This window comes from Coturnix japonica, chromosome 36, assembly GCF_054131305.1.
Source record: "Coturnix japonica strain WE chromosome 36, WE-NBRP24, whole genome shotgun sequence".
NCBI classification, from domain to species: Eukaryota; Metazoa; Chordata; class Aves; order Galliformes; family Phasianidae; genus Coturnix; species Coturnix japonica.
The window spans coordinates 301,171-439,812 of NC_140698.1; the positions used below are offsets into that span (position 1 = coordinate 301,171).

A 138,642-nucleotide genomic window follows, 5' to 3' on the forward strand; every position below is an offset into this window, starting at 1 on the left:
AGATGCAAATGAACCTTCTTCCCAGCAACAATTGCCTTTTTTTTTTTTACACTGAGTATGCATGAGGCTCTTCATCATCTTCTGCTGGCTTGTCACCCTTGTTGGTCCATGGAGAAACAACAAAGCCCTAGAGCAGTGTATGCACTTTGGCATTGGAGAGCTTACTTAATTGCTTCTTCTCAAAGAATGAACTGCAGAGAGGCATGGAGACAGCTCCAAACAGAATTGAATAATGGGACTAAATTTATGGAGAAAAGAACTTCCTGCCAAGGCTTGTCAGCTAGTCTTAATTTTGCTTTTCTTCTCTCTCTATGTCATGTTAGCATAATATTTTGTACTGGCAGGTCTGCCCCCAGAATTAATTGAATTAGCTGATGGACTTTTCCATGTGCTTTGCACTGTAATGTGACTATCAAATGAGTAATCAATGCTGTTATTTTAAAACCTGTGCTGGCAAACTGTAAGACAAACAACTGCTGTTGGTAGCTTGGTTACTGCAGAATCAGCTTTCGTGTATCTCATAGATAGGGAAGAGACCCTGAAGGGTCAGCTAGTTGGACTCCCCCCGCAATGAACAGGGGCACCGCAGCTCCATCAGGTGCTCTGAGCCCTGTCCAGCCTGACTTTGAACATCCTCAGGCTCACCAATCTTATACCCATGCCACACACTCGCAGTATTTCACCATTCAGCATGGCCACTTGTATCTTCTCTTGCTGTAAACCAGAGCTAGCTGGTAAATCATCTGCTGTGCGGGTCAGCTGTGTCTCTCCCATAGGCATCACGTGGCTGCTGGGAGGCTCTGAAGAGCTGCAGGCAGAGGTGTGTCACCCGCTGGGCCTCGTGCCCAAAGGAGCCCACAGGAAAGTGTTGTTGCAGTTTGTCATGCACTGCACTGCCATGAGACTTGACGTGCCAGACATCCTCTGACACGTGACCTCCTGCATCCAGGCAGGACATCTGAGACGTCTCCTTCAGCCTGACGTGGCTGCAGTTTCACACTGGTTTTACTAAGGAAGGAGAAGGCACGTGGATGAAACTCTTTTCCTGCTCTTCCTGGCATTAGCTCATAGTACAAGTAAAGCACTGTCAGGTCAAGCCTGGAGGAGTAATGCTTGTCACTGACATGTTCCTGTTCAGGGTGGAGCTGGAGGGTAAAATAACACAAGAAATTGTCATTGAAATTCAAGATCTGTGAAATTCAGCTGGCTGCATTCACAGAACCTGGCGTTAAGATCTGTTTTCTGGTTTCTATCTTGAGCCTCTTTTCCATAACCCAGTCCTCATTTATGAACTGAAGCTCTACTGAAAGCCTTTCGCTGTGTATGCTCATGCTGCAGCGCAGCGCTTGTGACCTTTAACAGCACATTCACGTTCCTCTGATCACAGGATCCTTAAGGTTGATTAAGACCCTCTAGTCCGACTGCTCACCCATCACCACCATGATGCTCACCATCAGCTAGCTAAAAACTCAGCAGAGATGATAGATCAAGCACAACACTGGATTTGGGATGGCTAGAGAATTCTAAGATATTGAAGGATTGCTTGCAGGTGGTATTGGCTCAGGTATTCACCCTGCATCCCACCTCCTGTTCTGTTTGGTTGAGAATCATGCATTCTGCAATTTCACTTTGTAATTCAAAGACCCTGGCTTTATCTGTTGAAAAACTGATCTAAAACAAGCCAAGAAGACTCCGTTGGAACTGGTTGATGCAGAACAAAGGCATCCCCAAAGGACAAGTTGCACTGTTTGATGAACATTATTGGATGAGAGCTAAGCTAAGATTTTAAAAGTTCTGGGGCTGTCTCTGAGCATCAAATACAGAGGAAGCCTGCATGATTCCCTGAGAATGGATACCTCCTACTTTGGTGTAGGGTTAAGGGAACACTAGCAGTAACTCCTAACACAAAATGTCACATGGCTCAGACTAAAAAGCCATGAGGAGGGCTTAATTAATAGCACCAAATGGTCACAAGATGGTTTATGGCAGGGAAGTAATCTATCTATGTGATATTGGTTGGTGCTATTAGTTCTTCACAGCTTGACTCTAGAGGGACTGTTCTTCTTTGGTCATCTAGTTTTAAAGGAATACATGGCTCCTGTCTATTACAATTTTTAAGGCATTATTTGTTCACTGATGCCATAAATGTGCCTGGCATAGCAATTGGCCTTTTTATATTCAGTGACTGAAAGCAACAGTTGTTGCTCTAAGAAATGCAATACTAAGCTAGGTCTGCCTGTAGCTGACAGCCATCAGCTTGCTCCTCAGGCAGGTTCTGTGTGGATGGAATGAAGGGCATGAAATACTGATGTGCTCATCAAACGCTGCTTGTTAGCTTAGAGACAAGGTGTTGAATAGGTTTGTTCATGTATTGCAAACACTTTACTTAGCTGCCTTCATTTTAGCTTCAGAAGAACATGTGCAGAATACAGAATTGATTAAAAGAAATAAGAACTGTCTGCATAGAACTTACTCTTTCCTTACACAGGAGAATCAAGCACACGTTTTGTCATGGTTTAATAATTTTGTAATTTTTGCTATCAGTATTCCACATCATAACATCATATAAAGCATGAATAATTTTACTGAATCTGCAACTTACAGAAGAAGACTACATCTCCCAGGGAACAACACGATAGGTCACGGGACCTGGACTCTATATTAACTCTGTCGCAGAACAGACTGACATTTTTCGAGTTCTGGCGTTCAGGGCAGTGTGTGGGAGCCTTCAGCCGTTCGCCTAGATTTACAGTAGGCCTCTCGGTTACGGGACTCATTCTCTCTCCTATTTTGCTTGATTCGTTAGCTCAATTTTCAATTATATTGTATTATATTGTGTTATCCTGTATTTCGATATAGTATTTAGTAAATAAGTGTGCCTCCTTAGATCATTGCCACTGTTTTCTTTTCTTAATTAATTTTTTTCCTTTCGGCCTAGGGCCCCTCCGGGGCCCACGGCCCCCTGTCACAGGCGCAGGTGGATTTCTAATTCAAACCGTGACAGATTTTTGGTGGAGAATGCGGGCAAATTGAGTTGCTGTTTTTCTGTGTTTTCTTCTGTTGCTCTTTTAGCTTTTAACAGAGCTACGAGTTTTTTTCCCTGTTAAGGAGCTATCTCGTGTTTGCGATTCTGCACCTGCGAGCTTGACCTTGAAAGTCCAGGCGGACTGCCAATACTCCGGTATATTTTATAAACACTGCTGAGCTTTGTTTTCTTTTACTTTTTTCTCTCTATTGGAGGAAAAAAAATGTTTTCTCTACTAAATTTGTTTTACCAGGGACTGTGTGCCATTGGTTCCTTTTTTGAGACGCTCCGAACATATTGGGCCATGTTTAAGCTAGCCACTTTTTCTTATGGAGCTATACAATTGTATAATGGATTGAAAGCATGGTTAGCAATGCTCACTTCGTATCTGTATACAGCTCCAGAGGGAGCAACTAATGCAACTAATTATACAGAAATGGTGATTTTTAAGCGTGCTCCTCTTTCTTTCTATGAATCCTTTATGCAGTTTTTGAATGATCAGTGGGCCACACTCTTAATCTCCCTGATCTTACTGTTGATTATTGTAATAATCTCACTCAGTATCTGGATTTATAACATCCGGAGGAAGTCTTCCCTAGAACCAGAGAATACTGAGTGGCAGGGAATTGAAGAGATTCTCAAAGGACAGACATCTTCAGTGTTATGGAGCTTCACTCCTGAACACTTGAAGAATCCTGAGAGTTTGATTGCATATTTGAGGCAGGAATGTTGTGGCTCAGGCAGATCTCAGGAGGCACAAATGATTTTGGGCCTAGCTAATGCTTATTGGGCCTTAGTCAATACCATTCCTGAGAGGGAAGTTTTTGAAGCTGAGAGAGAGAGTCTCAGGGCCGAGAAGGAGAGTCTTAGAGCTGAGGCAGAAAAACTTTGGGCTGAGAAGGTAGAGAGAGAAAAAGCTTTTGAAGCTGAGAGAAAAGATCTCCTGTACCAACGAGACTCAATCTGGTACGAGAAAGAGAGTCTTAGAGCTGACGCAGAAAAACTTTGGGATGAGAAGGTAGAGAGAGAAAAAGTTTTTGAAGCTGAGAGAAAAGATCTCCTGTACCAACGAGACTCAATCTGGTACGAGAAAGAGAATCTTAGAGCTGACGCAGAAAAACTTTGGGATGAGAAAAGCTCCCTGCAATCCCAACTCAACACTCTCCAGTCCGAGCACAGCGCCCTCCGGTCCGAGCACGACACTCTCCAGTCCGAGCACGGCGCCCTCCAGTCCGAGCACGACACTCTCCAGTCCGAGCACGGCACCCTCCAGTCCGAGCATGACACTCTCCAGACTGAGCGCGATGCCCTCCGGTCCGAGCACGACACTCTCCAGTCCGAGCACAGCGCCCTCCGGTCCGAGCACGACACTCTCCAGACTGAGCGCGATGCCCTCCGGACCGAGCACAATGCCCTCCAGACCGAGCACAACACTCTCCAGTCCAAGTATGACGCCGTCCAGTCTGAGTGCGGCACCCTTCAGGCCAAGCATGATGCCTTCCAATCCAACTGTGACACCCTCCAGTCCGAGCACAACACTCTTCAGTCTGTGCATAATGCCCTCCGGTCCGAGCATAACGCTCTTCAGACTGAGCACAATGCCCTTCGGACCGAGCACAACACTCTTCAGTCCGAGCATAACACTCTTCAGACCGAGCACAATGCCCTCCAGACCAAGCTCAACACTCTCCAGACTGAGCACACTGCCCTCCAGGCCGAGCATAACGTCCTCCGGTTCGGATACAACACTCTCCAGTCCAACTACAACAGCCTCCAGACTGAGCTTGGTGCTGTCCAGTTTGAGCGGAACGCTCTCCGAGACCAGCTATGTGCCCTCCAGGGTGAGTTGAATGTATTTAACCAACTACCAGGGGCACATGTAGTCCAATTTGGCCAGCCATTGGGGGCACATGTAGTCCAGTCTGACCAGCCATCGGGGGCACAGGTAGTCCAATTGGACCAACCATCTGGGACACCAGATACAATGTTGGTTGCCCCTGTAAGAGGGCGAAAGACAAAAAAAGTTTCAACTCAGTTAGAGAAAATGCAGAAGGAGTTAGAAGAGCGGAGGGAGTTAGGAGAGCAGGACTCAGGAGACTCAGGGGAGCAGGGGGAGTCAGAAGACCAGAAGAAGTTGGAGGAGCAGAGGATGTTAGAGGGGTATAAGAAGATGATAGAGGAGCAGAGGTTAGAGGAGCAGAAGATGATAGAGGAGCAGAAGAAGTTAGAGGAGCAGAGAAAGTTAGGAGAGAGGAAAAAGAAGGAGGGTTACCTGGAGGAAATAACACAAGCATCAGGGTCAGGGTCAGAGTCAGAAGAGGAGCCAAAAGCTACTTTTTCTTTACGAGAATTTCTCAAGTCCAAACTTGTAGATGGGGCAGCCTCATCAACACAGTTGCCACCATCAACACCTGGGACTCTTGATAGAGCAAAAGGTGAGCAAAGTATTACGACCATTATTGATCGATCTTTTAAACTGAGTGAAATTCGAGATCTAAGAAAGGATTACACACGTCAGCCAAAAGAAAATATGGTCACTTGGTTACTTCGCTGCTGGGACAATGGTGCCAACAGTGCATGGCTCGATGGCAGTGAAGCTCGCCAACTGGGTAGCATTTCCAGGGACCCACGTGTGGACAGAGGTATTGGCACATGCCAAAATCGGTCCTACACCCTCTGGAAGCGGATGTTGATAGCGGTAAGAGATAGATTCCCCTTTAAACGGGACTTGGAGCCTGAGAGAAAGAAATGGACTGATATTGAGAAAGGTATCCAGTTTTTGAGAGAAAATGCTCTGGTGGAAATGCTATACAGCCGCGAGTTCAATCGTAATGATCCAGACCAATTACATGATCCCGAAGCAGTCCGTGTTCCACGACAAATGTGGCGTGACTTTACAAAAGCAGCTCCAGAAAAGCATGCCAGTGCACTTGCATTAGTATATGGCAAAGGGGACAGGAAACCCCTTGTGAATGAACTAATTGGCAGACTTCAGGAACTTGAATTATTTATAAGCGCCACAGAAGTTAATCTGTATACTTCAGCCATTGTCAAAATTGTGGAAAGGTTAAACGAAGTGGAGGGAACACAAAATTATATTATTGACAAATTGGCTAATGCGCGTGATGTAGATGAATCCACGGTGGTACAAGATGATGGAAACCAGGATTTCCACAATCGCCTATTGAGGAAGCTAAACAACATGAGTTCCTCTCGACCTGTATCATCGAAAATCTCAACCATTAAAAAGAGACGTCCTCGTATTCAAGCAAATGACGATGATAAGTCACCTCGAATCAACAATGAGACTACACGTCTTGCCTTGTTGCTTTTCCTCTGTAGTCATGGGGAGGACATGAAGAAGTGGTGTAATTCATCCACTTCTGCACTTCAGGCACGAGTGAAAGAATTACAAGGTGAAACAACTACCAAGGTGAACTCTTCCAAGAAGGGGAGAGTTCCAGTTGCTGCAAGTCAACGAGGTAAACAATAGAGGGGCCCTGCCCCCAGCCAGGGGGGGGAAAGGGACAACAGAGTATACTGGACTGTGTGGATTAAGTGGCCTGGCACATCTCAACCACAGAAATATAAAGCCTTGGTGGACACTGGTGCACAATGCACCCTAATGCCCTCAAGTCACCAAGGGACACAACCAATATATATCCATGGAGTGACTGGGGGTTCCCAAGAATTGACTATGTTGGAGGCCGAAATAAGCCTCACTGGTAAAAACTGGCGAAGGCACCCTATTGTGACTGGTCCAGAGGCTCCATGTATACTGGGAATCCTTAGGATTATATAATACTGGGATTACCTTAGGATGGGATATTTCAAGGATCCCAAGGGGTATCGATGGGCCTTTGGGATAGCTGCTGTAAACACAAATGGTGTTAAGCAGCTGTCAACTTTACCTGGTCTGTCAGATGATCCTTCTGCTGTGGGGTTGCTCCAGGTAAAAGACCAAGAGGTACCAATTGCCACCAGAGTGGTTCACAGACGGCAGTACCGCACCAATAGGGACTCATTGCTCCCCATTCACAAGCTAATTCGCCAATTAGAAAATCAGGGAGTGATTAGCAAAACGCACTCGCCTTTTAACAGCCCTATATGGCCAGTGCGTAAAACCAGTGGGGAATGGAGGCTGACGGTAGATTACCGTGGCCTGAATGAAGTTACACCTCCATTAAGTGCTGCTGTACCAGACATGCTAGAACTCCAGTATGAATTGGAGTCAAAAGAAGCTAGGTGGTATGCCACCATTGATATTGCTAATGCCTTCTTTTCCATCCCATTGGCTGCAAAATGTAGGCCACAGTTTGCTTTTACCTGGAGAGGTATTCAGTATACCTGGAACCGTTTACCCCAGGGGTGGAAGCACAGCCCAACAATTTGCCATGGATTGATCCAAGCTGTTTTGGAACAGGGTAATGCTCCTGAGCACTTGCAGTATATTGATGACATTGTGGTGTGGGGCCATACAGCAGCAGAGGTTTTCAAGAAAGGGAAACAGATAATCCAAATTCTTTTGAAAGCTGGTTTTGCCATTAAGCGCAGCAAGGTGAAGGGGCCTGCCCAGGAAATCCAGTTCTTAGGCATAAAATGGCAAGATGGACGTCGTCACATCCCAGCAGATGTGATTGACAAAATCACTGCTATGTCTCCGCCCACAAATAAAACAGAGACCCAATCTTTTCTGGGAGTAGTGGGCTTTTCGAGAATGCATGTCCCAAACTACAGCCACATAGTGAGCCCTCTCTATCAGGTAACACGGAAGAAGAATAATTTCTCATGGGGTCCTGAGCAGCAGCAGGCTTTTGAGCAGATAAAACAAGAGATAGCCCGTGCCGTGGCCTTGGGGCCAGTACGGACGGGACAGGATGTGAAGAACATCCTCTACACTGCTGCTGGAGAGAAAGGTCCCACCTGGAGTTTGTGGCAAAGAGCCTCAGGAGAGACCCGAGGCCGACCCCTAGGATTTTGGAGTCGAGCATATAAAGGGTCTGAGGAGCGCTACACTCCGACTGAGAAGGAGATCTTAGCCGTGTATGAGGGGGTTCGGGCTGCTTCTGAAGTAGTTGGGACAGAGGTTCAGCTTCTTCTAGCACCTCGCTTGCCAGTAATAAACTGGATGTTTAAAGGACAGGTTCCCTCCACCCATCATGCTACTGATGCCACTTGGAGTAAGTGGATTTCATTAATTACTCAACGAGCTCGAATGGGAAAACTCAGCCGTCCTGGAATTCTAGAAGTGATCATGGACTGGCCTGAGAGTAAAAAAATTGAAATACCACCTACAGAAGAGGTATCACGTGCTAAAGAGGCACCACCATACAATGAGCTACCAGAAAACGAAAAGAAATTTGCCCTATTCACAGACGGATCATGTCGAATTGTAGGGAAGCATCGCAGATGGAAAGCTGCTGTATGGAGCCCCACACGACAAGTTGCAGAGGCCACTGAAGGTAAAGGAGAATCAAGTCAATTCGCAGAGGTAAAGGCTGTTCAGCTGGCTTTAGATGTGGCTGAACGGGAGAGGTGGCCAATGCTTCATCTTTATACTGATTCATGGATGGTGGCAAATGCCTTATGGGGGTGGTTGCAACAGTGGGAGGATGATAATTGGCAACGAAAGGGTAAACCTGTTTGGGCTGCTGAACTGTGGAAAGACATTGCTGCCCGAATAAGGAACATTGTTGTAAAGGTGCGGCATGTAGATGCTCATGTGCCTAAAAGTAAGGCTACTGAAGAACATAAAAATAACCATCAGGTTGATCGAGCTGCCAAAATTGAGGTGGCTCAAATAGACTTGGACTGGCAGAACAAGGGTGAATTATTCCTAGCTCGGTGAGCCCATGAGACTTCAGGTCATCAAGGAAGGGATGCAACATATAAGTGGGCCAGAGACCGAGGGGTGGACTTAACTATGGACGCTATTGCTCAAGTTATTCATGATTGTGAAACATGCACCATAATTAAACAAGCCAAGAGGATGAAACCTCTTTGGGGGGAAGGGCGATGGCAAAAGTATAAATATGGAGAGGCATGGCAGGTTGATTATATCACCTTGCCACGATCTCGCAATGGTAAGCGTTATGTACTCACCATGGTGGAGGCAACCACTGGGTGGCTCGAAACATACGCAGTACCCCATGCTACCGCCCGAAACACCATATTAGGGTTGGAAAAGCAAATCCTGTGGCGGCATGGCACTCCAGAAAGAATTGAATCAGATAATGGGACCCATTTTAAAAATTCCCTTGTAACCACTTGGGCCAAAAATCATGGCATTGAGTGGATTTACCATATTCCCTATCATGCACCAGCTTCTGGTAAGATTGAACGATTCAATGGGTTGTTGAAAACTATGTTGAAAGCAATGGGTGGTGGAACGTATAAAAATTGGGAGAACCATTTAGCAGAAGCCACCTGGTTGGTCAACACTCGAGGATCTAGTAATCGTAATGGTCCTAACCAATCCAGCTCCCTACGTACTGTGGAGGGAGATAAGGTTCCTGTAGTACACATAAAGAGTGTGTTGGGAAAAACAGTTTGGGTCCTTCCAGCATCTGGAAAGGGCAAACCTCTCCGGGGTACTGTCTTTGCCCAGGGACCTGGGTGCACATGGTGGGTGATGGACAAAAATGGGAATGTTCAATGTGTACCACAAGGGAATCTGATGTTGGGGGAGTGCAGCCAATGATTTTCCTGTAAATATATAGGTAGAGTCTCAGAAAATATTTCAATTAGGTACAGAATAGTTCAATTAGGTATAGGACTTAAGATAGAGTGGATTAATGTTAAGGAAACACTTTTTCTCTATATACCTTAATTAGGCATTCTGTAAGCAAGTTTTCCATATGGACTCTATATCCTGCACTGGCCATGCATGTGTAGAGCACACATGGAAAGAAGTATAAATCAAAGGGAAATCTGCTGTGGTGGCTGGGAAAGGATGAGTGCACCTTGATGTGGGGGACGCCCTACTAGCACTGCCTTTCTCCTCCACCGCTGACGTGTTTTCCTTTTTCTGGCAGTTTTGCCATTTTCTCAAAATTAATAAATAGTAGGTTAGGTTATAGAGTTTTGTTCTCAACTTAGGGATTGTATGGAATAAATATAAATTGTTGAGGAAAAATAAGGTTGCTGATTATTCACAATTATACATATGAGTGTGTATGTATGCATAAACATAATGTAATGATGTAGAATAAGGGGTGGAATGTCATGGTTTAATAATTTTGTAATTTTTGCTATCAGTATTCCACATCATAACATCATATAAAGCATGAATAATTTTACTGAATCTGCAACTTACAGAAGAAGACTACATCTCCCAGGGAACAACACGATGGGTCACGGGACCTGGACTCTATATTAACTCTGTCGCAGAACAGACTGACATTTTTCGAGTTCTGGCGTTCAGGGCAGTGTGTGGGAGCCTTCAGCCGTTCGCCTAGATTTACAGTAGGCCTCTCGGTTACGGGACTCATTCTCTCTCCTATTTTGCTTGATTCGTTAGCTCAATTTTCAATTATATTGTATTATATTGTGTTATCCTGTATTTCGATATAGTATTTAGTAAATAAGTGTGCCTCCTTAGATCATTGCCACTGTTTTCTTTTCTTAATTAATTTTTTTCCTTTCGGCCCTAGGCCCCTCCGGGGCCCACGGCCCCCTGTCACAGGCGCAGGTGGATTTCTAATTCAAACCGTGACACGTTTGTATGTGAGTACCTCCAGAGGTGAAACTCAATCACCCAAATGTAATGAGCAGAGACATTACAATCAGTTCTAACTGTATCTTCATGCTGTGCCGAATAAGCCTGAGTCAGGATGTAAACCACTTTCTCTTTTTTTCTTCAGATGAAGCCATTAATCTTGTCAGCAAGTCCAAAACGACTCCAGAAATATCAGTCAGTCCTTCTGAAGACCTGGAGCTGTTGTGTGAGGTGTCAGCTGCAAGCGGAGCTGTCATATGGAAGAAAGATCAAACAGAGGTGAAGCAGGACCAGAGGACAACCATCATTTCCCAGGGGACGCACCTCAAGCTCATGGTCAAATATGTGACCCTGAAAGACCAAGGGAGCTACAGCTGTGAAACAAAAGGTGACAAAGCAACATTCCAAGTGAAAGTCAGAGGTGAGAAAATGCTTGGAATCCCAGAGATAAAGGAACGCTTCATTTGGTGTGTCTTGCATTTGGAGGATCAACTGACAGCCTCTCTGGTGCAAAACATTTTGGCTATAGGACTTTCTTTGTCATCTAGTGTCATAGCAACAATTTTTTACATGTGCTTTTCCATCCAGGAATGAATTACTGCAACAAACCATAGGCAAGGAGGGTAAATTGTGCACCTCTTGTAGTCAGCTGGTGTCTGCAGGGTTACAGTGCAAGAGCACACCAGGCATGCAAGGAGTGAGAAGAGGGGAGGTGTTTGAAGAGATCTGGTTACAAAATTTTAATGACACAATTAGGTGGAAAATGCCACTAATCAGACTCATAAATGGGCTGGGTTGCAAAGCCCCACAGTGCTCATCCAGTTCCAACCCCCTTCTTCCTATGTGCAGGGTTGCCAAGCAGCAGCCCAGGCTGCCCAGAACCACATCCAGCCTGGCCTTGAATGCCTGCAGGGATGGAGCATCCACAGTCTCCTTGGGCAACCTGTTCTAGAGGGCCGTTCCCTTCTGATTTTCTGGAAATGTAGAGAGACATCAGAAGAAAAAAAGAGAAGGGAGGAGGTTCAGCAGTGCATGCAGGTGTTCTAAATCTCATGTCCAAATCTGCTATCAGACTGAGAAATGTTTAGCTTTGTGATATGATGTGATATGATGTGATATGAAATGATATGCTTATCATTTCCCAAGGCAAAATAGAGGGGAAAGTATTTTCCTGTCTTAATGAGGCATCACGATGCTCTCTGTGAAGGGCAAGTATAGTGAAAACGGGGAATTGGAGTAAGCTCTGCAGCAGACTACAGCAAAACGGTGTGACTGTTGTGATGTACCTGCAGAGAAAGAAGATGTGTTTACAAACAAGGACAAGGTACAAAAAGAGGTGAAGGCTGTACTGACTCAAAATGCCACGCTGAGCTGCGAGGTGGCCCAGGAGAAGACGGAGGTGAAGTGGTACAAGGAGGGGAAACTGATCACCTCGAGCAAGAAGTTCAAGGCTGAGTCAGAGGGCAAACAGCGTCGGCTGGTGGTGAGCCAGGTGGAGAAGAAAGATGCAGGGGAGTACAGCTGCGAGGCTGCTGGCCAGAAACACACCTTCAAGATTCATGTAACTGGTAGGAAACACATTTTGGTTGATATTCTTTGATTATTCCATAGTCTGGCTGTGGAAACGTCTGTGTGAATGTGTCCTCTTGATTCTGCCATGAAACTGTTTTGGGGAGGATGAAAAGAAATGCTTACAAACGTGCAGCTAAAATGATTATTTGTTTTTAACAGTGTTTCATCCAGCTCTTCCCCTACAACTACTTTATCATCAGCTGTCCATAGATGTCCAACTGTGATTTGTACAATGTGCAACACTGCTCTACCAGTTGATATTTCAACAGTAGTAGTTACAGATCTCTACTGTGGCTGCACTGAGAAGGTTTGGTTGTTGGTGTCCTAAGAACTTTTAGTCAGAGGCATTGCACTTGCCTTTGGCTTGTTGAATTCCACGTTGACAACCATTCGTTCCATGTTCTGTAAATGTAATGACCAGTCATGAATCCATTGATACCTTTCTAATTGTACATTTCTCATTAGTCTGAGAGTTTAGCATGGAGGCAGATCTCTCACTCCAGCTGCAGTAGAGATTGCTCTGGTGTTAGTATATTTTGCACAAGATCTGGTAAATTTTAACTTAGACTCCAGATAGCCATGGGCACATCAGCTGCATTCTGAGTGACCATTAGTGAGCTGGCTGATGACGAGGGTTTGTCTTCTGTTTTATTTGTAGCTGCACTCTGCTGGTTTTTGCTCGTAAGTCAGCTTGTTCTCTGTTAACTTTACAGTTCTTGTCTTGTATTCTGAGCTGATCAGGACAGGGAATCTGTTTTCTCCTCTTCTTTCCTATGGCAGTGAACACATTGGAGCTTAATCCTGGTCAAGGTTTGGCATTTGGTCAGCTATGTGGAGGAGCAACTGTACTGGGAGTCTACTGCCTTTCTGCTCACACAGACCTGGTGTCCTTGCAGGGCATAGCTTGCGTTCTGTTCCCTTGTAAAGGTTGCAGTCTTTGCTCTCTCCATCTTGGGGCAATCTGCTCCTTCAGTCCCTGGTGTGCAATATATCTCTGCTCCTGTAGTAGACAGTTTTGCTGCTGCCTGTGGTGTAGACTCTAAACCATCAGCTCTTACTATTCCCACACCACGTGGATGTGATTCTGGGGCCTTTGGATCTGTTCCGTGAGTTGTGTTGCTCATGCTTTTGGCTCAGGAAATTGGCAGTTTCAGCAAAGAGTGGATTACAGAAAGGGTAGATTTGGGAGGTATCTGTCAGAGAAAATGAAATATGAACAATGACAGAAAGACTATGGCAACAGCTGGAATCTACCATGTTAATCCTCAGCAGCCAAAGCCAGCCCACATCTTATTGCAGAGGCGTAGGGAGAAAACCCAGCAATGTAGTGCTTTTACACTTGAATTTTGCTAGCTGAGGGCTATTATTAGCTGTTTGCCTCAGAAACCAAAGGTTTTCTGTTCTCTTTCAGACCGGATGAGCTCATGGCTGCACAGGGTAATGTAATACCTCCTCCTCTGCCATACGTGGAGAGTGCTTGCCTAGCTACTGTTGCTGTATTTCTCATGTGTACCACTGTAACATGACGTGCAAGTCCAGCCCTCATTGCAAAATGATGTGGTGTGAAAGTCAGGAGGGATTATGAGTACTCTTGGAGTGGTTGGCTCTTTCACTACAGAAATCCTCATCTTACTAGCTTCTCCCAAAGTGCAATGGCTTTCTGAGTCTTAATTTCTCCTCTTACCACTGCACTCAGAAAGATTTTCAGGGTTCCTCTACCCCAGGGTTCCACTGGTAGCACAGAACAATCCCATTTTAAGGACATGTTGAATGTTAGGTGCTGAGTGTTGAGCATTATGGGATGCAGATTAGACCTTCTTGCTTAAAAGAAACAAGTGCTGCACACCTTGGAAATCTATAGAAAACGAGAGTAAAAAGGGCTGATTCTGCCATCTCATTATCTCAGTATTTGTGGTGCACGCTGAAATCCTTATTTGAAGTGGGCCAAAGCTCCATTGCATTTGTGAGAAGTTTTGCATCACCTGGTTGGTCTAGGCCATGTTTGTTGTCTTGCTAATAAGCAAGCCTTCTGATCTTCATCAAATCATTGTGGTTGGAAAAGACCACAAAGATCCCCACATCCAGCCTCACCCCATCCCACCATGCACACTGCCCACGTCCCTCAGTGCCACATCTCCATGGTTATTGAACACTCCCAGGGATGGTGACCCCACCAGCTCCCTGCAAAGCTGTGCCACCACATCACCACTCCTCTTCAGAAGAAGTTTTTCTTAACATCCAACTTGAACCTCCCCTGAAAATCATCAGTCAGAACAGGGGCTGTTGAAGATGGGCGGAGAGAATGATGCTTCTACAGTCAATACAAGCAGGGAGATCAAATGTAGAGTGTATCAACTGCATTCTTGCATTGGCTTGCTGCCCTGCTCCCTCGCCTTCAGTGGACTGCAGTGCTGGTGGTAGAGCTGTGGTGTGAATCCTGGGATTGCACGTACTGCAACGGTCAGCAGCACAGGAACTTGAGCTGAACTTACCCTCCTGGGCAGCTGCTGCCACTCAGAATTCAGACAGCATGCAGAGGAGAAAGTCATGAAGGACGGGAAAGGGATGGCAGCAGAAGGCTTCACAAAGTGACAGCGGGGAGGAAGGAGATAGGGGACAGGTCCTGGAAGGGTTTGCCATGACTGCTGGGGAGCAGGAGCCTTCCCGGTCACCTGAGCTGGGTATGCCTGAATATGCTTGCATGAATGATCTGAATGAGTGGTCTTCCATGTCTCCACTGCAAATAAAAGGCAATGTCAATCCCCCTCACACCTGCTAGTCCTGCATTCATCCTTGGAGCCTCTGTCTTGGTATCAGCATCAGGACCCTGGGATCTTTCCTGGGACCCAAACAAGCATAGGAAGCTTATTCAAAATTGCTCTGCTGTTACAAGCTGGCTAGCACTAGAGAAGTCCGTGATGTAAGTGCGTCAGAAATATTCTGCACTTCTACAGCCTTTTGTAGGGCAAACCGTGGAATAGAAATGGAAGCCCATTTATTTAGGGTTTATCTGTTCTCCCACGCCTCAAATAGGAACTAGCATGAATGCTCTCAGCAACCAGTTGTTGGTAAAAGGAGAATCAGATAAAACAGTCATTAAAGTAATCAATAAAAGATTCAACATATCAATCGATCCCACTTAGCAAAGTGATTAACTGAATCACCTTAACTGAAGTGTGTATGCCTAACTAATTACACTTGATATCTTTCTGATGCTAACTCCATTTGTTGACACAAAGGGTAAGGTGGGCTTTAAACACTTTCTTCTATATGTGTTAGGTATTAAGAGGAGATGACCTCAGCCAGTTCTCTGAAGAATCAGGGGTTGCTGTGAGTACAAAACCATGATTTATGCATAAAACTGAGCTACAAAATCTAATGTAGGCCAAATATTCACCATATTAAGGGCTATATCATTACCAAAGGGTAGAGTCAAAAGATGGTTTTCTGCTCTTTAATTTCTATGGTTTCCTGATTTTGAGGTCTTCATAATTGAGCTGTACTTGGCTGATATCCAGTGCAGAGTGGAGCAATATTAAAAAGACAGACAGATGAAGATCTGTCATTGTCTTCATTAGAAGAAATCTGAAAATTAGGAGTCCAAGCTGATAGTAAAGACTACCCAGAGGGATGGGATGACCATAGGGACTGTGCTGAGGATGCATTATAATGTGTGATAAACACTGTGAAGCAGAGTTGCTCCAGGAAATGGTCCAATACAACATAGAAGCAACTTTTAATGTCTTCCAGTCACAAGTTGCTCATATCTAATGTATATTTTACCCAATGTTTTCCAGTTCAATTCCAGAAGCAGAGGATGCCTTTATCAACAAGCAGAAGGTGCAGAAGGAGGTGAAGGCTGCACCAACAGAAAATGCCACGCTGAGCTGCGAGGTGGCCCAGGAGAAGACTGAGGTGAAGTGGTACAAGGAGGGGAAACTGATCACCTGGAGCAAGAAGTTCAAGGCTGAGTCAGAGGGCAAACAGCGTCGGCTGGTGGTGAGCCAGGTGGAGAAGAAAGATGCAGGGGAGTACAGCTGCGAGGCTGCTGGCCAGAAACTCACCTTCAAGATTCATGTCACAGGTAAGACAGGTGTTGTCTGAAATACAGCAGAGAACAGTAAAGTAAAATCTAGTTTCTATTATACAGTGATCTAGGTGCAGTAGTCTGTGCTGAGGTTTTTCCCCTATACTTGATTGCCTGGGTTTGTAGCAAGTATTTGGATTTAGTATGGCACAAAGACCTGTTTCAGTCTGTCTGTAGAATAATAATTACTGATATATGTACAGTGGAAGCAATATTCAAGATATTATTCAAATCTCTCCTGTGCCTGAGATCCCAAACTGTAATTCTTGTTCACCTAAACATTTGACTAAGATAAGTATGTGCAGTGAGGCTGGAGTGCATGTTGTACGTGCAGCCTTTCATGGCAGGAGAAGCAGGAACTTCTCCTAGTAGTACACTGCCTTTTTACTATGCCTTTATGTTGGAGGCTGCATCTGGATAGGTGAGTCTGCTACTCACAGTAAGAGACCTGGTAGAGCTGACTATTCCCAGAGCTCAAAGTAAGATAGATATCTGCAAATCACACACAAAGAACAAAGGACTGCGTTGGTGAGCATATTTCCTTTGTGCCTTTGACAGTCACAGTTGTGGCAATGGTAGAGGCCATGAGGAGTCTGTTCAGGAAGCCAGGAGTACTGTTCTGGGTCATGAAAAGGCAGCCAGTGGTTTGACTATCGCATGTTTATGTGTTTTGATGTTTCACAGTGGGTCTTAAGCAAAAGGAACTCAGGTTTTGGTTGCCTGCAGGTCAGATGTTCTTTTGGGTTCAATATGTTTGCATAGTGACTTGCAACCATGGGACTGGTGTTCAAGGACCCTCTTGGTTCCTTCAGTTCCTAGGTTCTTTCTTGCCTAGATTTGACACTTTGTTTCAACAGAAGAGCTGATATTCTCTAGTGAAGGCTATTAGTTTGGGCACAAGTGGTAACCTAAACCTGTTCCAACCTGTACATACAAACCTGCAAGATGGTCTCATTTCAGTCCTTCTGTTTTTCTTTTCTTCCCTCAGAGCCAAAACTTGTGTTTATAAACCAGGAGCAGGTGCAGAAAGAGGTGAGTGCTGCCCTGGCAGCAAGTGCCTCCCTCAGCTGTGAAGTAGCACAGGATCCAACTGGAGTAAAATGGTTCAAGGATGGAAGACTGCTTGCCTCCTCCAGAAAGTTCAGAATGGAATCTGTGGGCAAAACACGGCGTCTGGTTGTGGAGCAGCTGGAGAAGAAAGATGCTGGAGAATACATCTGCGAGGCTGCTGGCCAGAAGATGACCTTCAAGTTGGAAACAACTGGTGAGCATTCAGAAATTATCAGCCAGGATTTTGTAGCCTTGTTGTGAACTGGGTTCTAGGGTGAAATCTCAGTTTTCTTTGCACCTGACAGTGTGAGAATTTGCTCTGGCCCTTTGTGTACCTCCCCGGTGCTCAGCTGTTCCTTCCCTTACTTGGGGATAACATCATTTATTCAAGGTGATGTCCAAACGGGCTTGTTAACAGTCCTCTGCAGTGCTTTAAGCTGTCATATGTCAGCCAGAATTTATGCATGTTCTATAGCCATTCCTACATTTTAAAAACACTGCACTGTGCTTAAGCTTCAGCATATGTTCCAGTAAGCACAGTTCCATTAATTCTAGGGAATTGGGTGAATTAAGCATAGATCTGAAGGCTGCCTTTGCCCAGTGCAGAGATGGAAGGACTAATGTAGATTTGACTTGATATTTTCCCTTCTAGGATGGGAAGGAGCTCTGTCAAAGTAAAAAAGTGGGCATTACTTCCCAGGGAAATAAGAGAAGTCTCATTATTCACAGGCGGTGAACTCTCATTTTCTCTCTCAGTCTGCAACCAGGTTGGTTTGCTGTTTCAGTACTGGCTGTTTTATGCAGGAACTCTGCTCCTGAGGTTAATCCAAGTTGTATCCAGGCCCTTCAGAAGGAAAGGGAAATAGCAGCACAGAAATATGGTCTGATTCTGACATAAATAAGTGCAGACCTAGAGAGTTAAAAGGGATTGTGTGATGTTCAAGGGACTTTGAAGCAAAGATGTCCCCTAGGTAAGATTTGTGGCTGACATTCCCCATACATTGTGGGCACACAAGCTAAGGAGAGACTAGTGATGAGCATGCAGAGAAGCCAATGGTTCAGACAGGTTTGTAGTGACACGACATTGTAGAGTTCTGTCTAGTTCTCCTTGGCATAGTTTGGAAAATAAAGATGAGGTGATGGTGGTAACCAATATGGCTTCATCAAGGTCAAGCCATGCCTGACAAATTTGGTGGCCTTTCATGATGGAGTAACAGCATCAGTGGATAATGGGAGAGCAACTGACATCATCTACATGGACCTGTGCAGAGCATTTGATCCTGTCCTGCATGACATCCTGGTCACCAAAGTGGAGAAAAATGGTTTTGATGGATGGACCAGTTGCAGGATAGGGAACTGTCTGGATGGTCACACTCAGAGAGCTGCAGTCAATAGCTCAGTGTCCAGATGGAGGGTGGTGTTGGGACCAGTGTTATTTAACATTTTTTTAGGCAACATGGAGAGTGGAATCAAATGAACCCTCAGGAAGTTTGCAGATGACACCAAGCTGAGCGGTGCTGTTGATGTGCTAGAGGGAAGGGATGCTACCCAGAGGGACCTGGACAGGCTGGAGAGGTGGGCCCTTGGCAGCCTCATGAACTTGAGTGTGGCCAAGTACAAGGCCCTGCACCTGGGTCAGGGCAATCCCAAGCACAGGCACAGGCTTAGAGGAGAATGATTTGAGAGAAGCCTTGACCCTGAGGAGAAGAGTTGGTCTGGAGGGAGGTGTCCCTGCCTATAGCAGAGGGACTGGAACTAAATGACCTTAAAGATTCATTCAGTTCTATTGTTTTTCTACCCTTAATTTTGCTGGAAAGGTTTTAGAATAAATGAGATTCTGGTTTCCATGAAAACTGTTTGCAGGGAGCTCCATTGTAGCTAGTAAGTCTATCTTTAAGTTCAAGGGCAATAATGCATTGACTGTGTTGAAAAGGGAAATGACTCAGGAATGGATGATGGTTTAGAATAAAACATAATCCTACTTATTTTCTATGCAAATATGTGTAAGGAAAAGATGCTGCACTCAGTTCTGGAAATACCCTGACAAATATATCTCTAGTATTTCACAGCTGGAGATATCAAGATTGTTAAAGCACTGGAAGATGTGGAAGTGAATGAATATGGGAGTGCATCTTTTGTCTGTGAGATTTCACACGATGAGGTTTAGAGCCAGTGGTACAAAGATGACGACAAGCTGAAGGCTGATGACAACATCAGAATGCGGCAAGATGGTAGGGTGTAAGAGGGGGATCTTTCTCCTGAGTGGGGGGTGGGTTGGAGATCAAGCATATAAGACATCTGAAATGAAGTGAAGAGGGTTCAGAAGCGAGTTCCCCTTTTGTTTTGGGACTGAGGTTTAGGTGGAACAAGTGACATGGTGGGATGCTTAGTGTGGGAAGTGTGATGCTATCCCACCATCCCACACTGCTGGGAGCAGGTAGGAAATGACTGCAGTTATTTCCAACGTGGGGGTGACCAGGGCAGTCAGTTAACCTCTCCAAAGAGGTTTTGTCTGACAGTGAGTGTGATCCTTCTGTATCAGGTACTTTGAAGGTGACGGCGGCCACATTTGGTCAGTCCTTGTAGAAGCCATGTTTAGATTACGCTTTGGTGGGGATGTGGACATGGGGGAATGGGTGGTTTCATTGACATGAGAACAGGCAGTGATGCTGTGAAACCAGATGGATGATGCTCAGCCTGGCCATGTGCCTCAGAGCTCTTTGCTCAAGGAAGCCAAGTGTAGTTGTGGGTTTGCTCTCAAGAGCACAGTTTGGTAGGGATGAGCTGGCGGTTGGACTAGATGACCTTAGTGGTCTTTTCCAGCCTTAGTGACTCTGTGGTTCTCTGCTTCAGGAAAGAGCTACTCGCTGACTTACACACGTGTCCAAGTCAAGGATGCAGCAGAAATAAAATCTGTAGCAGAAAAGGCAAAATCTCGTGCCCATCTTACAGTTAAAGGTAATTATGCTTCTGATGACGATTTTGATTAAATTATCTTATGTTATAAACGAGCTAACATCCTTTGCTTTAATGTCAAGGAAGTTAAACACCACCAGGGCCTTTCACAGAAATAAAAACTCCTACCTACCTTTCTGCCCACAAAATATCCAGCTTCTCTTTTGGAATTTACTTTTGCTAAGTAAAACAGATTATTTTCTTAGGAGGTTGATTTTCTACGTTTAGACTTCAGATTTGTGTTTGAACGTTGAGGGATAAAAAACATAGCTTGACTTTTTCTTCATTTTCTCTTGCTGTTTGAAAAGAACACAGGGTTTTGGTTTTTTTTTTAATATATACAATGTTAGGGTATATATATGATGTTAAGTGTGATAAAGAAAAGGGAGACATTTGAGTTAGCACACTACTCAAGAGTTCAGTCCCCAGCTTTGCCACTGTTAAAATTATAAGGGCAAGAACTTCCTGGAAAATGAATTTCTCCTAAGTAGAGTCATTACATTTGAGCTACAGAGACCTTTACTAGGTGAAAACTTGTTGTTCAGAGCTAAGTTGCTGTATTTAACCAAAGTAATTATCAATGTCCGTGTTTCAATGAACCTCTTTTCCATTTCGTAATGCGAGGAGTTTGATATCGGGATGGGAAGGTCATGGTTTGATTTAGATGTTGGACTGGGAATCAGAAGATCTGGGCTCTTTTCAGGTTGTCAATCTTATTGACTGACTTCTTAACAACATTCTTTTCTTTCTATTATTTTTTAATGATGTTTCAAGGCATTCTGAGCTGATAGGTGTAGTGTTCATGTGCAGTAATGCTGACGTGAGTAAGTAGGGTGATAATGTAAGGGTTTTTTACATTCCTTCTAAATCCCTGCTTTCTCTTGTTCCATCCTTCTTAAAGAGCAATCCATTAATCTAGTAAAGGAGCTGTGTGATGACTATGTGACTGAGCCTGAAGAAGCCAAATTTGAATGCGAGATATCCATTCCGTCTGTGAAACCTCCCAAGTGGTATTCCTACATGGGGAAGTCTTACAGGCTGGCAGAAACTTGATTATGCAGCAAGAAGGCACCATCCACCAGCTGACCATACCGAAAACCACCACTGATATGACAAGCACCATTCAGTTCTCAATTGGCAAATCCAAATCCACAGCCAATCTGCTTGTCAGAGGTAACATATCCAGGCTTTGAAAACACTGCACTGTGCAAAGATCTGTTTGAATAGCTGTGATGTGCTTACTATTCAGATCTACAGAGCTGAGGTTTTGTCCTTGGCTATACCAAAGAAGTCAAATCAGGTGAAATTAATTGTATTTCTGAACTAGACAAGGTTAAGTTTGGTAGCACCTAAATTTGATGCAGTTTGTCATTGATTTCATCTGAAAGAAACTTGCAGGCTTTTTATCTGCTGTTGTCCCCAGCATAAGAGTCTCCATTCACATCCTAAAGTACTTGTTATATTTTCAACTCACTCTTATTTGAATAAAAGCCTCAACAATTGGGAGCAATTTAATAAGCACAGAACAAGAGCTGGACCTTGCATTTGGTAGATAATATACAGTATTACTTTATAGAAATGTGGTCAATGGCATTCCCTATAGACAATCATTTGTTTTATCTTTGGAGTGGTTCAAAGAACCATTGTGAACATGACATTAATTGGAATGGAATACACGCAAGAGACTTTCCTCTTCTTCCAATTGTCCTCATCCTTTCTTCTCTTCCACCCCTGCTTTGCAGATTACCATATAGAAATCACCAGGAAGTTGGAGGACAAGACAGCTTTGGAACGTCATTCTGTCATCCTGTCCTGTGACTTCAGGCATTCTCCAAAGGTTGTGAAATGGTTCAAGGGACACACAGCCATCGAACCCTCTGAGAAGTACAAGATCAAGAGGGATAAGCATTCAGCAGGTTCAAGATTCTGAAGCTGAAGCCCGATGATGCTGGTGTGTACAAGTGCAAGGCAGGAATTGCAGAGACTGAGGCCACGCTGACAGCTGAAGGTATGAGCAGGGAGGGTGGCCTCTTCCATGTCCTATTTCACCTCAGATTTCTCTTCTTGAGGTTGATTTCTGCCGTTCTCTCCTGCTAACTTTATAAATGTATAATCTTCACTGAGAAGATTACACAAAGATCATCTAGTCCAACCATTCTACCACATCCCAGTATGATTTATAGTAACAGTGGTAACAGTTCACCTTGTTTCCCCACAGCCCGCAATGTAGAAGTAACGAAGCACCTGCAGGATGTAGAAATTGAAGAAGAGAGCTCTGCTGTCTTCTCCTGCAAGCTGTCCCATGATGACGAGGACGTGGAATGGTTCCTGAATGGCAACCTCCTTTACACCAACAATTACAATGACATCAAGAACGTTGGCAATTGCTGCACACTGACAATGAAGCAGGTTAAGCCTGAGGATGCTGGCACAGTGACAGTGAAGTCAGACAAGGTGTCAGAAGCGCGTGCCTGAAGGTGATAGGTGGGTCTGATCACACCCCTCCTGGATGTAAGAGATGCTAAGGAGCTCCAGTTCATTCTATTGTGAAGCAATCCTGCTTCTAAAGCTGACCTCTCTGGGGTGACAAGTCATCAGAGGCTTTCTTCCAGTGGAAGGTTCCATTGCAGCAGATATCAACGAAGGAGGATGGTTTTGGTGTCCTGCCAAAGCATTCCATTGCTTTTTATCATCATTTTATTTAGCTCAAGGAGAGTTACAAGAGCAGTTTCTTTTACTGCTTCAGTAACATGCAGTGTCAATGCTGTTGTCTCCAAGGATTTATGACTGCAGGGAGAGATCATTCAGTGTGTGTTTTGCCTCTGGGATGACTAATGACCAGGCTGTGAGCAACCTGATCTAGCTGTGAATGTCCCTTTTTATTGCAGGGGAGCTGGGCTAGATGGCCTTGAAGGGTCTCTTCCAATTCTAAGGGTACTGTGATTCTAATCTGCTCTCCCCAGCAATTAAGCTCTTTTACTCTATGCGCTCAGAGTTTGAAGGATTTCCTCTTTCTCCTTTCTTTTGCATTTGGTGGAAGTTTTTTCCCCAGTATAAACATCTGATGTGTGAAATAGAAGATAGATAAAAGGAGTCAATAAAACAGGAAAATCAAAAGTGTTCAGCAGCTTATCCTCTTAATCCTGTGGCCTGCTGTATGAGCTCTGCTCCATGTGAGGGCAATGCCAGCTCTCCAGCTTTAGAAGAGCTGCATCCCAATTACTTCATATGATATCAGTCCCACCCACGGCAATGCAGGCTGTCCCTCCTGTTCCCTGTATTCTCCTACTGATTAGTTCAGAATTCCATTAAGTGCATTCAGTCAACACACATGAAACCGCTTTATGTTCTATATTGGTGTTGTCAGTGCTGGTAAAGATTTATTTATCCCTCTTTAAAAATCTGAAAGCAACTGGAAATGTCTCAACTTCTGTATCACATTGTTCTGTTTTGCCCTTTTAATTGCAGAGAAGCCTGCTGTCTTCATGAAGTCCTTGGATGATGTTTTTGGTGAGGAGCGGGGTGTGATTAAATTGGAATGCGAAGTCTCTAAAGAGAAGGTCAAACCAGTGTGGAAGAAGGACGGTGTTCTGCTCACTTCTGGCAACAAGTATGAGCTGGTACAGTCTGGGAAGACCCTATATCCCCTTATCCATGACTTCGAGAAGTCAGATGCAGGTTTCTATACCTGTGATATTGGCACTGATGTTGCCAAATCAAAGGTCAGGCTCAGTTTAACATGGAGAACTATTTTTGTGATCATAGATTGGAAATAATTTTAAATGTAACAAGTTCTAGGAAAGAAGGGCAAAACTCTGCTGTAACTGAAATAGACTCCTTCTGTTGCAAGTGTTCTTACAGCAGGAAAATTGAATGCTTACGTATTCTTTTCCAGATGCTTTATAGCTTTTTAATCTCATGGCTACCTTAACACTTGCACTTAAAATTCTTCTGTGCTATCAGGAGCATTTGGAAACTGTCCTCGACTCTTCTGGAGTGTCCGCAGAAAATGGCAAAACTAGTCGGTTCCCAAAACCGGAGCTGGAAATCCCACTGACACCTCTGCAACCTGATAAGACGGAGATAAAGCAGCACGGCAGCATGATACCTTTAGGAGTGAAAATGCCTAAGGCAAAAAAGAAAAGAAGTGATGACATGGATGAGGTATGACCTAGACCCAACAGAAAACAAAATATCTGGTGCCTTTTTACCATTCTCATTTAAGCATTAAAAAAATGCTATTTCTACCTTAGTAAAGTAGTTGAAGAATTTAATCAATGAACTGCTTTAATGAACAAAACTAATAGCCAAGCTCAGTTATAATGGTTTAAGAGAAGGGAATTTCTCTTAACTCCATTGTGTATTTTCTTTGAAACCTGTAGACATAAATCAGCTTTTTAGACATCATGACATGTCTAATACTGATATCTTAATGTCCTGTTTTTATAACTGAATGCTTATTTATTATTTGATTTACAGTGGAATAGTTACCACTAGCAAATACTTCCCTACTATTAGCAAAAGTGTTTAAAGTGTTCACTTTTGTGACATCAATTTTTCTTTCCAAAAGAATCATGGCTGAAACTTGTCTTATTTTCCCAGGATTTTGTGAAAAGTGAGAACACGAAAAATACAAAATCTGTCATGGCTTTTAATTCACCCTCTGCAAGTGACGAGAAAATGGTTGGTTTTTGTTCTAGTTTTGAAGCTAGCTTGGGACTTCCTGTAATTGTGTGGTCACACGAAAGAAGCAGTGTCTTATCCTTATGTGTATACCTGAATGGGAATCTTACATGCTTATGAGCTCTTCCTATTAAATTCCATAAGCTAACCAAAGGGCAAGTCAGTCTGTCCCCAGAGCGTGTAATGGCTGTACTGTGTAATGATTTGGAGGGAAGGATATTGCACACTGAATAGTTGGGAAGAGAAGCTTTAGTGTATTATCGTGTGCTTTTGTAAGTGAAGCCCTTGTATTAAACTAAGGTTCATATCATTAATATGCATGGCAGTTATTAAAAACAGATGCTCACATGTGATAGCAGTATCCTTGGCATGGTCAGAGTATGAGTAGTAGATTTTTCCCATCTGTTGTCTTCTGTTTTGTATGTTTGTTTATTTTATGTAATTAGAACAGCTTTTGTAAGAAACAACTCCACAGCTTGGGAGCTACTTTTAAAGAAACTACTGCCTTATTAAGAAGCTTTAAGAAACGTATGCCTTGAAATAGCTGAGATTTTGACAACTCCCTAAAGGGTATAAAATTGTCTACATTACTTGCCGTTGTGGTATCATCAGCATAATGAACAGAAGTGTCAGTTGTAAAGCTCAAAATGTCAACTTAAAATAACGTTGAACTAAAATGAAGTTTAAACAATGCTCTTGTTTCACATGTTCACATCTCTGTTTAACAGAAATCTGGAAAAGATTACTTCCTGAGAAAGCGAGTACATGCTTCAAGACTGACTGAAAAGAAGGATGAAACACTGCAAAAAGTTGGAGATTTTATTCAAAGCTCTCCTTCTATTATACACTCTAAAGGTTGGTGTAGAATAAGTTTTATTCCATGTTTTCTAGACATTGTAGAATGGCTTGTTTCTGCTGTAGGCTATTAATGTATGTGTTCTTAGAGAACTTGTCTGCCATGTTAAGTTGTCCTTTGATTTATGAAGTAAATGCATTTATTCGTCTCTTCAGAGATTCATTATTACATTTGTGAAAACCTACAAGTATACAGAGAAAGTTGGTTCTGTCTTGTGCTTCTGTCAGCACGAAAGTTAGGCCTGTTTTTTAACTCCTGCTGAAGTTTCTGACTTCCAGCGACTTCTGAGCCATGATTGTCTTTCATACTCCATTTTAATGCGTGCTTTAAGCTGCCGTACCTGAACCTATAAACTGTTTCAGCTATAGAAGCAATAAAGAACCTCGATGAACAAATACAATTTCTGAGTATTTTCACTTAAATTTTACGTGTCATTTATAAACCAAGTTTGTTACGAAGCTTTTTTTGCATTCATTGATTTAAAGACTCACAAAACCAGTAAGTTGATTGGTTTATGTATCAAAACAAATTTCTTCTAGCCAAGAAGCTGATGTCAGCAGTAAGTTCTCCTAAATCAAAAGAACCTGAAAGTCTTGAAGAAGGAGAGACCAAGCCAAAACGATCCAAAAGGAAGCTGTATTCCACTGTCGTTTCTGGCCCTCTAGATATACCTGCTTCTTCGGTAAGCGATTATACTGTAGTCTTGGCTTAAAATAAACTACTAAGGAGTCCAAACAGACTGGAGGTTTCATCTATTTGCAGGGGGAGGCTGAAAGTACCGAGGTATTTCTTTATTCTACCAAGTCATTCTTGTTGGTCTTCCTGCTGTTCTGTTTTAGTTTGTCCTCAAAGATCTCTGTGTTTGGCTGGCTTACAGTTTACTAAGTAGGTGATGTAGCAATCACGGAGATGTCTTCTAATTTGGAATCATAGATAATTTCAGTGTGTTGGAGTGGGATTATTCTACTACATGCTTTTCTAGAGCACAACTTAGACAGCTTTTTAGGTATGCTTAAACTATGATCTGTCTAAGCCAACTTGCAAAGGATCTGATGTGCCAGTTTCATGACTCTGTCAGCAGCTATTGTGCTAAGAACATTCTTGCTCTGTTGGAACTGCATCTTTTAATTATATTTGAGTCCTTTTTCTGTTCAGCATAGTGATCATTTGCCCATACTGTAATATCCCTCTGAATTTTTTGATGATTTGACGAATGATAGGGGCAGAAACCAAAATGTTATTTTTTTTCTGTTAGAGGATGAAGAAGATGAGATAATTTCTTCTCTCACTGTAGTTCTGAGAACATGGAACTGAACCGAGAACTGAAATTCTGGGCAAGTCATAGCTACAGGGATTGAGGCTAAAAATGTTTTCTGAACGCTTCATGTTTCACAAAACAAGTATTATAATACTCTTTTGAAAACAAGTATTTCAAAATGAAAGCTGCCTTCAGGCTTTCCTCAGATGTGTGTGCTTTTTTAAGATAAACAGGATTTTGTACATTCTCCATATTTGTTCCTTGTGATTAAGCTGCATTAAAATGATCTCGGTATCCCATAGTTTTCTGAATAAAATATAATAAGCAAATTCCATTCTGAAATCCATTTAGGGGAAGAAATATGTTTGCGTGGGTCAAGAAGAGCTTGTCAGTCTTGTGTGAAAGGATGAGTAACTTTTGAAATGTTTTCTTCAGGAATCTGAGGAACAAAAGAAGGAAAGTGATCATCTGATCATCAAGCGACGGCTGAGATCCAGAACAGCTAAAAAACCTTGAAGAAGCATGTTTGTTCCCCTTTCTCAGGACATACTTTTATCGTATTATTAAAACTGGTTGTTAATAAACAGTAACAGTTACTCCGTTGTGTTCTTAAATTTGTATATAGGTGTACCGTGTCTCTCTGACAGTTTCAAACTGGCTCCATTGAGGCTGAAATAAACACAAGCTTTCTTAAACTGTGTTTGGATTTTATTGTGGTTAAGGGTTTATTTATTTTTGTCTTGCCTCCCCTGTATAGGAACAGTATCTCTAGGACTGATTGCTATTTACCCATTGTGCAGTAACAACTGTACTTGTTCAGGATGACTGCAAGAGCCACTGCCCTCCTGCTTGGGTGCCCTCAGCCCTGTGAGGTGTGATGGTTCCACAGGGGGTGGCACAGAACAGCCATTGTGACTTGCAGGGTGTAGAGCAGAGCTGAGGCTGCGGGGCTCAGGCCCAGCTCAGTGCGACTTGTGAGGTGAGCAGGGAGGAAGGGGCTGCCTGAGGCTGCTGACAGAGGCCGGTTCCCCATCACTCGGGGGCCTGAGCTGCCAACTCAGCCTCATCCCGATTCTCCCATAGGTTGGCACGCAGAGGACGAAGCCTTGTACTGCTGGGATAGACACTCTGCGAGTGCTCGCTGTTGAAGCGCATGATGTCCGAGGGGACACAGGAGGCCACCGGCTCCAGAGAGCCAGGTGAGAGCAAAGTATCCCTGCACACAGCTCCCCGACACTGGGCAGAGAGGTGCTGGGGTTCTGCCTGTGTTGGAGAGGGGAGCTGGGGGAACATAGAGGCTCACATCTGCTCCGGGCAGGGCCCCCCTGTTCCTTGGCCAGGGGGGCTGCAGTTGGGCGGTGGTTGCCTGCTGGCACTGCTGGGCCTACAGTGCCCCTTCCCCTCCATGGCCCCTGGGGCACCTGGCCCTGCAAGGTGCTCACTGCTGTTACTCTCTCCTCTCCAGCATGTGTGCTCTGTGGTCAAGTGGAGGACGACTTGAGCATATATGGGCACAAGCATGAGAAAATTGGATTCTGCTTCCATACTTTTTGTGTGGTGAGTTCCCTCCTGGCTGCTGCCAACTTCATCCAAGGAATGGTTGCCTCTTTTCTGCCCTAACAAGGTCATGCTTTTACTTCTCATACAGATATTTTCCACTGGTCTTTGTCAACCTGGAAATGCAGGTTGCTTTGATGAAGACCTGATATGTGCAATCAGGCAGGCAGAGCAGACGGTGAGCACTGGACCAGAACAGGGAGCTTGGTGCCAGGAGAGCTCAGCCTGGTCCCCACAAAGCAATCCCAGCCCCTCCTCCCAGCTCCAGGAGAAATCCCTGCTCTTGCAGACCAGCCCTGTTCACCAGGCAGCTCTGCAGAGTGCCACCCAGCCCTGCCCGCATCCTGTGCCCTGCCCAGAGGTGCAGGGCCCGCTGCGTAGGCCCTGAGCCTGCAGCTGATGGGGCTGCTCTGCTCTTTCCAGCTCTGCTTCGTCTGTGGCAGTTCGGGGGCCAGCATCACCTGCTCAGAGCTGGGATGTGAGAGAAGCTTCCACCTGTCCTGTGCCTCTGGGGGTGAATGCATCTCCCAGTACTTTGGGGAGTTCAGGTAAGGGCTGCCAGGTGTGTCGTGTGGGCCTCCAACCCTGCTGTCAGCACCAGCCAAAGCAGCGAGGAATGCGCTGTGACACCTCCCAGCAGCCTGACAGAGCCAGAGCCAAGGCCTGGGGCTCCTTCCCGTTCCTCTGCCCTCCTCGCAGCCCTTCTCACCTTGCCCATCCCTTCCATCTCCCCCCAGGTCCTACTGCTGGGTCCATCGTCCGCATCAAGTACTGGAACCAGCATCAGCGCAGGACACGACCTGCATCATTTGCATGGAGCCCATGGATGACAGCAGGTCGTATACCACCATGTCATGTCCAGCCTGCCAACACGCCTGGTTCCACCGGGCCTGCATCCAGGTAGGAGCCCTCCCCTCGCCCTGCGGGCACCGCAGGCGCTCAGCAGCACCAGGCCCGGCTCACACCCACACTGCTTGTGTTTCTGCTGCAGGAACAGGCCCTGCATGCAGGGATTTACTGCTTCCAGTGCCCCAACTGCAGAGACAGGGACTGGTTTGTTCCAGACATGCTCAATATGGGGATCCGAATCCCATTCAGGTTGGTGTCCTTCAGAGAGCTCTTGAGATGCCTGGCCCTTGGCAGCCATTAACATGGGCCTCAGCGTCATTGAGAAGCTGGAAACAGGGGTGGATGGGGATGGGGATGGATGGATTTCATGGGTTAGTTTTAGCTGTGGGCCAGTGAGCTCTCATCACATTCCCTCTCTTCTCTGGCAGAAATCCAACATGGGAGGACAACAACTCCTATGCAGCACTGGGAGATCGGCACCAACGCTGCGATGCCAGCAGCTGCCTTTACCCCCAAGGCAGGGAGCAGTCAGGAGAGGGGTGAGTGACCTCAGCTGCCCTCTGGGGCTCTGCGTGGCATCGCAGCCTCACCACGGGCTGGGGGAGCACAGACTGAGCACCAGAGCTGTGCTGGGCACTCCCCGGCTCAGGGCACTTTGTCCTCACGGCCACAACCCGTTGCTTTCCACAGGCCCTGGCAGCTGCTCCTCTGCAGCTCCTGTGCTGCACAAGGAACACACCGTCTCTGCTCCAACGTGAGTCAGGGCACAACCAGCTGGGAGTGCGACAGCTGTGCTGGAGAGGGCACCAGTAAGAGGCAAACAGCCACGTGCTGCTGGGCTGGGGTCAGGCGAGGCATTGCTCAAGTCCCTTTGGCCCAGGACGGATGGGAACGTGTCCCACCCCGTGGCTGGAGATCTGTCCCATTCACCTTCTGTCTCTTCTTACAGCCTCCAGCACCAACTTGGACAGCGCTGGCCCCAACACCACCAGCCAGCACGGGCTGCAGGCATCTCAAAGCTCTATGACACCAGAGAGCAGCAGCTCCGGCAGCACCAGCCAGGCACCATCGGGGCCAGATCCCAGTTCCCAGGTGCCTGAGCCACTCTCCAGACATCCAGGGTGGGCCCGGACTCGAAGCCGCTCGCCTCTCCATCGTCGGGCTGCCGAGACCAACAGCCAGCCCCAAAGACGCTGCAGGAGCCAGTCCAGGCGGCGAGGGCCAGCCCAGAGGCGGAGCCGCTCCCGGGTACCACGTCGGGCCCGGCACATCACCAGCCGGCCCTGCTGATGCCGTAGGACAGCCGTGTACAATCTCCCCTTCCTATCCAATGTCATCTGAATCCATCCCAATAAAACTTAATTCCTTATGCCACTGTCAGTTTTGTTCTTCTCTGCCTTTCCCGAGGTGGGAATCTTTAGTGCCTGGATCCACGGGCTTCCCTTCCCCAGCACCCAACCCATTCCTTCCTTCCCGCAGCCCGGTTCATGCTGAGCTGGGTTCTAGCCCCGACTCCAGCGGGACACAACGTTTCCAAGCGGAACAAGGAGGAGGCCAGGCTGGGCATTGTGGCTAATAAACGACACAATTAACAATTTCCCCGGTTCTTCCTTCACGTGGTTTATCTCCCATTGTATCACAGTCGGCATCACTCGGGGTGACACCCGCTCTGCCGCCCGCCCGCCAGGGGGCGCTGTTCCCCGCGGGGCGCTCCAGCTTCCCCTAATAACTATAGGGCAACCCCGCCCCTTGCCGTATCCCCGCCCCATGGCGCGCTCCCGTGCGGGGTTGGGGCGGGTCAGAGCAACGTGGGGCGGTTTGGGGCGGGTCCGGGGCGCGGAGCGGTGAGGCGGGGTCTTTGCCCGGCCCAGGTGGGTGCCGCGCTGCCCAAGGGGGCTGTCCGTGTTCTACCAGGGCTCCCCGCCCCGGCCCGGCCGCCTGTTGTCGCCGCAGCGCTCTCCGGTGCGGGCCGTGGGACGCCGGGCCCGGTTTGGTCGGGCCGGGCCGGGCCGAGCTGACGGCGCGGGGGTGGCTCCATTCCGGCCCCTCCGGGACGGCGGGCAGTGGCTCGGGGCTGCCCGGGGTTTGGCGGAGGCCCGGCGGGGCGGATGGCCTCGCAGCCCGGGTCCCGTTACGGCCCGGAGCCGCCCCGGGCTCAGCGGGGTCAGAGACGTGGCGAATCCCACGCGTGCGCGGAGCGGGGCGGCCCCGGGCCTCGGAAATCACGCGTGGATCCGGCACTGCGATGCGGTGCCGCCGGGGAACCGCACCCGCTGCTCCCCCGTGTCCGTGCCTGGTGCGAGGCCTCGCTGTCACGCGTGGGTCCCCGTGCGGGGCCGCAGGGAGAGGGGCTCGGGGGGTGTTAATCCCGCTCACGCGTGGGGCAGCGCTGAGCATCGGGCTCGGTCGGACGCGGTTCTGCGTCCCGATGGGTTTTGCTTTTGCTCCGCTGTGCTGGGGAGGAAGCAGTGACATGTATTTTTTTTTCCTGTTGCAGAGGTGTGGGGCCTGTGGCTGTGCAGGGGAGAGATCATGTGCAGCTCGTAGCTAAACGTGGCTGGCTCGCAGGTGAGTGGGGCTGGTGAGCCCCGTGCTGAGCCCCCCCACCAGGATGTGGTTCCTCTTCAGCTGCACAAACAGTGTTGGAGGTGGAAAGCTCCTCTTGGACAAAGCGTTTGTCACAGCAAGCTTGAGGCAGAGTGTTTATTTGCAGTATGGGATTCAAGCATTGCTTCAGCCAGGAATCCCATAGTGCTGTGGCAAGCAACCCTCGTCGTCAGTGCTGTGGTTTGAGGGAGGGCACGGCGCACACAGCTCTGTTGTGCTGGGTTTGGATGTGCTCCCCAGGGCTGTTGTGCTGGGGAGAAGGTGAGCTGTGTCCCGGCTGCTGCACTGCACGGGGAGGTGGGATGTGGGGCAGAACAGGAAGGCTTGGGTTGTAAACTTGGAGATGAATAAAAGCCACCTGGACTGAAGGGCAGCAATGCATTGCAGTGCAGTGTGATAGGGATGCTGTTCCAGCTGGGCCTCCTGCTCTGATCCCAATGCATGGGGATCAGCCCCAAACCAGCTCCATCCTTGCTCAGCTCTGCAAATCCTGTGCTGCAGCCCACGGCCTTTATAACCTTTATTTGGTTATGGAGCCATAATCTCCAGCCCAGCACTGTGTAGATGATCTCTTTACAATGATGCAGCCTCACTGTTTGTTGATCCCCCATGGGAGCGGGCTGTAGGCAAGGCTGTTTTGTATGCTCCTGGTACCAGGAGAGATGGTTCCTGGTGCTGGGGATGGTTCCTGGTGCTGAGGACAGTGCCTTTCTATCCCCACCCCCACAACCACTTAATTGCTGGGCGGCACCACAACAACATAATTGGTGTCTGGTGACCAGGCTGGAACAGGGGAGCTTGGCGCAGGGTTTATATACTGAGCACTTTGTGCAAGCACTGCCTTAATACTCTCCTTCTCTTTTCTCTCTGCTCTCTCTGTCAGCACGCAGGACAGATGTGGCACCACCCATCCATCATGTCCGACTGGATGCTCCTTGGGCTGATCGCCGTGCTGGTCGTGCTGCTGCTGCTCACCATCTTTGCCTTTGCTGTCTACTCAGGACTCTTCACAGAGGTGGTGGTCAGTGCCGGCTCGCCGCCCGTCGGCAGCACCACACTGGCTTACAAGTTCCGGGTGGGCCCTTATGGAGAGTCGGGGCAGCTCTTCACTGATGGCTGCAGCATCTCCTCGAAGCTCTGCTCCATTGGTGTTTACTATGACAACCCGCACACGGTAAGGCTGGGGCAGGGCAGCCCCTGATGGTCCCAAGCGGCACCTGTGGCTTGTCCTGCTTTGGTGAGCACTGGGGCTTGTGAGGTCTCCAGACCTGCAGAGGGTGATCTGTGTGCCGAGGCACCTGAAAGCTGAGGGTTTCTTGGATAATGCTTGTGGAGATGTGTCAAGTGAGCAAAGCTTGCTGTCACTGGCATCTTCTATCAGCCAGACCTTATGTCTGCCCTGGTTACAGGGCAGAACCTGGTGCTTGTCATCCCAGCTCCGTGCCTCATAGAATTAGAGAGTCATAGAATCGTTATGGTTGGAAATGACCTTTAAAATCACCAAGTCCAACCATGAACCCGTTACCACCATGCCCAATAAACCATGTTGCTACAGGTGACACACTGCTGTATTGTTTCAGCACCTCCAGGGACAATCTCAAAGTGAGTGGTCTCTTTGGTTTGCTGGATCCATATCCATACTCCTTCTCTTGTTTCTCTTGCTCTCTCTGAGCTTCCTTGTAGTTGTTTAGTCCCCTGAGTCTTCTCACTGAACTCTCAGCGGGCTCGTGGTGAGGTCTCTTGGCTGATGAAATAGCACTGTAACTGCAAAGCAAAGCAAGTTGGAACTTGCTGTAGGATGAAAGGCCTCCAGGTGGGCTTCTGCTGGAAGGGTGCAGGGCTGTGCTGGGTGCTGCCCTGCAGGCTGTGTCTGCCTGTGCATCACAAGTGTCAACAGTGACTGCAGAGGGATGGGTGGCAGAGAAGAAGCAGGCTGGGATGGCGGGAGGTGCCATCTCAATGTTGTATGGACCTGAGCTTTGATGGTTCTGCATGCATCTGCCAGGGCAGCTCAGGGGGTGTTGTGCAATCTCAGGGAGAGCCTCCTGTATTCCAGGCTGTGTCCATTACCTCCTCCTGCCCCTGGGCACCACTGACAGAACCTGGCACTGTCCTTTCTTCCCCTTCCATGTGGGACTTTTGGACACAGACAAGAGGCCCTGGGCCTCCCCTTCTCCATGCTGAGCAGTCCCAGCTCCCTCAGCTTCACCTCCCAGGAGAGATGCTCCAGAGCCTTCATCCCCTTGGTGGCTCTTCCCTGGGCTCCTGGCACTGGGGAGACCAGAACTGGGCCCAGTGCTCACAGTGTGACAGTCTGCTGGTCCTGGTGCTGTGGCAGGAAAGGGAAGGTGACTGCTGGGCCCCTGCTGGGTGTCTGCAGCTCTGGCCACCCTGCTTGTGGGCTGCCTTGTGGCCCTGGAGGAGGGAAGGCAGGGCTGCAAGAGCAGGGGAGCAGCAGGGAAAACACTGCTGGTATCTTTGAGTGCTGCAGAACCCCTGCCAACAGTGCTTTAAGCGTCTCAATGGACAAGATTAATATTAATACTCCCTTTTTCTTTTTTTCTTTTTTTTTTTTTTCCTTTTTAATTCAATATTTAGCAACCCAAAGGGCTTCTCCCACCTCTGGCAGGGACAAAAATAGCTGCTCAGCAGGGGTTGGATATGGCTGGCAGGCTGCTGCTCAGCTCCAGCCCAGTGCTTCTGCCCAAGTTCAGTTTGGGGCATGCACTGGCATCCCTTGCAAGCTGGTGCTCTGCACCCAGCCCTGCCCCAGCACTTGGTGGATGAGGCCAAAATGCTTCCTGGTTAATTCCCACCCTTAAGAGTGCCCGTGAGGCTGGGGGGAGATAGTCACTGCTTTGTGCATACGGAAGCTGTTCCTTACACATCTTCCTGGGTGTGTCTCTAACAAGGTGCCCTGTTGTCTCGACTCTGCATTGTGATGGGGATGTGGCCCAGGAGGAGGTTCACTTCCTGGTTTTGTGTGCACTGAAGATGCTGTACATGGCACTGGGCTGGCTGTAGAACTTCCAGTGAACAGAGACAGTCACCTTCCTGGTTCCTTGGGTCTCTGCCCAGTGTCTGCTCTGCCTTTCGTTGCTCTGACCCCATAGCTGGGGCAGCTGGGTGTCTGCTGAACCTTTCTTCTTGCCACTGATCTGTTCTTGTGCGAGGATTTGGGGAGGCTGGGTCTTTCCTGCATCCACAACAGGGATCCTGTGATGCACTGGAGACCAAGAACAGCTTGGCTTGCTATATTACAGATGCCACTCGTCCGTTGTCCGATGCAGCAAACCAGGAGCTATTGCTCCGTGGTGGAGTATCTCCTTGTTCCAGCCTTTCCTTGCGAGCTACACAGAGCTCATCTGCAGCTCCTCCTTGCAGCACATGAGGGCAAGAGTGAGCCATCTTGCCTGCAGATGGATGCTGCTGCTTCTGACTCTCTGCTCTTGTTTTATCTCTTATCCTCTGTGCTCATTTCCTCTCTGGGATGTCCCATTGCTCATGCAGTGCTAGAGGATGCTTGAGGGGCAGGGGAGGTGCGAGAGCCCTGTGATGTTGGTTGCTGCAGGGTTTCCATCTGTCCATCTCACTGCTGCTATCAGACATCCTGGCAGGGCCCGAGGAGCTGTGCTGCCTTGTTCAGGGTGAGTTTGGAGGCTGTGGTCCTCTGGCTCTGGAGGCAGCAGAAAGACACACTCATCAGGAGGCAGCTCTCCTGATTGCTGATCACCACATCTTTTATCTGTCCAGCAGCCTGGGAAGCTTTATGGATAGCTGGCAGCTCCCCCTGTGCCCAGTGTGTCCCTGCAGTGTGTCACACATGAGCTGTGAGCCTGAGTGCTGGGACTTTTATGAAACATAAAAGGACACCTCGATCTGGTTGTGCTTTGCCAGGGAGGTGACAGCAGCTCTTTGCCTCAGTTTCCCCACCCCGTTGTGATGGAGGCCGTGAGATGTGCTTTCTGCATGGCTGCCAAGTGTCGAGCACCCAGCGTGTGCCTGCACTGCACTCTTGTCCTGGAGAGCACGGCTGGTTTGAGGCTGGGTCAGGCACTGTGAGGAGCAGGTGCCAGCTTCACGTGTATTGATCTGCTGAGTCTTGAATGAAGTTCAGCTGCCCTGTCCCTCTGTCCCCAAACCAGGTGTCTCCTGAGAAGTGCCGCTTTGCCATCGGCCGAATCCTGAGCGAGGGGGATGCAAAGCCATCAGAAGAGCAGATCAGGAGGTTCCAGAAGTACGGCTTTAAGATCTTCACCTTCCCCACGCCCAGCCATGTGGTCATGGCAAGCTTCCCGTTCACCACACCGCTGTCCATCCATCTCGCAGTCAACCGTGTGCACCCAGCCCTGGACACCTACATCAAGGTAAGCAGTGGTGGTGCAAGGAGTGTCATGCAGTGAGCAGCAGTTGCTCTCCCTGCTCCCTGTCCTTGTCCTCCTCCAGAGCAGCCATGGCAGGTGTGTTCCTGAGCAGCTTATGGGACGTGGTACCTGTAGGCTGGGGCTTTGTAGAAGGTCCTGTGCAGCGACTCGGCACGGACTCAGATGTGAATGATCCAAATCGTTTATTACAAGTTCTCACATCCCTTATATACCTTCACAAGTTGTTATTTTCTAACTTTCCCATCCGCCCTTACAACTTTCCCAAACATCTTACATGTCAACAAAGCATTCTACAAAACACTTTTCAACTGTCCATGCAGGCACATAACCAATCAGAGCTGTGAGACTCTTCTTCTCCTTGCAGAGGTGTCCTTGGTTCCCATGCTGTTTATCTTGCTCCACAGCTGCTGCTCTGAACAGCTTTTCTTGTATTCCCACAATTCCCCCTTTTTTGTTTATTGACAAGCTACTACCATACTATAAAATAATAACACTAATTATATTAATAACATAATCATTATAACTCAATCAAGGCCTCGATTGACAATACTCTAAAAGTGAAAAAAGAGACAAGTCAAATACAACATAACAACATTACTGTTAAACCCACTAAAAAGAACAAACATGTTTGTACTGCAACCTAAGTTTCTGCAACCTGAAAATAAATCCATGAGGGTCCCATTGTGTTAATCTGTAACTGATCAGGAAAAGTCTTCAATTTTTATATACTCTGATATATTGATTTTTAATGACCACTAAAATTTGTGCAGTAAATGCTTTTAAGATGTTCATAACCATGCTCTACCAACTGAGTTATCCGGGCTAATAATTGATTAATGATCGCACAATTTAATGGAATATCATGTCAAAAAGAACCAATTTTAGAGGACAAATGTACTAGAGTATCACTAGGGGCATTAATACTTATTGACCCTTGAGAAACAGCAAGCCATGTTGGTGGTGGATGTGACAGGTAGTGCCAGCAGGGCGTCCCCTGCTTCAAGGTGCACATTTCCTCTCTCACCCATCACAGATTCTCTCCTGCATTCAGGGTCTGAAGGATTTCTTCCAGTTGTACACCACATCCGCATGGCCAGTGTGTGATATAGAGCCCAAGTGGAACACCTGCTTGGAAAACAGAATAAACCATCAAATTTAGTTCTATTAGCATGCACTTTTGTCTAAAATGATGCATGGTTATATTTTCAGATCCCAATTAATTGGATGTAAAAGAGGTATCCGTTCTATGATACAGGGTCATCTCTTTGCCTGGGATTCCTTTCCAGGTTTTGTCTTTGCAAATTAAGAAAAGCTAATTAATAGGCTAATAACATCATAACCAAACAGTACTAAAACATTAAAAGAGCTATTCCTGTAGACTCTAGCATTGATTAGATTAGATCAAATCCTGTTTAATACACATCTGATCTATTACTAAAATAGAAGAAGCACACAACATCCTAGCTAATGCCTTAAACTCTAAATCTTGAGACTGCATTCACCTGTATGTGCTGTGGAAAATACGTAAGAAGAATGAGTATCTATTGTTACAGGTGCATATTTTAGACGGCCAAATTCAGGAACGTGAGTGACATCTGTCTGACACAGTTGAAGAGGTGCTGTGCCACATGGATTTGTCTGAATCGGAGGCAAAGAGCTATCAGTCAAATTATGTAGCTGATATTCAGTCATAAACACGGTGTATTGCATAGGAGAGAGGATCATTCTTAACACAGTTTTCCAGTCGTGAGGGGTCATAGCGTAACTGTCACTGTTTGCAACCAAAAGATTGTATGTAAAGGCTGACTGAACTCCGAATGTTCTCACTGACTCCCTTAGCTCCTTCACTGCCTCATAAGGCAGAGATTCCAAACGGGGGACCTGATTAGGAAAGGTCTGCAACGTGTCAGCATCACCCCTTAATATTGTTTCTTTTTTGCATTGCTCTAAGACATCACAGTACGCTGTAGGGAAATTTGTCATTCCTGCTTCCTTCAAAGTATCATCAGGAGGAAATGCGTCCGATTCTCTTTCTGGATCTTCTGGACCGGGGTCACAACGATCCCCTGGTTTCGATCCGTCCGTGTCTTTATCCACGTTACACGCCGGCTGCACAGACGCAACAGCGCATGACGTGGGGGGGGAGGAGGGCAGAAGCGGCGCGACGAGCGTCGTAGGCGGAGCGAAGGGCGAGGGCGCCGTAGAGGGCGGCAACGCGGCAAACGTCGGGGGAGGAGCGAACGGCGGGAGCGCGAAGGGGGGCGGCCGCGGCCCCTCGTCTCCCCGAATCGGGGAGGGGTCGGAGCCGCCAGTCGGATCCGGGCACGGGCCGCTTCCCGCAGCGAGAGGCAGCGGCGGGGTTGGGACGGAGGGCGGCAGGGAATGGTCGGAATAAATTCTTTCCCGTCGTGATTGCTTAATCCCTTCCATTATCCGGCTCCAAACGGGCAACAGCTTAGCAGCCTTTCTGTCTTTAGCGAGAGAAGCCTCGTAGAGTTTTGAGCCGATTTTGTCCCAAAGTTCTCCATCGAGAGAGAACTCAGTTTTTGGAAATTCAGGGACATTTTTGCTTATCCATTTAAGAAGAGTAGCTAATGCTTTAGTAGACACAGTCTTATCCTGATACGGTAACACTGACCGCAATACTTCGAGATTTACTTTCTGCTCCTTCGTTAGTGAGCTCCCCATAGTTCCCGACTGCTCACCTTCTGTCCTGCAGAACGGTGCGGGTGCGCGCGAAACAGTCTCTCCGAAGTTCAGTCGGGCGACGCTGCCGGACCGGGCTCGCTCAGCCGCAGGTTGATTTGCTCCACATGGTGGGCGCCATTTGCAGCGACTCGGCACGGACTCAGATGTGAACGATCCAAATCGTTTATTACAAGTTCTCACATCCCTTATATACCTTCACAAGTTGTTATTTTCTAACTTTCCCATCCGCCCTTACAACTTTCCCAAACATCTTACATGTCAACAAAGCATTCTACAAAACACTTTTCAACTGTCCATGCAGGCACATAACCAATCAGAGCTGTGAGACTCTTCTTCTCCTTGCAGAGGTGTCCTTGGTTCCCATGCTGTTTATCTTGCTCCACAGCTGCTGCTCTGAACAGCTTTTCTTGTATTCCCACAGTCCTGGTTGCTGCGTGTAGAAAGGAAGAGGAACATCTTCCCTCCATGGGGAGGATGCTGGGGTGGAGATGGTGCTCAGCCTGCGGCTTATCTGGCTGTTGAGTTCCGTCGTTCTCGTTTGTTCGTGTTGAAGCTCACTATTTATAAACTTGCTTTTCCTGGCGAAACTCCCAGCCCTGCGGGAGAACCATGTGAATCTCCCAGCCTGCGCCATGCTGCAGGACCGCTGCATGGGTGCCAGCCCTTGGCTGTGCTCCTGGGGATGGTGTCTGCCCAGGGATGCCCAAACACCAGCTGCCACCACTTGTGCCATGCTTTGTGATGTGTGTACTCTTGCCTGTCCCCCTCCTCATGCTCTGTCCTTTCTGTCCCCTCTCAGGGATCTGCTGGCTGCTTCAGTGTGGGGGTGTAGAGAGCGCTGCCAGCCCTGTGAGGGACGTGTGGCTTCAGTGGGGACGTGTGGGGAGGGGGCAGCAGGCTGGTGACATGGGGAGGGCAGCCCGTTGCTTGGGGACAGGTGCTGGCGAATACATCTGTGCCTGGAATTGAGGCTGGAAAGGGACCCATAGGTCGTGCTGGGAGCATCCTGCAGCTTCTAAGGAGAGCAGCCACTTCTGAAATAAAATAATCAGCTGAAATCCCACTCTGCATGCTGAGCAGTGTTCAGAAAGGAGGGGACACATCTCAGTCCCTGCCATCTGGACCAGACCAAACACTCTGGCCTCAGGCACACCTCCAACATGAGCACCTCCACTGTGCTGGGTTCATGGGGAAGAGAGCATTGCTCAGCCTCAGTGAGTCACAGGGTGCAATGGGAGGAGCCCCGAGCCTGGCCTGGGATGCTGGTACCATTCTGTGCTGCCTGGCCAGGACCCGTAAGTAATCTTGCTCCCAGCTGCAGGTGGTGCTGGCTCTGGCTGGGGAAGGGGAAGGAGAGAGGGGGAAACTTTCATGGAAACAAGCGACCTGTGCCCGATTTGTGTTGGAAATGGGGGTTGCCTTGGAGACAGCTTCTCCAAATAGCATCCTTCATCCCACCCCCGGTGCCCAGCTCCCTTGAGCGACCCCAGACAGCAGTGAGACAGCTCTGCTTTATTTATTTATTTCACACTTTGCCCACTTTAAGCAGCACGGCTGTTATTAATGAGAGCTGGGGTCAGGAGTGAGGTGCAGGATCCTCTGCTCCTGGCAGCATCTGGGGAATGCAGAGGGGCAGCGACAGAGCAGAGTGGGCAAGGGAACCGGTTCATGTTTTGTCATGAGAAGGGGAAGTAGAGAGAAGAGGTGTGGGAGGGAGGGTGGGGAAAGGACTCTGGGATTGCTGAGGAATGGAGAAGTGAATTAGGGAGGTGCACTGGGGAAGGTGCCAGGGCTGGTGGAGCAGGATGGTGGGAGCAGCCCTTGAGTATCAGGTGGGTGAGCCCTTCCCTGACTGTGGGACAGGGTGCTGTGCTGCAGTGCACGCCTCACCTTGGCTTCAGCCCTGACCTCTCTGCCTACAAAACAGTAAAATCTGAAGGAGACATCTCTCTTCATGAGAGACTGAAGGCAGTTGGGCTGGCACAATGCAGGACACGGGGTGGCTGAAGTGTCTCAGGGCCAGGGCTTTGTGCCTAGGGCAGGTGACAGCTGGGGTCTGTCCTGCTGGGGCCTGAGCCCACTCCTGGCTCCGTGCTTGGTCCTGAGCATGGTGACGGCTGTTCTTTGGTGCCCTCAGCCACTCTGGGATGGTGATGGAGAGCCCACACAGAGCCCATCTCTGGGGTGACCATCCTTAGCAGCTCAGGGAGCTGGTTATTAAACATCGACCTCCTGCCATTTCAAGCAGTGTTTATTCTGGCTCAGGTTTAATTAGCTCTCTGCAGCAGGCTGCATGCACTGCTTTGGCGAGCCCTGCACAGTGGGCAGCCTAGCATTGCCTGTCCCCAGGGCTCCGTGGGCAGCCAGACAGGCGCTAATTGCAGCCCCAGGTGCTTGTAGGAGCCAGCAGCCCTCTTTCCCTGGGATTTTGGGTAGGAGACTTGGGCTGGTAGAGGTGTGTGCTCTAACCAAGGCTGGCGTGCATGTGGAGCAGGGGAGGAGAGGTGCTCTCACTGTGCCTGTAACTCCTGAGTACCAGCAGTGTGCAGCAAGCCAGCAAACACTCTGCAGTACCACAGAGCTCTTACTCCATCCTCAGGGCACCCCAGGGTGCTCCCAAGTCCATGTACCAGGTGTTGCTCTTGCTGCTAGGAAGGCTGCACTCATGCCTTGTTTCTGCTGCTAGCCAGGGAACCTCATTACTCCTTTACCCACTGGCTTGAAGCGCCTGTTAGCTGAGCTCTGTTCCCCTTGTCGGCTGAGATAGTTTAGGATGCAGTCATCTCTTCTCTTTGATAATCAAATGTACAGAGCTTGTAAAACCTCACTGATGTACTTTCCAGTCTCTTCTGGGTGCCTGTTTTTGGCCCATTTTGAGCTCAGGAGACTCTCTGAAGTGCCACCTGCAGGAGAGGACACTTGATTTCAGCCATGGTCTCATTGCTGTGGGGTGCTGATGCCTCTCAGGGTGCATCCTCCCTCGTGTGACCTGCTCTGTCTGCAGAGGGAACCCACAGCTGGGTCTCATTGCCAGCACCTTACATGGGTGTGTGCGTCTCCCACTTCTCCTTTTGTTTCCTTTACCCCTGTTGCTACGGCTTCTGGCTTTGTTCAGCTTTGCCAAGGTCAAACTTCTGCTTGTTATTATAAATGATTGTCTTCAGAGCTGTGTTCCCATCCCAGCCCGTCTGCATTCTAAAGGCAGAACCGCAGAGCATCCTTTCTATGGGACTGTGCAAGAGGAGCTGGGGTCAGAGGGCTGGCAGCTGCATGGAGCGCTCAATTATTGTGACATTTTCCTGCTGAAATTCCTTCTCCCAGCTGATTTTGTTTGTTTATTTCATGCTCTGCAAATGAAGCCCTGTAAAATACCAACTTGTTTTGTGCAAGCGCCGGGGGCTGCAGGCTGTGTGGGTTGGCTGCTGCCGGTCATACTGCAGCTGGGAACCAGTGCATGTCCCCTTGTCCCCTCCTGTTTGTCCTGCAGGGATGAGCAGTGCCTGGTGGCTGAAGTGACCCCAGTCCTGAGCCTTGGCAGTTTTCTTCCCAGCACTTCCCGTGAAGCCACGTGTGCTGGGAGGCAGCACCAGGAATACAGGGGATGGTTGGATGCTTCTGGTAAAGTGGTCCCCGTGCATCAAATCAAAATAGGAAGAAAGTTCTAGAGAGTCACAGATGGTTCAGCATGTCCAGTACATCTTGATGGTAGAGATGAGACCAGTGCTGACACTGACAGGCTGTGGGCCTGGGGCTTGGCAGGGATATGGGGCAGGGGGCTGTACTCTGGGAGAGGTGTTTTGAAGGTGTGCTTGGCCTTATGAGAATGTAGGATGGAAGTTTTTCTCACCTTCATCTCCCCTCCAGCACTGACACTGTGACAGCATTCCAGTGCTGTGTGCCCAGCACTGCTGGACCACAGTAGGCTGATGTGAATTTCTTGTCGGTGTGGAGGGAAGGACTTGTTTTGTTCACCAAGAATGTGTTTGTGAGTTGGGCACTCACCTCCCAGCTCTGCTCTGTGCCAGTGGCTGGGTCTGCACAAGTTCAGCAAAGTGAAGTCCCTAAACCTTCTCCTTCTCAGTTTTCTTGTCTGTGAAGGAGTGTTGTGAGGCTGACTGACTTCAGCTCATCATGAAATGTCTTCCATAAGGTCTTGGACCTGGGAGCATTGCAAAATGATGAGGTTGTTCTGGGAGGTGGGGAAGGACAGGAGGGTATTTATCCCATTGTGCCATTTTCTTTCCAGGGATGTGAATGTGACACAAGTCCTGAGTGTGTCCTGCTGACATCAAGGTGTGGAAGAGCAGCCAGGGATGCACACCCTCCAGAAAGCCTGTGGAGCTCTGAGATTCAGAGAAGACAGCCCAGATCTGAGCTGTGGTGACTGAGATCTCCTGTGGCTGTGGGCAGGCAGCAGCAAGGCACAGCTGGGAGTTCGTGCTCCCAAAATATCACTGGGGCTTTAGTTTTAAGCTAAAAGGGTTTCATGAGGGATGTGAGAGGACTGAAAATGTCAGAACTGGAGCGTTGTTCATGATGTGGAAGGGCAAACTCAAATGTCAGATCTGAAATCCATGTGGGTTGGTACCAGTATTGACCTGGGCTAAGAGCTCTTCAGGTTTTCAGCTGTGAGTTGGCCATGGAAGGTCTTTTGCCACAAGAAACAAGGATCTGCTGGGCATCCCATGGCTGATGTGTTGCTGTGCTGTAGATCTATCTCAGCCTAATGGTGAATGCGTGGTTCAGAATGGCTCCTTTTCATCGTGTAATGCCCCATGTAGGGTGGGAGTCTCCAGCAATGAATCCTTCCCCAACCAGGTGCTGGAAGGCTCTGCCTTGACGCGAGGCAGAGAAATTGCCACAGCTGCTGCTCCTGGCAGCCTTGCCAAGGCAACAGAGCAAAGCAATTTAGCACCTCTCCAGTCATCCGTGATGGCAGAAATCATCGCGTCAACCTCTTCTTCGGCTTTGTGATTAATGCTGAAAAAGCATCCTCTGAGGGCTGAAAGGAGAGCACTGGTCCCTGGAGAGCTGCGCTGCTGAGTGGAGGCAGCACCTCCAGCTGTGGTCCTGACCTCCTGTGGGCTCCTCTGAGCCTTGGGGCTGTGTGCTCCTGCAGCAATGAAGGTAATGGGGATGGGAGCAGAAATGCAGAGCTTGTTCCTTGAGTGAGAAGAGGTTATGTGGCTTTATGCAGATTCCTTGTCATATAATGAAAACCTGGTGTTTGAGCTTTCCAGTGGAAGTCCCCTTCAGAAAGCTGCCATGTGGAAGTGATGTGGGAGAAGGACAGATAGGAAAGGTTGTGGTCCGGGCATCTGGGCTGGAGCATAGTGTGAAGCACAAAGCTGAGCTCCAGGAAGCCTTAGAGAAATGGCTCCCATTGCTGGGACAAGGCAGAGTGGGGTGGCAATGAGTTTTAGGAAGCTGGGGAAGAAAATTTATTTCAAATGCAATGCTTGCTTTGTTTCTGAAACTCTCTGCTCCAGGACTAGTTGCTACCAATACCCATGATGCTGGGAGGACCCCCTCGCTGTGAATTATGTGCTCTGTCTTCTCTTCCTTCTGTGGGTAAAGGTCCCATGGTGGAGGGCATGAGTTATGTCCCTAGCAACACAGGGATGCATGCACCAGCTCTTTCTCGGTCTCTTCTTTGCAGGTGGAGGTAGTGCTAGCCATGCTGCAGGGTTTTTCCTGCAGGTACTGTGTGAGTAGGGGAGAAGAGGCTCTGAGTGTGTCTGTGCAGCAAGGCTGGAGGAAGGCAGGGTTGGGATTTCTGTGTCCGTCCTGCAGACGAGCATCCATGGTTCCATGCTGCTCCCAGCAGCTCTCAGTCCCCCTGGGGGGCTGTTTCCTGCATCTCAAGAGCTGTGAACCCCCCAATCCACATGGGATTGGTCCCATGGCTCAGACACACTGATACCAGCCTCTTCCCAGCTCCTCGGCCCCCAGAGGCACCGGGAGGGCGAGATGTAAATTGCATGACGGGCTGCTTCTGCAGAGGTGAAAATGAAAAACTTTCTCCCTGCTCGAGCCGGGCGTTTCGCAGCTCCCACAGCCCTCATTTTTCTTGGTCACAGTATCTTCTGTTTGTGCAATGCTTTGCAGCTCCAAGGGCTTTGGAGGGGAGAGGAAAGCAGAGACAGAGCCCACTCTTGTCCTACTGAGGAGTGCTGCCCTGCAGTGCCAGGAGCAGTGCAGGTCTGGTGGCAGAGTGTGCTCCTGGTGTGAGCTAAGGCAGGATGACACACTGAGCGTGGGGCGTGCAAGGAGAGGAGGAGGATGTGGCACACAGCACCATTCCTGCAGGGCTGACTGGTGGCTCACTTTCAGCTTGCTGAGCTCTAGCTCTAATTTTAGTGCCTGATTCTGGGGCCCTTCAGTTCCATGCAGTTGGGGCTCTTTCTGTCTGGGTTTGTACTGCAGGTACCCCCGAGGTGGGACAGCGGGTTAGCTCCGTGTGGAACAGAAGGTTGGTGTATCTGGAATAGATGCATGTGTCAGCATCAAACCCATGGACTCTGGAAGCATTGGTCTTTGCTGTATGTGTGGCTTGTATGGACCATATGCAGTAAGTCACAGAATCACAGCACGTTTGGGTTGGAAGGGATCTCCCAGTGCCACTCCTGTCATGGGCTGCCTGCCCCTCTGCTCAGCCTGCCCAGGGACCTTCCATGGCCTGGGGCACCCCCAGATCTGAGCAGCACTGCCGGCACCTCACCATCCTCTGAGTAAAGAATTTTCCAACACTGACAGTTCTGTGATTCTGTGAAATATTGATGAGTGGTCATTGCATCTCAGCTGTGGGTCTGGGCTCAGCCCGTGCAGCAGCACCTCGGGGCTGGGGCCGAGCCCGGTGCCCGGGGCTGTGCTGCCTGCAGGAGGCTGCGGGGCTGTGGGGCTGGGGCAGCCGCTGTGGGTGCAGCACATGGGCATGGGGGAGGGCCGGCAGCAGGGAGGGCGTTGGGTCCGAGCACAAATCGCGTTGGTCACAGCACAGGGGCTGCAGGGGATGGCAGATGTGATCCTGCGGGGTTAGGAAAGGGCACAGCAGAGCACCGAGGAGCACAAGGCAGTGAAGCGCAGCACGAGCCATTGATTGCCTGCACTGATGATGTTCTGCAGCCACCTCCATTGAGATGTGCGTCCTGAGTGCGGATGGAAAGTGAAGGGAAAGGAGGAGCGGGGGATGGAGGGGCAGGAAGCGCTTGGTGCCGGCGGGAGCAGTTCCAGGCCATGGCAGCATGGTGGCGCCGGGAAGGTGATCGGAGCTGAAGGAAGGTGTGTAACATGTCCTTGCTCTGGCTGTCAGTGAGCGGGACGAGTCGGGGCTGCAGTTCTGTGCTGGTGTTTGTTGCTGGGACCGGCTGCCTGAGCAGAATGGGGGCAGCGAGAGGGAGGTTGGACAAGCGGCAGCATCAGGAGCACGGCCCGGTTCTGCTGTGCTGATGGTGCTGTACGGCTGTGGGTCCCCACTGAGGGTCGGTGAGGCAGCATGGCCCCGTGTGTGTTCCAGCACGGTGTGCGGATGTGGGATGTAATGAGAGTGAGTGGATGCAAATGGAGTCAGAGGTGTTACAAGGAGAGGCTCAGGATTGGAACATGGAGAGCAGAGCTGGTGTGTCCCACGCCAGTGCCAACAGTGCCAGCAGTGCGGCCGCCATGTTAGAACCTTGGCCATGTCACCTTGGTCACCGTTGCCCCACGCAACGCACTCGCCTCTGAGAGCTCTGGACGTTGACAGCCATGTCGGAAGCCAAGAGAGCAAGGCTGGAGGATTCCCAGGATTTAGGTGGGAAGATGGAGCCGGGGACGGCAGGGTCGGAGAGGAGGAGGAGGGGGCCCACCATGACCATCAGGTGGCAGACAGGCAAGCGAGCCCGTTCCCATCGCGCCTGGACCAGCTGCATGACCACCTCCGTGGAGCCCATGGAGGTAGATCCACCTCCAGATGAGCCCATGGAGGTGGATCCACCGCCAGATGAGCCCATGGAGGTGGATCCGCCTCCAGATGAACCCATGGAGGTGGATCCGCCCGTGGCACAGCTGGCCTGGCACCACACCACCGTGCCAGGCCCCACATCCTTACCATCTCAGCTCCGCCATCACTGGTCCAGGCGCTGGGCTCCTTACCGTCTGCGCGGCCCCCGCCCCCGGCATTAGCCGGGTGGCTTCATTTAACATCAGCTCCTCCTTTGAGACCTCTGCGGGCCCCCGGTTCCATCTTAACCCTATTTCTATTGTGGATTTTAGTGTTAAGTTTAGTTGTAGTTTTAGGAGTAGGTTATTGTTTGCGTTTTTTAGTTAGGAGTAGGTTATTGTTCACGTTTTAGTGTTAGTAGATGATTGTTCCTGTTTTAGAGCTAGCTGTAGGTTACTGTTCATGTTTTAGTGTTAGGTGTAGGTTTCTGTTCCTGTTTTAGAGTTAGGCATAGGTTACTGTTCGTACTTAGAGTTAGGTGGGGTCCTACCAGCAGATGGCAGCAAACAGCGCTCACTCGGTAAGCACACGTCTGCTTTCTCACCCAATGACATAAGTGCTGCTTCATGAGTGCAGAGGTCTGTGACATCTCCGATGGATGGGATTTGCATCTTGTGACTTCTCTGTTGCAGATTGTCGAGGAGCAGAGCGTGAGTGGCTGTGAAATGCAATTGGGCTTCATGGAAACAGTCCGGAGCTGTGCCTGGAGCTTCCTGCGTGGCCATTGTAAGGTAGGTGTGTCTTACTGTAAGCGTGTGCTGAAGCAGTGTTGGTTAAGCACAGCTTACTCCTCTGTCTTCAACAGATCAGCTTTCTGCGCACTTTATTTCTGTGTCTGGCGTTGTAGAGCACAGCAGCAGCAAGACAGCAAACACGTCCACAACCAGGTACGTGAACATGGGAAACTTTAATTCTGTGAATAATACTGGTATTAATATTAATAAGGCAGTGGTCACGCATGTGTGATGGAGCTCAGGGATAGGTTTATTCTTGTCTGTTAAACTCTTCCCTTATTTGACGTCCACCCGTCCTCTCTTGCTTCTCTTCCCCCCACCTGCAAGTGCAGCAGTACTGAAGGCTGAGGGCTCTTTTCCTAGGCAGGCGGGCAAAGGCAACTGAAATGCAAGTTTGCTGTCCCTCTTTGTTCTCGGGTCAGTAGGCCCTGGATATCTTCCCAGCACCTCTCTAAGTCAGCCTGGAAATGTTTGCTCGCAGGAAGTAACCCCATTGCAGTGCCTGAGAGTAATGATGCCTTTTTCCCCCCTTACAGCACGCAGCCTCTGTGAAAGCAGTGCAGCAGCAGCTGTCTGCGCTATGGCTGCTGAACTGCATTTCTCACCACCTGAGATCCCTGAGCCCACGATATTGGAGAACATGCTGCGCTACGGACTCTTGTTTGGAGCCCTTTTCCAGCTCCTGTGTGTGCTGGCCATCATCCTGCCAGCTTTCAAGTCCCCAAAGGCAGTAAGTAGCGCTGTGTGAGACTGATAGGAATGCTCAGGCAGTCGGCTGGGAGGGAACTGTCTGTAGCTGTTGCCTACGGCAGTGTGCCCCGGCACTGCTGAGAGTGCCGCACTTGGTTCTGTCCTTCCTTCTGCACGCCAGCAGCCTTGAGCTGCCAGCTCATCCTATCCTGCAGCTGCTGCTGCGCCCTATGAGCTGCCAGGCAGAGGGTCCACCCTCCCAGCACAGACCGCCTTGCTAGAGAGGACTTTAGGCTCTGGTTTGCATGGGATTTTTGGGAACTTGACAGATGTGGAGTTTCTAATGTGCCCTGAGGTCAGGAAGGCAATTTCCTGTGCTGGTCTCCCAAAGCTGCTCGGTCAGGTGACTTGAGCTCCCAAAGCAGCTGTCAGCCAGTTGTTAGAAAGTTCCCTGACTGTTTCCCAATTGCTTCTTGCAGGACTCAGAGGGTTTTGAGTCTAAGATGTGGGAGATGGTGAAGAAACCCAAGGCAAGTGCTGCTCAGCTGAGAAGCAAGAAGGAAAGCAAAAAGAAACAATAAGGGCTTGAGCAGGAAGGCACAAAGGACAGCAGAATCACCTGGAATGCTTCCTCAGAGGTGCACCAAAGGACACACACTGCGTGGTCTGGTTTTCAGGCCTGGCCGTGCTTTCCCTTTCATGGACTGCGGAGAGGAACTAAGGAAGCTTTGTCTTTAGTCATTACCAGTATCCCGCCTATTTGATTTCATATTGAAATGTATTTTTGATGCATTTTGCATCTCTCTATTGCAAATAAAAGTGAAACAAACATTTGAATGGTGGTGCTGCCTCTTTCATTAGCTGCTCAAAATGTGCCTGGCTCAGGCTGGCAATCGCAGGGTCCTGATGTGGTCGGCTTCACGTCCCTCCTGGAAATGGAGCTGCTTGTCCCACGTTTCCGTGTTGGTGTTCCCAACTGGTGGCCTTTCAGCCCATCTGGAACTGCTGGCGATGAACTGTGAGCACCCCTTGTTCTCCGAGGGCTGAGAGAAACAAAAGCAGCGTGGGAGGAAGAAAGGTGTCCCTGCGCCTTGAGCTTGTCTCTATTCTGTACTTCTGTAGATACTGTATATCTAGAGCTTGTTCTTTGAGAATGATGACTGCTTTGTTTGATGTGTAGTTTCTGGCCCTCATTCGTCCTATTAATGTAATAGAACTGACAAACTTGTTTGTGTTTAGGTTGTTTGTATGCTCTATTTCTTATTTTCTCCGTATATGCACTGTCCCCATGATTTCCTGTGCATGTGATTAATTCACATGACAATAAACAAAAGAGACACTCTCCATTTCTTAGGAATGATGCTTAGGTTCACGTATAGATGAGCTTCTTAGTTTTAGAGGCTTCAGGCTTTGGAGACTACCTTGGTTTGAACAGCAGAAGGCATCAGTGTTCACTTCTCAGCAGCACCAATCTACAAACCTGAGTAATAGCTGCTTGTTGCTCTGTTTCTGCAGAGCCTCGCAGCTCCCCATGCACTGATTACAGCCTTTGGAAAGGCAGCCAACTCACTTTCCTTGGGAAGCCACACAGATGTGAACCATAATAGCCCATTGACTTTAGAGATGATTGAACAGGACTCTTTGATTAAAGGATACTGTCAGATGCGTGTCTGCCCCTCTATTATCTGGTGCTCTGTGTTGGAAGCTTGAAGCTAGCACATCTTGCTCTGGCATTTTCTGTGTGTCCTTTTCCAGTTGGCAAGCTCTGACTGCTAGAACCCAAGATGCTAAAGCAATATTTAGACTCAAACGCATTTAATGAAAGGAGGCAATCTGTGTGTGTGCGCTTTCTCCAATGAGACTGGCACTGTTCCCTCGTGTCTTTACCAGATAACTAGACTTTATTTCCCATGGCTGAAATATGATCTGTCATCTGCCCTGAAGGAAACAAGCTTTATAGCTTAGGATTCCTTGTTAGTCCAGGTGAAGAGAGCTTTGCCTTCGGTGCCCTGCCTGGATTTTGGTCTTGGTGTAAAGGCTCTGACTGTGACATTCTGACTGCTGTTTTGAGGCTTACCTTTTGTCTCGCACGTGATAAGGATGAAAATTTAGCAGAAATACCTTTTCAGTGGTTCAATACATGCTGGTGATTCTGTGATATCTTTTTCTGGTGTGAGTAATTGTTGTTTAGTGTTGGTTTTTGTCCTGCTGTTAAAATGGGGGTGTTTTTTCTCTACAAAGCCTGATTTAGGCACTTAAGCTTATAACAACCTCTGTGGTAACAGGCTGTGTGTGGATTCACACTCATCCAGAAACACATGCAGAGGAAGCAGGGATGGTGCTGCTCAGGTCTTACTAAATGTAGGCTCAGCCTGATATAGATGCATTCCAGCGGAGATACCCAGCACTTACGTACTTTTGCTTTCACATAAATGCCCGAAATGAGCTGGGCATCAGCACGTTGTTAGAAAGCTCCCTGACTGTTTCCCAATTGATTCTTGTAGGACTTGGAGGGCTTTGAGTCTAAGACCTGGGAGATGGTGAAGAAACCCAAGGCAAGTGCTGCTCAGCTGAGCAAGAAAGCCAAGGAAAGCAAAAGAAGCGATAAGGGCTTGAGCAGGAAGGCACAAAGGACAGCAGAATCGCCTGGAATGCTTCCTCAGAAGTGCACCAAAGGCAATGGACTGTGTGGTCTGTTTTTCAGGCATGGCTGTGCTTTCCCTTTCGTGGACTGCGGATTGGAACTAAGGAAGCTGGAAGGGAAGGGCTTCCAATGCATTAGCAGCAAAGAGGACTTCACCTATTTGGGACTTGATATATGGCAAGAGCTGAAGACACTGCATTCCTTTAGGGTTTGTCTCTTCAGGGCCAGGGACAGTCTAGTGTTAGCCTGAAATATGGCTAGAAGGGTCTGGAGAGAGGTGGTGTCGTAGCCAGAGTCTCCGTAAGGCATCTGGAGCTTCCTGATGCCAGCTCACTGCTTGGTTTGTTTGATCACAAATGAGTCAACGGGAGGAGAACCTGCTGTGTTAGGTGCCCCAGAGCTTACAGTGGCTTTGAAGAAAAGGGTTCTGTGGTGGGGCTGCAAGTCTGCCATCCTTTTGCATACACAGACTGCCATCCTCAATTGACAAATGCATTGTGAGCCCAGGTCCAGCAGCAGTGCTGTGCTGTGTCTGTTCTCTACCAGAAGACTAGCAGCACATTTGCTGGAACCATCAGTGTGAGAAGGACCGCGTTTGCTTCTCTCCCTTGCTGTTGGTGGATGATTCAGGTGGGCAGCATGAGGAGAACAGAACAAAGCATGCGAGACAAAAGCACTCCGAAGTTGCTTGGAGATTTCAGGACAAAGAAACATGACAAAAATATCTGACACCAATTACATATATCTTTGTTTCAAATTAAAACAAAAGTAACTTTTTAAAAGTCATGCTGCCTCTTTCTGTTTACTATGAAAGCTTCTTGAGCTCTGTAGAAACACAGGGACATCCATGGCCTGTTCACGAGAGTGACGCGTTTAGGGGAGGCCTTTCAGCTCCTTCGATCTGTGTGAGGGTGGTTGGCTCAAACTTTCAGGCATGCGTGAGTCTGTGCTTGACTTGGAAGCAGCAAAATGTCTGCCAGAACACCTCCACCTTCCTGGAAAGAGGAAACGGTGCAATGTCTTAATTAATTTGCCTCTCATGAGGGATGTTGGCTCCAAGAGCCCCCATGGAGGTAGCAAAATAAAGGCAGTGTTTGTTAATAGGATCGGGGGATTAGATGGGGATTCAGTCGATTGATAATGGGGATTTCTGTAGGCCCCATGGCAAGTGTAGCTGTAGCAGGGAGCTGCCTGGCAGCCACTTGGACTGCAGGAGGAGCGGTGAGCTGGGTGAGCTCTGGCTGGTGTTACTTGGTTCCCTCCCCAGAAGAGGAAAGGAAGGAAAGACTGTGCGGTAAGTCCTCAAATTCCCAGGCATCTATCTCAAGCAGTTTTTCTCTTCCATTTTTGACTGTTCAAGCAGGTCTCCCTCTCTGACCACATGCTGTCCCGCTCACAATGCATCCTTGTGCTCCTCCAGTGCAAGCTGCATGATCCCTTGAGGCAGGCTCATAAGCAGCTCGTGACCCGAGTTCCAGTTCACATAGTTCAATTAAATCCCTATTAATCCTGCTCAGACCTAATTGACTTTCATTCTCATACATGTGCTTCTCTCTGCTTTAGAGATGCTCTCTGCTGATGTTCCCCACTGGCAGCAGCGGAAGAGCCAAGGCTGTCTGTGAAGAGAACCAATACTTCCTTCTTGCTGCTCTGGAAGTTTTGAAGCCAAGATTCTTTCCCAGCCTGCTGTAAAGAACATGAAAAGAGCCCTTTGATGCCTGGGTGCCAGGGAGGGTCAAGGCTCCGTGTGGTGATACTTAAGGATGGTGATGTTCACTTCCTTCCCCTCAGCTTGTGGGGTTTCACTTGGAGCCTGAAGGCCCTTGTGTGGCTCTGGAGCTTTCTGTACCCTGTGTGAACAGCAGCTGGCTGCAGCCAAAGGCCCTCAGACTGCAGCTGAAGCAGAGCCCAGTTGATTCCTGCACAGCCTGGGTCCAACCCACCTGCCAAACACAGAACCATGCTGCTGTGTGAGAGCCTCCAGGCCGGAGAGAAGGATCCCAGCATTAGTCCCCCCGCCTGGCAAACCTAAACCAGCCCTAAGCTCATAACCATGGGTTCCTGATGCTGGCCATGCTAATTGCTTGCTGTCACACCCACACTCTTTGCATGTCTGCCAAGCTCAGTGATTGTAAAATGATAGAATTCCTGAGCTGGAGGGTCCCTGCGAGGACCACTGAGTCCAGCTCCTGGCTGCACGCTTCAATGGCTCCAGGTGGGGATGGCAAAAAGCTGCTTGAGTTCCTGAAAAGATCAGAGCAAAGGCTCTGCTGCATCTGTCTGCGACTCAAACACCACCATTGTGTTATTCATAGAAATAATTCCTACAAATATAGTTGGAATTTGCAGCGAGCAAAGCACAGCTCACCTCAGGAACAGAATCAAAGGCTGGCACAGTCTGGAGCACACACCTCTGCCTGTTTTGCTGTTGCCCGGGCAGATTGCAGCTTGATGACATCCAACAGCAAAGCAGTTCTCCTTCAGCAGGTATCTTCTGAACTCACAAGCACCTCTGCACCGCAGAGCAGCCCTGTGTTTAACAAGGCTGTCCATCATTCACACTGCTTTCAGATCTGACATTCCTCTCCTAGCACCCAGGACCAATGCTTAGTCACTTCCCCGTGAGGAGGAATGACTTAGCATTAGGTAGTAGATGAGAACAGGATTCTTTCCTATGTTGCTCCCTTATAAGCTCAATAACCACATGCTGCACGTGGGTAACAAGAGCCAAACAGGAGCCGTTCCATCCCAGACTACACCTGCAGATGTCTCCACAAGGTCCGTCTGAAGAGTCTCACAGCTGAAGGTCCTGGGACTGCTCTTCCTCTTTCCAAACACACGGTAGCTGAGGAAAGCTCCCTATTAGCTGAAGAGACCAATTTCAGGACCTTCACTGACTGGAGGAGCCACTGTGGGACACAGGTGTCCCCTCCCACTCACCCTCTCTCCACAGCCGACCATGGTGCAGCTCTTGAAAAGATGACGGAGCTGTCTAGATCAAACCCTAGCACTGACTACATAAACAAATACATGGACTAGCTGCATGAAGAGCAAGCAGCAGACATTGCAACAGCAAGTCAAATGCAACCTCAAAGATTTACTAATGAAGATTCAAAATGCTACATTTCCATGGGAAGCCTAAAACGGATCAACTCAGGTGTGACAGTGGCTCCCAAGGCGGTTCTGCTCCACACATTGCTGGTGCACTTGCTAAGACACCTCATCTCTGTCTTTGGACACTGGGAAAAGGGGAAAACATATTTTGCTACTGGTATGTCATTCTTGGGGACGGGAAAGAAAGTGAGTGTGGGACTTGGGCCACATCACTGCAGCCTATGGAGAGCCCCTGGTGTGTGTAGCTGCCCTGCAGCACCGCACTGCCGCTCCACTGCTCCAACACCACCTACAGCAGCTGTGCACATAAAGATGGCAGACTACAGGGAGTGCCATGCAGGTGCTGCAGGGCTTCATCCCCTAAGCCCGCAGTATCAGCAGTGCCCAGCTGGCTTTGCTGCACAGCCTTATCACCTGAGACTCTGAAGACTTGGGGGAAAAGCTCAGCAGCTGCGCAGCTGCCGAGGTTCCATGTCATGCCCCGGCCTGCACACAGCCCGGCTCTCCCTGCTCTGCTCTCCCAGTGTTTCCCGCAGCCCCTGTGCTGTGACCAACACGAGCGGGGCTCGGGCCCAATGCCCGCTCACATCCCCAGCAGGCAGAAATAGCACACGACAGAAACCCAGCCTACCTGCAACCCCCAGCAGCAGTTCAATCCTTCATTTCTACACTTGTGCTTCGGAACACCAAACCAATAACGACAGGACGAGCATCTCTTTGAGTCATTTTATAAAAATATTTGACTTACACAGATATTGTTACAGTTACTTGAGTACTGGAAATTACAATACAAGGAAATGCCGACAATGAATTTCAGTAAAGTATTTTACCATCCAGTGCTGCTGATCCCAGTTCATGTCCTTGTTCAATAAAGCATATATACACAAACAGCGATGCTTGAAGAAAATGCAGAAGACACCACAAGAATCAGGGGCTGGAGATACCAACAGAACCAAGAGCTGAATTCACAGACAGAGCGCAGCATGTCAGAATGATGCAAACAAGACAATTTTAACAGGCTTTTCGTTTGCAGTTTTTCTTTTTCTGGAACAGAAACACATTAAAATATCAGCTCCCGCTGCTTGATCAGATGAAGACATGACGCATTTACTGTGCAGCTTCATATAGGAACACCTGAGCTACCTGGAGCAATAAGGCTTTGTTAATTCGTCCATCAGCAGCTCAGCAGCTCATTCAGTTTTTCATGTCATTTTCATAAGGCAAACAACGAAACAGAAGTTACTTTCATGTTTGAGAACTGGGATTAGTTGGCAGCTACATACGAGTATGTATTTGTTATGCAGTATGAATTCACACAGATCAGGTTGCTCAAGCAGTGCTGGGAGCAGTAAAGTCATTCATCTCAGCTGGAAGTCCAATATTACCTGGGGTAGCAGATGCTGTGGGGTTATCAGTTGCAAATAACAGCTTTTCCTTCAGCTGCTCATAATTCTTATAGGCTGGAAGGTCCAAGCGACTGAAACTGAAAACAAAGAGAAACCTTAATTATTGAACAACAGTTTAAACCACCAAATATCCATTAGGAACACAGGCATATGAACTGTCCTGTTCAGAAGGAAAACTGCATTTGTACCCTCTAAAACACCTGTATCTTGACATGCACTTGTCTATGAAAGTGAGAGTTAAAGCACAACAAGCACCTGAGCAGCGATAACTTTCCATAACTGGCAATGTATTTAGGAACAAGTCTCACCTAATCTCTCTTCTGTATCTGAAACTTAAAATCTGAGCATCTTCACAAAGCACCAGCGTAACTGAGAAACTGAGCAGAAGCTACATTTTCTCCAGCCAAGAGGGAGCATGAGCGTGGCTATTTATTTTCATTGCCAAGATCGAGCGTGGTGATAATGAAAGATCAATCCCAAACTCTTTAAAAAAAGGACAACCTTAAGTACTAAAAGTAGCTTTACGTTTTTAGTGGTGTGCAGATCCATGGCGTTTACAATGGAATCAGCTCCACAACAAAACTGCTTTTCAGAAGTTCAACTATTACTCAGCAGAGCTTACTGCCATAGCCCAGTGCTTTGCTTTCACACAGTCTCAGACACTTCCATAACACACCCACTTTTTAAAATCTCAAAGTAGATTTCCATCCATAAGAACAGAACCACAGCAGAGTTTGATCCTTTGTACTTACCAGGTGTGACTTCCAGGTAACCAGTTTTCCTTTCCAACTTTCTCAATGCAAAATTTTTGGGGTCTGTTGCTCCCTGTACAAAAATCAAACAATGAATTCTTAGGTCTAACTGCCCGTGTATACCAGTAGGTAATACATGAACACAGCGCGTGAAAACAAGACTATAACTACTTGCAGAGCACAAAGACATTTGTCTCTCACTACATCCCTCTGAAGAAATCCACGTAGTGAAATGCATAAATATGAAGCGGTTTTCAAAGAAACTCAACCACTGAATCACATCGTTGGTTTGGTACTGGAAGGAATCTCTGGAGTTTACCTAGTCCTGCCATGTCCAAACCGTGGATCAAGTCACTGATGCAAGGCGTGTTCACATTCCATCCATCCCTTTTTCTATCACCGCTCTACCAATATGCAAGACTCAGATTCCATATAAATTCATTAAAAAATACCCTTAAACACACAGCTTGGTCCTTATTAAGAAAAAAGGAAATAACATGAGCATAAAATGCATTAAAGAGGGCTCGTTACCCGTGAGGTCAGCAAATCCTCCTACTGGTAATCTGCACGTTCCAGTAACAAACTGTAGAAATCTCATTCTCTTCTCATTATCTATTTATTTCCCAAACTGAAAAATAATAATTAACATTGATGTCAAGTTTAATATTGAAATGTTCACTTCCCCATCCCCCATGGGACAGCTGGATTAGCAGTTATCATTTACATTTACATGCTACTTATCTGTTGAGTAATTCTGACTATTGCTCATTAAGCTGTTGCTGCGTTCTTGTGTGGAAAAAAGAAGTCTACAAACCTGCCAGAACCACAATATCTGTCTGCAGGTTCTGCTATCATGCCGGTAGATGGTATTGCCTCTGCCAGTTATTCAGATCAATTTCTTGAATTCCACACAGGAGCACCTTTAGGGAAGAAAAATTTCATAAACATGGAAACTACAAGCTACTACTTTGCTTCTACAGCAAGACTATTGTACTGAAATACTACTGTACTTCAAAGCACCCGCAATCACAGTACACTTGGTTTTAATATTAAACTCTTAAACTTCCACAGCAAATAATAACATCCGTGGCAACAAAGAAGATACACCAGTCATGAAAACGAATGCATTCAGACATATAAACCATACTTTCTCATTGCCTAACCGTACAATTCTGTGCTAGAAATACGATGTTCTGCTGCAGAGTATAATTTGGAGAGACCAAAAGCAGCTAAAACCTGCTCCACTCTGTAATTTGACCATCCGCTGATATTTGGTTCTTATCTCCCTTGCTTTCCAGTCACTCACTCTTTAGACACATGCAAATCACATTGTCAAGGACTACAAAAACACTGTCAGCCAAAAAATTTATGCTGGCAGAATCTTAACGTTAGAAATGTGTCTAAATTGGTTGCAAAGAAGAAAGTGAAGAACAACACAGTAACCAAATACTACCTGATACATAAGGCTTCTCTCACACATCCTGAAAGCAGAACCACCAGCCTTAATGAACTCTGCTCTTCAGACTCTGACTGAAATTCAAGTATTACATGTAGCAGCCTGGGTCTGACAATAGTCTTTTACTTCCAGCTCCTTAGCATCAAAGGACCGCAGATACTGCTGGGGCAGAATTTCATTGAAGCCTTCAAAAGAAGCTTGTGTCTGTTCCTCAGCACCTCAGGAAAGTCTCCATTCTGCTACCAGCCTGGAAAAGACACAGAAGGATCATTTAAAACGGGCTACGCTAACCCAAGTTCATCTTTGTTAGTTTGTTTTGAAATGAACCGTAAGCTGTGTTAAGAAAAATGCTGGAAAGTTCTGGGGATAGAGCACTGTGTCACTGTATTCTAATTGTGTTCCCAACCTTCACCCTGCACAAACAATTTTAAGTTAAAACCCTATGTTTCCAACCACTCAACTATGGAAAGCATTTTAGGCTCCAATAGCAGGCAGCATCTACTCACTGTTGATATTAATGAGAGCACAGGAGTCCCTTGCTAACCGGAGGAAGAAAAAAATGCAGAGCTATATTCATCTAATATGTTCCATATTTGTTTCTGTTAATCAGGAAACTTTGCTCTGTGGTAGAAACTCCACTCTCCATTAAGAAAAGGGAGAAAAGCAGGCAGGAGACGCAAAGAACCTGAACCCAGGGAGAAGCAGATATTATGCTGAATTCAAGCCTAACCTGTCAGGAGAACTGGAATCGAAAGGAGAGATGAAACTCTGGGGAACGCAACACAGGACACAGAGTGTGACAAAAGAACATTGCTTAAGCTGCAATCTGAGCTCTCCCTGGCTTCCTCAAAACCAGAAGAGAATGGTCTTCTGCAGGTACTCCCTCCTCTCTATCCCAATGAGTATTTTGCACAACTGCCAATGCCAATACGTTCCTTCTGCAAATGTCGCTGTTTCTGTGAAACCTTTCCAGATGACTCATGACAAAAGCAATTTCTATCCCTCAAAACCTTCCCACAAAGAAGCCTTCACAGATCAGATGGTAAGAAAGAGGGAATTCTACGGCCACAGCAATAAAGCGCGCAAAAAAGCAACCAACACAACCACGCCAAACCGCAGCCCGGACTCGTCCCGCTCACTGCAATCCAGACCCACTCCATCCGTACAAACTTTCATCCATGCCCACTGCCCCAGCCCAACACGGCACCGAGGCGTGCGGATCCATCGGCACCAATTCCAGCGGGGAGTCCTCATTCACACCCCCGGAACAACAACGCACACCAACACAGCCGGGGCCGGCTCAGGCTCTGCCTCCAGGCTTTTGGGGCCGGCCGGGTGACTCCACAGCACAGCGAGACCGTGGAGCCACCCGGGAGCCGCCTCTGGGTGCCGGCAGCGCCGCGAGCTCCTCCCCCGACAGCCCCTCCGTGCCCCCGCACCGAGGCCCGACCCCGTTCGCAGCACAGAGCCCGCTCCTCCCGGCCCCGCTCATGGCCGCCATGGCCCGGAAGTGCTCTCCGCCGCCTGCAGGAAGCACTTCCTGTCACTGGCACTGTCACGTGGCTCAGGCCGGGCTGGGGCCTGGTGGGGGGGGGCAGCTGCCAGAAAAGGACCCAAAATTCACGTCTCATTTCGTGTCTTTCCTCTCGCTTTCCCTCCTTTACCTTCCCCTTCCCTTCCTTCCTTCCTCGCCCTCGGCCCCTTCCCTTCACCACCTCCCTGTGTCCATTCCAGTGCCTGGCCACCTGTTCTGACCAGTAATACCTCGTAGTGTCCAGCCTGAATCTCCCCTGTCGCAGCTTGAAGCCATTCCCTCTGGTCCTATCATTAATGACACGAGAGAAGAGGCCGAGCCCCAGCTCACTACAGCCTCCCTTCAGGAAGTTAGAGAGAGCAATGAGGTCTCCCCTGAGCCTCCTCTTCTCCAGGCTGAACAATCCCAGCTCCCTCAGCCGCTCCTCATACGGCCTGTGCTCCAGACCCCTCACCAGCTTTGTTGCCCTCCTCTGAACACGTTCCAGGGCCTCCATGTCTTCCTTGAAGTGAGGGGCCCAAAACTGAACACAGCACTCGAGCTGCGGCCTCATCAGTGCTGACAACAGGGCGACAATCACCTCTCTGCTCCTGCTGGCAACACTGTTTCTGATGCAGGCCAGGATGCAGTTGGCCTTCTTATTATACAGCAAAGGAATCTCCTGAAAAGGAAACCAGAATATCTGGCAACATGAAACAAAGTTCGGATTCATAAAAGACTGGCAGCAAGGCCTGAATCTCTTGTGTAATCTGCTCTTGATGTATCACATTAGCACTAGGTGGAATGCAGAAGCTTCCTGAGATGTGATAATCAAAACTTAGTCCAATGCCTTAAAAAAAGCCTTTAAGAGATTACTCCTCCTTGTCTGTTTAAAATAAACTTAGGTAGTACAAAAGGTTGGAAAATTTTTGGACAACTCCCCAGGGCCGGGGTTTGGAAGGCCGTATTGACGAGAGTCAATCAAGCTCCGGCTGCAGGCGTATATGTGTGTGCCAGTTCTTTAACACAGTAGGAATCACAACTTGCTGCATGATCAAAATTCTACATATGCTACTCCTGAACCCCAATTACTTCCAGCAGTGTTAAATTACCCCTGATCTCAAAGCAGAACAAAACAACATAATGCCACACCAATACTGAATACATAGAAACAAACAACTCCTTGGGCCTCAAGGGGAGGCTGATGCACAGGCCACAGCTGCCAGCGTGCAGCTGGGCTTCCCAGGGCAAACAGCAGCACACGGTGCATCAGAAGCTGAAGGAGCCCTCAGGGAAGAGAGGCCAACTCAACGGGCTGAGCACGGGACACCCTTCTTCCTGCCGGGCTGCTTCCCCTCCTCTGGTTTCTTTCTGTCGGACCTCAGAGAGTAAGGAGATGCTCACAGCCTGTCACCAGCACCTACGGGTTGGCTGAAAGGCCACAGGTTGGGAAGACCAACAAGGAAACAGGGGAAAACGTGCACCATGTCAAGGGAGAGGCGTGAAGCCGACCGCTTCATCGCCCTGTGATTGCCAGCCCAAGTGAGGGACGTTCTGACCAGCTACTGAAAGAGGCAGCACCAGGTTTAGAAAGTTCACTTCAATTTTATTGCGTACAAAAGGACTCGGCTTCTATTTATTACCCCGCCCACACCCCAAAATGAAGCCCCAGTGCCCAGGATTTCCGCTTAGCAATCAGTCACTCAGCCTCCAGTCAGACCCAAGGAGAAGCCAAATCCCGGGGCTACGTCACCTCCTCCCTCTCCAGTCCCAGCCAGCCCTATTTCAACCTAACCCTACACCAGGCCTGGATCTCAAGAGACACACCCTGAAGGAACGCAGCGTCTCCAGCTCTTGCCATACACCAAGTCCTGCACAGGTGAAGCCCTCTTTGCTTCTAACGCAGCACAAGTCCTTCCTGTCCAGTTCACTTCCATCATCTCCACCGTCCATGACAGGGAAAGCACAGCTGTGCCGGTAAACTGGACTGTTGAGTCAGCAGCTTTTGGTGCCACCTCCGAGAAAGCGCTGCAGGTGGTTCTGCTGTCCTTTGTAGCTTCTTGCTCAAGCCCTCATCGTTGCTTTCCGCTTTCCTTCTCGGCTTTCTTCCTCAGCTGAGTAGCGCTTGCCTTGCCTCGGCAAGCTTGCTGCAAGAGGGAAAAAAGAGGCACTATTTCACTCACGCACGCTGCCAGCACAGGCTGACTTAGAGAGCTGCTCGCAAGATATCCTTGGGCTACGGACCGAAGAACAAGGAAGGACACAAAACTCACATCTGCATTGTCTGTTACTGCATGTCAAGGAAGAGTCCTCACACTCGAGCACTGCCCCACTTGCAGCTGAGGGGAGGAGGAGCTGGAAAGGACAGGTGGACAGAAAAGAAGGGAAAAGCTGAAGAGGCGAGAATCAACTTCTCCCCGAGGCAGATCACACCTTCGTGGCCAATCTTTTAGGGATGCTCACCATTCCTAATCCTAGTGTTAGCAAGATGAAAATTCACCACCTACCTTTTCACGCTCCTCGGGTACGCACTGAGGGCCGTGCCGTGGCTGTGCTGCACAACACCAGTGACTGAAAGAAAGCACGCAGAGAGCGGATCTGTTGCAGACAGTGCCAGGAGCTGTGCTTGAACAACGCTTACGGTAAGGCACGCCTACCTTGCCATGGCCACACTTTGGGAGCTCTGGGACACAGCCACGTGTTGCTCTCCTGAGTCCCAGCTCCATTTCTCAGCCACTCACGCTCTGCTCCTCCATGTTCTGCAAAGGAAAAGTCCCAAGAGGGAAATTCAGTTCATCGCAGATGTCATCAAACCTCTGCTCTCAGGGCAGTTGCACTCATTGCTCGGGATGAGCAACCAGCTGCGTGCTTACCCAGGGAGCAGCGGTTACTTTGACTTGAGTGTAGCAGCCAATGCCTGACTGTAAGTACGAACACTAACCTATGCCTAACTCTAAAATAACAACAGAAACCTATACCTAACCCTAAAGAACAAACAGGAACCTATGCCTAACTCTAAAGAACAAACAGGAACCTATCCCTAACGCTAAAACTAAACTGAACGCTAACACTAACCTAACACTACCATCAACAACAAAGAACAGAACAAGCACCTAACTCCAACAGGGGGAAGAAGGAACTGGGGGCCCACAGAACCGGTGGAGCAACAAGGAGGAGGAGAAGAAGATGTTAAATAATGCCACCCAGCTAATGCTGGGGGCAGGGGCTGTGCAGCAGGAAAGGAGCCGAGTGCCTGGACCAGTGATGGTGAAGCTGTGACCATGCCAACGCGGGGCCTGGCACGGTGGTGTGGTGCCAGGCCAGCTATGCCGCGGGCGGATCCACATCCATGGGCTCCTCTGGAGGGGGATCCACCTCCATCGGTTCCTCTGGAGGGGGATCCACCTCCATAGGCTCCACATGGGTGGTGGTCACGGGGCTGGTCCAGGCATGATGGAATATGGCTCTCTTACCCCTCCTCTGCCTGGTGGTCATGGCGGGCCCCCTCCTCCTTCTCACTCCTAGGGCCCCCAGCTCCATCCTCCCACCTGAAATAGGGAAAACTTCTACCCTAGCCCTCTTAGCTGCTGACATGGCTGCTAACTGCCACAACTGTCAGAGGCGAGTGTGTTGCGCGCGGCAGCGGTGGCCAAGGTGACATGGAGAGGGTTCTAAAATGGCGGCCGCACTGCTGGCACTGGCGTTCCACATAGGATGAGGAGGGGGCTGGAGGGCAGGGCACGACACGGGAGCTCCAAGGCGCTCCCTGTGCCCAGCGGGCAGCCCTTCTCTCTGGCCAGCAAGAGGTCACAGAAGTGCCGGCCCCAGGTAAAGAGCCCTCGGCCTCCTTCACCCTCCTTCACTCTCCTTCACTCCCCTCCTTCACCCTCCTTCACCCTCCCCCTTCTTCCACAAGGGAATCTTTTTGGGCTGCCATACCGTCGTGGTTTTGTATTTTTTTCTATTGGTATTCACAGTATCACAGTATCACAGTCTTCTGCGGGTTGGAAGGGACCTTAGAGATCATCGAGTCCAGCCCCCGGGACCCAAAATTAACGTCTTGTTCTGTGTCTTTCCTCTCGCTTTCCTTCCTACCCCTTCCCTTCCTTCCTCGCCCTTGTCCTCCTCCCCTCCCTTCCCTTTGCTTTCTGGCCACCCTCGCTATCCAGCTCTGCCCCGGAGATGCCTCCAGCAGCTCATCTCCACAGGCAATAAATGCTCGCGCTGTGTTTCTTTGGACGTGCGGATCGCAAACTCCATCAGCACAAAACAGGTGACCGTCCTTTCCCATCCCCTGCTGGTTTATGCAGAGCAACACAGTGCGCCCAGCCCTTGGGCTGGGGGTCCTGATGGTGCTGGGGCTAATGGTGGCTGAGGCCGTGAGCAGCCAAAGGAACAACCAGGACAGCTGCCAGCCCTGCAGTGAGACACGGCTCCCTCTGGAGCACCCCGATGGAAGGTTGTGCTGCCACAGCCACCCAGATGGAAGGGCTCAGTCAGTCTGTGCCCAGCACACAGAGCTCCCTGGAACTGGCGTCCTCCCCCCTGAGAAATATCCAGCAGTGGATATTTCTCCTTAAGTCCTTTGTGATGAAATCAATGAACCATCCCTTCCTTCTCCTACTGCCTCCAGTTGTCACCTCTGTGGGATGGAACAAGGTTTAGGGTGGACTTTGAGCTCTATATGTCTTGGGGACCCAGTGGGCTCCTGGGACACGTACCCACAGCAGCTCTCTGTGCCTTCATTTCCCTCTTGGCAGAGCAGCTCCTGCCCCCCTCTTCTCCTCCGGCTTCTTTCATTGCACACAAGTCCCCAGATCTGCCTCTGCAGCCGTAAACCTTCCCAGAGAACTTGTTCTCCCATAGGGCAGACACAGTCACCCTCCTCACTACGAAGCAGCTTCAGGTTGGCTGCTCTCAAAGAAACAGAGATTTCAGCCTCACCCCATCACAATGCTGACCGTTTCCACAAAGGAGAATCACCTTCTCAAGAGGCTCCAACTGTGCCCATGCACACAGTGTCACCAGTGGACCAGTCACCCCAGAAGTTGCCAAAGTGTGTGGTGGGACAACTCACATGGTCTGGTGATAAGGAAAAGAAACTCTGGTCCTTCTGCCCTGGTCCTGATGCTCCCTGAAAGGGGCTTCCATGCAATGCTCTACAGAGGCAGAGGACTTGCTACATTTAGAGGTGAAGAAAAACCTTTTTCTCCCCGGCTTCCCTCATGGGACCAGTGACAACTTCTGCTAATGGAGAATGCATTGCAAGAGACCCTGGGCCACCTCCGCGGCCTGAGACCACCACGATTAAACAGTGTCACACCAACAGTGTAGGACATTGTTCTGTGATTTCCCCACGCTGGTACTCACAAACACCTATCCACACACACACACACGATGCTTTGGGTTTGGTTTAAAGGAATCAGAAACAGCTTCTAGGCTTTAAACAGCAAATAGCCCTTAACAATCTGCAGACCCTGTAAGTCTCTCACTTAAGTGCACCACTGCACCAGATTTGTACCCAGAGGGCTGAGAGGAGTCAGCCTGGGAGGCTGATGGACTGATGCTCAAGACAGCAGGCAAGTGAGTGACAGAGACCATCACTGCACACATCACCTTCCCAGTGGCACTGGTTTTCCTGGCAGCTGCTCCCGGGGCAGAGTAACAGCCCAGCAGGGACCTGGGATCAAGCTGTGCCACCAGACCTTACAGGGAGGTCAAAAGAAGCCAGGAGGGGAGTATTGCATGGGCAGAGCTTCCTGCTGATGCCAAAGGCTGGCACAGTCTGGAGCACACACCTCTGCCTGTTTGGCTGTTGCCCGGGCAGAGTGCAGCTTGATTACAAAATCACACAGAATCACAGAGTTGTAGGGGTTGGAAGGGACCTCTAGAGATCATCGAGATCATCCAACCCCCCTGCCAAAGCAGGCTCCCTACACCACATCACACAGCTCGGCATCCAGGCGGGTCTTGAATATCTCCAGAGAAGGAGACTCCACCACCTCTCTGGGCAGCCTGTTCCAGTGCTCCGTCACCCTCACTGTAAAGAAGTTCTAAATATGATAACGAAATACAAGATAACACAATATAATATAATTGAGGCTAACAAATCAAACAAACAGGGAATGAGAGAGTCCCCGAAAACCGAGAGGCCGACTGTGAACTCTAGGCGACACGGCTGGAACGCTTCCCACTCTCTGAGAAGTTGGAGAGAAGAAGGAGGGCACTCCAGCCTGGGAACGAGATTATACAGTGTCCTGGTCCCGTGACTTATCATTACCCCTGTTGTTCTCTGGGATATGTAGTCTTCTTCTGTGGACTGCACATTCAATACAAGTATCCATACTTTACATGATGTTATGATGTGGAATACTGAGAGCAAAATTAAAAAATTACAAAACCATGACAGCCACATCAGCCCCACAGCAGCTCCTGCCCCATAGATCAGACCCACATCTGCCCCACAGAAGCTCCTGCCCCATAGATCTGACCCACATATGCCCCAGAGCAGCTCCTGCCCCATAGATCTGACTCACATGTGCACCAGAGCAGCTCCTGCCCCAAAGATCTGATCCACACGTGCCCCACTGCATCTCCTGCCCCATAGATCTGCCCCACAACAGATCCTGCCCCATAGATCACACCGACATCTGCCCCACAGCAGATCCTGCCCAATTGATCTATCCCCCATCAGACCCACAGCAGCTCCAGCACCATAGATCCGACCCACATCTACCCCACAGCAGCTCCTGCCCCATAGATCTGACCCACATGTGCCCCAGAGCAGCTCCTATCCCATAGATCAGACACACCTCTGCCCCACAGCAGCTCCTGCCCCATAGATCTGATCCACATCTACCCACCTTTGAAGTACTTTGGTCCTTCTCTGCCAGTCGATTGCCGCAGCATCTGGTTGTCTCCTGCTCAACACTCTGTCCTACATCCCTCCTACACAGGCCAGAAACCAAGGCACAGAAAGTATAAGGGATCCCCAAGGGTCTGAGGCGTCTTCCCTGCTGGAACAGCAATGGAGGACACAAGACCACAAGAAGCCAGATTCAGGCAGAGAAGCTTGAGGGTGCAGCCATCTGCATTAAGGTTGCTATGGTTTGGCGTTGCAAATACTACTCTGCCTGACTGGGGCAGGGCAGGCTTACGCAAGTGTTTAAGCAGACGTCTTTCTGGTCCTGTAGGAAGCAGCAGGTCTGAATTAAAAGGAGCAATGAGGCAAGGAGTGCCCTGAGCTTGTTTCCTAAATAGAAGGCAGTGTGGGACAATTTGAGGAACAGGAATTCAACTACTGTAATGCAGAGCACTATTTTTGTCGCCTTCCAGCAGTCACCAATTAATGGAAGATTCTTGTCCTTCCCAGACTCCACTGTTGGTAACTCACATCTACAGCCTCTCTGGGCAGCCTGTGCCATTGCCTCACCACCCTCTGTCTGAAAAAGTTTCCCCCTAGTATCTAACCTAACATGTAGCCTAATTCTCCTCTCTTTATTCACAGGAGATGTGCTCTAGACCTCTAATTATCATTCTGACCTTCCTCTGGAGCTAATCCAGAAGCTCTGCACTTTTCTTGTGCTGTGGGCTCCAGATCTGGACACAGTACTGCAGATGGGGACTCATGAAGGCAGAGTGGAGGGGAGCAAGAGCCTACTTCTCCATGCTGCCACTTCTCTGTGGATACAGTTGGTCTTCCAGACTGCAAGCACACACTGCTGGTTCATGTCCATCTTTTTGTCCACCAGAACCTCCAAATCGTTCTCCACATTTCTTCCATGAGGAACAGCTCCATGATCTTCCCAGGCACAGAGGTAAGGCTCACTGGCCTGTAGTTTCCCATGTGATTTCCTTCCTGCCTTTCTAAAAACTGGGAGTGATGTTTCCCTTTTCCAGACCCCAGGGACTTCTCCTGCCTTCTTCTGACAGCCATGACTTTTCAGATACGGTGGAGAATGGCTGGGTGAGCGTATCAACCAGCTCCCTCATGACTCTGGGAAGCACGTCATCCTGCCCCATGGACTTGGACATATCCAGTCTTATGAGGAGGTCTTGGACTTGCTCGTCTCTTACAGTAGGAAGGATTTTGCTCCCCTGGTGTCCACCTAAATGTTCAGAGACTTGAATGTCATTCACTTTCTAGGCTCTTCTTGTGGCTCCTTAAAGTCCAAGAAGTCTCATTTTCAGCTCTCCTTACGCTTTTACCACACAAAGTAACCTGTTCCAGTTGCTTTCTCTTGTGGAAGGACAAATAAGATTGATAGTGCACCATAAGTCAGAATATAAACTGCTGCTATACAGAAAATATTTCTGATTTCTTCAGTATTTGTCTGGAAGACAAAGCTCATAGAAAAATGTTCTAAAGTGTGAAGAACGAGCCCCTTTCAGGACTGAAAATGACTTCTGCGTTAGATGAATAACATGAATGTCTTACAAGCAAAAAATACTAATCTGGAAAATATGAAATAGGAGTCAGAAAAGTTCCTGATGAGCTGCACATGAAGAGTATGGCAGAGTTTCCTTAGGGTAACCATCTTCTTTATTACCCTACAGGAATGGGTAACAAGGGCAGGAGTATGGTTCATCATTCCCTTCTTAGATTGATGGCAGCTCCCTCTTTGTGCTGGAAGGTAAATAATGATGGGAGAGACCCCTGGGTTTTGGTGGGACATGAAATATCTGTGGTCACAGCAGGTATGTGTCAGCTGTCACAAGGCAGACATACACAGGTAATGCAGGGTAAATTAAACGAGAGCCTGTACAATGAATATGATTAAAAACTGTGTAATATCAGCTCAACAAGAAAACCACTTGAAAGAAAGCAGGGGATCTGGCAGTGTGAATATATGCTAATTATAGAATGGATACTTGGCTGACGTTAGTAAGAATGTGCAATGTGTAATTTTAATGTGTCAGATAAGTACAATAGGCTGTTTTCTATGTTTAAGAGACCCTGACACTTGGGTCTCCAGGCTGTCTCCCCAAGTTATTCCCTAGTGTGCTTCACAACACTAAGAATGTGTAACTGGATCATTCTCTTAGCCCTCTTGCGTTGCTAAGTGTGAGATCCTCTGTTCAGAATTGGATTAGCTATCAATGAGTGATGCACAGATGCTATGACAGACCCACAGTCCTTCCACTTCTGCCCTCCTACTGCTGACCTGTGAGCGCAGATGTACTGTTCTATAAGATGCTTTAGAGAGCTCAGGCTTAGCCAGTTGCTGCACCCACAGAAAGGCAGAGGGAAGGGCTGAAAGTCTGTGGTGACAAAGCTGGGCTGCTGAGGGGCTGATTTTCAGTTCTGTCACAGAAATCCCAGGGCCATTTGCAGTCCTTCAGGCAACTGCCCATTTGTAATAGGCTGACAAACTTGTCTTGTGCGTCACATCTGTTCAGGCTGCAGAATTCTTGGAGCAGGGTTCATTTCCTATGGAGAAAACTGCAGCGACTCGGCACGGACTCAGATGTGAACGATCCAAATCGTTTATTACAAGTTCTCACATCCCTTATATACCTTCACAAGTTGTTATTTTCTAACTTTCCCATCCGCCCTTACAACTTTCCCAAACATCTTACATGTCAACAAAGCATTCTACAAAACACTTTTCAACTGTCCATGCAGGCACATAACCAATCAGAGCTGTGAGACTCTTCTTCTCCTTGCAGAGGTGTCCTTGGTTCCCATGCTGTTTATCTTGCTCCACAGCTGCTGCTCTGAACAGCTTTTCTTGTATTCCCACAATTCCCCCTTTTTTGTTTATTGACAAGCTACTACCATACTATAAAATAATAACACTAATTATATTAATAACATAATCATTATAACTCAATCAAGGCCTCGATTGACAATACTCTAAAAGTGAAAAAAGAGACAAGTCAAATACAACATAACAACATTACTGTTAAACCCACTAAAAAGAACAAACATGTTTGTACTGCAACCTAAGTTTCTGCAACCTGAAAATAAATCCATGAGGGTCCCATTGTGTTAATCCGTAACTGATCAGGAAAAGGCTTCAATTTTTATATACTCTGATATATTGATTTTTAATGACCACTAAAATTTGTGCAGTAAATGCTTTTAAGATGTTCATAACCATGCTCTACCAACTGAGTTATCTGGGCTAATAATTGATTAATGATCGCACAATTTAATGGAATAGCATGTCAAATAGAACCAATTTTAGAGGACAAATGTACTAGAGTATCACTAAGGGCATTATTACTTATTGACCCTTGAGAAACAGCAAGCCATGTTGGTGGTGGATGTGACAGGTAGTGCCAGCAGGGCGTCCCCTGCTTCAAGGTGCACCTTTCCTCTCTCACCCATCACAGATTCTCTCCTGCATTCAGGGTCTGAAGGATTTCTTCCAGTTGTACACCACATCCGCATGGCCAGTGCGTGATATAGAGCCCAAGTGGAACACCTGCTTGGAAAACAGAATAAACCATCAAATTTAGTTCTATTAGCGTGCACTTTTGTCTAAAACGATGCATGGTTATATTTTCAGATCCCAATTAATTGGATGTAAAAGAGGTATCCGTTCTATGATACAGGGTCATCTCTTTGCCTGGGATTCCTTTCCAGGTTTTGTCTTTGCAAATTAAGAAAAGCTAATTAATAGGCTAATAACATCATAACCAAACAGTACTAAAACATTAAAAGAGCTATTCCTGTAGATTCTAGCATTGATTAGATCAAATCCTGTTTAATACACATCTGATCTATTACTAAAATAGAAGAAGCACACAACATCCTAGCTAATGCCTTAAACTCTAAATCTTGAGACTGCATTCACCTGTATGTGCTGTGGAAAATACGTAAGAAGAATGAGTATCTATTGTTACATGTGCATATTTTAGACGGCCAAATTCAGGAACGTGAGTGACATCTGTCTGACACAGTTGAAGAGGTGCTGTGCCACATGGATTTGTCCGAGTCTGAGGCAAAGAGCTATCAGTCAAATTATGTAGCTGATATTCAGTCATAAACACGGTGTATTGCATAGGAGAGAGGATCATTCTTAACACAGTTTTCCAATCGTGAGGGGCCATAGCGTAACTGTCACTGTTTGTAACCAAAAGATTGTATGTAAAGGCTGACTGAACTCCGAATGTTCTCACTGACTCCCTTAGCTCCTTCACTGCCTCATAAGGCAGAGATTCCAAACGGGGGACCTGATTAGGAAAGGTCTGCAACGTGTCAGCATCACCTCTTAATATTGTTTCTTTTTTGCATTGCTCTAAGACATCACAGTACGCTGTAGGGAAATCTGTCATTCCTGCTTCCTTCAAAGTATCATCAGGAGGAAATGCGTCCGATTCTCTTTCTGGATCTTCTTGACCGGGGTCACAACGATCCCCTGGTTTCGATCCGTCCGTGTCTTTAACCACGTTACACGCCGGCTGCACAGACGCAGCAGCGCATGACGTGGGGGGGGAGGAGGGCAGAAGCGGCGCGACGAGCGTCGTAGGCGGAGCGAAGGGCGAGGGCGCCGTAGAGGGCGGCAACGCGGCGAACGTCGGGGGAGGAGCGAACGGCGGGAGCGCGAAGGGGGGTGGCCGCGGCCCCTCGTCTCCCCGAATCGGGGAGGGGTCGGAGCCGCCAGTCGGATCCGGGCACGGGCCGCTTCCCGCAGCGAGAGGCAGCGGCGGGGTTGGGACGGAGGGCGGCAGGGAATGGTCGGAATAAATTCTTTCCCGTCGTGATTGCTTAATCCCTTCCATTATCCGGCTCCAAACGGGCAACAGCTTAGCAGCCTTTCTGTCTTTAGCGAGAGAAGCCTCATAGAGTTTTGAGCCGATTTTGTCCCAAAGTTCTCCATCGAGAGAGAACTCAGTTTTTGGAAATTCGGGGACATTTTTGCTTATCCATTTAAGAAGAGTAGCTAATGCTTTAGTAGACACAGTCTTATCCTGATACGGTAACACTGACCGCAATACTTCGAGATTTACTTTCTGCTCCTTCGTTAGTGAGCTCCCCATAGTTCCCGACTGCTCACCTTCTGTCCTGCAGAACGGTGCGGGTGCGCGCGAAACAGTCTCTCCGAAGTTCAGTCGGGCGACGCTGCCGGACCGGGCTCGCTCAGCCGCGGGTTGATTTGCCCCACGTTGGGCGCCATTTGCAGCGACTTGGCACGGAATCAGATGTGAACGATCCAAATCGTTTATTACAAGTTCTCACATCCCTTATATACCTTCACAAGTTGTTATTTTCTAACTTTCCCATCCGCCCTTACAACTTTCCCAAACATCTTACATGTCAACAAAGCATTCTACAAAACACTTTTCAACTGTCCATGCAGGCACATAACCAATCAGAGCTGTGAGACTCTTCTTCTCCTTGCAGAGGTGTCCTTGGTTCCCATGCTGTTTATCTTGCTCCACAGCTGCTGCTCTGAACAGCTTTTCTTGTATTCCCACAGAAAACCTCACTCTGTTTGGGTCTCTCCCTTTCTACAAAGAAAGGAAAATGACAGCAATCAAACTGATAAACACAAACATAGGACATTGCTTAGTTAAGATGTGTTTAACAGTCAACAGCAGTGTAACACTTATTCCTCAGGCAAAGAAAATAAGAAAACGAGCCATCTGGGCTTGTCTCTTCCCAGTTTTGAATGAGGCAACAGCATTAATCTTTTATTCCCTCCATTTTGGGCCTGGTAATCTTGGAGTTCTGAGAGATGTGGTTTTTGGTGAATAGATGTGGCCTTCAGTATTCTCCTTTTACTCCAAAGTCTGAATCTCTGCATTCCCCCATATCACATTAATGCTTTCTTTCCCCCTCCCCCCTCCCAATAAATAAATAAATAAATAAAAACAAAAATTAATAATAATAAAAAAGCAAGCTCTCAGCTTATGAAGAAATAGCTGACAACAACCTTCTGGACAAAGCATTTTTATGGAGTACAGTTCATATTTATAGGGAAAAAAGATCCAGAACTTTGTGCTCTGTAGTCTCCCAGTACCATATCCCACACATGCTAACACACCCTTAGGACAAAGATTACAACTGGAAATAATGATGTGGCAGTTATCCTCCACCCTGATAAAACTTCATCCATTGATGAAAAAGGTGTGTTCCACAAACTAGTGCTCATGCCATGTGGTTCTTATCAGTGGGAGAAAGTAAGGGGGAAAGCTAGAAGGTACTGTTCACATTAAGGAAATACAAGAGAAGATTTTTTTGTTTTCCTGCACAGATGTTGCCTTGCTTAAGCTTTATTCTGCTATGGAGGAAATGCATACACTTTTCTTCCTCATTTTCCCTTGCCAACAGAGGGAAAAGTCTGACAAGAAGAGTTATTGTCACCTTCCTCATCCTTACTACTTGCTGACACTGGAGAAGAAAATCCTCTGGGGACTACATGGCTTTGTTTCTTGGCTGTCTACTGTGCAGTTGTCCCTTCTCTTCACTTTCTCATTTCCTTAAGGTAACATCAAGCTGATGTGTGCAGCCCACCAATAAAAGTCTGTGGAAGTAAGCCTTTCTCAGGAGGTGCTGTGCTACTGTCCTCACTCATTTGCAAAGTTCCCTCTCCATTCTTTAGCATAATCTCCAGGTGGGAATGGCAGGAGGCAGTTACAGAAGGAACTGCCAGACCCCAAAGCAGAGCTGGTGCAGGAGGGTACCACACAGCCATGACTTCAGGTTGGGAACTCAGAAGACCATCATACTTGAGCAAGGAAGAGTCCCTTTAAATAATGAGATGTGCAGAAACACCAATGAGTAGAGAAATAAAAAATCTAGCCTTTTCAGTTTATCATATTGGCTTATAAGTTGTGAGAAATCTATGCTAGTTCTTTGAGAGGGACAGATTTTGTTTCTCTACTTTTCAGCTTACATTTGCACCACTGAGTTACTGATGGAAAAGGAATGTTACCTATAACAAAGATAAGCTTTATCTACTGATTGCTTTAAATAAACCCTCATTCCTTTCAGCTTTCACAGCTTGTAGTCTGTTAATCCCGTCAATCATTGACTTTAAATGTAGGAAATATGTAGTAAATGCATGTCAAGCTCTCTCAGTGTGTGTCAGAGAATCCAGCCACGAGCCTAAGAACAAGTAGGGGCCCTAGCCTTAAAAGAAACTGGGGGTGGGGAGTCAAACCACATTTGGGCCACCACCACAATAAATAAAATCCAGGCAAAATATGGGTGAACCATGGGCTGACAGATCAGCCTCAAAGGGTTAAAGTAAAGGGGTCAGCCAGGTTGGATGGCCCTGTTCTAACCTGACCTGCTGGGTAGCAGCGCTCCCATGGCAGGGGTTGGGTGGGCCCTGAGGTCCCTTCCAACCCAACTATTCTGTGGTTCTATGATCCTTGAGAGCCCCTTCCAAATCGGGATATTCCGTGATTCAATCTCGTGTGCTGAGCGCTCCCTCTGCTGGCACACACACATAGCTGGATTTTTCCCTACTCAGGCTGGGAAAAAAACGTGCCAGTGGAGCTGATGAAATGAAAGAGGTCATCGAAACAGAGCCCATGGGGACTTGAAGGCTGAGCTTACCTTTTCTTCTTGGTACAGTTAGCGATCAGCGTCGTTCATTACCTTCAGCACAATGCAGATAGCGCCTGTATTTTACACAGGCCTTAGAGCTGGTTTTCTTTCACTTATTAACTGGAACGGCCAGTAAAAGAATCTGAAGTTTTTCTTCAGTTTCTGATAACAGGGCAACAAGTTTGTTTAGTCACTTCTTTTTTACAAAAGCTGTGACCTGAGGAACGGATTTATAAGCAGAGCATTTCTACACTCATGTAAAAATCCTGTGGAATGCAAATGTCCAGAAGAATTTTAGCACCCACTGTGGGGTTTGTCCTTCCAGTGCAGAGCAGACTGGCACATTGTTCAGCCTTGTCTGTTTAGAGCATAAAGTACAAGAATGGCACCACATGAAAGTTTGTAATGCAAGGATCAAGTACCCCTCATAGTCAGCACCATCAGCTCCCACAATATCCCACAGCACAGCACTGAGGACCTGAGTGGAAGGTGGTGGGATACCTGTCTATGTTCCCATGATGCTGCCTCTAGGACACATGCTCATCCCTGGATAAGCAGTATAGCATAAACACATCATCAGAAAACAAAGATTCCATCTTTCTGTTTTTCCTTGTCTATTGCTACTGAATTTCTTGTTCCATTGGGCTCGAATCCATAATGGCTTATATATGGATATGACAGTCCTGTCCTCTCTCCCCTCTAAACATGTGTACAACCACACAAGCAGCCAGACACAGCCCTGACACAGTTGCCATTCACAATCACTATCCCCCAGGGCAGCACAGTAAGCTTTCATCCCACAGGATGAACTACTGCTTTAATGGAGAGGGAAAAACACAGGGGCAGCCAGAGACAGCTTTGTTCTGCTCTGGATGCATCTCCAGCAAAATCATGTTCAGTTAGGTGGCATACATCTCACAGTAACAGAGGGCAGCTTGCTATCTGCAGAAAAGGTGAAAACCAAAAGAAGTATTATTCACAAAACATAAAGAAATACTGTTATATGTCTTCTCTTTGAGTCATTATACTCAGTCATTACAGAAAAAATGTTCTCCTTGCTGGGCATTGCAGCAGGATTTAGTTACGTCTTCTCTTAGAGATCCACATCTTATTCATGCTTACACCATGTCAAGTCAAAATGAGGACGGGCATTTTGTAGATGCGTGGTATGAGAGGCCAATATTCTGTTAGTAATGCTTCCCTCCCAAGGTTTGAAGGCAGCACCTTTTCCAGCCTCATTTCAAATACTGCATCACATTTAAATCCCAGCTTTCCTAACACAGATGCAATGTTAGGAAGCCATGTGAGGAAAGACAGGGATGGCTTTAAGTCTCTAAATAAGAAGAAAGAGAATCATCATCAAGGAGGCTGACTGACTGAAAAAGAATGTGCTTTTCCAGGCCATTTCTGAAGGTACAGCTGAGGGCTAACCCATAACAGTTACTTTACTTGTTGAATAACATTTTTATGTATGTGTTTTATGTTTTGCTTTTTGTCACTTTGCCTCATGTTTAATTGCTCTGTTCCAAAGTTTTGCTGAAGGGAACTGAGGAATGGTTTGAATGGCAGTAAATGTGGATATCACAGATCCAAAACATGGCCAGAACTCAACATTGTAAAAGCTGCGATTTGACCCTCGCTCAACAAATACTTTGTACATTTAAACAGGCAAAAAAAGAACCAGCTTTAAACTGAGATGAAACCACAGATCAGAGATGAACATTTCATTAAATACTGGACAAAGCAGTAGAAACTCTTGCTCTCTTCTTGTTTGCAGATCATGAGAGTTCAGAAAAGCCCATGGAATTATATCTGATTTATAATCTGATTTATAAGCAGCACTGCATTGAGACAAGATGGGGATGAAAGGACAGAGCACAGCTCTGGTGAAAAGGGCTGGGCATCACCTTGGGGTGATCATTGTGACTCCATGTTGGGAGTGGCCGAAGCCCCCATCACAAACACGTGCCATCACAATGACACCCCATCAGAACCCCCAGGGTGTTCAGAAGGATTTCACTTGCCGAGTGGCACAGCGAAAACCGCTTTGTCGCAGAAATGTCTGCGAGGACAAACTTCAATTGGACTGAGCAAAGACGCTCCCACCCTGCAAGAGGTGGTCAAGGATCGGCTCGTGATGCTGCTCACTCCCATGTCCGTCTTTAGCAATTGAAAATCTCCTGTACCTTGCTGTCTTTCAAGCGCAAGGTGATAACAACTGACTCTTCTCCTTTGCCTTTTGCAGCCTCTCGTCAACTGGAACCCAGACTTCGGAGGAGAGAGCTCTTGGCTCCTCGAGCAGCGCAGGCCGAGATCTGCCCGGAGAAGGAGAGCCGAGACGGGCCCCTGCTGCTGCTCCTGCTGCTGCTGCTGCTCCTGCTCCCGCAGGGGCTGCCTGCAGGCAGCGGGTCCGGCAGCTGGCACCCAGGCGGCTGCAGCCAGGGGACCCCGGCCTCCCAAGCGCCGAAGGAGAAACCGCAGCCGACGCCGAGCTCGAGCCTCTCACAGCCGGCCAATGCGTGCTGCAGCAGCTTGGGGAATGAACCAGCCTCTGGACCCGTCCCTGCTGCCACCAAACAGCGGCTGGAGCCCTGGAGACATTTCTACTTCCTTGTCGTTCACCGCTTCATCTTACATGGGAGACAGCTTGCCACGCAACCCAGCACTGCAGGAACTTCCCTGGCGCCCAAGAGAGCAAGAGCAGCGTGCTCCTGAGGCCGGCCTGCTTTTCCACTCCTTATCGCTCACGGTGAACATACAGCATGAAGTCACGGTGATGCCAGAGGAGTGGGAGCCTTGGGAGGACCCGCAGTGCCCACCTTTCACCAGCTCTGTCTGGGTAGAGGAAGGCTGCTGGCTGCGCACCGATGAAGATGACAGTGATGAAGATGACGAGTGAGCGCCCTGCAGTGGGGTCATGTCGGCGCCCGCATAGTGGCCCGAGGTGGTAGTGGATAGACCGATAATTATAAGGACAGGTTGTTTCAATAATAAATCGTTTCAGTTGTCACTTCAGTTTGGTCATTCAGTCCTTTCCTTGAGGGCGAGATCTCAGATGTGATTTTAATTTTGCCAGTGAAAACGTGCAAGGCTTTGGCTTGGTTGAACGAGGTGTACTCCCACAGGGAACTCATCCCGATACTTCCATCACCCGCCCCTCATCCCGCCCCGCTCGGCCCTGGCTCCGCCCGGCTCCCCGGGCCGCGGCTGCGCGGAGGGCGGTGTGAGCGGGGAGCGCGTCCCGTGCCGAGCCGACAGCCGCCCCATGGCCGTGCCGCCATGCTGCCCAACACTGGGTAAGGCGACCTGGGCTTTCCTCCTTCCTTCGGCGGGGCCGCGAGCTCCGAGCCACAGGAGCTGCCGGGGCAGAGCTGGGGCCGGGGCCGGGGCCGGGGCCGGGCGGAGGGACAGACGCGTGCTCCGCAGCCCCTTGAGGGCGATGGGACGTGGGGTGGAGGCCGCGGCCGGGCACGGTGGCCCCGGAGCGGCTGGGTCGGACCCGGAGTCCCGCTCGGTGCTGTTTGCTCACGGGCCGAGCTGTGTGCACGTCCGGAGGGCAAAGTGCGGCTGTGGGTGTGCTGTGGAATCTGAATTGAGTGACTGCTGCGGCGTTATTTCTGCGCTGCTAATGAACGGGGACATACGTTGACCTTATTCGTTCCCGTGTGTTGCAAGCAGTAGTCATGAGATCCTGTACGAGTGCAGAAAGCGCCCACGGTGCAGCCTGTGGGCTGCCCTGGTTGCGGCCGTGCCTGCTGCAAAAGGAGCCCACCTGCATGATTCTAACTCCCTGAACCTGTCCAGTTAACATTTCTCTTACCCCTTAGGCTGTTCAACCATCCAGACTATTATGTATTTACTTGGATACAAAAGTATTTTGAGAGATGGTAATGAAAGCCTTGCTAATGTGAATGGTGTCGGCTGTTATCACTTTGGCCTCAAATCCTTTCATTCTATCACAGAAGTCAATCAGGTTCACCAGGCTTGATTTTACCTACTGAGATTGATGATGCATTGTAACATGCTGCCCAGGGAAGTGGTGAAGTCACCATCCCTGGTGATGTTCAAGAAGGGTTTAGATGTGGCACTGAAGGACATGGTTTAGTGGCCATAGTGGGGATGGGTTGAAGGTTGGACTATATTGTCTTTTCCAACCTTCCAAGTTCTAAGATTACCTCTCATCTATGGCTAGTTTCTCATGTCCTGGTAAACCATGTTCCTAAGCAAGGCACTACCAGTGTCTGCTCTCACTGAATCACCCATGCCACTCAGCAACGCCTTTCCCTTGTTCATGCTCTTCCTACCCACATTATAGCAGATAAACAAGTTGCCACTGGCTTCCCTTGCAAGTCTCAGCTGCAGGTGAACTTTGGTTCTCCTCACACTGTGCTGATATGCTCATGCAATATTCCCAGTTCCTTTTTATCTCACTGGTGCTTCCACTCTGTGTGACACCTTTGTACACAGGGGCTCAGTCACAAGTCGTTTGCACAGCTGTGTCAGTCTGCTGGTTGGTTGGACAGACTTGTGGGGATTTATTGGGTTAAATGCAGTTACTTGCAAACTGAGTTTTACTGTGAAAGCCTTAAGGAAAATCATGGTCATTTTTGAAAATCTGATTTTTGGCTCTTGTCTTTGGCACCCTGCATTGGGATTGTGATCCTGGACTTTGCCTTTACAGCGTGTTGAGCTACTGGTCCTCTGTGTTCAGAGGGCCAAAAGAATTAAATTACAGAGAGCTGCACTGAGTATCAAAACGTTAGAATTGGTTGGTTTTGTTGTTTTTAGAAGTCACTCCTTTTCTGCTTTTGGAGAATGCAGCAGTTCTGTTGTGGGCAGCCTTGGATTATTGTACAAAAAGTCTTCAGTGGTGGTGAAAGGCTTATATTTCCAAGAAGGTTCTGCAGGTAAGAGTTAAGAGTTTTTCATAGGATTTCTTAATACTACACCATGTTTTCTATTCCCAATAGAGATAGGAAGGAAAAATCTTTTTTTCTCTATGCTTCCACATTTGATTTGATAGCGATAAAGCTCATTGCTGTCTTTTTAAATAGAAATTATCTTTGAGGAGTGAAGGAGGCCCCAATTGCGTCTTTGGGCTAGAACATATGTTGCTCATCTTAAACCTGTGGATTATCTTTTAAACTTCAACACTTGGAACATGGTTAAACTCCTCTTGCAGGTCCATGTTCCTTCTCTGCAACATCCCCTTCTCAGAGTATACAAAAAGGATTTACAACGTGCTTTTTTCCTTTTTTTTTTCCCTCCCCAATTCAATACTCATGTAAAAGGGTCAGTTTGTATCTGAAGGGGGTGGTAGGAGCTCGGAGAGTTTCTGTACTCTAGGAAGATGATGCTTTGACCCCAGAAAGTTGATTTTTCCGTGACTTACATCCTTCAAAAGTAAAATTCTATGTGTAGACTAAATATGTATCCTACTAAATATGGGATTTTTGTGTGCTTTTTGTAGCCTACACAATTTGTAAATATGGCATGTCCATGTGTGTCTTGGGAATGGCAGAAGAATTTAAAGGAGAAGTTGCTGTCAATGCTTTATGGCCTAAAACAGGTGATTATTTTGAATTGTTGTGTTTTGTCCTATACAGGTGGTCTTATTTAGGACTGATTCAGGACACCGAGCACTTCTGTGTATTTTTTTGTGATCAAAGATGTTGTGTGGGTATTGGCTTTCTTTCCTAGTTCTCACTGTTGCCTTCCTGTTTTCACTTAAACTTGCCTTCAGCCTGAGCACATTCTGCTTTTCCTCCTGTCTTGTCTTTGTCATTTCAACATGACTCAAACTTTGGTTTGCACACCATCCCTGAGTAGTATTGGACATTTATGTCAATATTTAGAATCCCCAGCTAGTTAGATTGCCAGGAAATAGATGAAGCTGACAGGATATGTACCTCTGTAGATGTAAAAAAAAAAAAAGTTTTGGCTGAGTGGGAAATCAATTGCTTCTTCACACAACCATCCAACACTTCTTGCAAGTCACAGCACACTGAAGGGCCGCATAGCAGAAAAATAACTTGGTGTGCCCATCTTATACTAGCTCCAGTTTATTGTCCATGGGTCAGTGAGGACCAGGGCTGCTGTTGAAGGTTTGGTAGCTGCTGAACAAAGAGACCAGTGTCTTGAAAGCATTAGAAGCAGCAAGTGAGCTTTCAAAATTTGTATGTATCGGTGTTTTCTTGATGAAAACTGTTCATGTTCTGAAGTATAAAAGTTTGTAATGTTCAGTCTAGGAAGAAAAATGTTGTTTTGAAAGGTTTATCTGCCAAAACAAAAGTTAACTACTTTAGAGAGTGAGAGAGGTGACTTCTGTAGAATCTACATTACAATTACAAAGTTTTTAATTTAAAGAACATCATATATATGTGATCAGCTTCAATGCTGGAGATTAACACTGTGCTAGTATGGTTCTATTGGTTCATCCAGCTCCTTGAAACAAGAAAATATGCTGATAGTGAGATGTTATGAGCTCTCGATTTAACTAAAAGTGAAAGAGGTAGCCTGCCAAAAGGATGTAAGAGTGTGAATGAGTAGTAGAGGTACTGCAGGGTCAAAGTGGAAGATGCTGTATGTATGAATTAATGGAAAACCAGCAGCACTTTGTATGAAATAGAGAGAAGGATGTGCAGATTGCAGGACAGTAGATGGTTTTTCATATCAGTCTTTGCCCATAGTTTTGCTATATTTAGAACAATAATAATTGGCTGTAATGTGAAAGTAGAGGAGCATAAGCCAGGAAAAGTTTGAGTTTGTGCTATTGGGTTTCTCATCTTTAACTTAGAGTCACTTTGTTATCTCACAAGTTATTGTGGGGCTAAAATTGAGATTTTCATTATGGTAATGGCTGCAGAAAATGTTAATTGCTGATGCACATTCACTTTGAGAAAGATAGTTGTCCTGTTAGTTTTTCATGTCCTGAATAAAGCCAGAGGAAGTCTTTGTGTGGAAAGTATTGATAGAAGCATTGAATAATATGAATATTACAAGGAGTTCTTCCCTTTATTCCTCTTTTGGTTCCTTTAATACTTTTCAAGTAAGGGAATCTTTACACTTTGAGGATTGTTTGCTGGTTGACCATTCTTCGCTGGTTGATGGTATTTCACAGTTTAGTCTTCTCATGATTTACTTTCATGTGAGAGGAGAATAAAGTTTATGCATTTGCCAAAGAGATGAGTATGTGATGTCATTAGTGTTAAACTTGTAATTTCCTGTCCTCTGAATTTTCCAGCCATACATACAGCTGCTATGGATATGCTGGGAGGATCCGGAATAGAGAAGCAGTGCAGAAAAACTGACATAATTGCAGATGCTGCATATTGCATTTTAACAAAGCCGAAAACTTTCACTGGAAACTTCATTATTGATGAAGTTCTACTGAGAGAAGAAGGCGTTAAGGATTTTGATGTCTATGCAATTGCACCAGGTAAAAGAGATCTTTAAAATGAGAAGTTTGCGAAGGAAGGAAGGCCATATGGGGAATATGGATATATTCCTTTGACTCAGTCAAAAGATGCTTTGCCTCACGTTTGAGAATGTGGATTCTGGGAAAGCACATAATAGTCCACTGAGGCTCTAATAATCAATGCCTATATAAATATATATATATATATATATATTTTAAACCCATTAGCAAAAAGAAAATAGACCTGCACCACAAGCGCATGTATTACTATTTTCCAAATAGTGAGATAGTGTTTCTTCATCTTCAGATGTTTCTGACTGAATTTGTAAGAGGCTTCTGGGTCTGATTTTAAATGTACCAGAACCTAAACATGTCACCTCGTCTTCTTTCAACCTGTAGTTCATTTACTGGTAAATTGAGGTGCTGTTGCCTTCAGAATGGATTCCTGTTTGTGCTGTTCACCCTTACTTGGGCTTACTGTTATTGTTCAACTCCCCTTTAGGTCACCCCCTGATGCCTGACTTCTTCTTGGATGCTGAAACTGACATGACAGCCACATAATCAGAAGGCCGTGGAAGGACAACCTCTGCATGTACATGTCGATTATTTGCGATGATAATGAATGCCTCCTCTATTTCAAGTTACTTTTGGACTACATTCAAGCTATGTGGCAAAATCTCTTGTATTTGGGCTGTTTGATTTATGGAAGTGACTTTAGTGTCTGCAACTTTCACAGTTCATAATCAGCACCTTGTTTTGAACAACCTTTTTGCTTTTTACCACCAGAGTTAAGTGGTATGAAGATTATGAGTAAATATTGCTGTAAAAAAATCACAAGCAATCAGCATATTTTGCAGGAGTGTTACATCTTTCTTGCAGTGTGAGAACTTGAGAAGCTTCTATTCCTACATGAAGTTCTCACAGTCGTACATGATGTGAATGTCTACAAGATGAAATAGAGAAGTTGTTTTTTTACAAAAGCATCAGGTTCACTTTTTCAGAATAGTGATGTTTCTATTGGAGGGCAAATAGGAATACTGGATATGTTTTATAGGAGTGCCAAAACAAATATAGGAAAGAAAGAGGCTAAGTTTGAAAAGAGCCCAGTTCCCTTGAAAATACTATTTGTGAGTGCGCACTTAGACTTTTCTGCCAGGAACTGATACTGCCAACTGCCCAGATCTCCAACACAGTAGCAATTCACTGAGTAGAATAATTATTTCCTGATACACTGACCTTCTGCATGGCTTTTAGGGGCTGCTAAGCATTACATGCCTTATAAATTGCAAATGCTCTTTCTTAATGTTAAATGAGCACATTCACTGCAGTGTAGAAAGTTGCTGATTAAAGTAGTGAATTGATTCACACCTTAGAAGCTTTTGCAGAAGAACTGCTGAAAACGTTTATATTCTTAGAAAGATAAGTGAGATAGAGCGTTCCAGCATTTTACAGAGAATCCATCTGTTTCTTTTAGGTGCTTCACAGGCATCAGGTGGAGCCAAGCTTAATAAAGAATCAGCTTCTGCGGGGCCTGTTGCAGAAACATTCAGAGTTATTCAGGGAGAACTCAATAAAGAAATAGTGAAATCCACGCAGGGCGTCTTTCAGTTTGAATTGTCAGGTAAGACCATCACTTGTAAAATTCTCAAATGCTCACTTTTCTAGCAAGAGTCAGTCTGTATTTTCACATGTAAATACTTGTCTTTTATAACTGGTCTAGGAACAGGGACATCTTTGGGTGTGCTCTATAAGATGCTGCCTTTCAGAGCCAACTTCAGCACATGTGGGATTTACCCTGCTGCTGTTGTCACAGGGAGATGCTTTCTGCATCAGCAGCATGTGCTGCTCTTTTGGGGACTGTGGTGTGTTTTCCTGGTGTTTCATTTCTGCTGTGTCACCCTGCTGGCCGTGCTGCACAGGGTCAGCATGGTAGTTCTGTTCCAAACCCCTGCTGCCTCCAGCTCCACCAGCAGCCACTGCCTTGTCCCCTGACACTGTGGAATTGTGGGGCATCTGCTGGGGCTGACCTTGTCTGCACAGAGAGCGCGGGGCAGCTTCTGGCACCGCACCTCCAGCACGTCTAGCACGAAGATGGGAGAGAAAAGCAGGCGGGGGTAGCAAAGGGCAGGGCACATCAGTCCTTGTGGTGCTGCCACAGGTTCTCCCTGTTCCACTCAGGTGATGAAGGAGGCACTTGGTACCTTGACCTGAAAACCAGCAGTGGGAGTGCTGGGTTTGGGAAGCCTCCTGCAGCAGCTGATGTTGTGATGAGCATGTCGAGTGGCGACTTTGTGAAGATGTTCACTGGTGAGTAACAAACGGGTTTGGCAGAACTGAGGCAGCTACTGGTGGCAGGAAACATCTTGCTGATGGATGAGCTGACAGGCTCACCTCTCTTTGTGGTCTTGGAATTGGATGAGCTGTAGCTGGAAGTGCATGGCCTTTAAATTCCCTTCCAACGTAAGTCACTCTGTGAGTCCATGATTTTATAATAAAAATATCTACTGCTTTGTTCAGTAGCTATTGAACTTTTCAGAGTGTAGCTTCAGAAAGCATCCAGTCAATCTGTTGAACCTCTTTTCTGATGCTTTTACAGTAGAACTTGGTAGCAAAGTAACTACTATATGATATCACAATCTCCAGTTCCTTTCCTTTTCCTGATGATTCTGTGTCTTCTTTTTAGGTAAACTAAAGCCAACCATGGCCTTCATGTCAGGAAAATTAAGGATTAAAGGTAGCATTGAAGCTAGAGAAGATGCTGACACAGTTTAATGCTAAACTGTGAGGGAGAAGCTGTACCAGCAGAACATCCAGCCTTTCTTTTATAATAGCAGTGCTACGTTTTAAAACGATAATCTACTTTTTTCTCTTTTTTATTGTGTATAACAACTGTGGATAAAATGCTGATCTGTTAGAGAAGATCTAATTTAGTTTTATTAAGACTGAAAGGTGTTTGTGATTAAACAATTCCTTCTTGAGAATACTTCTATTATGTAACTGGTGTTTTCCTTTCTTACACTCCTTTGGAGCAATGCAACACACCTGAAGTGGGTTTTCTTTTACATATTTGCTTGCATGCGTGCATGTCCCATAAGAAGTCTGGGAGGAGCAAATATCACCTTGCAGATCTTCACACAAACACACCCCCAGCCCAGACTGCCACAAACAAGGTAATCCCTCCCACAGCACCTGCGTGCAGCACCAGAAGGTTTAAACTACAACATGTTTACAGGCACATCACCTTCCCTCTTTAGCATGGAAAGAATGGAAACTCATGAGAAAAAGCACAAATGCTCTCTAAGGGGACAAGAGCACAGATCCTCCTCCTGGTTCAAGAGCACGTGCAAAGCCAGAGGTAGCAACCTCACAGTGTTGCCAACAGAACTGCTCAAAATGTAGGGCATTTTACTCCTAAGTATGTAGAGAATATTTCAAGACTTAGAATTTATTTTCTAACTCGTGCAATGGTCAAATAGTTTATAGTCTTCAAAGCCTGGGCTCAAACAAAATTATTTGTGCTGTAAAGGTTCCATCCCTGTTGAATTCTGGTAATACTACAGAGAATGTTGAATTCACTTATGCACTCTGCAGTCCCAGCGCCATGAAAAACATGAAGGAACTTTCCTTTTGAGGTGACAGCTTGCCTGTGGCTGTGTGGTTGTTCCCACACTTGGCTACATTATGCAATACTGTATGTGTAATGCTGGTTGCAGCAGTGCAATCAGGAAGTATGCCTTAGGATTGCCAGGGCTGTTACATCTGGAAGGAGATGTAAGCAGATGTGGCTTGTTCTCATCTAGATAAGATGAAGAGTATTGAGGGGATAGTGCAAGAAAAAGAATCTTTCAAAAGCAGTCAAACAAGTGCTTTGCTGCATGACCTGAAAGGGTGATGGTACCAGATTGTCTTGGTGTGAGCACATGGTAAGATTTTTGTGTTAATAACTAAAGACCGTTAGATACGCTGCTGTTCTCTGAGCTGAATAAACATCAGCTGGCGGTACCTCATGTATGAGCAGAGGATGGGTGAGAAGGTGGTGTGTTTGGAAACTGGGGGTGGCTGGGATCTAGAAGATGCAGAGTGAGCTGACAAAAGGTAAAGGTTGAAAACAAAATGGGAAAAGAGTTTTGCCAGTTCCTCAGCCGGTGACCCTCCTGAGAACTGAGAGTGGGGAAAAATTAATCAGATGAAATCCCAGCTCCCTCCCTTGAAGACTGACAAAGATTTTAGAGGCACATGTTCATGTTGGACTACACCTCTTTTCCCCTATGAATAAAAAACCTTGCTGCCTCAAAAAACAGGGCACCTTACCCTTCTTTGATCCAGTCTTGCTCAGATCTGGAGGAGCTGGAGAGAGCTGCAGCATAAGTATTCACATATAGTAGTACTTTTAAGCACAACCTGTAGGTGACAGCAGGGCAGCAGCACCTCCAGTGCTGTGGGCTGCTCATGGGTGTGTTGCTCAATTCTATGCAGCTGGGAGCTGCTTGCAAAATGCTGAATGTGCTGTGACCAGCACAGTGCAGAGCTTTTACTCTATCTCACTTTCTGCCTTCCCTCGGAATAATGCACCTACTCTATCACAATTGCATTTGTGTAAAAATGAATATTTGAAACCCCGTTCTTTTCGTTACTCAGCTGATCTCCATTCCCTTGTTAGTAGTCCTGTGTTTTTTTATGGCTTGCACCATCATTAGTCATCTGCCTGTGCTATAAGATTCTCCTTTATCTCTCGTTTGCCTACGCCATATTCAAGCATTTCCAGGAAAAGCTCAGGGTATTGAAATATCCTTGAGTGGTCTAAGTATTCTTTCAGAATATAGGAGGAAGGAATGTGCTTTAAGCACCCGCATCTAAGTAGCTTCTGCTACACTCATAAATTAGATCTAATCCAACACCTGTGAATAACAGCTCCCCTCTGCTTTATAGTTTAGCTGTTCTTTTGGAAACCTTAATTGTGAGTATTGTGTGAGAAACAATTGATGCAATTACATTTGCTGGAAAGAATAACGACTGTCACTTCCTTTGGAACAAGAGGAAGTACACCATTTTGTGCTTTTTCTGTCTAATACAACAGCACATGTGAGATAAGTAGTGACTAGATCTAAGGGAAGACATGTAATATGTTCTCTCCACAAGTAATTCAGCTTCAGCAGATCCACTGCAGTTACATTTTCTAAGGTACCTCAAACGAGATCAAGGCTTGGCTTTTCAAAAGATGCGTTTGCATGTGGGAGGGAACCTCTGAATGTTGTGCAATGAGCTGCAGCCTCTCTTCAGCCCCTAAATTAATGAAGATCCGTGTAAGTATGTTCAGCACACAATCAAAGTGCTGCCAAAACAGTCCCATTTAATGCAATTATCAGCTACTTTGCACTGTCCGTGCTTTCCCTTTGTTGGCACCTACAACACAATGCTGTCACAAGGGGAGCACGCAGGCACACAGCCCTTGGCAGCCCTTCTACATGATGCTGGGCAGAGGTGAAAATACAAAGAGGCTCAGTGAGGCAGGCACAGAGTGCCAGTGTCAGGTGCTCAGGTGGGGCTATGGGCATTCTGGGGACCTTCCCTGCCCAGAAAGTGTCTTTTTTGGCTCAGTGAGAGTGTTTTGAAGGCCCTCCAGGAAAGCATGATTTGGGAGTGGAAGATTGGTATGTCATGCTGGTCACACATCCATCCTAGTGCAGAACAGAGAGCATTCATTCACACTCCTACTACTGCTCCTTTAAGCTCTCCTACAGTCTGCAGTTCTGATTTACCAGCAGTCAGCAAAGAAATCATAGCTTCTTCCTACTCATTTGTCTCTAGCAGTCAAATAAAACCATTTGTGTCAAACCTTTCTCTCTGTAGCACCTGCTTTGGCCTGGAGGCGTCTCCCTCAGACTCACAGATAAGCATGCTGGCCCTGAAGGATTCCAAACCATGGCTCTCACCACAGCTCCCCTCTCCCCAAGTTGAAACATACCTTTTTACAGTTATAAACTGCATGTAAAGATCATCATACTCGAATAGAATGCACATGTTTTGACTTAGCCAAATGGAACTGTGTGGTAATAGTTACTTGCAAAGAGTTTGCTCTGCTCTCCGAGCCATTTTGAAAGCTGTGTGCCTTGAAAGCCAACTGCTCTGATTTTAATGCCTCTTTTATCCATATTTCTGTGTCTAATTCAGTCATACTGCAAAAGTGAAGGTAGTTATATGGATTTACAGCACCTTTGGGTCTCAGCAGCAGCCTGGAGACACGAAGCACATGTGCCTGGAGACTCATACTGCCCAAGTGCTCTTTTCTTCACCAAAGGTCCTCTTCCTCAGTTAGAAGGTGCCATGGTGGAGCTGCAGGATCCTTCTTCGGGGAGATTTTATCACCAGAGTGAGGAGATGATTATACAGAATTTGTCCACATGGGTGTGTGTGCATGATGACACTAAGCTGAGTGGTGCAGTTGAAGGAATGCCATTCAGAGGGACCTTGACAGGCTTGAAAGGTGGGCCTGAGTGAACCTAATGAGGTTCAACACGGCAAAGTGCAAGGTTTTGCACTTAGGTTGGAAGAACCCCAGGCACCTGTACAGGCTGGGAGGAGTTGTCCTTGAGAGCAGCTCGGCTGAAAAAGACCTAGGGGTCCTGATAGATGAGAAACTTAACATGAGCCAGCAGTGCGCTCTGGCAGCCCGGAAAGCAAAAGGGATCCTGAGCTCCATCAGGAGAGGGGTGGTCAGCAGGGATAGGGAGGTGATCGTCCCTCTCTACTCTGCTCTTGTGAGGCCCCATCTGGAGTATTGTGTCCAGGTGTGGAGCCCTCAGTACAAAAAAGACATGGAGATTTTGGAAAGGGTCCAGAGGAGGGCCACGAAGATGATCAGGGGGCTGGAGCACCTCCCCTATGAGGACAGGCTGAGGGAGTTGGGTTTGTTCAGCCTGGAGAAGAGAAGGTTGCGGGGTGACCTCATTGCAGCCTTTCAATACCTGAAGGGAACTTACTCCCAGGAGGGGAGTAAACTCTTCGAAAGGGCTGATAATAGCAGGACTAGGGGAAATGGTTTTAAGTTGAAGGAGGGAAGATTTAGGTTGGATGTTTGGGGAAAGTTCTTTACTAGAAGAGTGGTTAGGTCCTGGAACAGGCTGCCCAGTGAGGTTGTGGATGCCCCGTCCTTGGAGGTGTTCAAGACCAGGTTGGACAGGGCCCTGGGCAACCTGATCTAGTAAAGGCGTATGTTTGGTGGCCCTGCTAGGCAGGGGGGTTGGAACTACATGATCCTTGAGGTCCCTTCCAACCCGGGTAATTCTGTGATTCTGTGTGATTCTGTGAGGAAACCAAACCATTTAGGTACCTGAAATGCTTCTGCTCCTGCAGTCTGGCAGAAAGCAATGCCCTCTGTCTCATGCCATCTCTGCACAAACTGGAAGGGAATGGGGAGACATATGTCAGATCCAATGGGACAGGACTTCACTGGCTGCAGTTTAAAAGCAAATCACCCCAGCTCTTGTTGCCCTCTATTGCTGGGTACCCCTTGCCCCTGGCCACTGGATTTCCACGCATGCATCCTTCCTTGGAGCTAAGTGTGCCTTTCCCAGCAGCAAGCAGTGAGCTGGAGTCAGCACCAAAACCAAAACCTCCTTGTGCCTTTCCCTGTCCTTCTTTCACACATCGTCTTTTAGTTTCAGAAAATAGGGCCAGACCCAACGAAACAAGAGCTCTAAGACAAAGCAGCTGCTTTATTTTCCTCCTCCCCTTTCCTCATCTACACCCCACAGAAAGACCATTTGCCAAGTAAGGGATGCAGTGATCAGGTGTATGAGGGGCAAAGCGAATCAAGCTTAATTTCAAAGACTTGTCTCTTCCACGTGACTTCCCTGAGGTCTGATACAATTGTACAGCCATAGACTCATAGAATAGCCTGGGTTGAAAAGGACCACAGTGTGCAGGGTCTCCAACCAGCAGACCAGGCTGCCCAGAGCCACATCCAGCCTGGCCTGGAATGCCTCCAGGGATGGAGCATCCACAACCTCCATGGGCAACCTGTTCCAGTGCATCACCACCCTCTGTGTGAAAAACATCAACCTAATATCCAACCTAAACGTCCCCGTATCACTTTAAAAACATTCCCCCTTATCCTATCACTATCCACCCTCGTAAACAGGCATTCCCCTGCCTGTTTATACACTCCTTTCAAATACTAGAAGGCCACAGTGAGGTTTCCCTGGAACCTTCTCATCTCCAAGCACAACAAGCCCAGTTCCCTCAACCTGTCCTCACAGGAAAGGTGCTCCAGCTCTCTGATCATCTTACTGGCCCCCCTTAGCATTATTTGCAATTCTCTTTTGCCTTCCTGCAAGCACACCTGCTTCAGGGCACATTTCATCCCACTGTTAGGCCTTGTAAGAAGCACTATGGCAAGTCCATATGCAGAAAACAATGGCATTCCATTCACTAACAGAGAAACTATTCTGCCCTTGCTCCTGACTCTTGTCCCTGCCTCCTCCTGCATAGGGCAGTGTTTGTGGGCAATGAAAGAAATACCCACATTCTGGAAAATACAGACAAAAAAGAAACAGGCAGAAAAGCGGCACTAATACTTTGTCACTGGTGGGAATCTCCACAGAAAGTGCTGTGCTAAAGGTGTGAGGTTAAGGGATCATCACTGTCACGATAAAAGTCACAGCATGGAAGATTTAGCGATGGCGTGCTGACTAGAAGGAAAAAACAACACTTACCTTGGAGCTTGTTCATTTTCCCTCCTATCATTGGATATCTTATCATCATCTACGTAGCTCTGAGGTTGGCCAAAGCCTGTTGCCATGAGCTTTGCTAAACGCAACAGTGCTGTGGCTCAGAGATTTACACCGGCACATAGCATAGGAGAACTCCATAACCCAAGTGTCAAGGGAAGAAGAAAGGGGAACTGTTACAATTAATTACGTTCACTAAATTGATAATTGTAGGCTTCTTGTCACACACTACTGCCTACAGCAAAACAGCACAGATGTTGACAACTGTGATTTCTGCATACAAGCAACCACTCGAGGCTGAGCACACTCTCCTGTCCCTTTGCCATGTCTAGAAAGACCCAGAAGAGCTCAGTGTTCTCTTGCTGTTAGTTTACATCCTCCAAGCACTTCCAAAGGCACGCTACTCTGTAGAAAAAGCTGAGCTGCCCAGAAAGTTTGTGCAGGAAGAAGGCAGCAGTGTCAGTGCACGTCATCCTGGGGGATCTGAAAGCATTTGTGAAGAGAACAGGGAAAGAAGAGGGAAGAGAGCAAAACCAACAGGCACTAGCACTGCTGCCCACAGGGGGCGGGGCTTGAGGCAGGGCCTGTGCCAGAGGGGGGCCTGGCACAGTTAGGGCCAGCTCAGGGCCCAGAGCAGAGGGGGAGCAGGCAGAGGCAGGGCCTTGGGGCCCAGGATGGAGGAGGACCAGGCACAGCTGGGGCCAGCTCAGGGCCCAGAGCAGAGGGGGACCAGGCACAGCTGAGGCCACTGCAGGGCCCAGGTGAGAGGGGAACCCAGCACAGTCGGGGCTGCTTTGGGGCCTGGGCCGGAAGGGGGCCCGGCACAGCCAGGGCCCATCCCCCTTTTTTGCACATATGAAATGCTCCCAGCTGTGCTGCACAGCAGAACATCTTTCAATGGAGATGAAAGCCTGTGAAATGAAAGAATCCTTTCTTATTTCTTTCACATTTGTGTTTGTTGACTGCAGTTCCAACCAGGTGGACTCGCAGTGTCTTGCAAGTGCCACCTGGAAGCAGGTACAGACTGGAGACACAGCACCCTCAATGTCCAGGTGAGTAACAGCAGCCAAGGAGGCCTTTGGGCTCTGCAGGGTCCAAGTGTGGAGCATTACACACAGGAACAGCTGAGTATAAAGACAGTGGCAGAGCTGCAGAGCTTGCCATAGTAGGGAGGCACAGTGGCTGAGCTCATTTCCCACAGTAACACAGGAAATAAGAGCCATGAGGGAAATGCAGATGCCTTCTGCCCCCATCAGAGGGGAGGAATGAGCTGCACTTCCACAGAGACATTCCTCTCACAGCCACTCACACCTCAGGTGTGGAGGGACGAGCTGGGGCTGCTGGTGGCAGCTGTGGAACACTGCAAGCAGAGATGTAGCAGAGGGAACATAAAGCATTTAATAACTTATCACACAAAGCAATGAGTAATAGAAATGACAGTATTTCCAACCAAATATTCCCCATCCTAGCAGTCATATCTGATCTCTACAATCCCACCCAAACAATTTCCCAGCCCCCTCCAATTCCTCCTCACTATCCCACCCCTGAATTTCCCTCCCCCAATTCCCACACAGTAATTGCCCACACTAATTACCAGTATGCAGGGCATGGGGAACACCTGTTCCTTGTGTGCAGACACCTGGAAAAAAAAGAAGTGTCAGGGAACTGGAGGTCTGTAGCAGGTTGTGGAGGCTCTGCATAGAACGTAACCCCAGACCACAACCCCATCAGCTGCTGGGGCAGCATCATCCCTGTCATTGGGGGATGTTGCCAGTGGTGGACAGGGACACAGGGAGAAGCCACACCTTGGTGTAGCTCTGATCTGCTCATGTCCAGTCCAATCCTCTATAGCACTTTCCATCTTCTGTCCTTTGTTCTTAACCGTATCCTTCCTTCTCTTCTGCTCTTTTCCTTTCCTTTAGGTGTCTTACCTGTATCTGCTTTTCCCCTCTTCTGTTCTTTTACTGCTCTGGTCAGCATCCAGTGTCTGCACCGCAACTCTAGGTTTTGGGATGGAGAAAGGTACACAGGGCATAGATTTGTACAAGAAAAGCTCTCTTGCTGTGCTCAACAGATGACAAAAAGGAACCCTCAGGACCACAAAGGCAGCTTGTTTCTCCAAAGGCCACAGCGTAAGCTCGTGTAACTGGGAAGGACTCTGTTATACATCTCCTAGAAGTGCCTTTGAATGAATAATTTTCTGGTCTTGTTTCCAATTGTTGCTCAGAGGAAATGAGGTTTTTATCCTTGTATCTTTGCAGGAAGAAAGAGAGGAGGGAACCTGTTTGGTGAAATGCTCAGGTGCCGTTTCCTTCCTTGCACCAACAGCCTGTTTGTGTCCATGCGATGCCAGTTGTCCTCCTGACAGTTTCTACCGGTCCTTCTCCGAGTCCTTCTGCTAAGCACTGCTATTTCTGTATCCTCGGGGCCCTATTAGGACTAAAAAGAGGAGCGGATAACAGACGGAAGGATCTGGCCTTCTGCTGGGTGATAGCCGCCTGCATGTCCTGTTCCTGCTTTCTCTTTTCCCCAGGTGGCATTGTGCTTCCCAAGGAGCATATGGACCTTTTAGATGGGAGTGTGCAGCAAGGAACACGTGGGGTCTCAGCTTCCTCCCTGCTCTACATCTGAGTGAGGGACACTGTGACCTGCTCAGGAGGCAAGATGTCATGTCAGGGAGGTGTGTTTTCCTTGTTGTTTTTTATCATCTGTGCTTTGCTTTGCTGTGTTATTTTTTTTCCTTTGCAGCTCTATGGTTTTCTTTCCTATTTGGTGTTTTCTATGTCGTGTTTTTTTTTTTTTGTTTTTTGTTTTTTGTATTTTGTTTTTTGTTTTTTTTATAAGTTTTTTTCTGTTTTTCCTTGTCTTAGTTTTTTTCTTTTGTTTGGTTTATTATTTTTTCTTTGCTTTTATTATTATTATTATTTTTTTTTAATTCTGTGTTATTTCCTAAAATCCTTCATGGTTTATTTGTTGTTGTGTTTTTCATCTATGCTTTGTTATTTTTCTTTAGATACGCTGTATGGGAACTGTTGAATCACAGTCTGAGCCACTGATTATCACCTAGGGAAGGGACCTGGTCAGCCCTGGTTAGTGCAGGTGAGGGCAATGCAGCTGAGTGACTGGAAGGGATGGAGCCTGGCTGCACCTCTCTTACAGCTCATTTTTGAAGGCTGACTGCCCCTGGGTGGAATTGTTTTTGATGGTTTCTCCTCTGTGGAGTTTGTTCTGTGCACTTCCATCCTCAGTGGTGGGTGAGCCATTCTTTCCTTACCTTTGTAGTATATTCACACTGTGCTAGTCTTTCTGTTGTTACAGATAGTATGTGTTTTTTTTTCTATTTGTTTTCTGTGGTTTTTTAAACTTTGATTCCCTGGTTTTTGGCTTGCTTTTTTCTTTATATTTCTTTTTTTTTTTTTTCTTTTTTTTTTTTTTTTTTCTTTTGCTGTGTCCTATTCTGCTTTACGGTGACATTTGCAAGAGACTGTGAATTCTTCTGGTTCAAATTGCAGTTGGCTTAATCAAATGTGTAAGAAATATATAAGGGCTGCTGAGGCCAGGCTGGAGTTGCATTTCTTTATGAACTGGGGTGTTGCTGCAGATGCACTTATCTCCTGTTTTGTCTCATTTGCGGCTGTTCAAGAATATTAGATTGTGCTATGTCAGTGTTTGTTGCCATCCTGCTTTCTCTTCTCTGTCTTGCAGGTCAGCTCGTGCTGGAATTTGATGGTATCACTGTATGAATGGAGGTCAGTTTAGGAGCAGCTGCTGATGGAAGGAATCAAGACCAGGCTAATAAATGGAAGCATCTCCTGGTAAGGTGTCAGAGGTGGCAGTAATGATGTCTGTCATCATAAAAACCAGAGGGCAGGATCATCCGAGTGCTTGCTGACTGATACTTCGGAGTATCTCGTTCTCCAGCTGAACGATAAGAAAGCTAAATATGCTGAGCCATTACAGCTTGTGCTGAAGTTGTGAAGTGCCCCCAGATGTTTCCTTTAGTGGTAAATCATGTTCGGGCACTGTGGTAGTCCTATCTCTGGCATGATCTGGAGCACCGTGTCTTGTTGCGAGCCTTGTGTGCCTGTTTCCATGAACCTTGCTTTCTTTCTCTCTTCAGAGTAAGGGCAGGGTGCTTCCTTGCTCTTGGTGGATTCATCCAGGAGGCTGTTAGAAGGCCAAATGCAATGTTCATTACATGGAGGGACAGGATGGGAATGGACTGTCGTTGCCACCAGGCAAAAGTGAGTTTCTTATGTCATGAATGATATAATTTTGATTATTCTGAGCAGTTGCAGTGTGGTAGAGGATGTCACGAAACCATTTATTTGGGAGCGCAGGGAAGAGTCATGAGAACCGAAACCGTAGTTTCTGTTTTGGCTGTCAAAATGGTGGAGTTTCTTTGGGAGGGCAATAGCTGGGCTTCCTGTTAGCAGGCCACCTCTGAGAGATTGGTCTTTGCTTGCTGCTTTGCTGTGCCTACCTGCCTGCTCCCTGTGCTTGTTCCTTTTACCTTTCCGCGCTTCTTTTCCCTTGCTTTGATGCTTTCCCTTTCAGGGCTCCTTTTCTCTTTCAGTGCTTTGCCCTTTTTGTACTTCTTTTCCCTATCAGTGTTGCTTTATGCTGTTCCTTTCCCTTTCAGGTCTCCTTTTCCCTTTCGCGGCTGCTTTTCCCTTTCAGGGCTGCTTTTCTTTATCAGTTCTGCTTCTCCCATTCAGGGCTCCTTCTCCCTTTCAGGGCTGCATTTTCTTGTTCCTTTTCCCTTTCACTGCTGCTTTTCTGTGCTACTTTTCCCTTTCACTGCCGCTTTTCCCTTTTAGTCTTGCTTTTCCCTTTTAGTCTTGCTTTTCCCTTTCGCTGCTGCTTTTCCCTTTCACTGCTGCTTTTCCATTTTAGTCTTGCTTTTCCCTTTCGCTGCTGCTTTTCCCTTTCACTGCTGATTTTCCCTTTCACTGCTGCTTTTCCCTTTCACTGCTGCTTTTTCCTTTTAGACTTGCTTTTCCCTTTCACTCTTGTTCTTCCCATTCAGTCTTGCTTTTCCCATTCACTGCTGCTTTTCCCTTTCACTGCTGCTTTTCCCTTTTAGTCTTACTTTTCGCTTTTAGTCTTGCTTTTCCCTTTTAGTCTTGCTTTTCCCTTTTAGTGCTGCTTTTCCCTCTCACTGCTGGTTTTCCCTTTTGGTCTTCCTTTTCCCATTTGGTCTTCCTTTTCCCATTTGGTCTTCCTTTTCCCATTTGGTCTTGCTTTTCCCTTTTAGTCTTACTTTTCCCTTTCACTGCTGCTTTTCCCTTTTAATCTGCTTTTCCCTTTTAGTCTTGCTTTTCCCTTTTAATCTTGATTTTCCCTTTCCCTGCTGCTTTTCCCTTTCACTGCTGCTTTTCCCTTTCACTGCTGCTTTTACATTTTAATCTTGCTTTTCCCTTTAAGTCTTGCTTTTCTCTTTTAATCTTGCTTTTCCCTTTTAATCTTGCTTTTCACTTTTAGTCTTGCTTTTCCCTTTTAGTTTTGCTTTTCCCTTTCACTGCTGCTTTTCCCTTTCCCTGCTGCTTTTCCCTTTTAGTCTTGCTTTTCCTTTTTAGTCTTGCTTTTCCCATTTAGTCTTGCTTTTCCATTTTAGTCTTGCTTTTCCCTTTCAGTCCTGATTTTCCATTTTAGTCTTGCTTTTCCCTTTCATTGTGGATTTTCCCTTTCACAACTGCTTTTCCCTTTCAGTCTTGCTTTTCCCTTTCAGTCTTGCTTTTCCCTTTCAGTCTTGCTTTTCCCTTTCAGTCTTGCTTTTCCCTTTCAGTCTTGCTTTTCCCTTTCAGTCTTGCTTTTCCCTTTCAGTCTTGCTTTTCCCTTTCAGTCTTGCTTTTCCCTTTCAGTCTTGCTTTTCCCTTTCAGTCTTGCTTTTCCCTTTCAGTCTTGCTTTTCCCTTTCAGTCTTGCTTTTCCCTTTTAGTCTTGCTTTTTCCTTTTATTCTTGCTTCACCCTTTCACTGCTGCTTTTCCCTTTTAGTCTTGGTTTTCCCTTTTAGTCTGTCTTTTCACTTTCCCTGCTGCTTTTCCCTTTGACTGCTGATTTTCCCTTTTAGTCTTGCTCTTCTCGTTTAGTCTTGCTTTCCCTTTTAGTCTTGCTTTTCCCTTTCAGTCTTGATTTTCCCTTTCAGTCTTGATTTTCCCTTTTAGTTTTTCTTTTCCCTTTTCGTCTTGCTTTTCCCTTTCAGTCTTGTTTTTCCCTTTCCCTGGTGCTTTTCCCTTTCCCTGGTGCTTTTCCCTTTCCCTGGTGCTTTTCCCTTTCCCTGGTGCTTTTCCCTTTCCCTGGTGCTTTTCCCTTTCCCTGGTGCTTTTCCCTTTCCCTGGTGCTTTTCCCTTTCCCTGGTGCTTTTCCCTTTCCCTGGTGCTTTTCCCTTTCACTGCTGCTTTTCCCTTTCACTGCTGCTTTTCCCTTTCACTGCTGCTTTTCCCTTTCACTGCTGCTTTTCCCTTTCACTGCTGCTTTTCCCTTTCACTGCTGCTTTTCCCTTTCACTGCTGCTTTTCCCTTTCACTGCTGCTTTTCCCTTTCACTGCTGCTTTTCCCTTTCAGTCTTGCTTTTCCCTTTTAGTCTTGCTTTTCCCTTTCAGTCATGCTTTTTTCTTTCAGTCTTGCTTTTCCCTTTCTCTGCTTCTTTTCCCTTTCTCTGCTTCTTTTCCCTTTCTCTGCTTCTTTTCCCTTTCACTGCTGCTTTTCCCTTTCACTGACACTTTTCCCTTTTAGTCTTGCTTTTCCCTTTCACTGCCACTTTTCCCTTTTAGTCTTGCTTTTTCCTTTCCCGGGTGCTTTTCCCTTTCACTGCCACTTTTCCCTTTTAGTCTTGCTTTTCCCTTTCACTGCCACTTTTCCCTTTTAGTCTTGCTTTTCCCTTTGACTGCTGCTTTTCCCTTTCACTGCTGCTTTTCCCTTTCACTGCTGTCTTTCCCTTTCACTGCTGCTTTTCCCTTTCACTGCTGCTTTTCCCTTTCACTGCTGCTTTTCCCTTTCACTGCTGCTTTTCCCTTTCACTGCTGCTTTTCCCTTTCACTGCTGCTTTTCCCTTTCACTGCTGCTTTTCCCTTTCACTGCCGCTTTTCTCTTTTGATTTTGCTTTTCCCTTTCACTGCTGCTTTTCCCTTTCACTGCTGCTTTTCCCTTTCACTGCTGCTTTTCCCTTTCACTGCTGCTTTTCCCTTTCACTGCTGCTTTTCCCTTTCACTGCCGCTTTTCTCTTTTGATTTTGCTTTTCCCTTTTAGTCTTGCTTTTTCCTTTTAGTCTTGCTTTTTCCTTTTAGTCTTGCTTTTCCCTTTTTGTCTTGCTTTTCCCTTTTTGTCTTGCTTTTCCCTTTTTGTCTTGCTTTTCCCTTTTTGTCTTGCTTTTCCCTTTTTGTCTTGCTTTTCCCTTTTTGTCTTGCTTTTCCCTTTTTGTCTTGCTTTTCCCTTTTTGTCTTGCTTTTCCCTTTTTGTCTTGCTTTTCCCTTTTTGTCTTGCTTTTCCCTTTTTGTCTTGCTTTTCCCTTTTTGTCTTGCTTTTCCCTTTTTGTCTTGCTTTTCCCTTTTTGTCTTGCTTTTCCCTTTTTGTCTTGCTTTTCCCTTTTTGTCTTGCTTTTCCCTTTTTGTCTTGCTTTTCCCTTTTTGTCTTGCTTTTCCCTTTTTGTCTTGCTTTTCCCTTTTTGTCTTGCTTTTCCCTTTTTGTCTTGCTTTTCCCTTTTTGTCTTGCTTTTCCCTTTTTGTCTTGCTTTTCCCTTTTTGTCTTGCTTTTCCCTTTTTGTCTTGCTTTTCCCTTTTTGTCTTGCTTTTCCCTTTTTGTCTTGCTTTTCCCTTTTTGTCTTGCTTTTCCCTTTTAGTCTTGCTTGTCCTATTCACTGCTGCTTTTCTCTTTAATCTTTCTTTTCGCTTTCACTGCTGCTTTTCTCTTTTAGTCTTGTTTTTCCCTTTCTGTAGAGAGTGTTTTTTACAGCTAGTTAGCTGAGAAGGGTTGTAATCACGGTGCAGCTAGGCAAGCAGCTATAACACCTGCAAGGACAGCAAGAATAACAGGATGCCTTGGGATGGTGAGAAACTAGCCATGGTTCTGGGAACTCAGCAAGGGAGTAGCTTTCAGTTGATAACAACAAGCTGTTAAGATACTCGGGGATAGTATGTAATTGGGAACCAATGATGAGCTGCACTTTTGCAATATGTATGAGCTAATTATCCATATTATAAAGGTACACGCAGCCAAGGGTTAAATGAGATTCGCTGATCATATGTCAATGACAGGTGTGGTCGTCTGCTTTTCTCCCGCCGTTCTGCAACAAACACCTATATACAAATTTAAGAACACAACGGAGTAACTGTTACTGTTTATTAACAACCAGTTTTAATAATACGATAAAAGTATGTCCTGAGAAAGGGGAACAAACATGCTTCTTCAAGGTTTTTTAGCTGTTCTGGATCTCAGCCGTCGCTTGATGATCAGATGATCACTTTCCTTCTTTTGTTCCTCAGATTCCTGAAGAAAACATTTCAAAAGTTACTCATGTTTTCGCACAAGACTGACAAGCTCTTCTTGACCCACGCAAACATATTTCTTCCCCTAAATGGATTTCAGAATGGAATTTGCTTATTATATTTTATTCAGAAAACTATGGGATACCGAGATCATTTTAATGCAGCTTAATCACTCCGCCAGCTTCCTCTGCTCCATATGTGCGCGTAGCAGTACCTGCTAAAGGAGCGCTGCCTCAACACCACGTGCGTGAAGGCCAAGCACAAACAGACATTTTCTGTTGGGGTGACCTTCAGTGAGAACTGACAACTGAGGAGTGAGAGCGAGAGCAAACCCAGGCTCTGTGGGAAAGCATCTGGCGTGAGTCTCTGCTGCCAGCCTGCACTGCAGCAAGCACAGCCGTGGCTGCCAACTCTCACAGAGGGTGGATTAGGGATTAGAAAGTGCAGGAAGAGAAGACAAAGGCAAGGGCTGTGTGCTTGCAAGCCCTTGCTGCCTGCTAGGGTGCAGTCTTGTGTAACTTAAGTCTTGTGATTGGAATAACACCCACTACAGAGGGGTGTAAGATCTAGGAATATAAAGGTATGCTAAAGGATTCAGTAACTTTCTAGAATGAGAAATATGAGTGCAAACAATCAGCATTTCTCTCTAATTTAGATAGGTGATCTGACCTGTCCTTTATCTGGCATGTAAGGCCATGAGAGGTAGCACAGTGGATTTTGCTGAAGAAATGGGCCAAATTTGGTTGGCTGCTCCACCTTTTATCTGTGAATTGCACGCATAGCAAGGCAAGAGACCCCAAAAGATGGGCAAAGAAGGAAGACGGACATCAGTTTTTATGTTGGTGCGCCGAGCCTTCACATGGGATTCTTGCACTTTCCCAGCGTCTGAACGGGAGTCTTGATTTCCAGACATGGGAGCAGATTTCCCATGGACATGTGGCTCACAGCTGACAGTAAGGCTGGTGTCCATGCGAGGATGAGCTTTGCTACAGAGGCTCAAGGAGATGCGGCAGTAATGGCATGGCCCACCTCTTGTTCCCCTCTTGGCAGGCTCTCTGCCCTCTGATGAGATTTCTTTGGCTGGGGAACTGCACAATCACTTCTTCCTTACCCAGATGCTCTCCCAGAACTGGTTGCATCTGGCTATCCGTGGAACTTCCAACTTTGCTGGCAAATACATTCAAAGCTTCAGGAGGTAGGAGGGAATGCATATACGAACATACACTTATGTATATCCATTTGCTACCTTGCAGGACAGTATCATCACAAGTGCTGTTTCTATGGAAACAAGACTAAAAATACAGAATAACAGAAATTAGAGTCTCATCTAACAAGTATTTTCTATCCTGGACAAGGTTATTCTCATTTATATACTGTGCCTGCACATGTTTGCATGGAGACGGGGTTTCATTTTGTTTTGTTGGTGCTCTCGACTGCTCTTACATGCAGAGCCCCTCAGCAATAGTCCTGCTGTTATTTCTTCTGAAAAGAAATGCTGCATTGCATCAATATGTGCTGCTGAAGCACCTCAATGAGATCAAGAATTGACATTAAGGATTCTTCCCCATCTCAGCTGCTTTGCAGCTGCGTCTCCAGGGCACTATAGCAGGTGCCCAAAGCAGGCAGCTTTTGCCCTTTGGCTCAGGGCAGCCACCTGCTTTGCTCCAGTGCTGGTGGTGTCGGAAGGGCACTGCAGGCACTGATCTGCCCTCACCTCACAGCTTTCCCAAACAGGCTTTTGGGGCAGCAAAGCACTGAAGCACCAACAGTGTGTTGTGTGAACCCCGTGCCCTTCCCCACTTGAGCTGCCCGGGCCCACTAAAAGCTTTAAAAACCCATGAAAGTGCTCTTGCAATTTGCATATAAGCAAGACTGCACTTCAGAAAATCTTACATTTTACTTCATAAACATAGGCATCTGCTGCTAATTAAAGTAGCAGCATATAATTATACCCTTTCTTATTAGTAGATATAGAGTCTGACAGTTGCTTAGATACAAAATAAGCAACCACGGATTGTCTTCTGCACTTTAACAAGCAGAGAGAGCAGGAACAATAGAAATGTAAACTTATTCTATATTATCTCTGGTAAGTGCGCCTGGGAAAAATGTTTAATCTCATTGGTAGCTTGTAATTTTAGCTGTAAGGTTCTTCAGCAACCCCTCTGTTTTCCACAGTAAAATACCAACCAGTTGGTTCCTTGCCCCATCCTTGGAGGTGTTCAAGACCAGGTTGGACGGGGCCCTGGGCAACCTGATCTAGTAAATGTGTATGTTTGGTGGCCCTGTTAGGCAGGGGGGTTGGAACTACATGATCCTCGAGGTCCCTTCCAACCCGGGTCATTCTGTGATTCTGTGGTTCCTCTGGAGAGAGCAGTGAAGCTCCTTGGGGAAGGTGTCGGGCAGGAGGAGTGATAGTGGAGCTAGTAGACACCATTTTTCAGAGACCCCATCTTCTGGCTTTTTATTTCCAGGGAAGTAATGTCTGCTTCCTGATTAAAATAAAACCAGTGCAATCCAGGATTGTCACTGTAGACAGAGGCAGATAAACAGGAGCAAAGTGAACTGTGTGCAGAGCGTAGGTAAGGTTTTTAAAAGGCGGTGATGTTGCCAAATGTGGTTGCCTTATTTTCTAATGGGTTAAGTTTGCAGCCAAAGCAGCCCGGATGTGACAAGATGGATCTTCAAAGTCCTTACTGCTTCTCGTCAAAATACTCATGACGCTGTAGTGAAAAATCACTTCCCTGCCCCACTGAATATGTCAGCTGCATCCTGAGAGGCACATTGCAGTGCGTGACCTTTTCTTTCCTCTTGTTCTGCTAATAACCCCCACTTTCCTTGCTCGCAAATCTAAAACTCTGTTGATACACCTACAGTCTAAGTGCTCTTGTTATTAAACTGTAGGGAAGGTAATCAGAGCAGCTAATGCCACGATAATCCCCCTGATCCATACTGTTATCTTTGGAGATATCAGAAATGATGCTGCCTGTAAAAGCGATGATGTATGTTCTGGTTAATTCTGCACTGGGAAACATTTGAAGCTAACCTTCAGAGTGTTACATGCTGGAGGCTGCAATGGGATTTCAATTGCCTTTCTTATTGACTAACAAAAAGTGCAATATTTCTCAGCAGAAACCACTGGCTTATTTCTAAAAAGTCATAGTGATAATAAGAAAGTTCATTTTGGGAAAGGTCCTTCTTCCCTCTGCAGCACTGTGACACCTAGGCAAAAGGCCAAGGCTCATAGGGATGGGCAGCAGCCTCCCTTCCTTCTCCCTGTGTGGGGCGTTAGGAGTTGAAGAGAGACATGAAGCTTCCCTTTGCGATGTCAGCTGGAGCAGAATTTTGGGTATGGCTTCCCGTGCTCTGAAGACAGATTTGGTGGGCTGTTGCTGTTCTCTCTTTTCTGAAGCATCACCAGTTTTAGGTTCTGCGTTACTGTTTTGGCAATGATGCCAAGGAGATGGCACAAACACTTTGCCAGCCTACTTGGTGCTTTCCAAGCTGGCCAGATCTACAGCATGGGCATTGCTGGCACACCTTCTGGTTCAAAGTTTTTCTGCTATGGCAGCACTGGGATGCCAGTAGAGAAAGGCCAAGGCAACTCTTTCTCTCGCTGTGCCAGTCCCTGGAAACCACCTTGCCACCTCCTCCCAGCCTGCACACAAACCAATTGATTTGCTCCACTCTCTGAGCCTCCTGGCAGCCCACTGTGAGCTGACACAAAGGAAGACCCACAGATCAAAAGAAACCAGCACAGAGACAAGGGGAAAGCATTACAGGAAAGCAAAGTGCTGCAGTGAAGTTCTCTTAGCATCTTTTTCCATCTCTGTTTTTGTTACTGGGCGATTTCCTTTTCATTCCCAGTGTGATAGAAACTTTATCATCCCAGTAACATTAATTTGCTAGATCCACCCCTCTCTGAAAGACTCCTGACAAGAGGACTGCATGGCAAACTCCTGTGCTCTCTGCCTCCCCATCGAGTTTCTCAAATATTCTGATGTTGTCTCAGAAGTGCCTTTCTTCTGCTGTTTTTGTTTCTCAGCATGAACTTTATGGTCCCCAGAGGTAGATTCAGAGCTTAAAGGTAAGTGAAATGCAGTGTCACTGGGTGTGCTTCAGGCTCTTCCACATGAAACGCAGAAACAACAATCTCTTCACCTCCTTCCAAGCATAACTAAAGCCCTATTTTCAGTAGGACAAACTCATGCAAAAATTCCATAAGGTTCTTAATAGAGCCAGCTGAGTTTGCTGCTCACCCTTTCAATCCGTGGGCATTTGACAATTGTGAGATGATGTTATTTTAGCGAGTATCTGACAAAGCATCTGGTAAATTTTGCCCCCCTATTTTTCAGGAAACCAAATTTCAAGGTAAGGTGATCTTAGAGGTTGCCTATTGCAGCCGTGCTTGACATTTTGGCTGCAGGCAAGACATGCAAGTGCACGGCTGTGCTGTGCCAAAAAGGTATTTCTCTTTTGTTCTTGGTGTGAAGTCTCATCTAACTCAAGTACAGGTGAAGAGGTTACCCAGTGTTAACAACAGTGGGCTTTCTCCGTGCCTGCTTGCAGGTATAGGTTCTACTAACAAACCGTGGGAGACTCACATGTGGTAAGAAAAGCAACCTCCAATGAGCTTGCATAGTTTCTCTGTTCCTTACTATCCCGTTTTTTTCATGCACTTTTCATTACAGCTCCTTTTTCTGTACTTCACTGACCCCTCATCCTTTTTAGAAAGACTTTTTTTTTTTAAATAACTTTTAAAAATACAGCTTTCTTATAAGATGGGCTCCTCAGGCAGCACGCCTCCCTCGAGACAACAAAGTAGGCATCTCACACAGAGCCCTGAGAGGCTGTGGATGTCCTGCCCATCAGTTCACTGTTTGCTTTCCCATCACCCTGCTGAGGATTCTGCTACTTCAGTGATGCTACAGCAGCAAATAGACTTTGTCTGTTTTAGGCCTTCGCAAGGCAAAGGGTGACAGCTCGCAGCTGTCTGCACAGGGCTGCAGGAGGAGGCTCTTCATATGAGCAAGTGCTGCCCATGGATCAGCTGGTGCAGAAACATTGCTTCCACAGGTCCATGAGCTCTCTGTGCTGGCCAGTGTCTGTGTGGGCTGAGGAAAGGGGCCCAGGGGAGAGAGGCTGTAAGGTGGTTCAGTACCAGAATAGGAAGGGACGTCAGGGAGCATCATTTTGGCTGCACCTGGGGGCTCCTGTGTGGGCTGGTATAGGGCTGATACCACTTCACCACATGAAGGGGCTAGGCTGAGAGCCCCCACAGCAGATGTCTCTCCTTACATACACATTACAAGTTGCTGTAGATCCAGGAATGAGTTCCTAGTGCAATGTGTATGGTCTGGGAAGGAAGGTATCTGAGAGGTGGAAATGTAATCCTCCAGCAAGAGTGGAGGTAAAACATCAGTGTACCAAAGGGGTTTTGTACATCCCCATATATGCTGAAGCAATATTTAATTTGTGCTCTCACGAATGCACAGAGCTCATCAAAGCTGTAAATGCAATCAGCTTTTGTAAACTGACTCACAAGAAAGGAGGAAAACTGGGGACCTGGGAACTGCTCTGGAGACTCGGCATATCATCTCGATAAACTGCCGTTAGCATCAGTGCATCAGAGAGCCTAGAGCAGGGTCCTGTTGGCAGTGTTTCTCTATTGGCTATGGGATATCTAAGAGCTACAGCTAACTGATTCCTTGCTGTACCTCAGTGTATCTAGCATCTCCAGCATTAGCAGTATGTCTGCTAAAAGGCGTCTTGGAACAATCTGAAATACAATAAGTGCTGTTGTACAGAAAGCTGTTTTTGTGTCTGCAGTCCAGGCAAAACGGGTAAACACCTATACTGTCACAATGGGGTCATGTTGTTCCCTCAATAAAAAATAGGGTTTTCGCAGCATAGGTTGCTAAAATTTGCTAGTCACAGCATATTTGAAAAAGAGCCTCCAATTTCCCTGTTAGCTAGTGCTCTTTCTCTGCCATAAACAGTAATGCTCGATCAAACATCTTGATGCTGTTATAATGAGCTGTACCTAATACCTTAACGACAACATCTGTGTAGGCTAAAAGGGAAAACAGACTTTCTGGCTCTCAGCAGATTTAGAGCTCTGTATCTGATGCAGTCCAGCCAGATAGTCTCTGTTCATATCTTTCCCTGTTGGCTTTCTTCTTTTCCTACATCTGCTCAGGTAGCACTGGGTGTCCACGACCAGTCACAAGTCACCAACCTATACAGATGTTCTGCTTAGGGCTGTGCCACCTGTGGAGAGGAAATCCAGCAGTGATGGGAGTTAGTGGTTTCTTTGCAAGCCCACCCCATGTGCCATGTCGTCCTGTTTTCCCCTTCAGTAGACCTTTGATTTCTCTTTTTTGCAGGCTGCTTTCAGTATTCTGTTTCTCCAGATACTGGTGCCCTTCTCTTGCATTCTCTGTGTACCCCCATGCATGTAGTACCTCATGTAGTAGCACGTAATACCTCATTCATAAAATTTCCCAGGCACGCTTCTAGACCCAGATAGCAAGGGCATTTGTTAACTGAGACAGGATTTCAACCTGTGTGATGCAGTATCTGTGGAGTTGACAGAGCCTGCGGAAAGCTGACAAGAGATGATTTCATTCAACTGTGAAGCCTTGAACCATGAAGATCGCAGCGCTGCTCATCCTTTCAGAGCACTGTCATCATTTGATAGATTAATCAGGGTTACTTAGCAGGGATGCTTACCTGGCAAGGCAATTCCGTAGCTTTTGTACCCCTTGAGTAAAAAACTCAAGAGCAATGAGCAGCTGCATCTGGCTCCAGCAGCACTATTAAACTCTAATACCAATGGGGTATTCAGTGAAGGGTATGAGGGTCTTACAGTTGATTTTTTTCTCCCTTGAAGATACCTCTGTATTTTGTCTTCGGTGAGGTGAAAATTTCACTGTAACCCGCATTGTTGCATCTGATAATATTTACAGAGCTTTCTGCCTTAGTAGCCTTGAAGAAATTCCTGTCTCTGGTTTATATTTGCTATGAGCAGACCAGTGCATGTTACCATTGTTGTTTAAAGGATATTTGTGCTTCAAGACCTTTTGTGTAGCATCTCTTTCCAGCTTTGGAGTCAGACTTTCTGCTCCTCCCCTGCAGGTCTTCATGCTTCCTAAAGCGTGCCCGTGGGCACAAGATGAAGCACACACGTACCAGTGTCCTGAGGCTCAAATGCTTTCTGTCCTCAGGAAAGATCCTGAAAAGCCTTTTCCTAAGTGAAGCTCTGGCCCTTGTTTGGGTTGGCTATGAGCTGGCAGAGACAAGATCCTTAATGCTACCTGCATGCATGCTTAGATTGGATTTTATGGCTTGTGAGCCTTCCTGCAGCCCTCTGTGTGGCAGCCTGACATTTAGGCTTCTTTCTTCTTCCATCTTAAAGAGGGGTCAAAAGCAAGTTAGCTTTCTGCCTTCTTTCTTATCTGATCTGGTCTTTGTACCATGATCTGAGCTTTTGTCACCTGCGTGGACAGCTTATATTAACACTGATTTTAGTTTCCAGCCTTTGATCTGCTCTCTTCTAGCTATTAATCGTCTTATCTCGTTCATCAGTAAGACTGCTTTTCCCCTGAGGGGAGATATTCTCTTCCTCTGCCCCGTTTTCCTTTATATTACTGCTACAGCATGTTTGCAGTGCCTGAACTTGGCTCTGCATTGTATTTTCTCTAACTTCTTGCTTACAGATGCAGATTATCAAATAACATTCCATCTGCAAATGGACTCTTAAATTAAGCTTCATAGTATCTGAATATCACCACGCTGCAATCACATCAAGACTGAAGGGAGAAACACGTTTTGCAGAATGGCAGTGTTGTATTTCAGATTGGAGTCAGCCTCTTGTGAAAGCAGCCAACACTTTTGCTCCAACTGGAGCATACTGATGCTTCTCTTCTGTGACTCACTTGAGGCTGCAAATCTAGCTCAGTAACATCTTATTCTTGGTAACAGTGATCTTCAGAATCCCTCCAGTTTTGGAAGGCTTGTATCACATTTTTTTTTCCCCAAGGACTGAGCCATAGGTGGGCTATGGCTTCTAGGCTGCAGACCTTGTGTATGTTTTTATAAACCTAAAGGAAAGAACTAATATCTTTCCTAAACAACTTAGTACAAGCTGTGCTACGTTACTTGAATACCCTTTCCAATTAACATCTTCTGTGTACAATTCTTGAACGGCCACTAATTTGTGTTTGCTCCATTTTAGTGTAGCACTGTTTAAGACATCAGTTTATTCATTTAATTATTTTAGCCACAGCAGTGGCACTCCCAAATATACTTTTGTTCCACTGTCCAGGTAGCTTGTCAATGTGCATATTGTTAATGCTTTTGTTTTCTTCTTTGCTTTCCCTTCTTTTTTTTCCCTCCTGCAGTTCTGCTGCAGTCAGCCCTAGAAATATCTTGAAGCATAGATTTCTTCTCTGTGCTAATTCTTTAAATGCCAAAAAGTCTTCCTGCTTCCATATGGAGGCTTTTAAGCTTTTTCTTATGCAGAAAACAAACATTTTCTGACAGCTGCAGAGGAATTCAGCCTGCTCTGGCATTTCAATACAGACACCTTTTTGCTTGCTAGATAACCACTTTGGGATGAGAGGTAGTCTTAAAAGTAGAATTTTATCGAGTATTTCCTTCCTTTCTCATAACAAAATTCAAAGCCTTTGGTCTACAAATACATATGACTTGTACCTGCCTCACTGCTTCTGAGTGTTAGCAGCAGGGTGCAATGAAGCCCTGTTTTCCTGAGTTACAGAAGGTCTTCTCCACCTGCACAGAGGCTTTTTCACCTCCCGCTAGTGCTGTGCAGTGGGAATCAGGGCTCATTTGGAGCAAGTGTAGATGACCTCTGGGTGCTCACAATGCAATGAAAATACAGTAACCCCAAATACAGAGCTTGCTGTACCTAACACATTTACTTTGCAGATCCCTTTGTTCAGATTCCTGTTGCACAGAGTGATATGCTTTATCCTGCATAAAGATGGGTCACGCTGCTCCTGGGAGTGCAGGCTGTACAACTTTCCACTCTCTTCTGAGAGCATCGTGCCTGACAAGTCTCTCTTCGATCTCGCTAGACCCTCAGTAGCTTCCAGATATCCAGACAAGAATAAATGCCAGGATGTTCTTTCATTCTTCATTGTCAGAAAGGATTGCAAGATCATTTTTTCTACAGACTGACTGAACTTGCTCTATCTATCCAAGCCTTTTCCATCTTCATATTAAATTACTTCCTCATATTTCTACATCGGGCTATGATGAGTACAGCATATGGGAAAGTTAATAATGAAAAAGCAAAGAAGTTAAAAGTAAATCTGGAGTTTTAAATTTATTCACGTTAAAAAGCCAACTGCTACTTTAAAAATTATTTCCTATGTTTTCACAGTGTTATTTCAAAAAATATCTCCACTAAGAAAGCTAAAAATCAAATGTGAGTTGAAACTTTTTTTGTTTCATATGATGTTAATGAAGAATCTGGGCAAAACAACAAACTGAACCCAGATTGCAAAGTCTGTACAACCAAAGGAAACAAGGGGGGGTACCTACTGGGGGTGATGGCTGACAGGCAAACCGAGAAGAACGTGAACCCCAAGTACTTCAGCCAATAGGAAAAGGGGGAAGGGCTCACTACTGTTGGGGTATAATGATAAAATAGAGGCTGTGTCCCTCGGTACTTTGAGACATTCCACAGGGGAATGCCCCAGTGAATTCAAAATGAGAGAGCTGAAGATTCGCCTCTGTCTCTTTTTGGGATGATTGAATAAGCCTGCTGGAGCAGAAATTTTCCAAACAACTGGTTCAATGGTTCACCCACAGGTCTTAGGAGAATGGGAGGAAACTGGGGAGAGGCTTATGCATTTCTTTCTGCCTTTCTCTTGCCTGTGACACAGAGGTAGTACTGCAGCATGCAGAAAGGCTGCTCTGCTGAAGAGTGCTGAGCACACTGCCAGCTGCAAAAAATGTCATAGTGTGAGATTTAAACAAGAAAAAACAAATTAGTTCTCCTCACCCTATCTTGGAATTTTGAGGTGTCTGTGGGACTATTTTCTAAGGGCTGGAGGGCTGGAGGTTTGTGTTCTCTTCTCTCCTTTTGCTTTTTAAAAGATAGCTAAATTTCCTGTGGGATTATGTGGCTTAAAAAGCCGTAAGAGAGGGAAGTCTGAATCCTCGGGAGCAGTCATTGCCCTGCACAATGCAGAATGTGCAGGCAGGTGGGTAGGAAGGCTGTTAGTGTACAAAGATTTGTCTTCGTGCATTTTCATCCTGTGAGGACTGTTCAAAAGCTGCTCTTGTTTAAGGCAATTGCAGAGATTATCATTGATGAAGAGTGATTTAACAGTTCCTAGGTGCCATACATTCACTGTGCTGGCAATCCGGGCTCTCCAACAGCCTCCCCAAGGGCGGGCCTACAGCTGGTAAGGACATGCTTAGAGGCAGCATTTTTTCTGACTGCTAACTTGAAAAAGTGGCGAACTACTCCTTGGTGTGAGCAAAGGTGGGACATCAGAGAGTGAGGGTGGCTGCAAGACCCCTCCCAGTGCCACGCTGGCCCCTCTGCCCCAACAGCTGTGTGAGGCCTCACCTGTGGCCTTTACCCACCCCTGCCCAGGCCCTGTTTCAGCCCTTCTGAGGTCTGCACCAAAGGATAGCTGCTACAGATCATGCAGGTATGTGTATGTATGCTGTTTTGGTGGGTACCTAGCTCTGTTTAACACAAGTTTGGTTGGCAAAAGATGTCTGGGTGCCTCCTCTCTCCTGCTCCACCATGCAAGACTTGCGCTATGCAGGACACATGGCTGGAACTTGCCTGCTTGATGTGCTAAAGCTAGCCAAGTCTGTGTTGTGTCAGCTTTACAAGTCAAGAGGAGCTCCACCTGAGGCTTTCTTTTCCTTTCTCTGGCCAAGATATCTCAGCCCTGGAGCTGCCAGCTGGGGTGTGGGTGGTAGCCGGTGTGCAGGACTCCACCAGAGCTCGCTGCTTGCTTTTCCCAATGTTAGCAGGGTGAGCTGAAGAGTTTGAAAGGAAAGAGGATAACTTCCTCTTTCTAGGAAGAAACTAGGGGTGTTGGTAACTCTGGGAGTCCTTTCTAGCCTCGTATTTCCCATCCCCTTCCCCTGTGGGAAACCTGAAGGAGCAGAAGTAATCTACTTCCCGCTGCTTAGCTGTATTTATTTTCCACTGCTTGCCTTTCGGCCTGCAGCACCACTAATATTCCCAAAGCACCTGAAGTCATTTATTTTCTACCTCTGCCTATGGCAGTGGTATTGCACCCTAGAAGGTTTTTCTTGAAGCCTTCTGGGCTTTGTTGGGTGCGCTCTAGGCATGTGAGAAAATAAATGGGCATAGAAGCAGTATGTGTTAAATCCACAGCGGGTGTCTAGACTGCCAAGGCTTGTATATGGTTTCACTTTTAATAAGTGTACATAGATATATTACTAAGTATCTAGTAGACAAACATACTCTAGATGCTGGAAACTTGCTGCTCCTATGGTCCTCACAGGAGCAGTTTGAACAGCATCATCTTCCCTTTATAAACACTGTTAACATTTCTCTAAGAACTTAGATTACTTTTGATGCTCTCCATTTAATTAGGAAAATCTCTGCTTGTTTTACAAGCTTTTCTGGGTCATCCAAAGCCCTGTGTGAGAAAAGATGCTTGGATGTTGCTGGGGTTGTGCGGGTCTCCCTGCTCTGAACTGAGCTATGCATGCATAGACCAAGGTTCAGCATTTTGGTTAAGAGGAAAGGAGCCAGTCAGCTGCTTTTTCAAAGAATGATGAGGTTTAGAGTGATTAAATGTCTACAAGCTTCTAAGGTAACAAGGCTTCAATTCTTCTGTGATTATAAATGGCTGAGAGTCAAAATGGGACTATTTATTTCCATGAGTGACTGCGTAGGAAGTGCCTAGTTCATGCTGTGAATAACTTGTGTTTTTCCTCTTCTTCATTCTCTCGGCTTCTGATGGTCTCTTGCAGACGAACTTAGACACATTTCTATTAGCTGTCCCCAGCTGGTGTCACTGGCATCTCCTAGATCTACACCAGCAGTTTTTTGGCCTCAGTCATTAAAAAATACATGAGTAAAAATACAAGTCACTGGCTCCAAGGTGGACATAGTGAGCTAGGCTGCTTTCCCCAGTATCTAGCCAGTCTGCATCTAATGGTGAGCCTGCAACCAATAAAGTCCTGAGGAAGGCACATAAGATGTAAAGCCTTTCCTCTCTTATTTCCCTTGGACTGTTTTTCCCATCTTTCCTCATGTGTTTTGCTAGCAGAAGCACCTGTTGTTTGTCAGACAGCTACTTAAGACTTAGGCTGGAACAGGCACATGATACAGTCAAAACTTTTGTAATTTGAACTCCTATGTAACTTTCCTACTTACCACAGGGGAGATAAATCCTCTTACCCACCTGTCAGGTAGGCCCAACAGAGCAGCTGGAAAGAAGAAAACAAGCTGTGCATGACCATCCAATCCCTGCTGACCATTGCGGGTGTTGCTGGGAGCATGCTTTGCTTTCTCCTGTGTAGGAGATATTACCTGGAGCTTTACCTCTGGGGTCTTCCTAGGCACTCTGGTGCTGAAAAGTCCATTCTGCTCAGCAAAGTCATCAGAGGTGAAAAAAGCAGCTTGAGCAATTGATAGAGCTTAAAGTTACAGATGAAAAGGGAACTTCTCATCAAAGGCTTCAACTTTTTCTATAATGTTGCTGCCCCCAGGCTTGCTCTGCTGATGACTCTCTGTTGGCCTGTGCTCCTTGGGGTCATAGGAAAACTGCTTTGTCTGTTGAAGATGGGGGTGGAGGAGGAGAAAATAATAAGTTGGTCTTTCTTTTTTCTTATTTTTTTCCTCTCTGGAATTGAAAAACATGCAGTTTTAGAAGACATTATGTCAGTCTGTTCCTGCTACGGAGAAAGATTAGTGTTGTATACAAATGGAGATGTTAGGAGAAAAATGTAATGCAAAACAATGTCTTGTTCCCATGCAAGCTAGAGTGGCTGCATAATAAATACAAGGCATCCAGTCTGTGTTTAACATGCTTTTTTGAAGCCATGAAAAAACCTTCAGTAAAAGTCTCCTAAAAAGCTATGAAATGAAAAAGTAGCAGCTGATTCTTACAAATGTTTCTTCCTGGAGGTTTATGTTTATCTTCAGTATTTTTGTTTAGGATTGTTTGACCCTCACACAGCCCTGTGCAGAGGGCATATATAAAATCAGAACAGCTCCATTTTGAAACACGTGGGGTGGCTTCTGAGCTCACTGGCTCTGCTGTAACTAACACTGCAGCACCTCTCTATCTCTCTCTTAAAACTGAGACATCAAAAATGTTTTCTCCAGCCTCCTCCTCCTGGCCACACTTCACCAACATGTACCTTGCAGAAGATGAGGGATAGCAATCCATGAACTTTACGGCTTCAGTGCTGGGGTTGTTCCTGGGCCAGCTGCTCCTCTGGGTCCTGCTGATGGTCAAGGTATGCATCTCTGGAAAAAGCTGGCTTCTGAAGCAAGAGGTATAGCATTGAGACCTATTTGAGATCAGTTCAAGTGCACTGATGAGCTGCAAAGCAATAAGGCATCCAGTAGGAACACGTAAGGTGGTATTTCAGCACTTGCCAAGGAAGGGCATTTATCTGCTATTAAGTCAGCACCCATCAGGATAACAACTAATTGAAACCAAAGGGACCGCTCACAGCGTAATATACCAGGCAACGTGAATAATGATAATACTATTTGGCCCTCAGTTAGTCATCTACAGTTTCCTTCTAGAGCTAGAGAGCTCTGGCTGTATCTCCTGCTGCTGCACGTGGGCTCTGTGTGGATTAATTTGTGCCTCTGAAGAGGGGTGACTGCTGCTCATGTCTGCAGGTGTTTGGCCCAATCTTACCCCTTCCATTTAAGAACTGAAAAATCAGTTATTTTTTTCTTCCTCCTTTACCACAAACTATCTGGGGTCTCTCAAGTGTCTCAAATAAATCTTTCTGATTTCTCTTTGTGCCTGCTAAATTATGGCATCTTTACTGCAGGATAACAAGCCTGGCTGCCTCCCAGCTGGTTTCTTTGCTGGTTGCCCAGCTGTTAGCCTGACCAGAAAGGTGACATGGATGTCTGTCACAACGCAGGGTTTGCCTTTTCTTTCACATTACTTATGTTGCTGTAAGTATACTTGATGAGGTTCAAACACATGAAGTCTGTGGGAATGAAAATTCCTTGTTATTGCCCATTAACATCTATGCAGGGAGACTGGTACTCAACAGTACCAGTGGATGGGGATTTTTTTTTCTTACTGCTGGGCTTGTTTCTTTTTGTAATATATCTTCCTGGAAACTGATTTTGGTTCTCCCGTTGCTGTCTGTGAACTTTAACAAGTAGGCAGACTACTGTGATGGCTGCTGCTGCTGCTGAACAATATTGGATGAGCAGACAGGGTTAGTGCTAAGTTTTGGAACACACTCAGCATGTGCCCCTTGAAGTCTGGATCCTTTCCTGGGACTTGAGGTCCTTCTGTGGACTGCTGCTGTGGCATTGCCTCTGCTCATTAGATTTGATACTTCTGTAAGTATAGAAAGGTGGCTTACTGTTAATAAGCTTCTCTGTTAATCTCAAGCATGTCCCCTTACTGTGTAAAAGCTCCTTGCAAACATAGACTCCGAATCTCATCTTGGCTGTGCTTCTTCGTTTCTGTTTGTGCCATGCATTGCAGTAACGTATCATTTTCTGAATCCTGCCAGGAAGAATGTCTGCTATTCTTCATAGTCTTCTTTATAAGATGGCTTCTGTAGTGTTAGTCCTTGCCTGCTCTGGGAAACAAATACTTTGCTGACAGTGTTTTTCACTGATACATCTTGCTGTACTATTTTTGAAAGCTGGTCTCGTCTTTGCACTTGGGCAATTCTCCCTTTAGAAAATGTGACAATGAAACCCATGTGGCACCTTTTGTTTTCGCCATAGCTGCTGATGAGTCATTGGTAGGAGACGCTCTCAATGAATTTTAAGTTTGCACAGCACCAAATGAAAGTACTTATTTGGACACTTCCAGTCGATGTTGTGCTCAAGCACAATAGCAGCAATTAACTTGAATGTGATTATTGTGAGGTCTGGTTTTGATCCCACCAAAGATGTCCTCAAACACATCCTGCACTGTGAGCTACCAGATCTGAGGGTGGGAGGGCAAAGCACAAGGATGTGTATTTTGGCCACTTCTGAAAACAGAAGCATCTGGATGTAGATTCTGTCTAAAGGTCTCACCCTGCAAAAATGTCAGCCATCATAGTACCAGATTAGATCTTCACTTAGCTCCAGTATGTTTATCAAACTGCAAGGTTTTGCTTCCCCCATTCCCCTGCTTCTGCAGTCTAAAGCTGCTGAGGAGTTTCATAAGAATATGTAGCTGTAGTTCCTGTAAATGGGTGAGAAAAATGAACTGCCAACAGTTGTATACTTTATCAATTAGCAGACTGGAGCTGGAAAAAAGAATTATGCCCACCTGTCCTCAACAGTTTCCTGTTTACTGGATTTATTGAGCCCATTCATCTTGACTGAAACATACATCTGGATATGCAGGACTGCTGCTTAATATGTGTGAAGCGGGGGATTTAAAAATCAATCATATTGAGGAGCAACTATTTTCAATCCTTCACTCTTTCACATTTCTGCCTTTTCATTGTGTTCTCCAAGCTGTGAAAGCTTTTAATTTCAGTGTGTTTGACTGACACCCCAGAGGATGTGACTCATGAGTTAAGGGATGGACAGGAAGTGTTCAGTGGTTTCTCAGTAGGGATACATCTGTCCTGAGGCAGTTCTCCTTTTTAAGTGGCAGGGGGCTTTAGTGGGAAGAAAGGAGGTTTTGACTAGGAATTATAAAGGGTATCTAGTAGAGGCTTCTAAGAAAAATGCTCACATAAATTCTTTTAATTCTGTGCTAATAGGGACTTGTCAGTGAGCATCCAAAGGTAAAGTTTGGCCAAGTTTGATCAGCACAGAGAGCAGAAAAGGATGTGGCAGCCCAGAGTGCCTTCTTTCCCCAAGTTTCCCTGGTTGGAAGAGCCACTTCTCTGGTCTTGACAAGAGGTCTAGAAAGAAAAAGATTCTGCCTACACTAGAAATAAAGCTATGCAATATGCCTACGTTCTGACACAGAGCTCCATGGGCAGTTTTCTGTGGGCAATTTCTTATTCTTTCCTTGCTTCCTTATGCTGTTCTCTTTGTCATGGTGTCAAGATGTCCTGTGGATTTTATGACTTGAATTAGCTCATGCTAAGTAATTTACCTGAATGTTAACTATATAATAACACAGGGGAGGTTCAGGTTGGATATCAGGAAAAGGCTTCAGCCATGGGGAGGCTGGGCACTGGAACAGGCTCCCCAGGTCAGTGGTCATGGTTCCAGACTGCCAGAGTCTTAAAAAGGTCTATTGGTCAGTTTAATCCTACAGCCTAAGCTGACTAGAACAAGATATGTTGCAACTATAATGAGTCTATTTATTTCAGTGTATTCTTATTTATTTATCTTTCTGTTCCATGGGTTCAAACTCAGCTATAGCCCTAATCTATTTTATATATGGTTTTCCCTGGCTTCAAAGTTTTGGTTCAGACCCCTAGGAAAGTGCAGAGAGTTTCTCCAGACAGAAATCCGTTCAGCTTTCTGATGTGTCATGGAAAGACTTTCTTTGGGTGCTCATATGTGGAGCCAGTGAAGCGTTTTGAAGCATCCCTCACCTGCAGACCACTCTTCTGACTGCTTTGTGAGGGAGACGCTGGGTAAGGGATCTGTGAAAAGTAAAGCAGCTTGAAGCTTTTCTTGTGATCTTGCCAAGCGGGATAAATGGCTTCCCCATTTAAACAGGTCAGCCTCTAGGAGGTTTCTTTTCCAATTGGCTGCTGTGTTAGGGCACTCTGGGAAGACATTCTGTGATGTCTCGGAAAAGTTCAGAAAATGCATATAATGTTTCTCAGTCTTAAATTCTTTCATTACCATTGAAGGAACTTCTGGGATTTTGCTTTTTTATTAAAGAAGACTACAGGTGTGTAGGAATCAAACTTCATAAGCTTATGAACTTGAAGCAAATGAACGCATTTCCTCCAGTTTCCTATGGCTCTAATCTCAATAGGCTTTGATAATATAAGAACAGGGAAAGGACAGCTTGTGGTGATGGACAGTTTAATCTCACCTGCCTGCTGTGAAATACACTGGTCGATCTAGAGAACTGCAAAGTATAAATTGCCTTTTTAATACTGATAAACAATAAAGGGGTAAACAAAAACTTAAGGAAATATTACATCCTAATTGTAGTTATCTGCTGGGATCAACAAATCTGGTTCATCCCACAGCTTCTGCTGTTTATTGAGTCTCTCAGCCCCACAGTAATTATTTCCTTAGCCCTTAGTTTGTTTGTGCTGTAACAATGGCTTGAGGATGAGAAATTCTGTCCATGTTTATTATGCAACCAAAGCAGCTGACCAGCTAAGTATCTGTCTGATTTTTTTTTATCAAGGAGTTTGTTAGCAAACTTATAATCTAAATTATGCCCTGATGTAATGTAAAGAAAGGGAGGTGATGGATAATCCTCTACCCCTCTCCATCCCATTCCTTACAAGTCAATAAGCTGCATTCCGTGCTACTTCAGGCTGTTTGCATGGAAAAGAGGTAAAGAGGGAATAGACTGAAATTATGTAACTTGTTTAATCGTAGAATTATAGGGCTGGCAGCAATGCTTCAAGTCTCCCTCACACCCAGCCTTTACTTGTGCCCTCAGAAGAAGCAGGATCCTTTCAGAAACTCCGAGCTGAGTCTCGCCTCTCTATCACAAGGCAGAGATGGATCTTACCAGATTTTCAGGCTGATCTGATGAAAGAGAGATGGAAAAATGCTACATCCTGTCAGTTTACAATCAGGCAGCCTCCAGGTGCCACAGCTTGGGAGTACAAACACCATGAAGAGCATCTGTTTGAGAAGATCTAACACAGGGAAAGAGAATGAAATTGAGACTGGGAAGAATATCAGAGCAATGTTTCACAGCAGTGAGGACTACTGAGTATGACTGGGAAAACAGCAGAAATGATCTTAAGAGTGGGGTGATAACTATGAACCAACCCATGCACACTGCCCTGTAAAGGAGGAGGAGCTTGTTATCTGCCTGGTGGGGAAACTGTACATCAATTGGTTGTTTGCAGTCTAATGAAGGATCCAAGTGTGCTGCCCAAAGGTGGACATTTTAACTGATTTATGCCAGAGGAAGGCTCCTGGTAGCACTTCAGCTCAGTCTGATTTCAGTGTGTTGCACTCATGTCTTATTCTAGTGAATTAGGCCAGAGTGGAGTCCTTTGTTAACATAGGGTGGTCAATTGTATTTTGCCTGTAAAGCTTTATTTTTTATGCCTTTTTCTCCTTTTGCTTCAGGATCCCAAGTCCCGAAGCATTTAGAAGAGCAGGCTCAGTTACAAGCACTGTAAGGGCGGTGGAGATGTGTGGCTGCTTACAACTGTCATGGACAGATGTCATGGGAGCTCAGCATTTTGAACAAGAGACAGGCAGAGCTGTGCTGTCATGTCTAAGGAATATGATCCCCGTAAGAGGAATGATATCTGCTATCCTGTAGGGCATCATGTTGATGGGTGATGTTAGCCTCTGAACTGCTTTTCATGACACTTGAGTGGGTCACTGGTAGCTCCCCAAAGAATTAACTGCTGTGGTGAGGTGGGAAAAGATGTCTGACCTTGGATAGCTGGCATTTGTGCCTCAAGCACAGCAGCTGGTGCCCTCCCTCTGCAATTGTTTTGTGGGAGTCTGGGAGGGCAGGCAGGCAGGCATGGAGACATCCCTTTCACAGAGCAGAAAGGGGCTTGTCTGGCTGTGCTTGTATGCTTGAAACGTGGAATGAACTTAAATATCCCCTTTAACTTTCTTAGAAGAAATCCCATTTGCATGTTGCACCATTATTAGCAGAGACAATGGGACAAACACTGGTATCCTGTTAATTATGGGCATGCTAATGATATATACTTCTGCAGTCAAATAGCTCTGTAATTCTATTTCCTGTCTTAATTTTGTGCTTTGCTGTTTGAAATGTTAATGAAGCCAGAATTCTCAAAGGTCATCCTCTGAATATATCGGCTTTTTTATTTTTTATTTTTTTATTTTTAATTTTGTTTCAGAACAATTTAAATGAGGTTTTGTTCTTAATGTTGCTAACAATGTTAACTTTTCTGTTTAATTAATGAAGGTGTAGGAATATGCCTTGGCCCTGGTCAGCGAGCTAAATGAGAACAGCTCTGTGTTCTTCTCTAAACCATTCCCTGCCATTTTCTGCCCTGATATGTTTCCTGTTGCCCTGTTTCCCCCAGCAGCCCCTGCCTCTTTCTCTTCAAAGATGACATGGAAGAATAGTTAAAGGAAAAAAGAAAAAGAAAAAACAAGAACAAAAAAAACCCAACAGAAAAGTGCAAATTTAGCAGAACTGAGCATTGCATTTTCCACGAGGCCATTTATCATCCTCAGAAAGTTTAGGTTCTTCACAAATAATAAAGCAAAGAACTGGTAATTGCAGTTTTCGGCTAATTGGCAGAACTGTGTCATGCAAAAAGGAGAATTTCTACACTGCCTTTGCTGACGATACTTGAAGGTTGTTTTAAACTTTCTACTAAATTAAGTGATCGTCCCTTGTCCGGGTTCAATGTTAATCCAACAGGTGGGGTTTTCATTTGTTTTTAATACTCTTAGATGACGGGGAAGTGGCAAGTGTAAGAGGTTGTTTCCACCAACTCGACTTGTGTGATAAAGCTCTCCAGGTCTGTTGTATGCACCTTCATATTGTAAGCTAGGTTCTGCTTTCTTTTTCACTGGAAAGCAAATGGAAGCTCTGGGTTATTTGGTGCTTTTGTACATGACCATACAGCTTTTTGGTGCCTTAAATACCTCTCATGCAGCCAAAGCTTCTCAGTGGTTAGAAAATGCAGGAGCCGTTTGTCTGGCTTTTTTCAGTCTGAACTGCTGACAGTTTCCAGCTTTAGGAAGCTCTCACCTGGCTCCCAGTGTTTAAGTCTCTGATACAGTGGGGCTGAAAAGGAACTGGCCAGGGGGAGGATATGCAGGTATTTGTTTCTAATGAATTAATCGAAACTGGATCAGAAGGGAGTGGTGGAATTTTTAGCTAGCTAATCTATCAGCTGTACTTGCATGTACCTACAAATCTGTGCATGAGAGGCAAGCCAAGAGCTTCTGCAGTAAACTTGCTATTTTTCACATATTTAGATAGCGTGATCATCCTGCATGTGGAGGGCAAATGTGTGAGTGGAATTTTACCTGCTTCTAATATAATCAACAGAGAGTTTGCTTACTTCTCTCATACAACGTGAAGGTGACTTTGGTCTACCTCTTACATTTCTCACTTTACAACTGAGATTGTCAGTGTCTTTTAGCTTCACTGCCTAGGGCTGGATAGTTCCTCAAATATTATTTTACAGCAAGTGTTTCCACCTACAGCGCTGAATTTGCATGTTAGAGCACTTCAAGGGCAGCTTCCCAGCCTACAGACCCTGCTGTTCAGGTAGATAGAGGACAGTTAATCAAGTGTCTGAATGGAGTTCAGCAAGCTTTGCACAGGTATTCCTGGTGTGTCTCAGTGTCAAAATGGGGCAGTATTTACCCTGTGGTGAACAACCCTGGATGCAGATATAACAGCTGCTTGGGGAGGAGTCTGTGGCATTTGTAGCTCAAGAACACCCACTAGCTTAAAACCAGGGTTGTGGCCACATAAACTTCTAATCTAACACAACTGGAGAGACTATAAGCCTCTTAAACCAGCTTTTCCTGGTTTGTGGACATCACTTGTCCATCAGCCATGGTAGTAGAACTGCCCCAAAACTGGGGAGGAGAACCATGCTACTGGTTAATGTCTCCTGCAACACTGCTGTTCTGGGGGGTGAGGCAGTTCGATTATCTGAATGCTTACTACACTGATATTGCCAACTTTTCTTTTTTTCCTCCACTATTATAGATCTAATCATAAAGTCCAGCTTGTACCCAAAGCACTAGCACATCCATCAAGACGCATTATGTTCTCTAGGGCTTTTTATTTTTATTTATTTTTTTAAATAAAGACTGTATATTTGGCATTATATAAGAAATCAGTTTTGAGAGAAGATTGATGTTTTCAGCAGATTTTGGTATTTTATGATATTTACAAAGCCCAGAGAAGTGCAGAGGGAGAAAAATATGACTAACTTTTCTTGAGTACTCCAAATAGTTAAATTGAAGTGAAGCTCTTTGTTGTTCCCCAGCAAAACAAAAACAAAAGTCTCTTTTGTTTTGTGTGGTAATTATGGATTTTCATGAGCACTCCCTGGTAATCAGGTTTAATGACACCAAACCCAAATCACATTATAGTCATTTTCCAAGGCTGTGTTGGAGACATGCCACATTAACCCAAAAGAACAAAGCTTTCGACGACAAGAAGAGTAAAAAGACAAAGGGAAGCAGCAAAGAAGTAAGATTTTTCTTACCTGTGACTGTACCCTTTGCACAATGTGATGCTGCACTTGAGGAATAAGCACTGATAAAAATATTGGAGAAATAATATTGTCCTTGGATATCTTGGGAATCTAAGGGATAAACTTGTGTAAGGATTTACTCTTAATTTTATCTTCTTTACTATCATGTCTATTTGATTAAGCTAATAAAAAAACCGTGCTGCAGGTTGCATTATGTTATTTTAATATGCTCTTTTTCTTCTTGCTTGCTAAGCCTGACTTAGCTCAGTTGTCGAGTGCCAAGGGTTATGGGTTAGACTGTTCTGTGAGCTCATGAGCTGCAGAAAAAGGTTGGGGCTTGGTGGGTTGGAGGAACTTTCTATAGGAAACTAATGGGGGAATCTCATGTCTGCTGTGATGAGTAATGCTTTAGCAGATGCGCATGAAATGATGGAAATAGATCAACTGTACCACCACATTGAGCACTGAAAATAATTTTGGAAAGCCTGTCTATCCAGGCTATCCAAATAAAAACTTGATAGGAATTTCATTGCTGAGCTGAGGAGGGGATGTGGTCAAGAAGTAGGTAACTTAAAATTCATACAGGGAGCATGCTTTAACATAAATGCATGTTTTGAGTTCTGGTAAGATATGAAGTGTGCACACTGGCACACTTGTATCCATTTTTCTATTATGTCATATGCACTTATTAGTGAAAACCTCCATGTAATTTTTAATATGTGCTGAGTGAGTAAGATAACTCTCAGTGTGAATTTTCCTGCACTATAACTTTTGCTTTCTGGCTTCCACAAAGCACCGTAAGGACTTCATCTGTAATTAGTGAGTTGTTCGCATTGCTGTAAAGTGGTAACCTGCTGTAGCTATTGTCTTCTTGGCTGTACACAACTTTCAAAAATATGGTCTAGGATGTCATTATTCTTTTCTTTGTGGTTCAGAAAAGGAATCCATTTTCTTTGATAAAAGACCCATTGATCTTTGTGATCTATAAATCATTCTTTCAAAAGAAGCCCTTTGAAATATCAATTCAAGGTATTCTCACAGAATATAACTTTATAGCTTTTTCTAGTGATGGAAGATAATCCTTGCGCCTATCAAAAAGGAAAATCCATACTATTTTTCATTGAATTTTGTGACTTTAGTTGAAGCTTTCTGAAGGCCCAACATTACCATCTCTAGCCTTGTATACCATATGAAGTCAAAGCCTTTGTGTCAAAACAGCATTTCCTTACCTCCAGCAGAGCTTGAGATAATTGAATTAAAAACAGGACTGTACGAAACAGCACTCCTTGCAGCACTGCAAAGGCTTAGCACCTTTCATGAGGAACACTTGTGCTGTGTGTGATTTCTTCCTATTTCTATTTTTATTTTATTTTATTTTATTTTATTTTATTTTATTTTATTTTATTTTATTTTATTTTATTTTATTTTATTTTATTTTATTATTTTATTTTATTTTATTGTCTTTTAAGGAACTGGTTTTCCATTACTGTAAACTGCTTTTAGGAGCCCTGATAAACTCTCTCCATAGGATGCGTTTCTTAGATGCCAGCTTGAAAGTGTCTTACATCCAGTGGAAATACCTGATCTTGCATAAACCTGTCCTGGACAAATCTGCCTCTACCAAGGCTACAGGCCAGGGTCTGCTAAGACTGTCGTATTTGGTGAAACAACTGGAGGGGAGGTGGTGAGTGAGTGGTGTCATCATGCTCTCACACCAGCTGTCAGTCCTGTAGCTATCAAGTTTTTTGGCATAAGGGTGCATTCATGTTTCTCCTTATGCAATAAAGGACTGAGACTTTTCTTTGTATAATCTGAAAACCATGGCCACATCTTCAAGGAAAGCACAATGTACGATAACAATGCTGGCTCTATTGCTAGTGGAGGCTAGAGAGCGGGCCTGGGGTGGCTGCCTTTCAGTGCTATAAGTAATGAGCAGTCCTTAAGTGAACAGTTTAGAATTCCTCAGAGACGTTCAGAAACCTGCTGCACAAACCAAGGAATAAACGCAATGCAGCTCTTTTACATAAATAATCCTTTCTGCTTCTAATCTTCTGATTTATTCCCGTGGTGGCATATTGTTTGCGGTGTTTATCTCAAGGGATTGCTATTGATCTCTATTGAAGTGCTGAGGAAATGCATTTATCTGCATGAACCTGTGTCACTGTAGAGGCGCTCTGTGTCTGAGTGTACAGTTCTCCTCTTCGTGGTGATCACGCCTTATCTTTATTTCTCTTTTCCCTCCTCAGTTTATCTTTTGGGTGGCTGGCGCAGAGCAGTGGAATGCTTGATGTGGTTTGTGAAACTGATTTAGGAAGTCAGCAGTGCTTCTAGTCCAGATCTTACCTCTTCAGTCTGTGACCTGACTGTGGATATAATGTGATTTGGTTTGGTTTTTTTTTAATAACTTTCTCACAGAGACATCTATACTTCAAGCATGTTCAATGAAATTGGGGCACTCAGTAGAGGAGGGGAGAAGATGGTAGTGAGGAAATACTACCCAAACTGCATCCTTATTGAAGCTAAATAGGGTATTCCCAAAGGTTGAGAAAAGGACCAAGATCTGAAAGTAGCTGGAGTGCCATGCAGAAGGGGGAGGATTTTGTAGCAAATGTGTCCCTCTGTCTGTATTCTCCTCTGAGAATGTGAGGTCTGAAGGATTCTTCAAAGAGCAGAGCCTTCATCACAGGGTTGTCTCGTCTAAAACTGCAGAATAGAGTGAGAAACCTCTTAGGTCTGGTCCTCAAATGAGAAGATTAAAGAGAAAACCACACTTCTATTTTTGTTCATTTGTCCTTCAACATTAGAAACAAGGCAAATGTTAGATTTCTGTTATTTTTTTTTTTTTCCCTGTTATTTTTTTTTTTTAACCTGGCTTGTATTATAGGAAATGTCAAGGTAACTGACCAAAGCTTTGGTATCATTCCTATGGGTTTTCCTGCCCCTTGAAAAAGGCAACTGAGCAGTTTTTGTGAGACCTAACATCCTGAAGATCCAGATCCAGAGCAATCAGATATGTCTTTGCCCCATTGCACAGGCTGTCACAGCAGCTGGCTTCAGGGCCTTAGGCAAAAAAATCTCCTTGGTCTTCAGCAGGATGCTGTGGAAGGAGTCTGAACTCAGATGAGTTCCTTAAAATCACCTGTAGAGTTCTCCTTCACATTTCTGTAAGGAGTTCAGATGCCATTTCACTGTCTTCCTTGGGATAAGTCAGCTTTGCTGTGGAAATCAGTGAGGCAGGCCATATCCTTGCTAGTTGTTCTGCAGAACCAACCTGCTTGTTCCTGTTGGCTGGGTGAATGGGATTTTGGAAAGATGCTTAATGTCTTTGAAGTATTTTTCTGGTTAAATATTGTTAATCGTCAGAACTATTCAGTTCTTAAGGTAATTTGTGGGTTTCTTTTTTTCTTTCTTTTTTATTTTTTATTTTCTTTAAATCCATTAAAGGCATGAAGTGGAAAAAATTCTTTGGTTCAAGATTATTCAATGTAATTAGAACAGTGTCACTCATCTTAGTAAAATCCTCTATAAAAGTGTTGTTTTTTTTTTTCCCGCTCTCGTTAAAACTTAAATCCATGATACATAGGAAAAGATACAAGTTATTGTTCATTTACTCTGTACCTCGCCATATAATATATTCCTAGAAATAGGAGGCTCTTGGTTTTAGTTTTATAAGTTGAATGCAGCTACTGCTACTATAGGTTGCTGCATGTATGGGAGGCCTGGAAGTGCTTTCTGCTGGTATCAGATTAACTACCTCTGTAATGTATGAAATCCTCATGTAAAGGATGGCTGTGCAAGAAGTGTGGCTGGGATGTGAAATATGGATTCACTGGACACCATTAGGCAGGGCAAGCTGCAACGTTATTATCTGCTTGTAGATTGTCTTTAATACCGGAATACATGTTGAGCATCCTTCTGGCCATCAACCAGATGCTGATTGTGACTTGTTGATTTCTCGATTCCAGCTTCAGCCATGACATTCCAGGCTATGAGGAATAAGTTACTCTTACTACCAGTACTCGGGATGATAAAGAAACTGTTATTGTTTTTCTTCTTCTCTGCTTTTGTCTTTAATTTGATTGCATAAAACCTTATTTTTCATTTTCTATTTTGTTCCTGTAGATCTCATGGTTCAGTGGAAAAGAAATCATGGGATGCTGCTTCCTTCTGCAAGCTCATCACTTTAAATTTTGATCATTCGAGTTAGTATTATTTCAAGGACTGTTCATTAATTAGGATTTGGATTGCCAAATGTGACATTGTGCCTTGTGTAATCATGTATCAACATATCAATGACTGTGCTGTTCAGCAAACTCTAATAGCCATTTTGGGCAGATAAAAATTACAATAGAAATTAAAAGCAGATTTAAGTAGTTTTATGCTTATGCTTTATGCTTATGGCTGCATATATCTAAATTTTCCAAGTGTTTCATTTGATTATTCTGGACTCATCTATTATTATTGAAAGATTTTTTCCCCCCTTTTCTATGCTTCTCATGACTTTTTTTTTTTTTTTTTTAAGTATCACAATTTGTTCCTCTCTCTGTGTGATGAAGAGACCTCCTCCTAGTTTTCTTCACAAAAGTTTGGCTTGCTCTCCACTTGAATCCTAGGAATGAATTTCATTTGTACCCTGAAGATCCATAATCATTCTTTGTCTACATAGCTCACACCCTGTCAGAGGCTGCTGTTTCTTACAAATTGCTGAATACCTGCAGTGTTTTGCCTTCTTTCTGTTTGTAATGATTGTGTAACAGCTTCCACCATTCCCTAAGTGCTATTACTGTAGTCTGTTCTCAGTTTGCTGTGCTCAGTCTTGCCCTTCAGCAAGCCTTTGATATTTCCAGTTGTCCCATGTGAAGTCTCCAACAGGTTTGATTTTACCTACCAAATACCCATTTTCCTTGGCTTTGTGAGTTACCACTCATCTGACAGTCTCTTAGATGGAACTCTATCCCTGTTCCTTAGTGAGGTTGGATTGCCAAAGAAGTTTAAAATGAAACTATTACTTGGAGACATTTCTCCCGCTGTGCCATAAACTGAGGTTTCCCGTGAGCCCATGAGAGGTTATTAACAGAGGGCAGTCATGGAAAAGTCTGTTTCGCAGGACACAAATAAGTTCTATGAAATATAGTCCAGTACATTATTATTACTGTGGAGCAAAGGAATCAGGTTTTATTTGTATGATCTGGAAGCTTTGGTTTTTGGCTGGATAGAATGACTGGAAGATACTGGGAGAAGCTAAATACCAGTAATAAACACTCTTCTTTAGTGCTTCGAGCTTGTATTATATTTTTCTGTATGTTTGTCGGTTTGATATGATTGTCATAACTCAAATCCATTTGTTCTTAGGTGTTTAGGAACTGCTGTGAGCAGCTACAAGTATCATCCATTTATTTGCTCTCCTACAGGAAGATGTGTAAGAATACGAAGTTGCCTGAAAGGGACCTTTCCTGAAGTACTGATTTTGGTTCTCACTCTACAATGTGACAAAGCCACCTTCCTAAGACCTTCATCTACAGGTAATATAACATCAGCTGAGTCCATGGTGCTGCTGTTAGATGCAGCCAAATTGAAAATGTATCGTAACTAACAATGCACATTGTACATCAGCATACTGAATACATGCATATGACACAGTCTGTAGCTTGGGATCTCTGGATTCCACAGGTTGGAGTATTGGGCACCATCACAGGTTGTTTACTCACCTGTATGTAATGTATGCTCACTATTTAGCAAATATGATAAATCTGGTATCAAGTTCAATGATATGGTTGGTTGAGGGAATCAGGCTCAAAGAAGAAGAAATGGTATCAAAACCAGCTGTATTCTGAAGTGCTTTTGGGGTCCTACAGTTGATAGTTTCTGAAGTGCCCAAGCAGCAGGTTGTTTTTGTTTACTTTAAAGCTTGTTGCCTTCTGATTGTTTTCTTTCTCTGGTCACTTTTTCTTAAAGGGAAATAATCTGAGTACCAGGTTTACCCACTGTATTTGTTTGTGCGTAGCTTCTTTGCCTTGTTCATGTTTTTGCTTGAGGGGAATGTTGTCTTTGGACTGACTAGGTACTTAGATATTTCTCCTATGTTAGACGAAATATTGTATCCTTTACAGGGTGGGGAGTGCTACCATTTAAGACGATGGAATCAGTCTGTTCCAAAACTGTTTTATATGCATTAGGATCAAGTTAAAGAAGTTTTTTTTTCTGTTGCTATGACCAAACTGTTTCAGTAGCTTTGGACCATTTGCATCCTCATCTTTGTATACTGTCATTCTGAAGTCAGTGTTTCTACTGCAACACTGGAGCTTTTACAGATTTTGTATTGAGAAACTCTTCCTCAGTCTGGGAACGTATTTCTTGTACAGTCCAAATTATATTCACAAATAACTTGCCTTTGTGCGAGCCCCTACCACCTCCGTGCCTCAGCATGCACCGTACTTTTACAGGATGAATACATTAAAATGCTTAGGCATTCACGGCTGACATTTGTTCTGTTTAATTGAAATAATTTCATCACCTTCTAAACTAAGCTTTTATGACACATCAAAACTTTGGAACATTCTCTTTTCAATTATTTATAAGCCTTACAATATATTTCTAAATTTCTAGTTTAGTTGTCTCAAATCATGTTTTTATGTTTTCTCATAACAGCCTGCTCTTCATCTTAAGAATGCTGTCTAACCTCTAGCTTTCTAGAAAATGTGTCTCCTATGAGCTGTAGGATGAATACACAACACAATCCACTCCATTAAAATGCTCACACCATAACAATGCTAAGCTTTTGATGCAGGAGTGCTTTCAAGAAACCCGTGTTTCTTTGTGCTATAACATGTCCATTGCTGAAAGTGGTCTAGTACCTAGAGCTGCCTAAATGAAGATTGTGTTGTAGCTCGACTATATTACAATGACAGTAAATGAAGGACATATTTTGTATTCACTTACCGTGTTTTTTTTTCCAATTTACTGAAATCATGGAAGTATTTATGGTTAGGTTACCTTAACTGAATGGTATATAAGCCCACTATATGGTGGTACATCTATTCTAAGAGTCTAATTGAATAAAGTAGGAAAACAGGGTAAGAGTTTATTGACAGAAGAGTGGTTCTGTGTTCACAGACTTCTGCACCATCTTGTCTTATTAACTGAAATGTTGTTTCCCTAGCATATAGCTGTTCTATGGTTGTCTTAATCATTTTGCTCTGTAGCCTCTAACAGCACCCTCAATGTGCTATTAGCAGCAGGGTTGTTCTGTAAATGAATAAGACAAAATATCTGTTTTTTTTCCTTTTTCCGGTGAAATTTCTCTGCCTACACAAGTTCTGTGTCCCTGGGAGCTGCAAGGAGTCAATCTTTGGTTCAGGTTGGGAGGAGTTTTATTTCTTTTTTTTTCTTCCTCCTTTTTAAATGTAGTTCAGCCAGCCACTTGGAAGGTGAAGATGAGATAGCACTGAGGTTGTCTGCAGACTCAAGTCACGAGGACTTGTAGGCTTCTCTCTCTGCTCACAATATAGTGTTGCAGCGGGCACTTCTTGGGATCCATGATGAAGGTGTATATTTGATTCTAGTTTCAGTGCTTTTCTCTTGGTTTCTGAAGCTGTGTTCTTGCTAAGCAGGAAGGTGTTTTTGTAGTGTTAGAATTAGCAATCAGTGTTGGAACTAATACCTTTGCTGTGAGCTGGGCAAGAGCGCTTCAGAAATAGCGCGTGGTTGTCATTAAATGCAGTGAAATGCGGCAGTGTCTTCTAAAAAAATTAACTTCCAGGATTTCCTGTGGAGCTGACTATTTTCTTGATCTTCATGTAAGTGCTCAGAATTAGTGCTCATAAAAAGATTTTAGTACTAATCCTCCTGTAGGTTCCTTTGAAATACAGTGTTAACTTTTTTTTTCTTTACTCCCGTAAAAGTTCTTAATGTGCCTCCTACGCTTCTTTCAGTGAACACACAGCCTCTGATTTATTAATGCACAACGTGTCCCAGAAATCAATTTAACTGATTCCCATCCATCATTCAGCACCATTTCTTCTATTATGTTGCAGAGCGGGTGTCTTTGAAGCCCTATTTTGTATACACTGGGTGATAGTTCCGTCTAACTTTTCTGAAAAAGAGATAGAACTCACCAGTTTTATTATTTATGATTGAAGGGTGCATTAGTAAGAGCAGAGCCAGAAACCTACTTTCCATAAAAATGTTGAATACTGTTTTTCAGAAGCTGCCTTTCATTTACGCTTCTTAAGTTTTAGGAAATAAATTTAATGATCAAGAAAGGACTGACAACACCAGTTCAAACAATGTTTAAGGCCAGGTCTGTGTACAAAAGCAAGGTCTGCAATCATACATTGTGCATTACGAATTAATCTAAACCGGAAATGTTATTTCTTGAAGGCCTGGAGCAAAGACGATATTTATTCCAGGCAAGTACCTTCTGTTCTGCCATGTTGTGTCTGTCCATTGCTCTTAGCTGCCTGTCATCTCTGCTGAATGCAAAATACATTGATTGTCACTTCTGCCCTCTGACATTATTGAAGCCTAAATAGAAGGATGTAGAGCTAGTATTTGTTATGCTACATCAGCCATAACATACTTCCTGTACCAAAACAGTCTCGTAGTCTCTGATGTTCAAAAGTAAGCAATGTCAGGGAAACAAAGACAAGCCCATCACTTGGGGACTTGTTTTATTAGCCTCCTCTAGCTAAATACTCCCTGACCTACATCTGGAGCTTGTCTGCAATTAGGAAATAACTATGTCTGCTGTGTTGAGCAAATCAGGAGAGAAGCTCTCAAAACAAGTGAGCAGTGGGTTATGCCTAAGCTGGGGATATTTAAGGCAGAATCCTGAAGTTCACATTCAAGCACGGAAAGTGAGTGGCGTGGTAACTTTCTGGTGCGCAATCCTACACCCTGGTCAGAAAGGTGACTGAAAGCAGCCCTCTGTGGGTTTGCTGATGGAAAAGCTGAGTTACCAGACTTTGATCCATAATCAGCACCATTATTCACTGAGACGGTTGGGATGGCCCATGTTAGAGTCAGGCAGTCTCTAATCTTTAAGTAGGAAGTTTGCAAAGCCTTGGATCAGTTACATTCTGAGTAGGAATAAGCTCTGTTTTTTTGTGGGGATTGAATATCAGTAAGACTCCACCAGCAGGGCTCCCCTTTGCTCCCACAGTGAGGTGGTGTCCACAGCTCTGTACCTTTTCCCACATTTCATGGTGTCAATGTGGAGTTTTTAACAATCAGCAGCACTTAAGTTAGCTAAGAGGCAGGCAGTGTGTTGGCACTGCCAAGAATGTCATTAAGCAGTTTGTGGCCACCCCACATAATTGACACATCAGTGCGTTATTCAGAGTTTGCTCCGTACCAACTGTTAAACAATGAGTTAGGATTGCCAGCAAGGATAGTCAGTTTGGGAGTATGAAAATGTGTGCATCAGCATCTCTAAAATAAGAGAAGAAGAAGCAGCTTTGAGTCTGGGAAAGATTTACAGGTAGGCAGCACCCACTTGCTTTAATTAAGACTGAAAGAGAAGAGCTGAAGGTGGCCTGTAGGGGTATAAATGAAGCTGGTGTGTGTAGTAGCAGAATAGGGATTAAAAGACCTGAGGAAGGGAACTGACTATCAGTGTTTGCTAGTGAGGAAGAGGAACCTGCAGCTTTTGGATGAGTACAGAGCTCTTCACTATTCAGTAAGAACCCAAACAGATTGAATGCAGTTTCCTCCTTTCTGGCTAAACAAAGACTGATGGAATATTACAATAAACTTCAGCCTTTTACTGCTTTAGTCAGTATAAAATTATAGAGAACAGGTCAGCCCTGTGAGTGCAGAGGAAATAGGTCAGGGGTAAAGCATATGAACAATAGCATCTCCATTTTCATAAGATATATTATTCCTGTTTTGAGGCAGATTCTGGTCTTTGTGAAGTGCCAGAGGGCATCTGTTGTGAACTCTGGAACAGGTAGATGAATGGTGGCTGAATTTACCTAATATCAGGAAGCCTTCATTAACTAATGAACTGAATAAGTACAAAGAGAAACTGAGCTTGAATAACTCAGCTTCTCCTCTGAAAAGAAGAACAATGGCATGGAAATCAAATAACATACTCCTTACATGGGAATAAATTTCTGGCCAATCAGTCCTTGATTTGTTTTCCAGGTTCTACCCGTGCTGGCAAGCTTCATTTCTCATGAGTTGCTGGTAGTTGCTGGCTCTGGGATTCGTGGGTGGTTTATGCCAGAAGGTGAGTCCCAGTCTTGGCATTTGAGCTCTGTGTTCCACATGCAATGTAGTTGTCAGCATTTGGGCTCATGACCTTATTCTGACTGACATATCCTGTCCTATGCCCTGGAAAACCCATATGTGCACTGTGATAAAATGTTTGCTCATTAAGACCGGGATGTGGTAGCATTGTGGTGGAGTGCTTGTTCATTAGGACCGGGATGTGATGGTGGAATATGGAGGCCACAAGGGTTGCAGAACACTCTAATTTTATGGGTAGATTGTGTACTCTGCATAGTTACAGGCAAAGCGCGCCCCGATGGATACAAAGTTCCACGGAAGGACCAACCAAGGAACGACACACCAAGTCGCACGATCACGACCGACCAATTAAAGGACAATACGCTCGGGATGGACAATACAAAAGAAGTTGCAAGGGACGGGACGGCGCGGCAGTTGGAGGAACGATAATCCCCCTGTCGCTCAGCGCTGAATTGCCTTTTTGTTTTACCCGCTACAATTAATAAAAGTTTATAATTGGAACATTATTGGCTCATTGCTTATAAATTGATGACAATTTGGTGCCGTGACTCGGACGGGAATACTGGCGTAGGTATGAGGAGCCTGAGGGGGCGCCCCGCCTAAATAGGCGGCCTCGGCTCCTATCCTCCCGCCCTACTCCCGCCGACGATCCGAAATTTAAAACACAAAGGCAAGGAAAAACCGGTTAACCCTTTAAATTTCGTGCACGAAAGTCCGGACGAAGACACAGGACAAGTGAGTATAGTCCGGTCTGGGTCGGGAATCCAGCGTGTGGCGAGTGTTGTGTGCTTGTGAAGGGGGGCCGGCAGCCGGCACTAACCCGAGCGAGTGTGGACCCCACAGTAGTGCGGTTCCCATTGCCCGCGAGGGCGTGGGCCACGACCTGGGGGAAGCGAGTGAATGCAACACTGACTGAAGGCACGCTGAAGGGTGGGTACAGGGTATAAGCGGGACCCTTTCACCACCACAACCCCTAGGGCTACGGGCACTAGGGAGGGTTATTATTAGGTATTCCCCTAGAGCTACGGGCACTAGGGAGGGTTATTCTTAGGTATTCCCCTAGAGCTACGGGCACTAGGGAGGGTTATTCTTAGGTATTCCCCTAGAGCTACGGGCACTAGGGAGGGTTATTATTAGGTATTCCCCTAGAGCTACGGGCACCAGGGAGGGTCACTAGGTGAGGCAAGAGATCAAGAAGTAGGAAGTGAGATGGGGCAAAGTAAAACCAAACCATCTGCCCCTCCTAAGCGGCCACCCGTTACTAGAGATTCGCCTCTAGGGTTCATGCTAAGTGCCTGGACGCACTATCCAGGAACAAGAAATAAAGATAAGGCAAAGATGATTTATTATTGTGTAGAAATTTGGAGCGGACAACAAATTGGCCCGGCAGTATGGTGGCCTAAGTATGGTTCTAATGAAGATTGGGTACAACAGCAATTAAATTTTTGGGTAAACTCCAAAACCCCTTTCAATCAAGAAGAAAGTGACTATGCAGCAGTATGGGTCACTCACCCGGAGGGTTTAGGAGTCCCCATTTTTAATTTGACACGAACAGAAAAAGATGTCGAAAAACGTAAGCCTCGAAGGGAAGAGGAGGCCTTAGTGGGACCCCCACCATATGCTTTACCACCAGCAATTCCCCTACCTTCTCCTCCTCAGTTGGATCATGGGCAGATGGATTTGAGAGAGGGAGAAGTACAAAAGATAGAAGGGGGAGGGCCTGTGACACGGGCAAAGGCACGACAAAATAACCTCTACCCTTTAAGAGAAATGCCCATGGGAGGTCCACAACCTCAGATGGGGTTTATATCAGTGCCCTTAAGTTCAGGGGATGTTAGAGATTTTAAGAAGGAAATGGGTAATATACTAGAAGATCCCCTGGGGGTGGCAGACAGAGTAGATCAGTTCTTAGGGCCAAATGTTTATACCTGGGAGGAACTACAATCTATTCTAAGTATACTGTTCACAGCAGAAGAGAGAGGTATGATTAGGCGTGACGGGATGCGCATTTGGGATGCTCAACATGCCCACGGGCCCGCTGCGGATATTAAATGGCCCTTACAGAATCCGCAATGGGACCATCAAAATCAACATCATAGGACTCACATGCAGGACCTGCGAACTATCATTATCCAGGGCATTAGGGAGGCCGTCCCAAGAGGTCAGAATATAAATAAAGCTTTTAATGAAAGACAAAAGAAGGAGGAAACACCCACTGAATGGCTAGAAAGGTTACACAAGAATTTACAACTATATTCAGGATTGGATCCCGATACACCGATAGGCCAGGCTCTGCTCAAAACACAGTTCGTAGCTAAGGCTTGGGAAGATATCCGCAAGAAACTAGAAAAGATAGAAAATTGGCAGGATCGGGGGCTTGATGAACTTTTGAGGGAAGCTCAGAAGGTATATGTAAGAAGGGAGGAAGAAAGACATAATAGGCAGGTTAGGATGATGGTAGCAGCGGTCAGAGAAAGTAGGGAATTGGAAAGGAAAATGGGGGGATGGACGCAAAATCGAATTCCAGGACAGCAAAAATTTAGGAAGCCTGAAAACAGGGAGGAGGAGAGAATATGCTATTATTGCAGGAAAAAGGGACACCTGAAGAGGGACTGCAGGGTTAGAATGAGAGACGAAAAGTCCTTCCAAGAAGACTAGGGGTGTCAGGGGCTCTATATATTGGGGACCCAGAAACAACAGGAGCCCTTGATAAAATTGAAAATTGGTCCCCAAGCTGAGGAGGTAGAGTTTCTAGTAGATTCAGGAGCAGAAAGGTCTACTATACAACAGATCCCCCTCGGATGCAAACCTTCCCGGGAAACTACCAAAGTAATAGGAGCAAAGGGAGAACCTTTTACAGTAGGAATAGTTAAAAATGTAATGATAGAAGCAGAGTCCAAAGTGGGGTTGGGTGATTTCTTGATACTGCCTGAAGCGGAGTTCAATTTGTTAGGACGGGATCTGATTATTGCATTAGGCATAGGACTAGAAGTAGAGAATAAAGAATTGAGAATCAAACTCTGCCCTCTTAGGGTAGAGGATGAACAAGAGATCAATTCTGATGTCTGGTATACCCCCGAGAGTGTGGGACAACTAAAAATACCCCCTTTCACGGTAAAAATCAAGAATCCTGAAATCCCAGTAAAAATAAAACAATATCCTATTTCCCTGGAAGGAAGGAGGGGTCTCAAACCAGAAATAGATAGATTAGTGAGCAAAGGATTACTGGAACCCTGTATGTCCCCATTTAATACCCCTATATTACCGGTAAAGAAACCTGATGGAACATATCGGTTGGTTCATGATCTGAGGGAAATTAACAAGCGCACTGTATCTAGGTTCCCAGTTGTAGCTAATCCCTATACGTTGCTAAGTAAATTAGGGCCCGACAACTTGTGGTATAGTGTCATAGACTTAAAAGATGCTTTTTGGGCTTGCCCTTTAGATGAGACATGCCGCGATTTTTTTGCATTTGAGTGGAAAGACCCAGATACTAACAGAAAACAGCAATTAAGATGGACTGTACTCCCCCAAGGCTTCACAGAATCCCCTAATTTGTTTGGGCAAGCCCTAGAACAGATCCTGCAAGAGTATCAGCTAGATCCTGATACCAAATTAATACAGTATGTAGATGATCTATTAATTGCTGGAGAGGATGAGGGAAAGGTTCGGAAAGAAAGTATTAAATTGCTGAACTTTTTGGGACTGAAAGGACTTAAAGTATCAAAAAGGAAATTGCAATTTGTGGAAGAGGAGGTTAGATATCTAGGGCATTACCTGAGTAAAGGAGAAAAGAAGATAGATCCTGAAAGGATACAAGGAATATTGTCCCTGACGTCGCCAAGCAATAAGAGACAAATAAGACAATTGCTGGGATTAGTGGGATATTGTAGACAATGGATTGAAAATTATAGCAGTAAAGTTCCTATATCAAAAGCTCAGTACCGATGGATTAATAAAGTGGGATAGACAAGATGAAGAGAATCTACAAAAGCTGAAGGAGGATCTCATCAATGCCCCTGTCTTGAGCCTGCCTGACTTAAAAAGACCCTTTTATTTATTCGTTAACATAGACAGTGGTACAGCGTATGGGGTTTTAACACAGGATTGGGCAGGGAAGAAGAAACCCGTTGGATATTTGTCAAAATTATTAGACCCTGTGAGCCGAGGATGGCCCACTTGCTTACAAGCAATTGTTGGGTGTGCGTTATTGGTAGAAGAAGCCAGGAAAATTACTTTTAACAGCAATATAAAGGTACTATCTCCCCACAATATTAGAAATGTGCTCCAACAAAAAGCTGAAAAATGGATATCTGATTCTCGTCTTCTAAAGTATGAGGGTATCTTACTGGAAGCCCCTAACTTAACCCTGGAGACCACAAGTCTCCAGAATCCTGCAGAATTCTTATATGGAAAACCCGAAAATGTGGGACTCATTCATAACTGTTTACATACGATAGAAGAACAAACAAAAATCAGACCAGATTTAGAAGAAGAAGAATTAAGAGAAGGGGAAAAATTATTTGTGGATGGATCCTCTAGAGTAGTGGAGGGAAAGAGAAGATCAGGTTATGCAATAGTAGATGGAAAGACCCTCCGGGTATTGGAATCAGGACCCTTGAGTAACACTTGGTCAGCTCAAGCTTGCGAGCTGTATGCTGTTTTACAGGCACTAAAAAGATTACAGGGAAAAGAGGGCACTATCTATACCGATTCCAAATATAGTTATGGGGTAATACATACCTTTGGGAAGATTTGGGAAGAAAGGGGATTGATAAATTCCCAAGGAAAGGACTTAATACATCAAGAATTAATAAAGCAACTCTTAGTGGCCCTACGAAAACCAAAGAAGATAGCGGTGGTACACCTTAGAGGACACCAACAGGGAACCGATTACAAGACTAGAGGAAATAATGCAGCAGACCTAGAAGCTAAGCAAGCTGCCCTCAGGGAATTGGTCCTGAGGCAGGAGAGGCAGGAAGAATTGACACATGATGAGGCCCCTTCATTTACACCGAAGGAAGAACAAAAACTGAATCAAATGGGAATAACTAAAAACACAGAAGGGAGGTGGTATTTAGCTGACGGGAGAGAGGTACTGCCTAAGTCAATAGCATCTCAGGTGCTGACCCAGTTGCACGAACGGACCCACTGGGGAAGCCAAGCTTTAATAGATCATTTTGCCACTAAGTACATGTGTATAGGCCTTCATAATTTAGCTAGACATATTACTCAAGGATGTATTACGTGCTTAAAGATAAACAGAGCCGTACAAAGAAAACTGCCTATGGGGGGAAGACCCTTGGCCACTAGGCCATTTTCTAGAGTCCAAATTGACTTTACCGAATTTCCTAAAGTAGGAAGATATAAATATGTATTAGTCATAATAGACCACCTCACACATTATGTAGAGGCATTCCCCACAACTAAAGCAACAGCTCAGGTAGTAACAAAAATATTACTCGAACAAATCATCCCTAGGTATGGGGTAACAGAAGTAATAGATTCAGATCAAGGACCACACTTTACATCAAGAATCACTAGAAATATAGCTGAAGCCTTGGGAATAAAATGGGAAGAACACACAGAGTTCAGGGCGAGTAGAGAGAATGAATGGGGAACTAAAAAAGCAATTGGCCAAATTAACACTAGAAACTAAGCTCTCATGGATAAAATGCATTCCCCTTGCCCTCTTAAACCTTAGGGCCCAACCCCGGGCCGATATAGGAATATCCCCCTTCGAAATGCTATACGGGATGCCATATGATGCAGGAACCCCTAAAGATCACCCGGGGGTGTTAGATAAGAACATTCAAGCTTATATCACGGAATTAATGAAGTATAAACAGGAATTGTGGAAAAAGGGACAATTGACTCAAAGACCCCCTCTTGACATTACCCTCCATCAGATAAAGCCTGGAGATTGGGTTCTGATAAAGACCTGGAGAGAAACCACACTGCAGCCTCGCTGGGAAGGTCCCTATCTGGTATTATTGACTACCAATACTGCCATCAGAACTGCTGAAAAAGGATGGACACATGCTAGTCGTGTTAAGGGTCCAGTACAAAATCACGAATGGAGAGTCACTAGTCCAGCGGGTGATTTGAAAGTAAAACTGTCACGAAACCCTCCGTCAAGGAAAATGAGAACATGAATTAACAATGATTTTATAAACGTATCAGTATAGAATTTAATGTAGAAGGGAATATTTTGACTATTGTGAATGCAACTGTTGGGATATGTTTTAGAAAGGTAGTGGACCCACTGCGGAAACAGGGATACACAAATTGGTTATTAGCCTTCAGAGTGGCCGTGGAAATTTTAATAGAAGGGGGTAAACCTGGGGGTGAATTTGGATCCTTCCCAGCATCACTTAAGTGTATAACCAGTGGGAAAAAGAATAGGGTGCAGTACCCCAAAGACCCACTTAAAAGGGAAGCAAAACCAGCCCCTCCTGAAGAATACTCTTGCTGCCGAGAAGATTATACACCCCATGGCTCGAGGCAACCGAGTCGATGGGCGAGGCAGAGGAGATAAAACATGTGGAGGGGTCTGCTCCATTATGAATGAATCCAAAGATTTAGGATCCAGAAGATACCCCAAGACTGGAAATAACTCCCCCTAACAATTAAAGACTCACTACTGCAGTGGGAAAACTGCCTATCTAAAACTAGCTCAATTGATAATAATATCAAGTCTCATTAATGAGGGTTGGGGTACAGAGGTACAGACACATGAGCAATTTAAGTGGTCCCTAATCAGATGGGAAGATCAGAAGGTGATAAGCACAGACGTGACCCCAGGCGCTCCCATCCTTAAAAGTCAAGTATGTGACCTAGTACCAACACAACCATGCCTGAATCGCAAGGCAATCTATGCTTGCCCAGCATCAAATCCAGGGAAAAGTTATTGAAATTACCCAGGGGAATATTATTGTGGATACTGGGGTTGTGAAACGGTTTCACTGGGATTTCTGCCAGGGGGGGGACGAGATGAATATATAACAATTAGTTGGGGTCCCTCAGGTTGTACACCTCCGACTTATGGGACTGACTCTGGTATCGGTAGTGAAGGAACATGCCAACATTTAGAGATAAAAATCCTTAAAACAGAAAACACAGTGTGGTGGATAGGAAAGACTTGGGGGGTACGAATGTGGGAGCCTGGAAGAGACCGAGGGGGCCATTTCCTTATTAAAAAAGAAAGAGTTCCGCCAGACCCCCCAATAGGTATAGGACCTAACGTAGTAATAAATAACAATCAGAATTAGACAGAAGCTGTTACTGTAGGCCCGACCGAAGCAAGCCCTTATATTACCGAATATGGCACCCTTTGGAAAATAATTCAGTCTAGTTTCAAGGTGTTAAACAACACCCACCCAGAATTAACTAAGGAGTGTTGGCTATGCTATGATATAAGACCCCCTTTTTATGAAGCAATAGGATCCGTAGCGAAGATTAGGAGAAGAAATGGGACTAACCCAGCAGAGTGCCTATGGAAAAAGGGAAGGCCTAATGTTCCAGGGATAACTCTAGCACATGTTACTGGAAATGGTGTGTGTGTGGGAACTATACCTCTAGAAAAATGACATCTATGTAATAAAACTATAGAACTACAAAGTCAGGAGAAACCCTCAGACTGGCTCCTACCCGCAGACAATGCTAAATGGATATGTGCCAAATTAGGGGTCACTACATGCTTATCGACTAAGATATTTAATCAAACCACCAATTACTGTGTACAAGTAATTATAGTTCCACGAATCATATATCACCCTAAAGATTATGTGATCAGTCAACAAGAAACCTCTGAACATCACCTGATTAAAAAGGAGCCATTCACAGCCCTAACCGTTGCAATGCTATTAACTATAGGAGGGGCCGGGCTGGGGACTGGAGTAGCATCTTTAATAAACCAGCCACAGGGACTGAAAACCCTTAGACAATCTGTGGATGAAGATCTACAGAAAATAGATGAAGCCATCGATGCGCTTACAAAATCGGTACGGTCTTTATCAGAAGTAGTGTTACAAAATAGAAGGGGGTTGGATCTTCTCCTATTGCAGCAAGGGGGACTATGTGTGGCTCTTAAAGAACAATGTTGCACTTACGTTGATCAAACGGGGGTAGCAATAGATACAATGGCTGAACTAAGA

General features: G+C 46.0%; 8 protein-coding genes and 2 long non-coding RNA genes across 17 annotated transcripts in view; 7 read left to right on the forward strand and 3 right to left on the reverse strand.

Moving 5' to 3' along the window:
• The first annotated feature begins 15,469 nt into the window (after positions 1-15,469).
• LOC146755026 (obscurin-like protein 1) lies at positions 15,470-16,418 on the forward strand. The gene is made up of 2 exons (XM_085526358.1): positions 15,470-15,644; positions 16,112-16,418. The coding sequence occupies exons 1-2, from the start codon at positions 15,607-15,609 to the stop codon at positions 16,416-16,418; spliced, it is 345 nt and encodes a 114-aa protein (XP_085382484.1). The 5' UTR covers positions 15,470-15,606.
• An 8,551-nt stretch (positions 16,419-24,969) lies between these two features.
• On the forward strand, positions 24,970-27,787 carry LOC146755027 (kinesin-like protein KIF20B). 2 transcript variants are annotated; one of them, XM_085526400.1, is made up of 4 exons: positions 24,970-25,089; positions 25,818-25,944; positions 26,485-26,627; positions 27,201-27,286. In XM_085526400.1, exons 1-4 carry the CDS (start codon positions 25,051-25,053, stop codon positions 27,219-27,221), a joined length of 330 nt encoding a protein of 109 aa, XP_085382526.1. In that variant the 5' UTR covers positions 24,970-25,050; the 3' UTR covers positions 27,222-27,286. The 2 variants fall into 2 exon arrangements, with proteins under 2 accessions (XP_085382526.1, XP_085382525.1); XM_085526399.1 differs by lacking the exon at positions 27,201-27,286 and adding an exon at positions 27,639-27,787 and having other exon boundaries at positions 24,991-25,089.
• Positions 27,788-28,359: 572 nt separating this feature from the next.
• Positions 28,360-30,702, forward strand: LOC146755028 (E3 ubiquitin-protein ligase PHF7-like). The gene is made up of 8 exons (XM_085526359.1): positions 28,360-28,402; positions 28,669-28,760; positions 28,852-28,938; positions 29,184-29,308; positions 29,498-29,660; positions 29,752-29,858; positions 30,038-30,148; positions 30,300-30,702. The coding sequence occupies exons 1-8, from the start codon at positions 28,360-28,362 to the stop codon at positions 30,634-30,636; spliced, it is 1,065 nt and encodes a 354-aa protein (XP_085382485.1). The 3' UTR covers positions 30,637-30,702.
• Positions 30,703-32,096: 1,394 nt separating this feature from the next.
• Positions 32,097-43,709, forward strand: LOC146755029 (testis-expressed protein 264 homolog). Its single transcript, XM_085526412.1, has 4 exons — positions 32,097-32,177; positions 33,100-33,390; positions 36,362-36,583; positions 43,557-43,709. The coding sequence occupies exons 2-4, from the start codon at positions 33,112-33,114 to the stop codon at positions 43,692-43,694; spliced, it is 639 nt and encodes a 212-aa protein (XP_085382538.1). The 5' UTR covers positions 32,097-32,177; positions 33,100-33,111; the 3' UTR covers positions 43,695-43,709.
• Positions 43,710-46,552: 2,843 nt separating this feature from the next.
• Positions 46,553-49,552, forward strand: LOC146755030 (protein MANBAL-like). 3 transcript variants are annotated; one of them, XM_085526345.1, is made up of 5 exons: positions 46,553-46,591; positions 47,924-48,022; positions 48,097-48,178; positions 48,562-48,755; positions 49,195-49,552. In XM_085526345.1, exons 4-5 carry the CDS (start codon positions 48,606-48,608, stop codon positions 49,294-49,296), a joined length of 252 nt encoding a protein of 83 aa, XP_085382471.1. In that variant the 5' UTR covers positions 46,553-46,591; positions 47,924-48,022; positions 48,097-48,178; positions 48,562-48,605; the 3' UTR covers positions 49,297-49,552. The 3 variants fall into 3 exon arrangements, with proteins under 3 accessions (XP_085382471.1, XP_085382470.1, XP_085382469.1); XM_085526344.1 differs by lacking the exon at positions 46,553-46,591 and adding an exon at positions 47,135-47,245 and having other exon boundaries at positions 47,336-48,022; XM_085526343.1 differs by lacking the exon at positions 46,553-46,591 and having other exon boundaries at positions 47,278-48,022.
• Positions 49,553-55,306: 5,754 nt separating this feature from the next.
• LOC146755031 (E3 ubiquitin-protein ligase Itchy-like) lies at positions 55,307-57,570 on the reverse strand. Of its 2 annotated transcripts, none has more exons than XR_014938429.1 (5): positions 57,446-57,570; positions 57,163-57,259; positions 56,632-56,704; positions 55,859-55,956; positions 55,307-55,517 (listed from the first exon to the last, which is right to left on the reverse strand). XR_014938429.1 is itself a non-coding variant. In XM_085526390.1 (5 exons), the coding sequence occupies exons 2-5, from the start codon at positions 57,227-57,229 to the stop codon at positions 55,401-55,403; spliced, it is 270 nt and encodes an 89-aa protein (XP_085382516.1). In that variant the 5' UTR covers positions 57,230-57,259; positions 57,446-57,570; the 3' UTR covers positions 55,376-55,400. The 2 variants fall into 2 exon arrangements, 1 of the variants encoding a protein (XP_085382516.1); XM_085526390.1 differs by having other exon boundaries at positions 55,376-55,432.
• Positions 57,571-61,233: 3,663 nt separating this feature from the next.
• On the reverse strand, positions 61,234-62,408 carry LOC146755032 (uncharacterized). Of its 2 annotated transcripts, XR_014938433.1 has the most exons (4): positions 62,258-62,408; positions 62,108-62,171; positions 61,845-61,955; positions 61,234-61,747 (listed from the first exon to the last, which is right to left on the reverse strand). It is a non-coding gene; the product is annotated as an uncharacterized LOC146755032 (long non-coding RNA). The 2 variants fall into 2 exon arrangements; XR_014938434.1 differs by lacking the exon at positions 61,845-61,955 and having other exon boundaries at positions 61,235-61,747.
• Positions 62,409-69,070: 6,662 nt separating this feature from the next.
• LOC146755033 (uncharacterized) lies at positions 69,071-73,623 on the reverse strand. The gene is made up of 2 exons (XM_085526356.1): positions 70,403-73,623; positions 69,071-70,030 (listed from the first exon to the last, which is right to left on the reverse strand). Exons 1-2 carry the CDS (start codon positions 71,586-71,588, stop codon positions 69,933-69,935), a joined length of 1,284 nt encoding a protein of 427 aa, XP_085382482.1. The 5' UTR covers positions 71,589-73,623; the 3' UTR covers positions 69,071-69,932.
• Positions 73,624-77,283: 3,660 nt separating this feature from the next.
• On the forward strand, positions 77,284-84,506 carry LOC146755034 (hydroxysteroid dehydrogenase-like protein 2). The gene is made up of 8 exons (XM_085526347.1): positions 77,284-77,402; positions 78,895-79,013; positions 79,577-79,675; positions 81,350-81,544; positions 82,026-82,115; positions 82,998-83,144; positions 83,702-83,830; positions 84,207-84,506. The coding sequence occupies exons 1-5, from the start codon at positions 77,386-77,388 to the stop codon at positions 82,082-82,084; spliced, it is 489 nt and encodes a 162-aa protein (XP_085382473.1). The 5' UTR covers positions 77,284-77,385; the 3' UTR covers positions 82,085-82,115; positions 82,998-83,144; positions 83,702-83,830; positions 84,207-84,506.
• A 45,872-nt stretch (positions 84,507-130,378) lies between these two features.
• The window catches only part of LOC146755035 (uncharacterized), a 17,184-nt gene continuing 8,920 nt past the window's right edge, over positions 130,379-138,642 (forward strand). For all 3 annotated transcript variants that reach the window (XR_014938446.1, XR_014938447.1, XR_014938445.1), the window contains exon 1: positions 130,379-130,466. This is a non-coding gene — a long non-coding RNA (uncharacterized LOC146755035). The remainder of the gene's footprint in view (positions 130,467-138,642) is intronic.

What these genes read in the sequence shown, in the direction of transcription:
- LOC146755026 (XM_085526358.1), top strand. Translation starts at nt 15,607, where the DNA reads ATGACCTCAGCCAGTTCTCTGAAGAATCAGGGGTTGCT. An exon ending in CTGAAGAATCAGGGGTTGCT is followed by an intron (nt 15,645 to 16,111) that starts GTGAGTACAAAA and finishes AATGTTTTCCAG; the next exon opens with TTCAATTCCAGAAGCAGAGG.
- LOC146755027 (XM_085526399.1), top strand. Translation starts at nt 25,051, where the DNA reads ATGGCTTTTAATTCACCCTCTGCAAGTGACGAGAAAATG. An exon ending in CTGCAAGTGACGAGAAAATG is followed by an intron (nt 25,090 to 25,817) that starts GTTGGTTTTTGT and finishes TCTGTTTAACAG; the next exon opens with AAATCTGGAAAAGATTACTT. An exon ending in TAGATATACCTGCTTCTTCG is followed by an intron (nt 26,628 to 27,638) that starts GTAAGCGATTAT and finishes TGTTTTCTTCAG; the next exon opens with GAATCTGAGGAACAAAAGAA.
- LOC146755028 (XM_085526359.1), top strand. Translation starts at nt 28,360, where the DNA reads ATGTCCGAGGGGACACAGGAGGCCACCGGCTCCAGAGAGCCAG. An exon ending in CACCGGCTCCAGAGAGCCAG is followed by an intron (nt 28,403 to 28,668) that starts GTGAGAGCAAAG and finishes TCTCCTCTCCAG; the next exon opens with CATGTGTGCTCTGTGGTCAA. An exon ending in TCCACCGGGCCTGCATCCAG is followed by an intron (nt 29,661 to 29,751) that starts GTAGGAGCCCTC and finishes TTTCTGCTGCAG; the next exon opens with GAACAGGCCCTGCATGCAGG.
- LOC146755029 (XM_085526412.1), top strand. Translation starts at nt 33,112, where the DNA reads ATGTGGCACCACCCATCCATCATGTCCGACTGGATGCTCCTTGGGCTG. An exon ending in ACTATGACAACCCGCACACG is followed by an intron (nt 33,391 to 36,361) that starts GTAAGGCTGGGG and finishes TCCCCAAACCAG; the next exon opens with GTGTCTCCTGAGAAGTGCCG. An exon ending in CCCTGGACACCTACATCAAG is followed by an intron (nt 36,584 to 43,556) that starts GTAAGCAGTGGT and finishes TTTTCTTTCCAG; the next exon opens with GGATGTGAATGTGACACAAG.
- LOC146755030 (XM_085526345.1), top strand. Translation starts at nt 48,606, where the DNA reads ATGGCTGCTGAACTGCATTTCTCACCACCTGAGATCCCTGAGCCCACG. An exon ending in CTTTCAAGTCCCCAAAGGCA is followed by an intron (nt 48,756 to 49,194) that starts GTAAGTAGCGCT and finishes TGCTTCTTGCAG; the next exon opens with GACTCAGAGGGTTTTGAGTC.
- LOC146755031 (XM_085526390.1), bottom strand. Translation starts at nt 57,229, where the DNA reads ATGAGATTTCTACAGTTTGTTACTGGAACGTGCAGATTACCAGTAGGA. An exon ending in AGGATTTGCTGACCTCACGG is followed by an intron (nt 56,705 to 57,162) that starts GTAACGAGCCCT and finishes ATTTTTGTACAG; the next exon opens with GGAGCAACAGACCCCAAAAA. An exon ending in CACAGCATCTGCTACCCCAG is followed by an intron (nt 55,433 to 55,858) that starts GTAATATTGGAC and finishes CTGTGAATTCAG; the next exon opens with CTCTTGGTTCTGTTGGTATC.
- LOC146755033 (XM_085526356.1), bottom strand. Translation starts at nt 71,588, where the DNA reads ATGGGGAGCTCACTAACGAAGGAGCAGAAAGTAAATCTCGAAGTATTG. An exon ending in ATTTTCCACAGCACATACAG is followed by an intron (nt 70,031 to 70,402) that starts GTGAATGCAGTC and finishes TTTTCCAAGCAG; the next exon opens with GTGTTCCACTTGGGCTCTAT.
- LOC146755034 (XM_085526347.1), top strand. An exon ending in TGCTTTATGGCCTAAAACAG is followed by an intron (nt 79,676 to 81,349) that starts GTGATTATTTTG and finishes TGAATTTTCCAG; the next exon opens with CCATACATACAGCTGCTATG. An exon ending in TGTCTATGCAATTGCACCAG is followed by an intron (nt 81,545 to 82,025) that starts GTAAAAGAGATC and finishes ACTCCCCTTTAG; the next exon opens with GTCACCCCCTGATGCCTGAC.